The 144,179-nt window shown below is 51.5% G+C and overlaps 2 protein-coding genes across 2 annotated transcripts in view; one reads left to right on the top strand and one right to left on the bottom strand.

Moving 5' to 3' along the window:
- Positions 1-63,306, bottom strand: part of dcst1 (DC-STAMP domain containing 1) — a 92,881-nt gene extending 29,575 nt beyond the window's left edge. The window contains exons 1-10 of the mRNA XM_085978728.1: positions 63,111-63,306; positions 56,813-56,938; positions 49,138-49,212; positions 42,319-42,447; positions 40,506-40,645; positions 32,974-33,148; positions 22,783-22,926; positions 17,993-18,114; positions 13,369-13,526; positions 9,827-9,926 (exon numbers count right to left, since the gene is read on the bottom strand). Coding sequence (XP_085834854.1) covers positions 9,827-9,926; positions 13,369-13,526; positions 17,993-18,114; positions 22,783-22,926; positions 32,974-33,148; positions 40,506-40,645; positions 42,319-42,447; positions 49,138-49,212; positions 56,813-56,938; positions 63,111-63,171 — 1,230 coding nt within the window. The 5' untranslated portion in view covers positions 63,172-63,306. The remainder of the gene's footprint in view (positions 1-9,826; positions 9,927-13,368; positions 13,527-17,992; positions 18,115-22,782; positions 22,927-32,973; positions 33,149-40,505; positions 40,646-42,318; positions 42,448-49,137; positions 49,213-56,812; positions 56,939-63,110) is intronic.
- A 7,852-nt stretch (positions 63,307-71,158) lies between these two features.
- dcst2 (DC-STAMP domain containing 2) lies at positions 71,159-143,731 on the top strand. The gene is given in 15 exon segments (XM_085978727.1): positions 71,159-71,885; positions 77,128-77,298; positions 79,688-79,789; positions 92,171-92,365; positions 96,085-96,150; positions 98,435-98,648; positions 100,685-100,842; positions 108,759-108,923; positions 115,036-115,203; positions 117,212-117,312; positions 118,317-118,447; positions 125,947-126,074; positions 131,033-131,126; positions 134,301-134,600; positions 143,095-143,731. Coding segments are annotated over 15 exon segments (2,997 nt in total). The 5' UTR covers positions 71,159-71,380; the 3' UTR covers positions 143,594-143,731.
- Positions 143,732-144,179: the final 448 nt, after the last annotated feature.

Raw genomic sequence — 144,179 nt, 5'->3', positions numbered from 1 at the left:
CAGGAGGAGGCCACTCAGCCCCTCGAGCCTGTTCCGCCATTCAATGAGATCATGGCTGATCTGTATCTTAAGTCCATCTAAACCTTAATACCCTTACCCAACTGTGGTGTATGTAACCTGTTCCACCTTAAGAGAACTACCTTAAGAGATGTACTACTTTCTCTTGGCTGCTGTATACTGTAATACCGGTGGTGACCACACCGGTATATAAGTGTTGTGTAGGGATTTGCTGGGCAGTTCAGCCCTGACCTCCGAATAGTAAAGTCCTGTTAAAGCTATTCTTGTGGTCTGTGTCCAGTGATTTATAATAAGCATAACTGGGACACACAGACTTAACAGTGGCGACGAGTCCGATCTTACCCTGCGGCAGCTTTACATCCAAGGCAGCTTCGTCCTCAGAACGGGCGTCGAGAAGAGGCATCCGCCCTCATCATCCTGCTGAGCACCATCGCACGGGAGGCATCGAGAACCCGGGTTAAATAGAAAAATTCTGACCACGAAGCCCTCCATCAGCGACAGGCAGTGATCATCCCTTCTACCACGGTGGTGGGTAAGCCGATCAGCAACACGAGCAGAAAGTCGGCCGCGTTGACTGTGGAGTGGGGGAGGGAAAACGGAGGAAAAAGGGCGGAGAACTCTACCACGGCCGGTGAAAAGGGCCGGGCTGCAATCGAGGCCAAGAGGCGCAGCGACTGGGGCAGCTTAAGGCACGAGAGCCGCGGAGAACTCAAACGCAGCCGGTGTAAAGGACCAGGCTGCATGCGGGGCTGAGAGGCGCAACAGCAGGGGAAGCGTGAATGCCCACGGGAACCGCGGGGGAGTAAAAGCAGCGTCGGGGAATTGAGAACCGCTGGGGAGGCGAGAACGGCAGCAGCACAGCAATCGCCATTGCAGCCAGCGGGGGAAGAAGGAAACGCGGGAATCCGCCATTGTAGTCGGCGGGGGAAGAAGACGAGCGCGGGAAAGACCGCCAAGCGCGGGAAGCCGCCATTTTAGTAGGCGGGGGAAGAAGACAAGCGCGGGAAGCCGCCATTTTGAGAAAAAGAAAAATGTAAAAACTTGCAAAGATACCTAAACATGGGAACATTAATACCTTTGATAGCGATATCGAAGATTGGACCACATATGTAGAACGCATGGAAGTTTATTGTAAAGCAAATAAGGTACCAGATGATGAGAAAGCACTAACCTTATTAAGCTCAATGGGTGCGAAGACATACGGGCTATTGAAGCACCTTCTGTCACCAGATAAACCGGCGGATCAGACTTTCGCGAATATTGTTACTGTCCTGAAAAATCATTTAAACCCCACGCCGCTGATGATAGAGGAACGATTTAAATTTTACAGAAGAACGCAGCTGAAAGACGAAAGCAACGCTGAATTTTTAATTGAACTGCGTAAGCTATCAAAGTACTGTCAGTTTGGAACAGGACTAGCAGATGCGCTGAGAGATAAATTTGTGTGTGGATTGTTAAAAGAAGGAACACAAAAGCGACTGCTTGAGGAGAATGATCTTACGCTTGATAAAGCTGTCACTATTGCAGCATCGCACGAAGCCGCAGCGAGAGGCACTGCGGAAATGCAGCTACGGTCACCGGAACTCAGCACCAATCAAATGGTCTTGGGTACAGTAAAATGCTATCGTTGTGGAAAGACAACGCACGATCAGAACCAGTGCTGGTTCAAAAATCAGGAATGCAGAAAATGTGGCAGGCTTGGTCACATAGCTAAAGTATGCCGGTCAGGAAAGAAGACCAGCAACAAAAAGTCACCGCAGGAAAAGTACAGAAAGGTACACAAGGTGACAGAGAACAGTTCGAACGAACAGAAGTCAAATTCAGACTCCAGCAGTAATGAAATGGGTAGTCTAAGAGTACACAATGTTGGTAATGAAGCAGACCTCCAAACAATCTGGGTCACACTTCAGATAGCAGGAGTCCAAGTGAAGATGGAATTGGACACTGGATCGGCATTGACGGTCATGAATAAGCAAGATTACAAAAGGTTATTCCCACATATTCCCCTACGGGATACGGAGATTGTATTGAAAACATACACGGGGCAAAGAGTATACCCCATCGGGAAGATAGAGGTAAAGGTGGTCCACAAGGGCAAAGAAAGCCGAGGAATGGACTTATATGTGCTACCTGAGGGAGGTCCACCACTACTGGGACGGGAGTGGATTAGGAAAATAAATATGGACTGGCATTCCTTAAAAGCACTAACGGTAGATTCCGGTAAAAAAGATGTCAAACCTAAACGATTGTCCAGAATATTGGACAATGCTAAAGAGGTGTTCCAACAGGGACTGGGAACACTGAGAGGAATTACGGCAAACATCAAGGTTGAAGAACATGCAAACCCGAAATTTTTCAAAGCCAGACCGGTACCTTATGCGATACGACCTGCTGTGGAAGCTGAGCTGGAAGGGCTAGAACGTTCAGGAGTACTGTCTAAGGTAGACTGGAGTGAGTGGGCCACGCCCATTGTCCCCGTCATGAAGCGTTCATCGAGCAACAAGCCGGGGGAACCGGGGAAGGTTCGCATCTGTGGAGATTTCAAGATCACTGTTAATCCGGTGCTTCACACGGTGCAGTATCCACTTCCGCGGATTGAGGATATCTTCGCTTCGTTGTCTGGCGGGAAACACTTCACCAAGATAGACCTGGCGCAGGCGTACTTACAGATGGAAGTTGAGGAAGAGTCACGCCAGTATCTCACGATCAACACGCATAGAGGCTTGTACCGGTATAATAGACTGGTTTTTGGAGTGGCATCGGCTCCAGCAATTTGGCAAAGGGCCATGGAGCAGGTATTACAGGGAATTCCAGGCACACAATGTTACCTGGACGATATTCTGATTACAGGAGATGATGACGAGGAACACCTTGCAAATTTGGAACTGGTGCTCACCAGATTGAAAGAATATGGACTTCGAGTTAATCGCCAGAAATGTGAGTTCTTTCAGAAGCGGATCTCGTACTGTGGTCATGTCATTGACCAGGAGGGGCTTCATAAGCCTCCTGACAAGTTCGAAGCTGTTGTGAAGGCTCCCGCTCCGGATAATGTATCCCAGTTGAGGTCGTTCCTAGGGTTGATTAACTATTACCATAAGTTTCTGCCAAATTTATCCACGGTGCTGCACCCGCTGAACGCTCTTTTGCAGAAGGGAGTACCATGGAAGTGGAGCGAGGACTGTAAGAGGGCCTTTCGCAAAAGCAAGGCATTGATCACCTCAGAGGAAGTGTTGGCTCACTTCAACCCAACGCTGCCTATTCGTTTGGCTTGTGATGCTTCTCCATATGGTATTGGGGCAGTACTCTCACACAAGTTGCCAAATGGCCTGGAGAGGCCAGCTGCGTTCGCATCCAGATCATTGACCTCCGCTGAGCGCAACTATGCTCAGATAGATAGGGAGGCTCTCAGCCTTGTGTGGGGAGTAAAGAAGTTTAATCATTACCTGCAGGGCCAAAAGTTTACGCTTCTGACAGACCACCAGCCGTTGGTATCCATTTTTAACCCTAAGAAGGGTGTTTCGGTGATGACAGCACAGAGACTCCAGAGATGGTCCCTTTTCCTAGGGGCACATCAATATCAGATCGAATTCAAAGGTACAAAGCAGCATGGTAATGCTGATGGGCTGTCGCGCCTGCCGCTACCTACAGAGGAGGAGGCACCGACGGTTGACCCTGTTGCGTTATTTCACTCGACCATCATCGAATGTTTACCAGTCACCAATGCAAGTATTGAAAGAGAAAGCAGGAACGACCCGACACTGTCCTGGGTCTACGAAGTGACAGTGAAGGGATGGCCAGCACATGGTGATCCACTGTTACCGGCATTCTCAGCAAGACGAGAACAGCTGTCCGTCTGTCAAGGAGCATTGATGTATGGAACAAGGGTGATTATTCCTCCTAAGTTAAGAGAGAGAGTTCTAAAGGAACTGCATGAAGGTCATCTGGGGGTAGTCAAGATGAAAAGCCTTGCTAGGGCTTATGTGTGGTGGCCGGGTGTCGACCAACAGATAGAGGATCTGACGAAAAGCTGCTCAGGGTGCCAAAAAGTGCAAAATGCACCTCCGATTGCACCGCTGCATCCATGGGAATGGCCTTCAACCCCATGGCAACGTGTACATATTGACTTTGCTGGTCCATTCATGGACTCTATGTTTTTAATTGCGGTGGACGCACATTCTAAATGGCCAGAAGTGATTAAGATGACTACCACTACCTCGGAAAAGACGATCGCGGTGCTAAGAACGACATTTGCAAGAAATGGATTGCCAGAACAAATATGTTCAGACAACGGGCCGCAGTTCGTGTCAGAAGAATTCCAGAAATTCATGAAGAAGAATGGGGTGAAACATTATACCTCTGCCCCATATCATCCGGCTACAAACAGGTTGGCCGAGAGATTTGTACAAACGTTCAAAAAAGCAATAAAGGCCATGAGCGAAGATCAGATTCCACTACAACACAAGGTGGACAAATTCCTACTGGCATATCGAAACGCCACTCATGCAGTGACAAACCAAAGTCCTGCCATGATGTTCTATAACAGGAGGTTGCGGTCCAGGTTGGACTTGTTAAAACCAAATGTGCGGAGGGAAGTTGAAAACAAACAGTTCCAGCATATAAATAACAAGACCACTCGGAGTTTCGAAATAGGACAACCAGTGTTAGCCCGGGACTATAAAAACAAGAAATGGCAATCTGGAACAATTCGGGCCAGACAAGGACCCCTGATGTACACGGTAGATATTGGTGAAAATGTAATACAGCGTCATGCTGACCAACTGGTAGAATCGAGAACAAGGGTTGAACCCATGGTTACGGCAGAGACAACCGTGGAAGAAGTTAGTGAACCTGAAGCATCTACCTCAGAAGTGAATGTACCTGATGATGATGTCCAATCCATAAGAGACCAACTAGATGAGTCACCCCAGCAACGAGAATCAGAGACCCCTGAAAGGCGTTATCCAACTCGAATCAGGAGGCCTCCTCAGAGACTGAATCTTTGAACTGTTTTGCATGAAGTTGTATATATATATGTTATTATGTTATGTTAAATGGGGATATAACTGTTAAGCTAAAAAGGGAGGATTGTGGTGTATGTAACCTGTTCCACCTTAAGAGAACTACCTTAAGAGATGTACTACTTTCTCTTGGCTGCTGTATACTGTAATACCGGTGGTGACCACACCGGTATATAAGTGTTGTGTAGGGATTTGCTGGGCAGTTCAGCCCTGACCTCCGAATAGTAAAGACCTGTTAAAGTTATTCTTGTGGTCTGTGTCCAGTGATTTATAATAAGCATAACTGGGACACACAGACTTAACACCAACAAAAATCTATCAATCCCGATTTTGAAATTTTCAATTGACCCCGCCCCCAGCCTCGACAGTTTTTTAGGGAAGAGAGTTCCAGATTCCACTGTCCTTACAGTGTCACTGATTGGATGAGGGTTGGGTAAGGGTATTATCAGGCAGCTTGAACACCTGTTCTCCAAAGATATGGGGATAGGACCAAACTTTTGTTCTTATTGTCTTGTTACTATAACTAGTTGTCTTTCACCATTAAAATTACTGGTTCCCACTGTATCGTTTTCCAATCCCTCCGTGGCCCATTCTTTGTTTGTGAAGACACAAAATGGCGGAAGTCAGCAAGGGGTCCTTTGCCTGGTGGTCAACATATGGTCCTTTGTTTGAAAGGCCACAGGGACAGGAAGGCGGGACATGACCGACAAGGAAGTCCCGTCCCCCCGCACAGCTCACAGGAACATGAACGTGTCATGCGGAAGGAAGTCCAGCGGGGAAGGTTTGGAGTGAAACTGACCTATCAGAGGGAGGCAGACAGTGGGGCCGGCAGAAAGGCGCGATAAAAAGTGACCCACAGGCAGGAAATTCAGAACACAGAAGGAACACAGAAGACAGAACGGAAGAACAGACGAACAGAGAAAGCTGGCCAGTCTATGTTTCGACTTACGACTCTCCCTGGACCAATCACCCAGAGATAAGGGAGTATGTATCAAAGTCGGACATAGAGCTCGGGTATTGTTAAAAGGGATACTTTTATGTACGGTTGACTCAGAATATAAATCGCTCAGAGGTTGCATGTAAATTGCTGGGAAATACTTTTATGTACGGGTAAACTGGGCACATATTGAATGCGATTGTACACTTGAATTTTGAACTATAGTGTGAATAAAGACCAATTTTATTGATCACATCCTTGTCTGCCATTGTTACGCTTATTCGTAATTCTCGAAGTCAGAACCATAGTAAGAGAAAGGTTTATACCCCCAACATGGAACTGACCCTTTCTCCCGTGGATATCAAAGAGAGACAGAGAGAGAGAGAGAGTCTCTTTTGAAGAGGAAGTAGTAATGGTGGTGAGAATAGGACCTCCATCTCTCAGTGCCTTCAGGGGAGGATGGGAGACTAAACCTGAGAGAGGGGGATGAAATCCATGAGGTGACTAAAGACATAAGAACTTAAGAAATAGGAGCAGGAGTCAGCCATTCGGCCCCTCGAGCCTGCTCCGCCATTCAATGAGATCATGGCTGATCTTCTGCCTCAACCCCATTCACCGGCCCTATCGCCATATCCCTTGATGCCCTTACTGGGCAGAAATCTATCGACTTCTGTTTTGAATATTCCCAATGACTGAGCCTCCACAGCCCTCTGGGGTAGAGAATTCCAAAGATTCACCACCCTCTGTGTGAAGAAACGTCTTCTCATCTCAGTCCTGAATGGCCGACCCTTTATCCTGAGGCTGTGGCCCCTGGTTCTAGACTCCCCAGCCAAGGGAAACATTCTCCCAACATCCACCCTATCAAGCCCTGTAATAATTTTGTACGCTTCAGTGAGATCCCCTCTCATTCTTCTGAATTCAAGAGAATACAGGCCTAGTTTACTCAATCTCTTCTCATACGACAGTCCCGCCATCCCAGGAATCAATCTCGTGAACCTTCGTTGCACTCACTCTATGACAAGTATATCCTTCCTTAGGTAAGGAGACCAAAATTGTACACAGTGCTCCAGGTGTGGTCTCACCAAGGCCCTATATAATTGGAGTAAGACCTTGTTAAGCCCGCCCTGCGGGCATAGCCGGCCAATTAAGGGAAAACCGGTGACAGAGGACGTCAGCGTATGACGTTTCATCTGTTGAAAATTTTTGCCAATGAATTGTCAGCGTTTGACAGCTTTGAGAAGCCGTCAGACACTGACAATCTCTGTTCTAAGGTGAGCCCTTGCACAGAAGGATCACCAAGACCTCTCTCCTCAGCAGAAATCAGATGGCTGCTGCATCTGAGAATGCAGCAGCCATTCTGTCATCTCTGCCGTTGAGATGAGGCACCTCCGGATCCCCAACGGTTGAAGCCTGCAGGAAGAAGCAAAGGTAAGTAAACTTTTTCTAACACTTTACACTCACCTCTCATATTTGCCTGTCCACACTTGCACCCATCACTCACCTCCACAGCTGACATTTCGGCCCCTCTCACCCCCCGCAGACCCACTGCTCGCCTCGCTGACCCTGGCGAGGTTCGCAGCCCTCGGGAAGCCCGCACTTTCAGGGGTAAAATGGGGAAAAGCCTCTTAACTGCCTGTTAACGAGTAGACGGGTCTCTGCGCGAGTCGGGGACCTGCCTCCCGGGAAGGTGGCACGGAGGCGGGTCGGGTACCCGCTCCCAGTTTCTGCCATTTTCCCAGCAGTCCCGCCTCTATACCCGCCTCCCTGGGGCTGGCGAAATTCCCCTGTTAAGATAAAATTTGGTTTAAGGGATATAAAGGGGTCCTCAATATTCGACCGGTATAAAACTGTCTGAAAGGTACCATTTAGTCTTGTTAGCTGGAAAACGAAACGCAAAGCACCATGGGATACTTGGCTATATTAACCCTTTTTAGACTAACATAAATAGAAATTAGCTGACATTCTGAAATGTTGCTTGTAATTACAACTTGGTAACTGTTTAGAAAGAGCCTGTTCTTGGAAGAGATAAGAGTATAAAGGCACGCTTAAGAAGCAGCAGCAAATAAGGCCTTGAAGAAGTAGTCAGCCAGCTGCATAATTCAGTGTGGCTTTGTATCCAGCTAGCCATGTCTCTGCTGGAAAATACTTTCCCATACCGATAACAAGAGTAAGAGATAGCTCATGAATATGAAGCCTCCTACAGTCGACAAGCTTTTTACTGATGTATTCAGGGGGTACTCGAGTTCGAGGGACAGGCTTAGTAGTTGATTGATTAACCATGTAAACCAATGAAGTATCAATATTCTCATGTATACACCCCATTAGTAATAAGTGGGTGTTGTCTAATAAACTCTATAAACTAAGCTGTATTGTCACTTTTCCTCTGAGAACAGAGCCTCCAGCTGGGGTTGGCTGAGGTGGTTCTCCCGTGTGCACTCATAATAAACTATTGATCTGGGTAACACCTGAGTCTGTTAGTTCTGTTTTACCATCCAGATTTTCCTCGCTTACACCCCCCAACGTTTCAGGTCTGTGACCTCTCGTCAGAACTGGAAAACTGGAGAGGTAACAGGTTTTGAGCAGGTGCAGGGGCAGGGAAAGTGGGGAGATGGAGGAAAGAACAAAAGGGAAGGTTTGTGATTGGGTGGAAGGGCAGGAGAGATTAAATGACAAAAGGGGTGATGGTGCGAGGCAAAAGGAGATAGTAACGGGAGAAGTAAAGGAACAAAGGATGGGTCTAGAGGAGGTGTAAATGGGAATGGCAGAATCATCAACAGCTGCCGTCTGAAAAAAATGGGACCAGTGGTTATGATCTGAAATTGTTGAACTCGATGTTGAATCCTGAAGGTGGTAAAGTGCCCAATCGAAAGACGAGCTTCATGAATCCTGAACTACCAAAACCACAGAGTCTGACCCTCCCCGCCCAGTGCCAAACTGATAGGGTCAGACTTGCATCAGCACCGTCGCAGAGTCTTGCGGGTTGATTTGGGAGATGGGAGCCGTGCCTAACTTTGGGAGTGGGGAGCGAGGAGCTGCTGAACTGTGTGTTGCGAGGTGTTCCCTTTGAACGCACCCCGTACGACGACTCCCTGAAGTGGGACATCGGCGTCCTTCAGGAATTAAGGGGTTAACAATGCAGCTTGCACACCAGAAGCGGTTGAGACAGAGACCGGCCGAGATAGCTCAGACATGCTGACCACAAGGTCTCGATGCTTTTCAAGAGTAGATGAGATTAGCTCAGAAGCACCATCTATGATTAACCACAAACTATGGAACCTAGAGATAAGTAAAACCACACGGGGCACAGCAAGACAGATGTGCAGACATGTGGTTTTACTAAAGGTTACAAAAATATAACAACAGGTGAGATCATAAAGATCATGTGACAATAAAATATAGGCGAACGGTTGTGTGTCACCAGATAGGGAATTAGCCAATCAGCAACAGTGCATGCGGGCCTTAGGCCAATTAAAACAGTGTAACGGGATTGTGCATAAATATGTAACGCTTACTGTATCAACTTGGAGAAGTCTCCTGGTGCGCCAGTAGAGATTGTCTCCCCACCAGTGTAATAAAGACCATTTGAATAACAATCTAAAACCTTGTGTCGAGTGTTGGCTTAAAATACTCCACAACAACACTCCAACATACAGAGACCCGAGCAAGCCAGCACGCCTCACCACCGACATTCCCTCTAAGCTGCCCGCACAAGCTCTCCCATTTGTAATACCGCGGGTGTGCAGGGACTTAAAGGGGGGCCGCGCGTTGAAGTAAACGCGGCAAAGGGCAATTTAGAGGGAACGCCGCCCACCGCCGTCCCTCGCCATGGCGACCAACCACCGCCGCCACTCACCGCCTTCCTCCGTCGCGCGTCAAGCTGACGAAAATAAGTGCTGATGTATATGTTGTCGTAGCGAATGTCTTGGTTGAAGCTATACGTGTACAAGAAGGAACTGAAGAGAGAAAGAGAGAGAGAGAGACCGGTTACATGCACTGCTGCCTTAAATAAAATTAATGGAATCGTAGAACATAACTAGAATCGTAGAAAATAACATAAGAACATAAGAACATAAGACGTAGGAGCAGGAGTCGGCCATTCGGCCCCTCGAGCCTGCTCCGCCATTCAATAAGATCATGGCTGATCTGATCTTGGCCTTGACTCCACTTCCCTGCCAGCTCCCCATAACCCTTCACTCCCTTACCGTTGAAAAATCTGTCTATCTTCACCTTCAATGTATTCAATGACCCAGCCCTCCACGGCTCTCTGGGGCAGAGAATTCCACAGATTCACGACCCTCTGAGAGAAGAAATTCCTCCTCATTTCCGTTTTAAATGGGCGCCCCCTTATTCTGAAACTATGAGCCCCCTAGTTCTAGATTCCTCCAAGAGGGGAAACATCCTCTCAGCATCCACCCTGTCAATCCCCCTTCAGAATCTTAGGAGGAGGCCATTCGGCCCATTGAGTCTGCGCTGGCTCTCTCTCAAAGAGCAATCCCGTTAATCCCACTCCACCCACTCTTTCCCAATATCCCTTCAATCTTTTTCTCCTTCAAGTATTTATCCAATTCCCTTTTGAAGGCTACTATTGAATCTCCCTCCTCCACCCTATCAGGCAGCGTATTCCAAATCCTAACCACTCGTTGTGTAAAAAAGTTTTTCTTCATGTCGCCTTTGGTTCTTTTGTTAATCACCTTAAATCTGTGCCCTCTGGTTAGCGACCCTTAGAGTCATAGAGTTATACAGCACAGAAAGAGGCCCTTCAGCCCATCGCGTCCGCGCCGGCCATCAAGCCCTGTCTAATCTAATCCCATTTTCAGCCACTGGGAACAGCTTCTCCTTATTTACTCCTCATGATTTTGAACGCCTCTATCAAATCTCCTCTTAACCTTCTCTGCTCTAAGGAAAACAATCCCAGCTTCTCCAGTCTCTCCACATAACTGTAATCCCTCATTCCCGGGAAGCATTCTCGTAAATCTCCCCTGCACCCTCTCTAAGGCCTTCACATCCTTCCTAAAGTGCGGTGCCCAGAATTGGACACAATACTCCAGTTGAGGTTGGACCAGTGTTTTATAAAGGTTCATCATAACTTCCTTGCCTTTGTACTCTATGGCAGTCTGCAGAAGAAGCAAGGCTTGCTGTGGACCTTAAATGCAGCAGCAATGATGACGTCATCGGAGGGGACTTTCAGTCATGAAAAATCCATTTGCAAAGGCTTCCCACACGTTGGAAATCAATTGGCCAATTAAGTTAAAATTGCATCAATCTCCCACATCCATTTAGATTCGTGTGGGAAACACGAAATTTGGATAAGACGACACCATCCCGCACCCGAGTTAAAATCCCCCCCATGCCTCTATTTAGGGTCATAGGGTCATAGAGTTATACAGCACAGAAAGAGGCCCTTTGGCCCATCGTGTCCGCGCCGGCCATCAAGCCCCGTTTATTCTAATCCCATTTTCCAGCACTTGGTCCCTAGCCTTGTATGCTATGGCGTTTCAAGTGCTCATCTAAATGCTTCTTGAATGTTGTGAGGGTTCCTGCCTCGACCATCCTTTCAGGCAGTGAGTTCCAGATTCCAACCACCCTCTGGGTGAAAAAGTTTTTCCTCAAATCCCCTCTAAACCTCCTGCCCCTTACCTTGAAACTATGCCCCCTGGTTATTGACCCCTCTACTAAGGGGAAAAGTTCCTTTCTATCTACCCTATCTATGCCCCTCATAATTTTGTACACCTCAATCAGGTCCCCCCTCAGCCTTCTCTGCTCTAAGGAAAACAACCCCAGCCTGTCCAGTCTCTCTTCATAGCTGAAGCGCTCCAGCCCAGGTAACATCCTGGTGAAGTTATAAAGCCCAGGACCCCGTATGCTTTATTAACCGCTTTGTTAACCTGTCCTGCCACCTTCAAAGATTTGTGCACAAGCACCCCCCGGGTCTCTCTGTTTGTTAGTTATTATATCATTGGAAATGGGGAAAGAAAGGGTGTTTGAGCAGGTGGGGCGGTTGGAGATGGGAGGTCATGCGGTTTGAAACCTCTGGGAACGCGTCCAACCAAAGCTGGCAACCACCACATCTCCTGGGAGATGCCAATAAGGAAAAAGCTAAATTCTGGAAAAATTGCTCTCCGACCCTCCTCGGGCGATGGAACCCCGCACAGGCAGCTCACGAGGAACGTGTGCAGAGCATGGACGGGGTTGTCTTATACTCAAGTGTATATGGGACAATTAGTCTAGCAACATAGGAACAGGAGGAGGCCATTCAGCCTGTTTTTTTTACTCGTTTATGGGATGTGGGCGTCGCTGGCAAGGCCGGCATTTATTGCCCATCCCTAGTTGCCCTCGAGAAGGTGGTGGTGAGCCGCCTTCTTGAACCGCTGCAGTCCGTGTGGTGAAGGTGCTCCCACAGTGCTGTTAGGGAGGGAGTTCCAGGATTTTGACCCAGCGACGATGAAGGAACGACCGATATATTTCCAACTCAGGATGGGGTGTGTGACTCGGAGGGGAACTTGGAAGTGGTGGTGTTCCCATGCGCCTGCTGCCCTTGTCCTTCTAGGTGGAAGAGGTCGCGGGTTTGGGAGGTGCTGCCGAAGAAGCCTTGGCGAGTTGCTGCAGTGCATCTTGTAGATGGTACACACTGCAGCCACGGTGCGCCGGTGGTGGAGGGAGTGGATGTTTAAGGTGGTGGACGGGGTGCCAATCAAGCGGGCTGCTTTGTCCTGGATGGTGTCGAGCTTCCTGAGTGTTGTTGGAGCTGCACTCATCCAGGCAAGTGGAGAGTATTCCATCACACGCCTGACTTGTGCCTTGTAGATGGTGGAAAGGCTTTGGGGAGTCAAGAGGTGAGACACTCGCCGCAGAATACCCAGCCTCTGACCTGCTCTTGTTGCCACAGTATTTATGTGGCTGGCCCAGTTAAGTTTCTGGCCAATGGTGACCCCCAGGATATTGATAGTGGGGGATTCGGTGATGGTAATGATGTTGAATGTCAAGGGGAGGTGGTTAGACTCTCGCTTGTTGGAGATAGTCATTGCCTGGCACTTCTGTTCTACCATTCAAATGTCTGTTCTGTATCTTAACTCCATCTACACACCTTGGTTCCGTAACCCTTAATCCCCTTACCCAACAAAAACCTATCAATCTCCGTTTTGATATTTCCAATTGACCCCCAGCCTCGACAGCTTTTTGGGGGAGCGAGTTCCAGATTTCCACCAGCCTTTGTGTGAAGAAGTGCTTCCTGACATCACCCCTGAACGGCCTGGCTCTAATTTTAAGGTGACGCCCCCCCCCTTGTTCTGGACTCCCCCCACCAGAGGAAACAGCTTCTCTCTATATCTACCCCGCCGAATCCTCAATTTTGAAGAATCTCGCTGCACGAAGAGGGAGACATGAAATCTTACTCACGAGATGAAGAGGATGAGGAACGTGAGGGAGGCCAACAGCTTAAATATCAACACAATGTTTTCCAGGACGGTCCGCTTCTTCAGTAGCTCCTCCCGCACCGTCCCGGTAATTTCTGCTTTTGAGATGTTGGCGCCTATTATGGATTCTTGCTCTATTTTCTGGGCACGGAAAGGAAGAAGTGAAGTTTGCTAAGTTGACGTTCCTTGTTTCGAGTTTTTTTCCCTCAATTTTTCTGATAACGCGCCTGTGAAGCACCTGAACAACAACAACTTGCATTTATATAGCGCCATTGACGTCGCAAGGCGTTTTACGGTAGCATTACCAAACCAGATTTGATCCCGAGCCACATAAGGAGATATTAGGACAGGTGACCAAAAGCTTGGTCAAAGAGGTCGGTTTTAAGGAGCGTCTTAAAGGAGGAGAGAGAGGCGGAGAGGTTTAGGGAGGGAATTCCAGAGCTCGGGGCCCAGGCGGCTGAAGGCACGGCCGCCAATGGTGGAGCGATGGAAATCGGGGGGATGCGCAAGAGGCCGGAATTGGAGGAGCGCCGAGATCTCGGAGGGTTGTGGGGAGCTGGAGGAGGTTACAGAGATAGGGGAAATTTTTTTTTTTTTAAATCAGTTCTACGGGAAATTTCAAACTGGCTGTGAATGAACTGAAAGAGAAAGCAAGAAGGGCTTTCTATGCCATTAAAAAATCAATCCAAATAGAAATCCCAATTAGCATTTGGCTCAAAATTTTCAAATCAGTAATTGAACCAATTGCACTCTATGGCAGTGAGGTGTGGGGACCGCTAACACAACAAGAATTTGCAAAATGGGACAAACACCCAATTGAGATCCTACATGCAGAATTCTGTAAAAGTATCCTCCGGATTCAAAGGAAAACCGTAAACAATGCATGCAGGGCAGAACTAGGCCAATATCCATTAATAATCACTATCCAAAAAAGAGCCACCAAATTTTGGAAACACCTAGAAATGAGCAACCCCCAATGCTATCATTACGAAGCCCTGAAATGCCAAGAGAGGACCATAAAGAAGAATACCCTCAGTCAACTAGTCCTGGGACTCAGTGAAGTAACTACTAACACTACTAACAATAACCAGCCCCAGGACAGTGACAGCGTAACACAAAGAATTCGACCCAACACAATCGTCGCTAAGCAAAAGGAAAAATATCTGTCATATTGGGCAGAAACAACAAAAACCCAAAGCAAACTCAATTGCTGCTTGGCCCTAAACAGACAATACAACATGGCTGATTACCTGACCATGGTAAAGGATAGCAAACTGAGAAAAACCTTGACAATGTACAGACTTAGTGAACATAGCCTGGCGATCGAAAAAGGTAGACACAGGCAGACCCGGCTACCAAGAGAGGACAGGATATGCTCTCACTGCAGTCAGGGAGTGGTAGAGACAGAGATGCACTTCCTCACAGCTTGTAGAAAATATCAGGGCATAAGGGAGAACTTCTACCCAAAATTCACAAAAATATGCCCGGAATTCAGAAATTTGAATGACGACCAAAAACTCCCATACCTACTAGGGGAAGAGAGAAATTGTGTAACACTAGCGGCACACTATGTTACAGCTTGCCATAAACAGAGGGACAACCACTAAATATAAGAAAAGAGTATATATAAATTATATGAAAGTATATTTATACACTCAGGGATATATCTGTTTATACACTGTATGCATAGATCTGTATTTTTGTGTACAAACATGAATGTTTTTCGATGCTTTGGCAACATAAGATGTAACTTGTCATGCCAATAAAGCGATTTGAATTTAATTGAATTGAATTGATAGGGAGGGGTATGAGGGCCAGGGAGGGGATTTGAACAGGAGGATGAGAATTTTGAAATCGAGACGTTGCTTAACCGGGAGCCAATGTAGGTCAGCGAGCACAGGGAGCGACGGGTGAACGGGACTCGGTGCGAGTTAGGACACAGGCAGCCGAGTTTTGGATGACCTCAAGTTTACGTTGGGTAGAATGTGGGAGGCCAGCCAGGAGTGTGTTGGAATAGTCAAGTCTAGAGGTAACAAAGGCATGAACAAGAGGCCAGAATTGGAGGAGCGCAGAGATCTCGGAGGGTTGTAGGGGCTGGAGGAGGTTACAGAGATAGGGAGGAGGCGAGGAGGCCATGGAGGGATTTGAAAACAAGGATGATAATTTTAAAATCGAGGCGTTTTTCTACGTTGAAGGTGTTCTCTAAATCCAAGTGGCTGTTTGGTGTCGGCTGTGGCTCTCGCCTCTGGGTCAGAAGGTCGTGGGTTCGAGCCCCACTCCAGACGCTCGAGCCCATAATCCAGACCGACACTTCCAGTATGAGTACGAAGGGATTGCAGCACATTCGGAGGTGCCGTCTTTTGGATGAAACATTATTCAGAGGCCCCGGGCCCGCCCTCTCAGGTGGATGTAAAAGATCCAATGGCACCATCATCTCACCAGAGGCCTTTTAAAAAATGTGTTTATGGGATGTGGGCGTCGCTGGCGAGGCCGGCATTTATTGCCCGTCCCCTAATGCCCCTTGAGAAGGTGGTGGTGAGCCGCCTTCTTGAACCGCTGCAGTCCGTGTGGTGAAGGTGCTCCCACAGTGCTGTTAGGGAGGGAGTTCCAGGATTTTGACCCAGCGACGATGAAGGAACGGACGATATATTTCCAAGTCGGGATGGTGTGTGTGACTTGGAGGGGAACTTGGAGGTGGTGGTGTTCCCATGCGCCTGCTGCCCTTGTCCTTCTAGGTGGAAGAGGTGGCGGGTTTGGGAGGTGCTGCCGAAGAAGCCTTGGCGAGTTGCTGCAGTGCATCTTGTAGATGGTACACACTGCAGCCACGGTGCGCCGCTGGTGGATGTGGTGCCAATCAAGTGGGCTGCTTTGTCCTGGGTGGTGTCGAGCTTCTTGAGTGTTGTTGGAGTTGCACTCATCCAGGCAAGTGGAGAGTATTCCATCACACTCCTGACTTGTGCCTTGTGGATGGTGGAAAGGCTTTGGGGAGTCAGGAGGTGAGACACTCGCCGCAGAATTCCCAGCCTGTGACCTGCTCTTGTTGCCGCAGTATTTATGTGGCTGGTCCAGTTAAGTTTCTGGTCAATAATCCAAAGAAGGATTTTTAAAAATTCATTCATAGGATGTGGGCATCACTGGCAAGGCCCTAATTGCCCCTTGAGAAGGTGGTGGTGAGCAGCCTTCTTGAGCCGCTATTCTTTTATACCAGTTTAGTATAACTGAATGGCTCGCTCGGCCATTTCAGAGGGCAGTTAAGAGTCAACCACATTGCTGTGGGTCTGGAGTGCCATATCGGCCAGACCGGGTAAGGACGGTAGATTTCCTTCCCTAAAGGACATTAGTGAACCAGCTGGGTTTTTATTACAATCTTGTAGTTTCATGGTCACCATTATTGATACTAGCTTTTTTATTTCAGCTTTATTTAATTAAGTGAATTTAAATTCCCCAGCTGCCGTGATGGGATCTGAACTCACGTCTCATCGATTATTAGTCCAGGCCCCTGGATTACTAGCCCAGTGACATAACCACTGTGCTACTGCTCCCGGTGAGTTCAAATCCCACCATGGCAGGTTTGAGAGTTTGAATTCAGTTAAAATAATCTGGAAATAAAGTGCTGGGATCAGTAAAGTGACCATGAAGATGTCAGATTGTCATAATAAGAACCAAATGGTTCACTAATGTCCCTTTAGGGGAAGGGAACCTGCCGTCCTTACCCAGTCTGGGCCTATATGTGACTCCCGTCCCACACCAACACGCCCTCAGAATTGGACAATGAAACCACTAGTGGTTCAAGAAGGCCCACAGCCACCACTCTTACCCCCCAGTCACACACCATCCTGACTTGGAAATATATCGGCCGTTCCTTCATCGTCGCTGGGTCAAAATCCTGGAACTCCCTTCCTAACAGCGCTGTGGGAGCACCTTCACCACACGGACTGCAGCGGTTCAAGAAGGCGGCTCACCACCACCTTCTCAAGGGGCGATTAGGGATGGGCAATAAATGCAGGCCTAGCCAGCGACGCCCACATCCCATAAAAACGAATAAAAAAACCAAAACAAAAAACTTGCTCACCTATAACCTGCTCACTGATGCCCAGTTTGGGTTCCGCCAGGACCACTTGGCTCCCGACCTCATTACAGCCTTGGTCCAAACATGGACAAAGGAGCTGAATTCCAGAGGTGAGGTGAGAGTGACTGCCCTTGACATCAAGGCAGCATTTGACCGAGTGTGGCATCAAGGAGCCCCAGTAAATCTGAAGTCAATGGGAATCGGGGGGGAAAACTCTCCACTGGCTGGAGTCATACCGAGCACAAAGGAAGATGGTTGTGGTGGTTGGAGGCCAATCATCTCAGCCCTTCACCTTCACCACACGGGACTGCAGCGGTTCAAGAAGGCGGCTCACCACCACCTTCTCAAGGGGCAATTAGGGATGGGCAATAAATGCCGGCCTTGCCAGTGACACCCACGTCGCGAGAATGAGTAAACACCAAAGGTGAATCAGCACCGCGTGGCAATAGAGGCGGGCACTGTACCGATCGCCGTGGTTGTATGTCAGCTGGCCCACCCGAGAGAACGAACAGCCGCCGTCACGCCACGCGATACCTACGCTGATGGCCATTTCCGTGGTGAAGTCCTGGTTCAGGTTGTCCACCGAGCCGTTGACTTTGTCGTAGAGTTGGCCAAAGTTGGAGTCCACCGGGATCCGGTCCTTGCACCAGGGGGTCATCACTGCAACGGGATAGTCAACAGGACTGAACACCGAGAGATGGCACACACACACACATAAAAACCGTAGATACAGAGTAAAGCTCCCTCTACACTGTCCCATCAAACACTCCCAGGGCAGGTACAGCACGGGTTAGATGCAGAGTAAAGCTCCCTCTACACTTTCCCATCAAACACTCCAGGGCAGGTACAGCACAGGTTAGATACAAAGTAAAGCTCCCTCTACACTGTCCCATCAAACACTCCCAGGGCAGGTACAGCACGGGTTAGATACAGAGTAAAGCTCCCTCGACACTGTCCCCATCAAACACTCCCAGGGCAGGTACAGCACAGGTTAGATACAGAGTAAAGCTCCCACTACACTGTCCGATCAAACACTCCCAGGGCAGGCACAGCACGGGTTAGATACAGAGTAAAGCTCCCTCTACACTGTCTCATCAAACACTCCCAGGGCAGGTACAGCACGGGTTAGATACAGAGTAAAGCTCCCTCTACACTGTCCCATCAAACACTCCCAGGGCAGGTACAGCATGGGTTAGATACAGAGTAAAGCTCCCTCTATACTGTCCCATCAAACACTCCCAGGGCAGGTACAGCACAGGTTAGATACAGAGTGAAGCTCCCTCTACACTGTCCCCATCAAACACACCCAGGGCAGGTACAGCACGGGTTAGATACAGAGTAAAGCTCCCTCTACACTGTCCCATCAAACACTCCCAGGGCCGGTACAGCACGGGTTAGATACAGAGTAAAGCCCCCTCTGCACTGTCCCATCAAACACTCCCAGGGCAGGTACAGCACGGGTTAGATACAGAGTAAAGCTCCCTCTACACTGTCCCGCCAAACACTCCCAGGGCAGGTACAGCACAGGTTAGATACAGAGTAAAGCTCCCTCTACACTGTCCCATCAAACACTCCCAGGGCAGGTACAGCACGGGTTAGATACAGAGTAAAGCTCCCTCTACACTGTCCCATCAAACACTCCCTGGGCAGGTACAGCACGGGTTAGATACAGAGTAAAGCTCCCTCTACACTGTCCCATACCAGATATCTTTTGGCACTATTCAAACCCATTAATGGTTAACCCCATGTTAAATTAGCGTGGAGAGGAGGCTGGTACGAATGCCATCAGCTCATATGAGTATGGCCCGGGTTCTAATCCTTACACTTTCTGAATAATCCTGCCAGATTCGTGTGGACCTGGAGATGGTTATGTGCTGTGGACACATTTCAAAGAGCCGGTGCAGGCACGATGGGCCCCATCAGGCACGATGGGCCGAATGGCGTCCTTCTGTACGGTATGATTCTATGAAAATAAGAAACTGACTGGTGTAGAAGAGCAAAGGTGTCTAGGGATACAGGTGAACAAATTATTCAAAACAGCAGCGCAGGTGAGCAAAGCAATTAAACATGCAAACTAAGCACTGGGATTTATTTCTAGGGGTCTAGAATTCAAAAGTAGTGAAGTTATGCTGAAGTTGTATAGGACCCTGGTCAGGCCGCACCTTGAGAACTGTGCACAGTCCTGGGGGTCGATATTCATTGATCCGCGGAGTCGGGATTGGAGGCATGCGGGGGGTTAAAATCCCGAATTCGGGGGACCCGACACCATCCCACCCCCAACCCACCTCCAGGTAAGTTTCAAAGGAGGCGGGTACCCACCCCACACTGGGATCCGCCTCCCCGAGGTGGGAAGGGATTAGTGCCAATTAACTGCCTGTTATCAGGTAGTTAACGGGCAGTTTTTAGCCTAATCCCTATTTTGAAGGTTGAAGTGTGGGATTCCCGACAGCTCCAAACCACGCCAAGTTAGCGAGGCGGGCCGTCGGGTTGAAGGACTTGGAGGGATCGCGATGTCGGTGTTCAGGTGAGTGATGGGTGCATGAGTGCAAAGGTAAGTGTGTTTGGTGTGTCTAAAGTGTGTAAAGAAGTTTAAATTACCTGTACTTACCTTTACAGCCTTCCTTCCTCTAGGTTTCGGGAGTCCATCATCTCAACGGCACTGAAAGCAGAATGGCCGCGATCTGTCAAAAGCGGCAGCCTTCAGCTTTCTGTGCCGGTGAGATTTCTAACTGAGTCTGTGTAGAAGGACTCAGGTTAGAAGTCAGACTGTCAGTGTTTGACAGCTTCAAACAGCTGTGAAACGCTGATATTTCATCTGTCAAAACCTCTTGACAGACGAAATTTCAGTCTGTGACGTCACCTGTTGTCGGGTGGCCCTTAATTGGCCTGCTGAGTCCGCTGGGCGGGCCCAACAAGGTCAATCAAGTCAAAATCGCGTGGATTGGCCGCATCTCGATGGAGGCGGGACTACAACCCGAAAGTTATAGTCCCGCCTCCTTTCCGACCTCTGAATGAAAATCACCCGCCTGGTCTCAATACTGTAAGAAGGACATAGAAGCACTGGAGAAGGTGCAAAAAAGATTTACAAGGACGGCACCAGAGCTGAGAGGTTATAACTATCGGGAAAGATTGAACAGGCTGGGGCTCTTTCCTCCAGAAAAGAGAAGGCCGAGAGGTGACCTGATAGAGGTCTTTAAAATTATGAATGGGTTGGACAGGGTAGGTGTGGAGAGAATGTTACCACTTGTGGGCGAGTCCACAACTAGGGGCCATAAATACAAGATAGTTAGTAATAAATCCAATCAGGAATTCAGGAGAAACTTCTTTACCCAGAGAGTGGTGAGAATGTGGGACTCATCCGAAAGACAGCACCTCCGACAATGCGGCGCTCCCTCAGTACTGCCCCTCTGACAGTGCGGCGCTCCCTCAGTACTGCCCCTCCGACAGTGCGGCGCTCCCTCAGTACTGCCCCTCCGACAGTGCGGCGCTCCCTCAGTACTGCCCCTCCGACAGTGTGGAGCTCCCTCAGTACCGCCCCTCCGACAGTGCGGCGCACCCTCAGTACTGCCCCTCCGGCAGAGCGGCGCTCCCTCAGTACTGCCCCTCCGACAGTGCGGCGCTCCCTCAGTACTGCCCCTTCAACAGTGCGGCGCTCCCTCAGTACTGCCCCTCCGACAGTGCGGAGCTCCCTCAGTACTGCCCCTCCGACAGTGCGGCGCTCCCTCAATACTGCCCCTCCAACAGTGCGGCGCTCCCTCAGTACTGCCCCTCCGACAGTGCGGCCCTCCCTCAGTACTGCCCCTCCGACAGTGCGGCGCTCCCTCAGTACTGACCCTCCGACAGTGCGGCGCTCCCTCAGTACTGCCCCTCCGACAGTGCGGCGCTCCCTCAGTACTGCCCCTCCGACAGTGCGGCGCTCCCTCAGTACTGCCCCTCCGACAGAGCGGCGCTCCCTCAGTACTGCCCCTCCGACAGTGCGGCGCTCCCTCAGTACTGCCCCTCCGACAGTGCGGCACCCCCTCAGTACTGCCCCTCCGACAGTGAGGCGCTCCCTCAGTACCATCCCTCCGACAGTGCGGCGCTCCCTCAGTACTGCCCCTCCAACAGAGCGGCGCTCCCTCAGTACTGTCCCTCCGACAGTGCGGCGCTCCCTCAGTACTGCCCCTCCAACAGAGCGGCGCTCCCTCAGTCCTGTCCCTCCGACAGTGCGGCACTCCCTCAGTACTGCCCCTCCGACAGTGCGGCGCTCCCTCAGTACTGCCCCTCCAACAGTGCGGCGCTCCCTCAGTACTGCCCCTCCGACAGTGCGGCGCTCCCTCAGTACTGCCCCTCCGACAGTGCGGTGCTCCCTCAGTACTGTCCCTCCGACAGTGCGGCGCTCCCTCAGTACTGTCCCTCCGACAGTGCGGCGCTCCCTCAGTACTGCCCCTCCAACAGAGCGGCGCTCCCTCAGTACCGCCCCTCCGACAGTGCAATGCTCCCTCAGCACTGCCCCTCCGACAGTGCGGCGCTCCCTCAGTACCGCCCCTCCGACAGTGCGGCGCTCCCTCAGTACTGCCCCTCCGACAGTGCAATGCCCCCTCAGTACCGCCCCTCCGACAGTGCGGATCTCCCTCAGTACTGCCCCTCCGACAGTGCGGCGCTCCCTCAGTACTGCCCCTCCGACAGTGCGGCGCTCCCTCAGTACTGCCCCTCCGACAGTGCGGCGCTCCCTCAGTACTGCCCCTCTGACAGTGCGGCGCTCCCTCAGTACTGCCCCTCCGACAGTGCAGCGCTCCCTCAGTACTGCCCCTCCGACAGTGCAGTGCTCCCTCAGTACTGCCCCTCCGACAGTGCGTTGCTCCCTCAGTACTGCCCCTCCGACAAGAAAAGGCAGGAAGCTGCTGCCTTTAAATAGCGCTCCCCCAGCCCCTTCCCGACTTGAAAACGTTCCCCTCTCCCCGTCGTTCCGAGCGGTGGGCACGAAGGCAGGGAGCGCGACACAATATCCGGTCCGGGGCGCTACTGGAGCATTGCACACTCGACTGACGTCACGATCTGCGAGCGCGGAGATCGCGGCGGTGGTGTTTAGCGCCGCCGCAAAGCGACTGGTCAATTTTCACAAGCGGCGCTAAAATGGCCGCGCCTGGGCGCTAAGCTACTGAATTGCTCCTCCCAAGTCTTCCTTTCCATCGAGCCGACCTTTTTCAGCGTAGCGACGGTCGCTGCACTTCAACGCAAGTCGGAGGGGCGCCCGATCATCGTAGCAATGATCAATGATGGGAGCGTGGCTGAGAGAGAGAGAGGGGGCTGGAGGCATCTTCGTGAGAGGGCTGCTGGTAACCTCACCTTTCATGATGTTGCACAGGAACTTGAACTTCATCGGGAGGCAGAAGAGGTGATTGAAGAGCGGGACCACCAGTTTAATCATACAGGCTGTGTGCTTCTGGTCGAACCATTGCTTGCACCTCTGGATCCCAAAATCGACAATATCTGGAAAGAAAAAAACAAAGACTCCCATTTCTCCAGTGCCTTTCACCCCCTCAGGACGTCCCAAAGCGCTTCACAGCCAATGAAGTACTTTTTGAAGTGTGGTCACTGTTGTAATGTGGGAAACGTGGCCAATTTGCGCACAGCAAGCTCCCACAAACAGCAATGTGATAATGACCGGATCATCTGTTTTTAGTGATGTTGGTTGAGGGATAAATATTGGCCCCAGGACACCGGGAAGAACTCCCCCTGCTCTTCTTCCAATAGTGGCCGTGGGATCTTTTACATCCACTTTGGTAGGAAAAATAAAAAGCAAATTATTATTTAAATGGGGAGAGATTACAAAAGGCTGAGGTCCAGAGGGATCTGGGGGGTCCTTGTACATGAATCACAAAAAGTTAGCATGCAGGTACAGCAAGTAATTAGGAAGGCCAATGGAGTGTTGGCCTTTATTGCGAGGGGGTTGGAATATAAAAGTTGGGAAGTCCTGCTACAACTGTACAGGGTGCTGGTGAGACCACACCTGGAGTACTGTGTACAGTTTTGGTCTCCTTATTTAAGGAGGGATATACTTGCATTGGCGGCAGTTCAGAGACGATTCACGAGGTTAATTCCAGAGTTGAAGGGGTTGTCTTATGAGGAAAGGTTGAGCAGGTTGGGCCAATACTCATTGGAGTTTAGAAGAATGAGAGGGGATCTTATTGAAACATATAAGATTCTGAGGGGGATTGACAGGGTAGATGCTGAGAAGATGTTTCCCCTCGTGGGGGAATCTAGAACTAGGGGGGCATAGTTTCAGAATAAGGGGGCACCCTTTTAAGACGGAGATGAGGAGGAATTTCTTCTCTCAGAGGGTCGTGAATCTTTGGAATTCTCTGCCCCAGAGAGCTGTGGAGGCAGAGTCAGTGAATATATTCAAGGTGAAGATAGACAGATTTTTGAATGATAAGGGAGTCAAGGGTGTAATGATCAATAACATGTCATTCTATAGTGGACACTAGGTGGAGCTGTAGAGCTGTGTAGAGCTGTATATAGCTGTATGTATAAGACTACACTACCCAGCTGTATGTATATTAAGACTACATTACCCATGAGGCACTAGGCTACCCAGAAGGCAACAGTCAAGATGGAAGCCTCTACAGATACTGTACCTAGTCCACATGTGCTCAATAAAAGTGTCTAGCAAAAGCTAGCTGTGTTCATAACAAGAATGTCTATTTATTAATGAACATAAGATGGTACCAGGGTACCAAGAGTTGTAAATATCTGCTAAAAAATTGTGAAAAGTGACATGGAGAATTTGAAGCCACCAGAGCGTTTGAATCTCGAGGGAAATGTCGACTACAATTGGCGGATTTTTAAACAACAATTCGAACTCTACATTGCTGCCATCGGATTCGGTACGAAGCCAGACGCAAGAAAAATAGCGTTGCTGCTTACGGTTGCAGGCCCACAGCAATAGAGGTATTTAATACATTTGTATTTAATCCAGAGGAGAACAGAGAAAAATTAGAAGATGTGCTAAAAAAATTTGATGCACATTGCTCTCCCAAAAAGAATGAGACGTATGAAAGATACATCTTCCGTTCTCGGACACAGCAACAAAATGAGACTTTTGATAGCTTTATAACTGATCTGAAACTGAAAGCACAGACATGTAATTTCTCTGAGCTCAAAGCATCCATGATTCGTGACCAGATTGTGTTTGGTATTCATGATAAAAAAGTCAGGGAACGTCTGTTGAGAGAAACTGAACTAAATTTGGAAAATGCGGTGAAAATATGCCAAGCCAGCGAGCTAGCTCAAAAGCACGTGAAGACTTTCAGTGAAATCAATAATGATGCGATTGTAATGAGTGATAATGCTGCTGTCGGTGCTGTGTCCTACAAGGGGAAGAAACGTGGGCAGAACAGAAATGAAAAGCAATCGGAGGATGAAATTTTTAATTGTAAACGCTGTGGTTACAAACATCAGTTAAGACAATGCCCAGCATTTGGAAAAATGTGCACAAAGTGTAATGGAAAGAATCACTTTGCCAAACAATGCTTTTCAAAAGTAAAAACTAAGAAAGGGCAACGAGTTAATGTAATTGAGGACACTGATTTAAGTGAGACATTTTTTGTAAGAATGGTGTCATGTGACAATATCAAAAAGGATACAGAACATGTGCAGCCCTCAGAAATGGACAATGCTGAACATAAAGTTAATGCAGTAAAAGAGGACAAATGGATGATCCCACTGCAGGTAATTGGAGCATTAGTTACATTGAAACTAGACACTGGGGCAAAAGCAAACTTAATCAGTATGAGTGACATTAACAATATGAAAGAAAAGCCCAAAATACAGAAAAAGTCAGTACTACTGAAGAGCTATAATGGACAGAAAATAGATAGCTTAGGTGTATGCAGACTTAAAGTGACAGTCAAAGACAAAGTGCATCATCTCATGTTTTCTGTTGTGGCTGAAAGACTTGATTCAATACTAGGTGACAAAGCTTGTGAAGACTTAGAACTGGTCAAGAGAGTCTACCATATAAACTGTGCCATAAGCAGACCAGATGACTCAGGTGATGAAGCAGAGAGCCCATCAAGGATGAAAAGGCCAAAGGGTATCCATGTCTTCAAAAAGCCTAGTTTCTCCAAGAAGAAAGAAAAAGACTTTAAGGTCAAAGAGAAGCCAAAGGAAGAAAAGCACAAAGAGGAAAAACACAAGGAGAAAAAGTCCAAAGATATAACCGCAGCAGATGTTGTTAAGCAGTGGAAAGAGAAAAAGAAAAGAAAAAGCCTGCACCAGAGCAGGAAGCAGTTCCAGTGGATACTCCTTCTTCCCTCAAGCCAATTTTTGGTGTTCCATTAGCCGAGGCTGCTGAGAGGACTATGCTGTATGATGGGATCCAGCTGCCAGCAGTTTTTCGAGAGTGCATTGACTACATTGAGAATTATGGCATGAAGAGTGAAGGAAACACTGAAACCCTTTCCAAGCAAAGATCGCAAGGAGACCTCGATCTATACAAGAGCAGATTGATGACAATGCCGCAACTGCATCTTGTCATTCACCACCAGAACAATCTCATGAAGACACATCAGACTTACCCGTGTTGAGAAGATCCACGCGTGAAGTAAGAAAGCCTGATAGACTTAATCTTTGAGTACAATGTAAAGCTTTGAAAATGTGTTGACTGTTTTGAAAATGTTTATGTTTATAGAGCACTAACAAAAGTGTTACTGATATTATCTTTATTGTTTTCTTGAAAGTTGATTGATATTGATTTTGTTAAACCTCAAAGAAAGGGGGATGTAATGATCAATAACATGTCATTCTATAGTGGACACTAGGTGGAGCCGTAGAGCTGTGTAGAGCTGTATATAGCTGTATGTATAAGACTACACTACCCAGCTGTATGTATATTAAGACTACATTACCCATGAGGCACTAGGCTACCCAGAAGGCAACAGTCAAGATGGAAGCCTCTACAGATACTGTACCTAGTCCACATGTGCTCAATAAAAGTGTCTAGCAAAAGCTAGCTGTGTTCATAATAAGAATGTCTATTTATTAATGAACATAAGAAAGGGTTATGGGGAGCGGGCAGGGAAGTGGAGTTGAGGCCAAGGTCAGATCAGCCATGATCTTATTGAATGGCGGAGCAGGCTCGAGGGGCCAAATGACCGACTCCTGCTCCTACGTCTTATGTTGTTATGGCTGCAATAGCCTTAATATAAAGTGAGCAGGGACCTGTCATGGCCACTGTCTGTCTGAACCAGTGCAATTTGATTGGTTGCTGCCCAGACCATGACCTGTAATAGCACAGAGGTCGGCATCGTAAGGCCTCGGCAACGATAGTTAGCAAAAACTAAACATTTATTATCAGAGAGAGACTGGCACACTTTTATCCCTGCCTTTGACGGGAAAAGGGGAATCATAAGCTGGAAATCACCCTGTGATTGGACAGTACGGGCCACAGGAAGGCACCCTGTGATTGGACAGTACGGGCGAGAGGAAGGCTCCCTGTGATTGGACAGTACGGGCAAGAGGAAGGCTCCCTGTGATTGGACGGTACGGGCGAGAGGAAGGCTCCCTGTGATTGGACAGTACGGGCAAGAAGAAGGCTCCCTGTGATTGGACAGTACGGGTGAGCGGAAGGCTCCCTGTGATTGGACATCATGGGCTAAACGAAGACACTCTGTGATTGGACAGTATGGGTGAGAGGACGGCTCCCTGTAATTGGATGGTACGGGCGAGAGGAAGGCTCCCTGTGATTGGACGGTACGGGCAAGAGGAAGGCTCCCTGTGATTGGACAGTACGGGCGAGAGGAAGACACTCTCTGATTGGACAGTATGGACTCACTTGAAAAGAAGCGGCAGAGATTGCCTCAGTTGGAACCAATCTGATCCCAAAAACCAGAGCTACAGCTAACGGGCCAATCAGATCTCAGAAAGTAGAGCTTTAGATGTGGTTTCAGGCAGATCAACCAATCAGAACCCAGGAAATAGAGCTTCAACAACAGAAGATTGACTTTTTTTTCTACAACAGATGAGATGTCACAATGGAACGGTTAATCTACTGAATGCTTGAACTTTGAGGGGTGAAAATGCCTTTAACCACCCCTGATTTTCTGATAGAATCAGAGAACTTAACAGACCAGAAGGAGGCCATTTGGCCCATCACCCCCACACCCTCTCTCTGGAAGAGTTCTCCCGTTAATCCCATTCCTCTGTCCTGTTTCCATCCCCTTTTAAATTGTTCCTTGTCAAAATATGTACTTTTAAACCCTATTTTGGAGTCTCCTTCCGTCTGGTCGGACATTCCCTGTCCCAGCAACCTTCTGGATAAAAAGTGTCCATAAGAACATAAGAATTAGGAGCAGGAGTCGGCCACATGGCCCCTCGAGCCTGCTCCGCCATTCAATCAGATCACGACTGATCATCGACCTCAACTCCACTTTCCCGCCCGATCCCCATATCCCTCGATTCCCCTAGAGTCCAAAAATCTATCGATCTCAGCCTTGAATATATTCAACGACTGAGCCTCCACAGCCCTCTGGGGCAGAGAATTCCAAAGATTCACCGCCCTCTGAGTGAAGAAATTCCTCCTCATCTCAGTCCTAAATGGCCGACCCCTTATCCTGAGACTGTGACCCCTGGTTCTAGACTCTCCAGCCAGGGGGAAACAGCCTCTCAGCATCTACCCTGTCAATCCCCCTCAGAATCTTGTATGTTTCAATGAGATCACCTCTCATTCTTCTAAACTCCAGAGAGTATCGGCCCAATCTACACAATCTCTCCTCATGGGACAGCCCTCTCATCCCAGGAATCAATCTAGTGAACATTCGTTGCACCGCCTCCAAGGCAAGTATATCCTTCCTTAGATAAGGAGACCAGAACTGTGCACAGTACTCCAGGTGTGGTCTCACCAAGGCCCTGTACAATTGGAGCAAGACTTCCTCACTCTTATACTCCAACCCCCTTGTAATAAAGGCCAACATGCCATTTGCCTTCCTTATTGCTTGCTGTACCTGCATGCTAGCTTTCTGTGTTTCTTGCACGAGGACACCCAAATCTCTCTGAACATCAACATTTGAAAGTTTCTCACCATTTAAAAAATATTCTGTTTTTCTCTTCTTCCTACCAAAGTGAATAACCTCACATTTCCCTACATTATACTCCATCTGCCACCTTACTGCCCACTCACTCAGTCTATCTATATCCCTTTGCAGACTCCATGGGCTGGATTTTCTGAATGGGAAGCTTTTGGAGGCGGGACTGTTGCGTGCCAGGTTTCAATCCCGCCTCCATCAGCTTCTGGCCAATCAGCGGGATTTTCCCCTGATTGGCCTTGTTAAGCCCGCCCGGCGGGCTCAGCAGGCCAATTAGGGGGAAGTCAGTGACAGAGCACGTCAACGTATGACGTGTCATCTGTCAAGAACTTTTGAAAGAAGAAATGTCAGCGTTTGACAGCTCTGTGAAGCTGTCAAACACTGCCATTCTGTGTAGTTTGATGAGTCTTTGTGTTCAGGACTCATCAAACCTTTCCACTTTGCAGAAATCACCTGGCTATTGGATCGGAGGATGCAACAGCCAGTCTGTGATCTCTACAATGGAGATATCGGGGACTCGGGCTCCACAGCGGCTGAAGGCTGTAGGTAGAAACAAAGGTAAGTGAACATTTTCTAACACTTTACACTCACATACTTACCACTCCACACTTGCACCCATCACTCACCTCTACATCGCACTTCCAGACCCCCCTCCCGGCCCCTGCAGACATCCTACTCAACTCCTCCATCCCGGTGGGGTTCCCCCAGGTTGGGAAGCCCGCACTTCAGCCTGAAAAATGGGGCGAATCCTATTATCTGCCCCCAAATTTTGTAACTTTCCTGGCAGTCCCGCCTCCTCGGGGCTGAGAAAATCCAGCCCTTTTGTGTTCTCCTCGCAGCTTGCTGACCCAGCTAGCTTTAACATAGAAACATAGAAACATAGAAGATAGGAGCAGGAGTAGGCCATTCGGCCCCTCGAGCCTGCTCCGTCATTCAATGAGATCATAGCTGATCATCCAAATTCAGTACCCTGTCCCTGCCTTCTCCCCATATCCCTTGATCCCTTTAGCCTTAAGAAATATATCTAACTCCTTCTTGAATATATTTAATGAATTGGCCTCAACTGCCTTGTGTGGTAGAGAATTCCACAGGTTCACCACTCTCTGGGTGAAGAAATTCCTCCTCATCTCAGTCCTAAATGGCTTACCCCTTATCCTTAGACTGTGGCCCCTGGTTCTGGGCTCCCCCGCCATCGGGAACATCCTTCCTGCATCTAGTCTGTCTAGTCCTGTCAGAATTTTATACGTTTCAATGAGATCCCCTCTCATTCTTCTAAACTCTAGCGAATATAAGCCTAATCAACCCAATCTCTCCTCATACGTCATTCCTGCCATCCCAGGTATCAGCCTGGTGAATCTTCGCTGCACTCCCTCCATGGCAAGAACATCCTTCCTCAGATAAGGCGACCAAAACTGCACACAATACTCAAGGTGTGGTCTCACCAAGGCCCTGTACAACTGCAGCAAGACATCCTTGTTCCTGTACTCGAATCCTCTCACTATGAAGGCTAACATACCATTTGTCTTCTTAACCGCCTGCTGCACCTGCATGCTTACCTTCAGTGACTGGTGCACAAGGACACCCAGATCTCGTTGCACTTCCCCTTCTCCCAATCTATTGCCGTTCAGATAATAATCTGCCCTCCTGTTTTTGCCACCAAAGTGGATAACCTTGCATTTATCCACATTATACTGCATCTGCCATGCTTCTGCCCAATCACCTAACCTGTCCAAATCATACTGGAGTTTCTCGGCACCCTCCTCACAGCACACACGCTCACCCAGCTTTGTGTCGACTGCAAACTTGGAGATACTGGCCTAGGAATTCGGTGGCGCCCCAAGCTCGCCTGGGCGCCGGAATTATCGCTCCGGACGGAGCCGCTTGCGCCAGCCGGAAATTCAGTTTCAGTGCCCCAAATGGAAACGGAGCGCTGCTCGAGGCGCCCCGCATCCCTCTTGGGGCGCTGCAACTGAATATCGCAGTGCAACGTGCCGCAGCGCCACACGCTGCAGCACGGTGCGCTGCGGTACTGCAGGCCTTCCTCCCCTTCTTAAAGGGGAGGGGCTTGCTGCAGCGCGATCGGAGATCGCGAGTGCTGGCAAAAGAGCCCGGCACCGAGGAGAAGTGCCGGGCTCTTGGGACACAGCCAGCACTACCCGGGGGCGGGGGCTCAGGAGGCCGGGAATGGCGGCGCGGAGAGGTGCTGGCAGGCGGCCAGCAAAAAAAATGGCCGCCCCGCACCTCTCCTTTAATTAGCGCCTCTACCGCCGCAGGTAGGCCCCCCTGAACCAGTCGCAAATTGCGACCGGCGTTACAGCGGGGGGCGCGACCAAATATCGCGATCGGGGCGGTAGCGGGGTGCTGCGCACACCGATGACGTCATCGGTGGCGGCGCAGTGCTACAAGCTAACGCCGCCATTAGCGCCCATCTAATTTTCGCGGGAGGCGTGGCCAGTGGCGCTAAAGCCACTAAGTGCCCTCTTTGGGCGCTAACTGGTGGCGCAGCCACCGAATTTACATCTAGTTCCCTCGTCTAGATCATTTATATATATTGTGAATAGCTGGGGTCCAAGGACCGATCCCTGCGGTACCCCACTAGTCACTGCCTGCCACTCGGAAAAAAACTCCAGCGAGTATAAGCCCAATCGACCTAATCTCTCCTCATACGTCATCCCTGTCATGCCAGGTAGAACTGGCTCTGTTGTGGATTGTGGCTGGGGGCGGGTGGCGTGGTGAAGGGGCGGGGGGGGCGGGGTGAAGGGGCGGGAGGGGCAGGGTGAAGGGGCGGGGGGCGGGGTGAAGGGGCGGGGGGGCGCGGTGAAGGGGCAGGGGGGGCGTGGTGAAGGGGCAGGGGGGGCACGGTGAAGGGGCAGGGGGGGCACGGTGAAGGGGCAGGGGGGGCACGGTGAAGGGGCAGGGGGGGCGGGGGGCACGGTGAAGGGGCAGGGGGGCACGGTGAAGGGGCAGGGGGGGCGCGGTGAAGGGGCAGGGGGGGCGGGGTGAAGGGGCGGTGGGCGGGGTGAAGGGGCGGGGGGCGTGGTGAAGGGGCGGGGGGGCACGGTGAAGGGGCAGGGGGGGCGGGGTGAAGGGGCGGTGGGCGGGGTGAAGGGGCGGGGGGGCGTGGTGAAGGGGCGGGGGGGCACGGTGAAGGGGCAGGGGGGGCGGGGTGAAGGGGCGGGGGGGCGGGGTGAAGGGGCAGGGGGGGGCGGGGTGAAGGGGCAGGGGGGCGGGGGTGAAGGGGCAGGGGGGCGGGGTGAAGGGGCAGGGGGGCGGGGTGAAGGGGCGGTAGGCATGGTGAAGGGGCAGGGGGGGCGGGGCGAAGGGGCGGGGTGAAGGGGCGGGGGGCGGGGTGAAGGGGCAGGGGGGCGGGGTGAAGGGGCAGGGGGGCAGGGTGAAGGGGCAGGGGGGCGGGGTGAAGGGGCAGGGGGGCGGGGTGAAGGGGCAGGGCGGCAGGGTGAAGGGGCAGGGGGTGGGGTGAAGGGGCGGGGGGCGGGGTGAAGGGGCAGGGCGGCAGGGTGAAGGGGCAGGGGGCACGGTGAAGGGGCGGGGAAGCGGGGTGAAGGGGCAGGGGGGCGGGGTGAAGGGGCAGGGGGGCGGGGTGAAGGGGCGGGGGGGGGCGGGGTGAAGGGGCGGGGGAAGGGGCGGGGAAGCGGGGTGAAGGGGCGGTGGGCATGGTGAAGTGGCAGGGGGGCGGAGTGAAGGGGCAGGGGGGCGGGGTGAAGGGGCAGGGGGGTGGGGTGAAGGGCAGGGGGGGCGGGGTGAAGGGGCGGGGGGGCGGGGGTGAAGGGGCAGGGGGCGGGGTGAAGGGGCGGGGGGGCGGGGTGAAGGGGCAGGGCGGCAGGGTGAAGGGGCGGGGAAGCGGGGTGAAGGGGCAGGGGGCGGGGTGAAGGGGCAGGGGGGCGGAGTGAAGGGGTAGGGGGGGCGGGGTGAAGGGGCGGGGGGCGGGGTGAAGGGGCAAGGGGGCGGGGTGAAGGGGCAGGGGGGGCGGGGTGAAGGGGCGGGGGGAAGGGGCGGGGGAAGCGGGGTGAAGGGGCGGTGGGCATGGTGAAGTGGCAGGGGGGCGGAGTGAAGGGGCAGGGGGGCGGGGTGAAGGGGCAGGGGGGTGGGGTGAAGGGCAGGGGGGGCGGGGTGAAGGGGCGGGGGGGCGGGGTGAAGGGGCAGGGGGGCGGGGTGAAGGGGCGGGGGGGCGGGGTGAAGGGGCGGGGGGGCGGGGTGAAGGGGCAGGGGGGTGGGGTGAAGGGCAGGGGGGGCGGGGTGAAGGGGCGGGGGGGCGGGGTGAAGGGGCAGGGGGGGCGGGGTGAAGGGGCGGGGGGGGCGGGGTGAAGGGGCAGGGCGGCAGGGTGAAGGGGCAGGGGGCGGGGTGAAGGGGCAGGGGGGGCGGGGTGAAGGGGCGGGGGGCGGGGTGAAGGGGCGGGGGGCGGGGTGAAAGGGCAAGGGGGGGCTGCGCACTCACATTCACAACGCATCTTCGTCCTCATCTCGAACATTTTCTGCGTGGAGAGGCTCCTCTTCCCGTTGCTGGTTCCCTTGGAGGACTCGTAGCCCTGCTCCGACAGAATCTCAGCGTTAACGCTGCGGAAGGATTTCTTAATGGTGCTGGTTCCTTTCCCAAATTCCTTGCTATTATCCTGTAAAGGAGGAAAGAAAGACTCACATTTCTACAGCGCCTCCGGACGTCCCAAGTCACTGTTGTAATGTGGGAAACACAGCAGCCAATTTGCTCGCAGCAAGCTCCCACAAACAGCAATGTGATAATAAGCAGATCATCTGTTGGTTGAGGGATAAATATTGGCCCCAGGACACCGGGGAGAACTCCCCCTGCTCTTCTTCCAATAGTGGCCGTGGGATCTTTTACATCCACCTGAGAGAGCAGACGGGGCCTCGGTTTAACGTCTCACCCGAAAGACGGCACCTCCGATAGTGCGGCGCTCCCTCAGCACTGCCCCTCCGACAGTGCGGTGTTCCCTCAGTACCGCCCCTCCGACAGTGCGGCGCTCCCTCAGTACCGCCCCCCCGACAGTGCGGCGCTCCCTCAGTACCGCCCCTCCGACAGTGCGGCGCTCCCTCAGTACTGCCCCTCCGACAGTGCGGCGCTCCCTCAGTACTGCCCCTCCGACAGTGCGGCTCTCCCTCAGTACAGCCCCTCCGACAGTGCGGCGCTCCCTCAGTACCACCCCTCCGACAGTGCGGCGCTCCCTCAGTACTGCCCCTCCGACAGTGCGGCGCTCCCTCAGTACCGCCCCTCCGACAGTGCGGCGCTCCCTCAGTACCGCCCCTCCGACAGTGCGGCGCTACCTCAGTACCGCCCCTCCGACAGTGCGGCACTCCCTCAGTACCGCCCCTCCGACAGTGCGGCGCTCCCTCAGTACCGCCCCTCCAACAGTGCGGCGCTCCCTCAGTACCGCCCCTCCGACAGTGCGGCGCTCCCTCAGTACTGCCCCTCCGACAGTGCGGCGCTCCCTCAGTACTGCCCCTCCGACAGTGCGGCTCTCCCTCAGTACTGCCCCTCCGACAGTGCGGCGCTCCCTCAGTACTGGCACTGGGAGCCTGGATTTTGTGCTCAAGTCTCTGGAGTGGGGACTCGAACCCATGACCTTCTGACTCGGAGGAAAGAGCGTGCTACGCGGCGAGCCATGGCTGAGCGAGGGGGAGAAGAGGAAACGGGAGAGAACGAGTGGTTAGCGGGAGAGGGTGGGAGCAGAGGGAGAGGATAGGGAGGCGAGGAGAGAGGCGAAGAGGAACATGAAACAAGGGAGTGAAAATCATCGAATCATAGAATGGTTAGAGCACAGATGGAGGCCATTCGGCCCGTCGAGCCCGTGCCGGCTCTCTGCAAGAACACTTCAGCTCGTCCCACTCCCCCACCCTTTCCCCGTAGCCCTGCAAATTGTCTTCCTTCAGGTCCTTATCCAATTCCCTTTTGAAAGCCACGATTGAGTCTGCCTCCAACACCCTTTCAGGCAGCGCATTCCAGATCTTAACCACTCGCTGAGTAAAAAAGTGTTTCCTCACGTCGCCTTTGGTTCTTCCGCCAATCACCTTAAATCTGTGTCCTCTGGTTCTCGACCCTTCCGCCAATGGGAACAGTTTCTCTCTACCTACTCTGTCCAGACCCCTCATGATTTTGAACACCTCGATCAAACCTCCTCTCAACCTTCTCTGCTCCGAGGAGAACAATCCCAGCTTCTCCAGTCTCTCCACGTAACTGAAGTCCCTCATCCCTGGAACCATTCTTGTAAATCTTTTCTGCACCCTCTCTGAGGCCTTCACATCCTTCCTAAAGTGCGGTGCCCAGAATTGGACACAATACTCCAGTTGAGGCCGAACCAGTGTTTTATACAGGTTCATCATAACCTCCTTGCTTTTGTGCTCTATACCTCTCCCCAATCTTTCGACCAAAATGTATCACTTCGCACTTTACGGGGAAGGGAGACAGGGAGAAAAGGCAGAGGGAGGAAAAGAGGAGGTTAAAAGAGCCAGAGAGAGGACGTTGAACAAGGAACGAGAGGGAAGTGTTGTGTATGTAATATGTGTGCTACTTTGAACCTATGGACAGGACTGCACTACTTGTTGGGCGTAGTGATACGCAGTACCACTCCTGGCCATAGGGGTATAAATAGTACTGTGGGTACTGATCTCCCCTCAGTTCCCGCCTGTGGGCATGAAGTAAAGACCTATGTATAGTCCCTACCTCCAACCAGTAAAGACCTGTTTGAGTTATACGTTTAAGTCTTTGTGTTAATTGTTCAATACAATACACATACTTAACACTGGCGACGAGTCAGGTTCTTACCCTGCGGCAGTTGAAGAGAGGTTTCAAACATCACCACCCCACTAGAAGCGACAGGCTTTAGGACTCTGAAGCCTCCATCAGCGACTGAGCACTGGAGTGCAGCAAACATCCTGACAGCTTCCAGCGACTGACAGAAGTCTTTCTGCAGTTTCCTTGTTCAACCTAGGTGGTGGGGTAAGCCGTGCAGTGTTGGCTGCAAAGACAGGGCTGGGGAAGTTGGAGAAGATAAGGGCGATCGCAATCCCTGATAAGAGCCGCGGTGAAACGCGCGAGCGGGTAAGCCAGAGCCCGGGAGCCGCTTCAAGTGCGAGGCGCAGCGCGGGCCAGCGATCGGAACCAAAGATAAGGGCCGCACTCGGGGGCTGAAGGGAGACGGCGTCGGGGGACGGGTGAAGACCGCCAAGCGCGGGAAAACCGCCATTTTGTGGGCGGAGGACGACGGCAAGAGCGGGAAGCCGCCATCTTTGATAACAAGTAAACAAAATAAAATCTGAGAAATTGCAAATCTACAATGCCTAAACACGGGAATATTAGCACCTTTGATCGTGACCTCGAAGATTGGGCCATATATGTTGAAAGAGTAAAAAATTATTGTAAGGCCAATAAAATTCATGACCAAGATAAAGCTCTAACATTATTAAATTTAATGGGTGCGAAGACATCCAGGCAATTGAAACACCTGTTATCACCAGATGAATCGGCGGATAAGACGTTCGATGAGATTGTTACTGTCCTGAAAGATCATCTAAACCCCACGCCGCTGATGCTAGCGGAACAATTTAAATTTTACGACAGAAGGCAGCTACAGCATGAAAGCAATGCTGATTATTTGCTGGAATTGCGTAAATTAGCGAAATATTGCCAGTTTGGAACGGGACTGACAGAGGCACTTCGAGACAAATTTGTGTGTGGTTTATTTAAACAGGATACACAAAAGCGACTGCTCGAGGAGAATGAGCTGACGCTTGAGAAGGCGGTCACTATGGCAGCAGCACATGAAGCCGCAGCGAGAGGCACGGCAGTAATGCAGCTATGGTCACCGGAGCTCAATGCACACAAATTGGGTGTGAGTTCTGGCAAATGTTATCGTTGTGGAAAGACAACGCATGATCAGAACCAGTGTTGGTTTAAAAACCAAGAATGTAGAACATGTGGTAGGCTTGGACATATAGCTAGAGTATGCAGGTCAGGGAAGAAGACCAGCAACAAGAAGTCACCGCAAGGAAAATACGCAAAGGTACACAAGGTGACCGAACAGGAGTCCGATTCAGACGCTAGCAGTAATGAACTGGCTAGCTTAAGCTGTAATGAACTGGCTAGCTTAAGAGTACTCAACGCTGGTAAGGGTGCAGACCTCCAGACAATTTGGGTCACTCTTCAGATAGAAGGAGTCCAAGTAAAACTGGAATTGGACACTGGATCGGCATTGACGGTCATAAATAAGAAAGATTACGGAAAGTTATTCCAACATATTCCCCTACAGGATACGGGGATTATATTGAAAACATACACGGGGCAAAGAGTGTACCCCATCGGGAAAATAGAGGTTGCAGTGGTCCACAAGGGCGAAGACAGTCAAATAATGGACTTATATGTGATATCTGAAGGAGGTTCTCCACTACTAGGACGGGAGTGGATTAGGAAAATGAATATGGACTGGCATTTCCTACAAACAATAACGAGTGAGAACTCGGTGAAGATAGTCGGCCCAGACTCTGGAACGGATGATGGTAAGCCCAACTCAGGTGCAAAAGACAAAGCTTCAGCACAGAATTCCACTGAGCAACAACAACATAGTTTAACTGTGGATTCTGAGTCTGGCAAGTCTACTGATGTGCCCATTTCTGAGGGACACCGGGCTCGAACTCAACTCCATTTCAAACTACAACAGCAATTAGAACAAATGCTTCGCCGTTGTGAGCAAGAGTTGAATGCAACGAAAGAGTTCTTTGATATAGAGTTGGAGAATCTGGAAAGACAACAGAAGCAGCTGATGGAGAAAATGGAGCAGGAGCACACAAAACGTCTGATGTCAGAGGAGTTAACGGTCAGCCAACTCCTGCATATGCTGAAGGACAGGACTCTGAAATGGGAAAAACTTGAACACGAACTTCAATATTCAAACGAAAGGGGTTCGGAGCTCTCAAAGGTTATTGGAAGAGCTGAGGTGGCAACACAGACTGAGATGACTGCAACAGAGCAGCCCTTGGATGCCAAAAGTACGCTGACTCACGTCAACGTAGAACAACAGACCGCTGAAACAGCTGCTCCGGTAGAGGGATTGAATAGTCCGATCAATCAATCTCCAAAAGAAGTTGAAGTAGTAAAATCTCAAATGAGGTCATTAGTAAACGACTTGCTGAAAGCCCAGAAAAAGATGGATGAAGAGGTACGCATGAAGAAGTCTCTTCAGGAAAGATGTCTGGACTTGGAACAAAAGCTGGCTAACGCCCAGCTGGGTATGGAGGAAATAGAAGACCCTCTCGCTGGCCTAGATCAGGACGACACCGAATATTACTGTGTCCTGTCCTGCCCAACTTGTAACTTCGACTCCCACCATACAGAAATCATGGAGGAGCACCGAAAGTCTACGGAACATCGGGAGAAGGTGGCTCTACTACGGAAAAAGGAGGGAGAGAAGGAGGAACTGCGCATGCAGCTGGCAGCTGACAGTGGAGCCCAGAGAGTCTCCAAGAAGCAGAAAAGGAAAAGTCGAAACAGAAGATGACCCATCTGAACCATTATTACCTCTACCAGATCACACACGTGGTCCCTCCGAACGGAGCCAATTCAGTTCGGAAGTTCAAACTGTTAAATCCATGGAAGGACTATTGAATGAGTCACTCCAGCAACGTGAACCGACTCCACCACAGAGATTGAATCTGTGAACTGTTTTCCGCAGAGACTGAATCTGTGATCTGTTTTGACATGAAGTTATCTATGTATCTATGTTATTCTGTTATGTAAACCTGAAGTTATATATGTATATATGTTATTACGTTATGTTAAATGGGGAGATGACTGTAAAGCTAGGAAGGGAGGAATGTTGTGTATGTAATATGTGTGCTACTTTGAACCTATGGACAGGACTGCACTACTTGTTGGGCGTAGTGATACGCAGTACCACTCCTGGCCATAGGGGTATAAATAGTACTGTGGGTACTGATCTCCCCTCAGTTCCCGCCTGTGGGCATGAAGTAAAGACCTATGTATAGTCCCTACCTCCAACCAGTAAAGACCTGTTTGAGTTATACGTTTAAGTCTTTGTGTTAATTGTTCAATACAATACACATACTTAACAGGAAGAGGGGCAAAGGAAGATAAGGAAAGTGAGGATGAGATAAGGGAAAGAGGCTGACCACAGAAGTTAAACAGGGACGTGGGTGCACAGGGCACAATTTCAAAATTTGCAGATGACACAAAGCTTGGAAGTACAGTGAACAGTGAGGAGGAGAGTGATAGACTTCAGGAAGACAGGCAGGCAGGTGAAATGGGCGGACACGTAGCAGATGAAATTTAACGCAGAAAAGTGCAAAGTGATACATTTTGGTAGAAAGAATGAGGAAAGGAAATATAAACTAAAGGACACAATCCTAAAGTGGGTGCATAAACAGAGACCTGGGGGTATGTGTGCACAGATCGTTGAAGGTGGCAGGTTGAGAAAGCGGTTAAAAAAGCTTACGGGATCCTGGGCTTCATCAATAGAGGCAATGGCTCAGAAATTCGGGTCTCCCCGGGTGAGTACGCGCGGGGTACTCACCCGTAGGCCCGATGGAAGTGCCGGTTTCCTGCACGCACTGCGCATGCGCGGGAAACCGGCACTTCTGTTCCCCTGAACGAAGGGGTTCAGAGGTCGAATGCGTGCGCAGGAGAGGCTGCGCGTGCGCTTTGAACTTAGGTTTTTCTTGCAGGTTTTCCCGGGAGGGTAAGTCAACAGGAGTTACACGTTTAAAAAGCAGGCGTAAGGCCTGCTTCTTACAAGGTAAGTGGTGAATTAATTAAAATTAAAACATTTTTTCCACAGCTTTATTATTTTTAAATACTTTAAAGCAAGGTAAGTTTATTTTTAGCCCCGTTAGAAAATAAAATTATTTTTTTCAAAAATTTAAATTATTGTTTAAAATAGTTATTTCATGTAATTTATAATTTTAAAAATGTGATTTAAAAAAAAAATTATTTGAAGATTTAGTGATGTTTTGGGGCCCATAAGGTTTGACAGGTCAAACTTATGAATGAAGCATTGGCTCTCCATGGCCCATGTGATCCCAGGGGACGCATCGAACTAACTGCGCCCCTGGGATACGCAAGCACTGCGCGTCGGCAGCTGGACGAGGCCCAGGATCAGAATCCCACGCGGGCCCACAGCTCAACGGCCGGCGCGCTAGGTAAGTGCAGGTCGGGGGCTTGCACCCGCGGGAAGCCCCCGACCCGAATTTCTGGGCCATTGAGTACAAAAGTGTTGAAGTTATGATGAACCTGTATAAAACACTGGTTCGGCCCCAACTGGAGTACTGTGTCCAATTCTGGGCACCGCACTTTAGGAAGGATGTGAAGGCCTTGGAGAGGGTGCAGGGGAGATTTACAAGAATGGTTCCAGGGATGAGGGACTTCAGTTACGTGGATAGACTGGAGAAGCTGGGGTTGTTCTCCTCGGAGCAGAGAAGGTTGAGAGGAGATTTGATCGAGGTGTTCAAAATCATGAGGGGTCTGGACAGAGTAGAGAGAGAGAAACTGTTCCCATTGGCGGAAGGGTCGTGAACCAGAGGACACAGATTTAAGGTGATTGGCAGAAGAACCAAAGGCGACGTGAGGAAAAACTTGTTTACGCAGCGAGTGGTCAGGATCTGGAATGCGCTGCCTGAAAGGGTGGTGGAGGCAGACTCAATCGTGGCTTTCAAAAGGGAGTTGGATAAGAACCTGAAGGAAGACAATTTGCAGGGCTATGGGGAAAGGGTGGGGGGAGCGGGACGAACTGAAGTGCTCTTGCAGAGAGCCGGCACAGGCTCGACGGGTCGAATGGCCTCCTTTCGTGCGGTAACCATTCTATGATTCTCTGAAGAGAAAGAGAGCGAGACAGAAAACAATGAGAGAGAGAGAGAGAGAGGGAGGGATGAGGGAGCAGAGGGGGAGAGAGAGCGGAGGAGAGAGCAGGAGAGGGACACAGCACTGCCGGTCTAACTCCCAGGTCACACCTTCATGTCCTGAATGATGTTCTTCAAGGGCTCCAGCATCAGTTTCCATAGTTTCTTAGTGTGGTTGATTTGGAGTTCGACAGTGCAGCCCACAGATTCACCGACAACTTCAATGTTGCTCTGAATGTTCCAAATCGGCCCTTTGTGAAACAGTAAACGAGTCACCCGCAGAATAAGAGAATTTAAAATAACATTTTTAAACCTTTTCACAAATAACTGTGAGGGAAAGAAAGCAAAAGAGAAAGAGAAAAAGAAAATAAGAGAGAAACAACAATGACAACTTGCATTTATAGAGCGCCTTTAACGTAGTAAAACGTCCCAGGGCGCTTCACAGGAGCGATTATCAAGAATTTGACATCGAGCCACATCAGGAGATATTAGGACAGGTGACCAAAAGCTGGGTCAAAGAGGTCGGTTTTAAGGAGCGTCTTAAAGGAGGAGAGAGAGGCGGAGAGGTTTAGGGAGGGAATTCCAGAGCTCGGGGCCCAGGCGGCTGAAGGCACGGCCGCCAATGGTGGAGCGATGGAAATCGGGGGATGCTCAAGAGGCCAGAATTGGAGGAGCGCAGAGATCTCGGAGGGTTGTGGGGGCTGGAGGAGGTTACAGGGATAGGGAGGGGGGCGAGGAGGCCACGGAGGGATTTGAAAATGAAGATGAGAATTTTGAAATCGAGGCGTTGTCGGACCGGGAGCCGGTGTAGGTCAGCGAGCACAGGGGAGGGTGATGGGCGAACGGGACTCGGGGCGGGATGAGATAAAGTTTACGGAGGGTGGAATGTGAGAGGCTGGCCAGGAGTGCATTGGAATAGTCAAGTCTAGAAAGAGAACGAGAGAGAAAAAGAGAGAAAGAGAGAAAGAGAGAAAGAAAAGAAAGGAAAGAAAATAAAGAAAGACTCGCATTTCTCCCGCGCCTTTCACCACCTCAGGACGTCCCAAAGCCCTTCACAGCCAATGAAGTACTTTTTTTGAAGTGTGGTCACTGTTGTAATGTAGGAAACGCAGCAGCCAATTTGCGCACAGCAAGCTCCCACAAACAGCAATGTGATAATGACCAGATCATCTGTTTTTAGTGATGTTGATTGAGGGATAAATATTGGCCCCAGGACACCGGGGAGAACTCCCCCTGCACTTCTTCCAATAGTGGCCGTGGGATCTTTTACATCCACCCGAGAGAGCAGATGGGGCCTCGGTTTAACGTCTCATCCGAAAGTCGGCACCTCCGGCAGTGCAGCACTCCCTCAGTACTGCCCCTCCGACAGTGCGGCGCTCCCTCAGTACCGCCCCTCCGACAGTGCGGCGCTCCCTCAGTACTGCCCCTCCGACAGTGCGGCGCTCCCTCAGTGCTGCCCCGCCGACAGTGCGGCGCTCCCTCAGTACTGCCCCTCCGACAGTGCGGCGTTCTCTCAGTACTGCCCCTCCGACAGTGCGGCGCTCCCTCAGTACCGCCCCTCCGACAGTGCGGCGCTCCCTCAGTACCGCCCCTCCGACAGTGCGGCGCTCCCTCAGTACCGCCCCTCTGACAGTGCGGCGCTCCCTCAGTACCGCCCCTCCGACAGTGCGGCGCTCCCTCAGTACCGCCCCTCCGACAGTGCGGCGCTCCCTCAGTACTGCCCCTCCGACAGTGCGGCGCTCCCTCAGTACTGGCACTGGGAGTGTCGGCCTGGATTACGGGCTCAAGTCTCTGAAGTGGGGCTCGAACCCACAACCTTCTGACTCGGAGGAAAGAGAGAGTGCTACCCACTGAGCCACGGCTGACAGAAGGGGAGGGAGCTTGTCGAAAGTATGTTACTTTACCGAATCGTGCCGGCACTTACCCTCCATGACAATCGCCATCAGTAACATCAAGAGGATCCCCCGGCCCTCACCGCCCAACATGTTCGGCACCATGACCATGATCGCACATCGGTAAAAAGACGAAATACTCCAACCTAAGCCAATAACACCTGCAGGGGAAAAAGGATGATTTTGTGTGAGCCACGATCTCCCGTTCCCAACAATATATTTGCCGAGGAAAGGACCAATTCCATTGAAGAGCGTTTGACTGCTTATGGTCGGAATGGCGTACATTGGAATAATTAGCGTCAGCTCGCAGGGCAACCTTTGACCTTGCGCCAAGGGGACTATTGTGCCATCTGGCTGGCAGCTGAAATTTAAGAGGATGCGCCCACCTAAAGGTAAGTACATAGGAAGAGGAGGAGGCCATTCAGCCCCACAGGCCCATTCCTCCATTCAACGAGATCGTGGCTGATCTGTGGCCTAACTCCATCCACCCTGAAGACACTGAGTAGTGTAGAGGAACAAAGGGACCTTGGAGTGCATGTCCACAGATCCCTGAAGGCAGCAGGCCAGGTAGAAAATGTGGTTAAGAAGGCATACGGAATGCTTGCCTTTATTAGCCGTGGCATAGAATACAAGAGCATGGAGGTTATGCTTCAACTGTATAAAACACTAGTTAGGCCTCAGCTAGAATAATACGTGCAGTTCTGGTCACCACATTACAGGAAAGATGTCGTCGTCGTACGTGTCTTCATACTGTCCCGTTTGGGGAACTGTATGAAGTGGTGGAAGGATTTCTGGCCGCGATTAACGCTCCTTCCGTGACCGTAACCATCTTCGTACCAGCCATTAGGGTGGTTAGTTCTATGGCGGGAGGGTTTTACGGGCTCCCACAACCCATACGAGGGCCGGTGGGGGGGGGGGCACCCACACCCACGGACGCAAGTGTCCCGCTGGATGTCAACCCAGAATTTAGAGCCGGAGCTCCGACTCCACTTGTCGGGACTGTCTGGAGCGGGGTTCGAAACCCTACGCCTTCTGGCCCAGCGGCGGGGATGCTACCGCTACGCCAAAGGCCCACTCCCAGGAAGGATGTGATTGAACTAGAGAGGATACAGAGGAGATTTACAAGGATGTTGCCGGGAGTAGAGAATCTTAGCGATGAGGAAAGACTGGACAGGCTGGGTCTGTTTTCCTTGGAACAGAGGAGGCTGAGGGGAGACCTTATTGAGGTGTATAAAATTATGAGGGGCCTAGATAAAGTGGATAGAAAGGACCTATTTCCCTTAGCAGAGGGGTCAAAAACCAGGGGGCACAGATTTAAAGTAATTGGGGGAAGGTTTAGAGGGGATTTGAGGGGAAATGTCTTCACCCAGAGGGTTGTGGGGGTCTGGAACTCACTGCCTGAAAGGATGGTAGAGGCAGGAACCCTAACCACATTTAAAAAGTACTTGGACGTGCCCTTGGGATGCTGTAACCTGCAGGGCCACGGACCAAGAGCTGGGAAGTGGGATTAGGCTGGAGGGCTCGTTGTTGGCTGGCGCGGACACGATGGGCCGAAATGGCCTCCTTCCGTGCTGTAACTTTCTGTGATTCTATGATTCATTCGCCTTGGCTCCATATCCCTTAATACCCTTGTCTAGCAAAAATCGATCGATCTCAGATTTAAAATGCTCAATTGGTCTTGGCATCGACCACTCTATGTGGGAGAGAGTTCCACACTTCTCCCACCCTTTGTGTGATGAAGTGTTTCCTAACTTCTCTCCTGGATGGCCTGGCTCTGACGTTAAGGTCATGTCCCCCTTGTTCTAGACTACACCCCCAACCAGCGCATAAGGTTTCTCTCGATCTACCCCTTCAAAACCCTAAAAACCTCAATCAAATCACCCCTTAAACCTTCTATATTCCAGGGAATACAAGCCTAGTCTATGTAATCTCTCCTCATAATCTCACCCTTGGAGCCCTGGTAATATTCTGGTTACTCTGCGCTGGGCTGCACTCCTTCCAAGGCCAATGTGTCCTTTCTAAGATGTGGTGCCCAGAACTGTACGCAGTAAGTATCTGCATATCAGGGCAATTCGTTGTGTTTCAGCCATTCCAAAAAGTTCAAAAGGGATCTGAAGTATTGTTTGGTCTTTGGTGATGCTGAGGGTCAGGGGGTAAGACACGGCAGGCTTAAGTGAAGTGGAAGGAAAATAGAATAGGAGGTACCTGGTGGGTCAGTGACATAGCAGCACATTCCCAAACCCGGTTACACATGGGAGGCAAAATGGGTGCGCTGCTCCATGAGATGGGGCGAAGGTGAGGCGACATGTTTGGCAGTCCAGAGTGCCCCGCCCACACCCTCCCTCCGCCCCGACCCCACCCTCCCACCGCCCCGCCCTCCACCGCCCCGCCCCCCACCCTCCCACCGCCCCCACCCTCCCTCCGCCCCGACCCCACCCTCCCACCCTCCCACCGCCCCCCACCCACCCTCCCAACGCCCCACACCCACCCTCCCACCGCCCCACACCCAACCTCCCACCGCCCCGCACACCACCCTCCCACCGCCCCGCCCCCACCCTCCCACCGCCCCGCACCCACCCTCCCACCGCCCCCACCCTCCCACCGCCCCCACCCTCCACCGCACCGCCCCGCCCCCACCCTCCCACCGCCCCGCACCCACCCTCCCACCGCCCCGCCCCCACCCTCCCACCGCCCCGCACCACCCACCGCCCCGCCCCCACCCTCCCACCGCCCCCACCCTCCACCGCACCGCCCCGCCCCCACCCTCCACCGCCCCGCACCCACCCTCCCACTGCCCCGCCCCGCCCCCACCATCCACCACCCCGCACCACCCACTGCCCCGCACCCACCCTCCCACCACCCTGCCCCGCACCACCAACCGACCCGCCCCCACCCTCCCACCGCCCCCACCCTCCACCGCACCGCCCCGCCCCCACCCTCCACCGCCCCGCACCCACCCTCCCACTGCCCCGCCCCGCCCCCACCATCCACCACCCCGCACCACCCACTGCCCCGCACCCACCCTCCCACCACCCTGCCCCGCACCACCAACCGACCCGCCCCCACCCTCCCACCGCCCCCACCCTCCACCGCACCGCCCCGCCCCCACCCTCCACCGCCCCGCACCCACCCTCCCACTGCCCCGCCCCGCCCCCACCATCCACCACCCCGCACCACCCACTGCCCCGCACCCACCCTCCCACCACCCTGCCCCGCACCACCAACCGACCCGCCCCCACCCTCCCACCGCCCCCACCCTCCACCGCCCCGCACCCACCCTCCCACTGCCCCGCCCCGCCCCCACCATCCACCACCCCGCACCACCCACCGCCCCACCCCCACCCTCCCACCGCCCCCACCCACCACCGCCCCGCCCCCACCCTCCCACTGCCCCGCCCCGCCCCCACCATCCACCACCCCGCACCACCCACCGCCCCACCCCCACCCTCCCACCGCCCCCACCCACCACCGCCCCGCCCCCACCCTCCCTCCGCCCCGCACCCACCCTCCCACTGCCCCCACCCTCCACCGCCCCGCCGCCACCCTCCCACCGCCCCGCCCCCACCCTCCCACCGCCCGCACCACCCACCGCCCTGCCCCCACCCTCCCACCGCCCCACCCTCCACCGCCCTGCCCCGCCCCCACCCTCCACCGCCCCGCACCCACCCTCCCACCGCCCCGCACCCATCCTCCCACCACCCTGCCCCGCACCACCCACCGCCCCGCCACCACCCTCCCACCGCCCCACCCTCCCCCGCCCCGCCCCACCCTCCACCGCCCGCGCACCCACCCTCCCACCGCCCCGCACCCACCCTCCCACCACCCTGCCCCGCACCACCCACCGCCACGCCCCCACCCTCCCTCCGCCCCGCAACCACCCTCCCACCGCCCCGCACCACCCACCGCCCACACCCTCCACCGCCCCGCCCCTTCCCTCCACCGCTCCGCACTCCACCCTCCCACCGCCCCGAACCCACCCACCCACCACCACAGGGCACGGCAGTGCGCCTTGCCATTCTCGGGATGTGGGCGTCGCTGGCAAGGCCAGCATTTATTGCCCATCCCTAGTTGACCCTTGAGAAGGTGGTGGTGAGCCGCCTTCTTGAACCACTGCAGTCCGTGTGGTGAAGGTGCTCCCCCAGTGCTGTTAGGGAGGGAGTTCCAGGATTTTGACCCAGTGACAATGAAGAAGATCAGCAAGGGGTGTCCACCATGATGTTGCATATTCCGGGGAACACGGTTGCCCGGGAAACGTTCTGCGTCTCGTCAAGCTCACACCTCGTTCCCACAGAGGAAGTGATGAACCCACTGTGCCTTACAAATGGGTATGTTAGATTAGCGGTTCTGTTACTGGGCTGATAATCCAGAGAAAGCACTTGCAAATCCCACCAAGGCAGTTTGAGAACTTCAATTCAGGTATAAACATCAGGAAAACATTTTTTTTTAGAAATAGGAGCAGGAGGAGGCCATTCAGCCCTTCGAGCCTGCTCCGCCATTCAATGAGATCATGGCTGATCTTCTGCCTCGACTGAAAAGCTGTCTCAGTAAAAGTGACCATGAAACTGTCGGGTTGTCGTAAAATCCCAACTGGTTCACTACTGTTCCTCTAGGGAAGGAAATCTGCCGTCTTTACCCGGCCTGACCTATAGGTGAACCTGCCTCTACACTGTCCCATCAAACACTCCCAGGGCAGGTACAGCACGGGTTAGATACAGAGTAAAGCTGCCTCTACACTGTCCCATCAAACACTCCCGGGGCAGGTACAGCACGGGTTAGATACAGAGTAAAGCTCCCTCTACACTGTCCCATCAAACACTCCCAGGGCAGGTACAGCACGGGTTAGATACAGAGTAAAGCTCCCTCTACACTGTCCCATCAAACACTCCCGGGGCAGGTACAGCACGGGTTAGATACAGTGTAAAGCTCCCTCTACACTGTCCCATCAAACACTCCCAGGGCAGGTACAGCACGGGTTAGATACAGAGTAAAGCTGCCTCTACACTGTCCCATCAAACACTCCCAGGGCAGGTACAGCACGGGTTAGATACAGAGTAAAGCTGCCTCTACACTGTCCCATCAAACACTCCCAGGGCAGGTACAGCACGGGTTAGATACAGTGTAAAGCTCCCTCTACACTGTCCCATCAAACACTCCCAGGGCAGGTACAGCACGGGTTAGATACAGAGTAAAGCTGCCTCTACACTGTCCCATCAAACACTCCCAGGGCAGGTACAGCACGGGTTAGATACAGAGTAAAGCTCCCTCTACACTGTCCCATCAAACACTCCCAGGGCAGGTACAGCACGGGTTAGATACAGAGTAAAGCTCCCTCTACACTGTCCCATCAAACATTCCCAGGGCAGGTACAGCACGGGTTAGATACAGAGTAAAGCTCCCTCTACACTGTCCCATCAAACATTCCCAGGGCAGGTACAGCACGGGTTAGATACAGAGTAAAGCTCCCTCTACACTGACCCATCAAACACTCCCAGGGCAGGTACAGCACGGGTTAGATACAGAGTAAAGCTCCCTCTACACTGTCCCATCAAACACTCCCAGGGCAGGTACAGCACGGGTTAGATACAGAGTAAAGCTCCCTCTACACTGTCCCATCAAACACTCCCAGGGCAGGTACAGCACGGGTTAGATACAGAGTAAAGCTCCCTCTGCACTGTCCCGTCAAACACTCCCAGGGCAGGTACAGCACGGGTTAGATACAGAGGAAAGCTCCCTCTACACTGTCCCATCAAACACTCCCAGGGCAGGTACAGCACGGCTTAGATACAGAGTAAAGCTCCCTCTACACTGTCCCGTCAAACACTCCCAGGGCAGGTACAGCACGGGTTAGATACAGAGTAAAGCTCCCCCTACACTGTCCCATCAAACACTCCCAGGGCAGGTACAGCACGGGTTAGATACACAGTAAAGCTCCCTCTACACTGTCCCCATCAAACACTCCCAGGGCACGTACAGCACGGGTTAGATACAGAGTAAAGCTCCCTCTACACTGTCCCCATCAAACACTCCCAGGGCAGGTACAGCACGGGTTAGATACAGAGTAAAGCTCCCTCGACACTGTCCCATCAAACACTCCCAGGGCAGGTACAGCACGGGTTAGATACAGAGTAAAGCTCCCTCTACATTGTCCCATCAAACACTCCCAGGGCAGGTACAGCACAGGTTAGATACAGAGTAAAGCTCCCTCTACACTGTCCCCATCAAACACTCCCAGGGCAGGTACAGCACGGGTTAGATACAGAGTAAAGCTCCCTCTACACTGTCCCCATCAAACACTCCCAGGGCAGGTACAGCACGGGTTAGATACAGAGTAAAGCTCCCTCTACACTGTCCCCATCAAACACTCCCAGGGCAGGTACAGCACGGGTTAGATACAGAGTAAAGCTCCCTATACACTGTCCCATCAAACACTCCTAGGGCAGGTACAGCACGGGTTAGATACAGAGTAAAGCTCCCTCGAAACTGTCCCATCAAACACTCCCAGGGCAGGTACAGCACGGGTGAGATACAGAGTAAAGCTCCCTCTGCACTGTCCCATCAAACACTCCCAGGGCAGGTACAGCACGGGTTAGATACAGAGTAAAGCTCCCTATACACTGTCCCATCAAACACTCCCAGGGCAGGTACAGCACGGGTTAGATACAGAGTAAAGCTCCCTCTACACTGTCCCATCAAACACTCCCAGGGCAGGTACAGCACGGGTTAGATACAGAGTAAAGCTCCCTCTACACTGTCCTATCAAACACTCCCAGGGCAGGTACAGCACGGGTTAGATACTGGGCTACAGTGATTTCCAGGGCAAGTTTGGTGTGGTGTGGGTGTTTGTTACTCACTGGATAATGCATAGAGAATATAGAGCTTCTGGTCCTCATAAAGGTCCAATCGATCCACCATAAGGAAGTAAAATACTGAAAAAGATATTTGAAAGTTGTCTATTAGTCGATGATCCTCAGTGGGTAGCACGCGCGCCTCTGAGTCAGGAGGCCGTGGGTTCCAGTCCCACTCCAGAGACTCGAGCCCATAATCCAGGCCGACACTCCCAGTGCCAGTACTGAGGGAGCGCCGCACTGTCGGAGGGGCGTACTGAGGGAGCGCCGCACTGTCGGAGGGGCAGTACTGAGGGAGCGCCGCACTGTCGGAGGGGCAGTACTGAGGGAGCTCCGCAGTGTCGGAGGGGCAGTACTGAGGGATTGCCACACTGTCGGAGGGGTAGTACTGAGGGAGCGCTGCATTGTCGGAGGTGCCGTCTTTCGGATCAGACACTAAACCGAGGCCCCGTCTGCTCTCTCTAGCGGATGTAAAAGATCCCACGGCCACTATTGGAAGAAGAGCAGGGGGAGTTCTCCCCGGTGTCCTAGGCCCAATATTTATCCCTCAATCAACATCACTAAAAACAGATGATCCGGTCATTTTCACATTGCTGTTTGTGGGAGCTTGCTGTGCGCAAATTGACTGCCGCGTTTCCTGCATTACAACCGTGACTATACTTGAAGAAGTACTTCATTGGCTGTAAAGCGCTTTGGGACGTCCTGAGGTTGTGAAAGGCGCAATATAAATGCAAGTCTTTGATTTTTTCCTGATGTTCATTGCCTGGGTTGAGCGACACGCAGTTTGCCAATTTCCTTCTTGCTAGTCAGTCGATGAATAGACAAGATGCTGACAAATTTGGGGGAGGGTCTTGAGAAGCTCACTCCATAGTGCCGCCTACTGGCCGGAGGCTGCACTTCCATCGTGACAGGGAACTGTTTACATACAAGATTACAAAAGGCTACAGTTCAGAGGGACCTGGGGGTCCTTGTGCATGAAACACAAAAAGTTAGTATGCAGGTACAGCAAGTAATCAAAAAGGCAAATGGAATGTTGGCCTTTATTTCAAAGGGGTTGGAGTATAAAAGTAGGGAAGTCCTGCTACAACTGTACAGGGTATTGGTGAGACCGCACCTGGAGTACTGCGTACAGTTGTGGTCTCCTTATTTAAGGAAGGATATACTTGCATTGGAGGCAGTTCAGAGACGATTCACGAGGTTGATTCCGGAGATGAGGAGATTGACTTATGAAGAAAGGTTGAGCAGGTTGGGCCTATACTCATTGGAGTTTAGAAGAATGAGAGGTGATCGTATTGAAACATATAAGATACTGAGGGGGCTCGACAAGGTACAGGAAACTCTTGATTTACCGGCACCTAACTAACCGGAAACCTCTGTTAACCGGCAAAATTCAGGAGTAGGTTCAGGTAATTTTTACCATATTAGTGGCCGTTCCTGGATCTGTGGCTGTGTAACCGGGGTTCCTGCACCTGTTGCCAAGCAACAGGGACGCCTGGATCTTGTGGTCGGGGTTCCTGCAGCTGTTGCTAAGCAACAGGGACGCCTGGATCTTGTGGCCGGGGTTTCTGCACCTGTTGCTAAGCAACAGGGACGCCTGGATCCTGTGGCCGGGGTTCCTGCACCTGTTGCTAAGCAACAGGGAAGCCTGGATTTGTTGCTGTGTACGGGGCTCTCGTACCTTTTACTATACCTCTCTGTAATCCGGACTTTTTGATAAATTGGCACCACGCCGGTCCCGTCAGTGCCGGATAAAAAAGAGTTTCCTGTAGATGCAGAGGATGTTTCCCCTCGTGGGGAAATCTAGAACTCGGGGGCACAGTCTCAGAATAAAGGGTCGCCCTTTTAGAACTGAAATGAGGAGGAATTCCTTCTCCCAGAGGGTCGTAAATCTGTGGAATTCTCTGCCCCAGAGAGCCGCGGAGGCTGGGTCATTAAATACATTTAAGGTGGAGATAGACAGATTTTTGCAAGATAAGGGAGTGAAGGGTTATGGGGAGCGGGCGGGGAAGTGGCTTTGAGCCCGAGATCAGCCATGATCTTATTGAATGGTGGAGCAGGCGCGAGGGGCCGAGTGGCCTATTCCTGCTCCTATTTCTTATGTTTTTATGTTCTAAGAGTTTGATCAAAAGATTGGTGCAGAAGTGTGACCAAAAATTGTGACCACAGGAAGTGCGTGCATGCTCAAGAATATTATTATTAATATAGTTGATCTCCTGTGGCAGCGCACACGGGAACTAAACAAGAGGTGTAGTAGTCAGGTGAAGCAGTGCTAGAAGAGAGGGTATAATTCAACAAAGAATTGCATGCGTAATTCAATCCCCATTTTGAAGTCTTACATTCTGTGCTGATTTTTAACACAATGCTTTGACTTTTTAATTGTTAAATAGCAAACCTAATGGCAATTTGGGAAGTGGAGTTAGTTGGAGATACGGGAGTTTGTCTGCAATGCCGGGCAGTGGGCACCACAGTGAGATGCTATGGCGCCACCTCTGGTAGGATGGTGTAATAACAGTGTGACATATTTACAGAGGCATTTTCCATTCTAAAATGTTGACATGGTTATTTAGAATGAGAAAGTTGAGAGGAAGTGTGTGCACAGACATAAGGGGGAAAAAATTCAGTTGTTTGCGCCTCCCGTTAGTGCCTTAAGAGGGCACTAATGGGGCGCAAAGCAGCTCGCGCCCGGGCGCGGCGATGTTTGCGCCGCTCGTGAAATTAACTAGACATTTTGCGGTGGCGCTAAACACTACCACCACGATCTCCTGCGCTGGCAGATCGTGATGTCAGTCGAGTGCGCAACGCCCCGGTAGCACCCCGGACCGGATATTGAGTGGCGCCCCCTGCCTTATCGCCTGCCGCTAGCAACGACAGGTTGAGGGGAGCGTTTTGCAGTCGGGAAGGGACTAGGGGAGCGCTATTTAAAGGCGACCGCTTCCTGCCTTTTTTGTCGGTGACATTTTTGCACCACGCATTCTGAGAGAGAGAGAGAGACTTCTGGAGAGATTCAACGCTGTGTGAAGGAGTTTTGGGTACTGAGCAGCACTTTGCAGGTTCATTTTGATTTGCCCTTCCTTGCTTCGCCAGTGCTCTGAGGTAGCGCCTCGCTCCTCGGCCTTTGCGCCTTAAGGCAGGTGTGAAGCGCCTGATTTAGCGCTCCAATCACCTCCAGGGGCGATAGAAGCCAAGTTTGCTGTCGAAGGCGATAATTAGCGCCAGGTGCTAAATTTTGCGCACGGCCAATAATGGCGCCCCAAACAGGGCGATACCGAATTTTTCCCCCAAGGCGTTTAATACAGCGTGGAACAGATGCAAACTTAATTCTGTACTGGTGGATGTCCCATGGCAAGCCACATGGCGAGTCAGAAAGAAAGAAAGACTTACATTTCTATCGCGCATATCACGACCACCAGACGTCCCAAAACGCTTTACAGCCAATGAAGTATTGGTGTTTTTAAGTCTGGTCAATGTTGTAAAGTAGGGAAATGCAGCAGCCAATTTGCACACAGCAAGCTCCCACTAACAGCAATGTGATCAATGACCAGATCATTTGTTTTTAGTGATGTTGGTTGAGGGATAAATATTGGTCCAAGGACACTGCGGAGAACTCCCCCCTGCTCTTCTTCCAATAGTGGCCGTGGGATCTTTTACATCCACCTGAGAGGGCAGACGGGGCCTCGGTTTAACGTCTCATCTGAAAGACGGCCCCTCCAACAGTGCGGCGCTCCCTCAGTACCGCCCCTCCGACAGTGCGGTGCTCCCTCAGTACCGCCCCTCCGACAGTGCGGCGCTCCCTCAGTACTGCCCCTCCGACAGTGCGGCGCTCCCTCAGTACCGCCCCTCCGACAGTGCGGCACTCCCTCAGTACTGCCCCTCCGACAGTGCGACGCTCCCTCAGTACTGCCCCTCCGACAGTGCGGCACTCCCTCAGTACTGCCCCTCCGACAGTGCGGCGCTCCCTCAGTACTGCCCCTCCGACAGTGCGGCGCTCCCTCAGTACTGCCCCTCCGACAGTGCGGCGCTCCCTCAGTACTGCTCCTCCGACAGTGCGGCGCTCCCTCAGTACCGCCCCTCCGACAGTGCGGCGCTCCCTCAGTACTGCCGCTCCGACAGTGCGGCGCTCCCTCAGTACTGCCCCTCCGACAGTGCGGCGCTCCCTCAGTACTGGCACTGGGAGTGTCGGCCTGGATTATGGGCTCGTGTCCCTGATGATGATCTTAAATTTAGTTCCCAACCGGTGGAAATAGTTGTCTCCATTTACCTGATCAAAATTTTGAATTCATAAAAATGTCATTTCATTGCATGATTGAAACTGTCCCAGATATTTGAGCCACTTTTAAAACTGATGTAACATTAAGGTTTCTATCATCGCTAAAAAAAGAAATTGGGCCAGGGATATATTTACATAGAATTACATCGAGTGAACGGCACAGAAACAGGCCATTGGGCCCATCTGCTCCGTGCCGGTGTTCATGCTCCACACCAGCCTCCTCCTGCCCCTCTTCATCTCACCCCATCACCATAACCTTCTATTCCTTTCTCCCTCATGTGTTTATCCAGCTTCCCCTTAAATGTATCTACGCTCTTCACCTCGACCACTCCCTGTGGTAGCGAGTTCCACATTCTCACCACTCTCTGGGTAAAGAAGTTTCTCCTGAATTCCCCATTGGATTTATTAGTGACTCTCTTATATTGACGGCCCCTAGTTCTGGCCTCCCCCACAAGTGGAAACATCTTCTCTACGTCGACCCTATCGAACCCTTTCATAATCTTAAAGACCTCGATCAGGTCACCCCTCAGCCTTCTCTTTTCTAGAGAAAAGAGCCCCAGCCTGTTCAGTCTTTCCCGATCGTTAGAACCTCTCAGTTCGGGTATCCTCCTTGTAAATCTTTTTTGCACCTTCCCCAGTGCCTCTGTACCCCCTTTTGTAATATTGAAACGGGGTCTGTGCACCGTGCTCCAAGTGTGGTCTAACCAAGGTTCGATACAAGTTTAACACAACTTCCCTGCTCTTCAATTCAATCCCTCTAGATATAAGCCCCAGACCTGTCACTTTAATTCTCCGCTGCACCAGCACTCTGACCTCTCCGTCCTCCGCCTCTTACATTGTTCCAACAAAGCTCAACGTAAGCTCGCGGAACAGCACCTCATCTTTCGATTAGGCACTTCTGGACTCAACATCGAGTTCAACAATTTCAGATCATAACCTCGGCCCCTATTTTTTTTCTCCCATTTTTTTTCTCTCTCCCACATGGCAGCTGTCGATCATTCTGCCATCGCCATTTACACCTCATCTAGAGCCAGCTTTTGTTTCTCAACTTGTCCCATTACCATCTCCTTTTGCCTCGCACCATCACCCCTTTTGTCCCTTAATCTCTCCCGCCTTCCGCCTTATCACAGACCTTCCCTTTTGTACTTTCCTCCCCTCCCCCCTTTCCCCGACCCCGCACTTGCTTAAAAACCTGTTCCATCTCCAACTTTTTTCCAGTTCTGACTAAAGGTCGTCGACCTGAAACATTGGCCCAGAAATTCGGGTCGGGGGCTTCCCGCGGGTGCAAGCCCCCGACCTGCACTTACCTAGCGCGCCGGCCGTTGAGCTGTGGGCCCGCGTGGGATTCCGATCCTGGGCCTCCTCCAACTGCCGGCGCGCAGTGCTTGTGTATCCCAGGGGCGCAGTTAGTTCGAAGCGTCCCCTGGGATCACGTGGGCCATGGAAAGCCAATCGGAGCAGGGAATCTCTATTCATAAAATTGACAGGAAGGGCTGTCAAATCTATGAATACAATTCAGCCCCAAAACATAACTAAAACGTCAAATAAATTTTTTAAAAATCACATTTTTAAAATAACTATAAATTACATAAAATAACTATTTTAAACAATAATTTAAATTTTTGAAAAAATTAATTACAGTTTCTAACAGGGCTAAAAATAAACTTACCTTTCTTAAAAGTATTTAAAAATAATAAACCTGTGGAAAAAATGTTTTAATTTAACTTAATTCACCACTTACCTTGTTAAAAGCAGGCCTTGCGACTGCTTTTTACAAGTGTAGCTCTTGGAGACTTACCCTCCCGGAGAAACCTGCAAAAACACCGGAAGTTCCAGGCGTACGCGCTGCCTCCCCGGCGCACGCGTTCGACCTGTGAACCCCTTCCTTTAAGGGAACAGAAGTTCCGGTTTCCCGCGCATGCACGAAACCGGCACTTTCGTTGGGCCTACGCGTGAGTACCCGGCGCGGAGTCACCCGTGGGGACCCGAATTTCTGGCCCATAACGTTGGTTAACTCTGTTTCTCTCTCCACAAATGCTGCCTGGCCTGCTGAGTGTCCCCAGCATCTTCTGTTTTTTATCCCAGCTCATTCGGTTTGTATTACCGACGGCCTTGTTTAACCACTCCTGATCTGGAGCTGGACCGGGAGCAATGAAGTAAACGGCCTCTATCCAGCTGGAAGGTAAAGAGGCTCACCGGTGAAATTGAGGCCCCGGGCGGCCTCACTTACAATCGCCAGGCCAGGCACAGGCCGCCAAACGGGCGTCCCGACACCGCTCGCCGGATTCGGCAGAGTAAGGCTGATCGAAGCTACTGCCAGGAAGGTAAGTCCCGATTCTGGACTCCCCCCACCAGAGGAAATAGTTTCTCTCTCTCGTGACCCGATCAACTCCTTTAATCATCTTCAACACCTCGATTGGATCACCCCTTAATCTTCTAAACTCGAGGGAATACGAGCCCAGTCTGTGCAACCTGTCCTCGGAATTTAACCCTTTCAGCCCCCGGGTATCATTCTGGTGAATCTGCGCCGCTCCCCCTCCGAGGACAAGATCTCCTTCCTGAGGGGCGGGGCCCAGAACTGAACCCAGTTACTCCAGGCGGGGTCTGACCAAGGCTTTATATAACAATGAGCGAGAACACTGCCGTTGGTGCGCCTATCCTGCCAGTGGATTTGCAGGATCCTGCGGTGGCAGCGTTGAAGCTCTGACCACGCTCGATGGACGGGTCACATTGTCCGCATGCCCGATACGAGACTCCCAAAACAAGCGCTCTACTCAGAGCTCCGGCACTGCAAGAGAGCCCCAGGTGGGCAGAGGAAACGCTTCAAGGACACCCTCAAAGCCTCCTTGGAAAAAGTGTAACATCCCCACCGACACCTGGGGAATCCCTGGCCCAAGACCGCCCAAAGTGGAGGAGAAGCATCCCGGAAGGCGCCGAACACCTCGAGTCTCTTCGCCGGGAGCAAGCGGAAGCCAAGCGCAAACAGCGGAAGGAGCGCACGTCAACCCAAGCACCCCACCCACCCGCCCCTTCAACCACCGTCTGCCCCACCTGTGACAGAGACTGTAGGTCCCGCATTGGACTCATCAGTCACCTGAGAACTCATTTTTAATGTGGAAGCAAGTCATCCTCGGTTCCGAGGGACTGCCTAAGAAGGAGGAGATAACAATACATCCAACCCTCTTGAGATAAAGACCGACATTCCATCGTGTCCTGTCAACACCAGGCGAAGGAAGTCAATATCGATCCGATTGCGTTGACGCGGGAACGTTGAGCGCTTCTGTCAAATTACCACCCAGCTTAGATTGGCGCCAGTTCTCAAACATTTAGCCAACAGTTTCAACAGCGGAGACAGAGAGAAAGACAGGAAGAAAAGGCACAGGACTTTTCACCCGTTGCGTCAATGTCACCTACCAAGCCCAACCATCGCGCCAATCCCAAAGCCCAGGAAGAACTTGGAAATCCGGAATTCCGTGGCTTCGCTCCAGAGGAAACGTATAACGATCGCAGGGCAGAAATGGCTAAAGACCATTTTAATAGCTGGAGAGAAAACAAGACGGCATTATTCAAGGGTCAAGTAAAGCTCCCTCTACACTGTCCCATCAAACACTCCCCGGGCAGGTACAGCACGGGTTAGATACAGAGTAAAGCTCCCTCTGCACTGTCCCATCAAACACTCCCAGGGCAGGTACAGCACGGGTTAGATACAGAGTAAAGCTCCCTCTACACTGTCCCATCAAACACTCCCAGGGCAGGTACAGCACGGGTTAGATACAGATTAAAGCTCCCTCTACACTGTCCCATCAAACACTCCCAGGGCAGGTACAGCATGGTTTAGATACAGAGTAAAGCTCCCTCTACACTGTCCCATCAAACACTCCCAGAGCAGGTACAGCACGGGTTAGATACAGATTAAAGCTCCCTCTACATTGTCCCATCAAACACTCCCAGGGCAGGTACAGCATGGTTTAGATACAGAGTAAAGCTCCCTCTACACTGTCCCATCAAACACTCCCAGGGCAGGTACAGCACGGGTTAGATACAGAGTAAAGCTCCCTCTACACTGTCCCATCAAACACTCCCAGGGCAGGTACAGCACGGGTTAGATACACAGTAAAGCTCCCTCTACACTGTCCCCATCAAACACTCCCGGGGCAGGTACAGCACGGGTTAGATACAGAGTAAAGCTCCCTCTACACTGTCCCGTCAAACACTCCCAGGGCAGGTAAAGCACGGGTTAGATACAGAGTAAAGCTCCCTCTACACTGTCCCATCAAACACTCCCAGGGCAGGTACAGCACGGGTTAGATACAGAGTAAAGCTCCCTCTACACTGTCCCATCAAACACTCCCAGGGCAGGTACAGCACGGGTTAGATACAGAGTAAAGCTCCCTCTACACTGTCCCATCAAACACTCCCAGGGCAGGTACAGCACGGGTTAGATACACAGTAAAGCTCCCTCTACACTGTCCCCATCAAACAATCCCAGGGCAGGTACAGCACGGGTTAGATACAGAGTAAAGCTCCCTCTACACTGTCCCATCAAACACTCCCCGGGCAGGTACAGCACGGGTTAGATACAGAGTAAAGCTCCCTCTACACTGTCCCCATCAAACACTCCCAGGGCAGGTACAGCACGGGTTAGATACAGAGTAAAGCTCCCTCTACACTGTCCCATCAAACACTCCCCGGGCAGGTACAGCACGGGTTAGATACAGAGTAAAGCTCCCTCTACACTGTCCCCATCAAACACTCCCAGGGCAGGTACAGCACGGGTTAGATACAGAGTAAAGCTCCCTCTACACTGTCCCATCAAACACTCCCCGGGCAGGTACAGCACGGGTTAGATACAGAGTAAAGCTCCCTCTACACTGTCCCCATCAAACACTCCCAGGTCAGGTACAGCATGGGTTAGATACAGAGTAAAGCTCTCTCTACACTGTCCCATCAAACACTCCCAGATCAACTGAGGAATGTCCAATGAATTCCGGCGTTACCAGCAATCTGAGAATATATTTGTTAAAACGCGAAGCCTGAAAATGCCGCCAGATGCGGGGAGTAATTTTAAGGCTGTATTTCTGTCCCACACACGTTCACGTTCCAGCAGGGTCATTGGACTGGGATGAAGAGAAAGAATTCTGTTACGCTTTGCTGCTTACTGGCACAGGGGACGTTGAAGTGAAGGCTGGAGTCACCATTGCCAACACGTCTGTGCACAGGCCTGGGGTTCAGAGCTAGGACTTTCCCAGGCCTTCCACGGGTTTGGTACCACACCGACAGCACACGGTGTATGGAACATATGAAAATAAGAATCAGGAGCAGGAGTCGGCCACACGGCCCCTCGAGCCTGCTCCTCCATTCAATCAGATCGTGGCTGATCTTCGACCTCATCTCCACTTTCCTGCACTATCTCCATATCCCTTGGAATCCCTTAATATTCAAAAATCTCTCGATCTCCGCCTTGAATATACTGAACGACTGAGCCTCCACAGCCCTCTGGGGCAGAGAATTCCAAAGATTCACCGCCCTCTGAGTGAAGAAATTCCTCCTCATCTCAGCCCTAAATGGCCGACCCCTTATCCTGAGACTGTGACCCCTGGTTCTAGACTCTCCAGCCAGGTGGAAACAACCTCTCAGCATCTACCCGGTCAATCCCCCTCAGAATTTTATACGTTTCAGTGAGATCACCTCTCATTCTTCTAAACTCTGGAGAATACAGGCCTAGTCTACTCAATCTCTCCTCATAGGACAATCCCCCCATCCCAGGAACCAGTCTGGTGAACCTTCGTTGCACTCCCTCTATGGCAAGTATATCCTTCCTTAGGTAAGGAGACCAAAACTGTGCACAATACTCCAGGTGTGGTCTCACCAGGGCCCTATATAATTGCAGTAAGACTTCTTTACTCTTATACTCAAATCCTCTTGTAACAAAGGCCCACATACCATTTGGTTTCCTAATTGCTTGCTGTACCTGCATGTTAACTTTCAGTGATTCGTGTACAAGGACACCCAGGTCCCTCTGAACACCAACATTTCCCAATCTCACACCATTTAAAAAATACTCTGCTTTTCAATATTTCCTGCCAAAGTGGATAACTTCACATTTCTCCACATCACATTCAATTTGCCATGTTCTTACCCACTCACTTAGCCTGTTTATATCCCCTTAAACCTCCTTGCATCCTCCTCACAACTTACTTTCCCACCTAGCTTTATTTTGTCAGCAAACCTGGATACATTGCACTTGGTCCCCTCATCTAAGTCATTAATATAGATTGTAAATAGCCGAGGCCCAAGCACTGATCTTTGCTGTACCCCTCTAGTTACAGCCTGCCAACCCGAAAATGACCTGTTTATTCCTACTCTCTGTTTTCTGTCCGTTAACGAAATCTTCAATCCATGCTAGTATGTTACCCCCAGTCCCATGAGCCCTAATTTTGTAGGGAATTACAGGCCAGTGAGCCTAACATCAGTGGTAGGGAAATTATTGGAAAAAATTCTGAGGGACAGAATTAGTCTCCACTTGGAGAGGCAAGGGTTAATCAGGGATAGTCAGCATGGCTTTGTCAAGGGAAAATCATGTCTGACTAATTTGATTGAATTTTTTGAGGGGGTGACTAGGTGTGTGGATGAGGGTAGTGCAGTGGATGTGGTATACATGGATTTCAGTAAGGCTTTCGATAAAGTCCCGCATAGAAGACTGGTCAAGAAGGTAAGAGCCCATGGGATCCAGGGTGCCTTGGCACATTGGATCCAAAACTGGCTTACTGGCAGAAGGCAGAGGGTGATGGTCGAAGGTTGTTTTTGTGACTGGAAGCCTGTGTCCAGTGGGGTACCGCAGGGATCGGTGCTGGGTCCCTTGCTGTTTGTGGTCCACATTAATGATTTGGATGTGAATGTAAAAGGTATGATCAGTAAGTTCGCAGATGACACGAAAATTGGTGGGGTGGTAAATAGCGAGGAGGGTAGCCTCAGTCTGCAGGACGATATAGATGGGTTGGTCAGATGGGCGGAACAGTGGCAAATGGAATTTAACCCTGAAAAGTGTGAGGTGATGCATTTTGGAGGACTAACAAGGCAAGGGAATACACAATGAATGGTAGGACCCTAGGAAAGACAGAGGATCAGAGGGACCTTGGTGTGCATGTACATAGATCCCTGAAGGCGGCAGAACAGGTGGATAAGGTGGTTAAAAAGGCATATGGGATAATTGCCTTCATTAGCCGAGGCATAGAATATAAGAGCAGGGAGGTTATGATGGAGCTGTACAAAACGCTAGTTAGGCCACAGCTGGAATACTGTGTGCAGTTCTGGTCGCCACACTATAGGAAGGATGTGATTGCTTTGGAGAGGGTGCAGAGGAGATTCACCAGGATGTTACCTGGGCTGGAGCGCTTCAGCTATGAAGAGAGACTGGACAGGCTGGGATTGTTTACCTTGGAGCAGAGAAGGCTGAGGGGGGACCTGATTGAGGTGTACAAAATTATGAGGGGCATAGATAGGGTAGATAGAAAGGAACTTTTTCCCTTAGTAGAGGGGTCAATAACCAGGGGGCATAGTTTCAGGGTAAGGGGCAGGAGGTTTAGAGGGGATTTGAGGAAGAACCTGTTCACCCAGAGGGTGGTTGGAATCTGGAACTCACTGCCTGAAAGGGTGGTAGAGGCAGGAACCCTCACAACATTCAAGAAGCATTTAGATGAGCACTTGAAATGCCATAGCATACAAGGCTACGGACCAAATGCTGGAAAATGGGATTAGATTAGACCGGGCTCGATGGCCGGCGCGGACACGATGGGCCGAAGGGCCTCTTTCCGTGCTGTATAACTCTATGACTCTATGACTCTATGATTACATCCACTGGTTCCCCCTTAGCTACCCTGCTAGTTACAACTTCAAAAAACTCTAAAACTCTAACAGATTTGTCAAACATGATTTCCCTTTCATAACTCCGTGTTGACTCTGCCCAATCCTATTATTATTTTCTAAGTGCCCTGTTACCGCATCCCTAATAATAGATTCTAGCATTTTCCCTACTACTGATGTCAGGCTAACTGGTCTGTAGTTCCCCATTTTCTCTCTCCCTCCTTTCTTGAATAGCGGTGTTGCATTTGCTACCTTCCAATCCACCGGGAGCAATCTAGAATCTAGGGAATTCTGGAAGATCAAAACCAATGCATCCACTATCTCTGCAGCCGCCTCGCTTAGACCCTAGGATGTAGGCCTTCGGGATTTGTTAGCTTTTAGTCCCATTAGTTTCTTCAGTACTATTTCTTTACTAATATGAATTTCTTTAAGTTCCTCATTCTCATTAGACTTCCCCACTATTTCTGGAATATTTTTTTGCATCTTCTACAGTGAAAAAAGATTGAAAATAGTTGTTTGATGTCTCTGCCATTTCCTTATTCCCCATTATAATTTCTCCTGTCTCTGCCTGTAAGGGACCCACATTTACTTTCGCTAATCTTTTCCTTTTTACATACTTATAGAAGCTTTTACAGTCTGTTTTAATGCTCTCGCAAGTTTACTCTCATTCTATTTTCTCTTTCTTTGTCAATTTCTTGGTCCTCCTTTGCTGATTTCTAAAATCCTCCCAATCCTCAGGCTTACTACTCTTTTTGGCAACATTATAAGCCTCTTCCTTTAATCTAATACTATCCTTAACTTCTCTTGTTCGCCACGGTGGGACCATTTTTCCCCGTGGGATTTTTATTCCTTAAGGGAATGTATATTCGTTGTGAATTATGAATTATTTCTTTAAATGTTTGCCATTGCTTATCTACCATCATAGCTTTTAATCTCGTTTCCCAACCTATCTTAGGCAACTCGCCTCTCATACCTACGTCGTGTGCTTTGTTCAGATTTAAGACCCTAGTTTCAGACTTAACGAAATCACTCTCAAACTCAATATAAAATTCTATTATATTATGATCACTGCTCCCCAGAGGCTCCTTTACTACAAAGTCATTAATTAACCCTGTCTCACTGCACAATACTAGATCTAAAATAGCCTGTTCCCTAGTTATTTCCTCGACATACTGATCTAGAAAACTAACTTGAATGCATTCCACAAACCCGTCCTCCGCACTATTACTGCAAATTTGGTTTGCCTAGTCGATATGAAAATTAAAGTCCCCCATGATGATTGGATTACCCTTGTTACATGCACCTCTAATTTCCTGATTTATACTCTGCCCTACATTACAGCTACTGTTTGGGAGCCTATAAACAACTCCCACCAATGTTTTCTGCCCCTTGTTGTTTCTTAGCTCCACCCAAACCGATTCTACTTCTTGATTTTCGGAGCTAAGATCCTTTCTCTCTACTGTCTTTATCCCATCCTTTATTATCGGGGCTACCCCAACCCCGCTCTCCTTTTCCATTCTGCCTATCTCTTCTAAAAATCAAGTAGCCTTGGAATATTTGGTTCCCAACCTTGGTCACTCTGCAACCACGACTCCGTAACGGCTATTAAATCAAACCCATTCATTTCTGTCTGTGCTGTTGATTCATCTGTTACCGCGCATGGTAAACAACACAAGCTGGGCCATAGAATGACCCAACACATCTCCACGTTGGTCCAGGGCAAAACTCAAGCACTTTACTCTCGACATGTCGAAAGGTATGTCGAAAACGCACTGTCGCTTTGAAGGATACAATAGTCCTTTGAAGGACTGTGCATATGGAACCGAAACAATGCTTAATACCAACGTACTTGAATGCGGTAGCTTTCCATATTGCTTTCGATATCCTTTCCCTTCTACACCTGCCGCCATCACTCCATTCTTCTTTTCTTTCTCTCTTCTCTCTCTCCTTCTCTCTCTGCTCCCTCTCCTCTCTCCACTCCCCCTCCTCTCCTCTCTGCTCCCTCTCCTCTCCTCTCTGCTCCCTCTCCTCTCCTCTCTGCTCCCTCGCCTCTCTCCGCTCCCCGTCCTCTCTCTGCTCCCTCTCCTCTCTCCGCTCCCTCTCCTGTCCTCTCTGCTCCCTCTCCTCTCTCTGCTCCCTCTCCTCTCTCTGCTCCCCCTCTTCTCTCTGCTCCCTCTCCTGTCCTCTCTGCTCCCTCTCCTCTCTCCGTTCTCCGTCCTCTCTCCACTCCCTCTCCTCTCTCCGCTCCCCCTCTTCTCTCTGCTCCCTCTCCTCTCCTCTCCGCTCCCTCTCCTCTCCTCTCTGCTCCCTCTCCTCTCCTCTCTGCTCCCTCTCCTCTCTCTGCTCCCCCTCTTCTCTCTGCTCCCTCTCCTCTCCTCTCTGCTCCCTCTCCTCTCCTCTCTGCTCCCTCGCCTCTCTCCGCTCTCCGTCCTCTCTCTGCTCCCTCGCCTCTCTCCGCTCTCCGTCCTCTCTCTGCTCCCTCTCCTCTCCTCTCTGCTCCCTTGCCTCTCTCCGCTCTCCGTCCTCTCTCTGCTCCCTCTCCTCTCCTCTCCGCTCCCTCTCCTCTCCTCTCCACTCCCTCTCCTCTCCTCTCTGCTCCCTCGCCTCTCTCCGCTCTCCGTCCTCTCTCTGCTCCCTCGCCTCTCTCCGCTCTCCGTCCTCTCTCTGCTCCCTCTCCTCTCCTCTCCGCTCCCTCTCCTCTCCTCTCTGCTCCCTCGCCTCTCTCCGCTCTCCGTCCTCTCTCTGCTCCCTCTCCTCTCCTCTCCGCTCCCTCTCCTCTCTCCGCTCTCCGTCCTCTCTCTGCTCCCTCTCCTCTCCTCTCTGCTCCCTCTCCTCTCTCCGCTCTCCGTCCTCTCCCTGCTGTCTCTCCTCTTCCCTCCACCCTTTATGCTGTCTATGTTCTTTCTCTGCTTTGGACGCATCTTCCCTTTACTCTCTCCTCGCCGCTCCCTCTCATCGTCACTGGATTCTAGCTCATTTCACTTTTCAGCTCTCTCTTGCTTCGCTTTCTTCTCTCCCCTCATATTTTGCATCTCTTCACACTCGTAGCATGATCCTTGCCGTCTGTGCTGCTTAATCTTCCTGTGTGCTCTTGAGCAGAAAGCAGCTCAAAACTCCAACACCTCCACTTCGCAGAACCCCACCATTCTGACCTCACAATTCCCTTGTGACACAACAGAATAGAGAACTCCTTCAGAACTGATGGATTGTGACTTCATAGAATCTTACAGCACAGGAGGAGGCCATTCGGCCCATCGTGCCTGTGCCGGCTCTTTGAAAGAGCTCTCCAATTAGTCCCGCTCCCCCCTGCCCTTTCCCCACAGCCCTGTGAATTTTTCCCCTTCAAGTATTTCTCCAATTCCCTTTTGAAAGTTACTATTGAATCTGCTTCCACCGCCCTTTCAGGCAGCGCGTTCCAGATCACAACAACTCGCTGCGTAAAAAACATTCTCCTCCTCTCCCCCCTGGTTCTTTTGCCAATGACCTTAAATCTGTGGAAAGTGGATCTATCCTCCTTCTCCGTTCTGAGGTCCCTCCCTCCTTCTCCATATCTCTGAGATCCCTCCTCCTTCTCTATTCTCTAAGATCCTTCCCTCCTTCTCCATGTCTCCGAGATCTACCCTCCTTCTCCATTCTGAGATCCTTCCCTCCTTCTTCATGTCTCCGCGATCTATCCTCCTTCTCCATTCTGAGATCCCTCCCTCCTTCTCCATGTCTCCTATATTTATCCTCCTTCTCCATTCTGAGATCCTTCCCTCCTTCTCCATGTCTCCGAGATTTATCCTCCTTCTCCATTCTGAGATCCTTCCCTCCTTCTCCATGTCTCCGAGATTTATCCTCCTCCATTCTGAGATCCCTCCCTCCTTCTCCATGTCTCTGAGATCCCTCCTCCTTGATCCCTCTATCAAAACCCCTCATAATTTTGAACACCTCGATTAAATCTCCCCTTAACCTTCTCTGCTTGAAGGAGAACAATCCCAGCTTCTCTCCAGTCTCTCCACATGACTGAAGTCCCTCGTCCCCTGGGACCGTTCTTCTACACCCTCTCCAAGGCCTCGATGGCCAACTAGATTCTGGGACCTCTCTCCACTGGAGCAGGGAAGGCTAAGAGGAGATTCAATAAAGTTACAGGGAGGTTTTGAAAGAGTGAATATTTCCTCTGGTTGGCGAGTCAGGGACGAGGGGTCATCTGTTTAAAACGGTCACTGAGAATGAGGAGAGAGTTGTTGAAGCATGGAATGGTTGTGGCAGGGAGTAGTTGAGACAGAGACCATTGCATCGTTTAAGATCCCTCCTCCTTCTCCAATATCTCTGAGATCTACCCTCCTTTTCCAATGTCTGTGCGATCCCACCTTCTCCATGTCTCTGAGATCCCTCCTCCTTCTCTATTCTCTGAGATCCCACCTCCAATACCTCTGTGATCCCCCCTCCTTCTCCATGGCGCTGAGATCTATCCTCCTTCTCCACTCTGAGATCCCTCCCTCCTTCTCCATGTCTCTGTGATCTATCCTCCTTCTCCACTCTGAGATCCCTCCCTCCTTCTCCATGACTCTGTGATCTATCCTCCTTCTCCACTCTGAGATCCCTCCTCCTTCTCCATGTCTCTGTGATCTATCCTCCTTCTCCACTCTGAGATCCCTCCCTCCTTCTCCATGTCTCTGTGATCTATCCTCCTTCTCCACTCTGAGATCCCTCCCTCCTTCTCCATGTCTCTGTGATCTATCCTCCTTCTCCACTCTGAGATCCCTCCCTCCTTCTCCATGACTCTGTGATCTATCCTCCTTCTCCACTCTGAGATCCCTCCTCCTTCTCCATGTCTCTGAGATCTATCCTCCTTCTCCACTCTGAGATCCCTCCCTCCTTCTCCATGTCTCTGAGATCTATCCTCCTTCTCCACTCTGAGATCCCTCCTCCTTCTCCATTCTGAGATCCCTCCCTCCTTCTCCATGTCTCTGAGATCCCTCCTCCTTCTCCATTCTGAGGTCACTCCCTCCTTCTCCATGTCTCTGTGATCTATCCTCCTTCTCCACTCTGAGATCCCTCCCTCCTTCTCCATGTCTCTGTTATCTATCCTCCTTCTCCACTGTGAGATCCCTCCTCCTTCTCCATGTCTCTGTGATCTATCCTCCTTCTCCACTCTGAGATCCCTCCCTCCTTCTCCATGTCTCTGTGATCTACCCTCCTTCTCCACTCTGAGATCCCTCCTCCTTCTCCATGTCTCTGTGATCTACCCTCCTTCTCCATTCTGAGATCCCTCCCTCCTTCTCCATGTCTCTGAGATCCCTCCTCCTTCTCTATTCTCTGAGATCCCACCTCCACTACCTCTGTGACCCCCCTCCTTCTCCATGGCGCTGAGATCTATCCTCCTTCTCCACTCTGAGATCCCTCCCTCCTTCTCCATATCTCTGGATCTATCCTCCTTCTCTAGTCTCTGAGATCCCTCCTCCTTCTCCAATGTCTCTGAGATCCCTTCTCCTTCTCCATATCTCTGAGATCCCTTTTCCTCCTCCATATCTCTGAGATCCCTCCTCCTTCTCCATATCTCTGAGATCCCTCCTCCAATATCTTGGTGATCCCTCCTCCTTCTCCATATCGCTGAGATCCCTCCTCCTTCTCCATATCTCTGAGATCCCTCCTCCTTCTCCATATCTCTGAGATCCCTCCTCCTTCTCCATATCTCTGAGATCCCTCCTCCTTCCCCATATCTCTGAGATCCCTCCTCCTTCTCCATATCGCTGAGATCCCTCCTCCTTCTCCATATCTCTGAGATCCCTCCTCCAATATCTCGGTGATCCCGCCTCCTTCTCCATATCTCTGAGATCCCTCCTCCTTCTCCATATCTCTGAGGTCCCTCCTCCAATATCTCGGTGATCCCGCCTCCTTCTCCATATCTCTGAGATCCCTCCTCCTTCTCCATATCGCTGAGATCCCTCCTCCTTCTCCATATCTCTGAGATCCTTCCTCCAATATCTTGGTGATCCCTCCTCCTTCTCCATATCTCTGAGATCCTTCCTCCAATATCTCGGTGATCCCTCCTCCTTCTCCATATCTCTGAGATCCCTCCTCCTCCAATATCTCGGTGATCCCTCCTCCTTCTCCATATCTCTGAGATCCCTCCTCCTCCAATATCTCGGTGATCCCGCCCCCTTCTCCATATCTATGTGATAAGATCATAAGAAATAGCGGTAGGTCGTACTTCCCCTCGAGCCTGCTCCGCCATTCAATAAGATCATGGCTGATCTTCAACCTCAACTCCACTTTCCCGCCTGATCCCCATACCCCTTGATTCCCTTAGATCTCAAGTGATCCCACTTCCTTCCTCATTCTCTGAGATCTACCCTCCTTCTCCAATATCTGTGAGATGCCCCACCCACCTCCGTTCCATGTTAGAAACATAGAAAAATAGGAGCAGGAGTCGGCCATTCGGCCCTTCGAGCCTGCTCCGCCATTCAATATGATCATGGCTGATCCTCTATCTCAATACCATTTTCCTGCTCTCTCCCCAGACCCCTTGATGCCTTTTGTGTCTAGAAATCTATCGATCTCCTTCTTAAATATATTCAGTGACTTGGCCTCCACAGCCTTCTGTGGTAGAGATTTCCACAGGTTCACCACCCTCTGAGTGAAGAAATTTCTCCTCATCTCAGTCCTAAATGTCCTACCCCGTATCCTGAGACTTTGACCCCTCGTTCTAGACCCCCCAGCCAAGGGAAACATCCTCCCTGCATCCAGTCTGTCAAGCCCTGTCAGAATTTTATACGTTTCCACGAGATCCCCTCTCATTCTTCTAAACGCTAGTGAATACAGGCCTAGTCGACCCAATCTCTCCTCATACGACAGTCCTGCCATCCCAGGAATCAGTCTGTTCTCCGATTCCCCCCTCCTTCTCTCAGCCCCTTCAGCTTGCTCCACTCGTAGTGAAGCCTCGCCCCGGAAATACCAGAAGCAATCAACACCACACATTCAAACACCATCCTTAATGTTCTCGCTACAAACGGGCGGAATTATTAGCTCCCACATGAAAAAGAAAATAAAAGCCAGGGGGATTGAAATTCTAACTGTTTTAGAATCTCGATGCGATGCCATAGCTTTGAGTAATAATACATTCCACAGCCCCAACCAGCCAATCACAGGGCGCATGGGGCAGGTCCATTTCCCTATCAATCATTGGCTAAGAGGTATTAGCCAATGGCATTGCATGTAGGCATTCTAGAACTCCTATTGGCTACACATGAGAACCTGCATAACCGGTAACTGGTGTGAGATGGAGATACAAACAGGAATCACGATTTAAAAGATAACAAGGTGGCTAATAGAATGTTATCGTTTATTGCGAGGGGAATTGAATACTAAAGTAGGGAGGTTATGCTTCAGTGATACAGGGCATTGGTGAGACCACATCTGGAGGACTGTGTACAGTGTTGGTCTCCTTAGTTAAGGAAGGATGTAAATGCGTTGGAAGCAGTTCAGAGAAGGTTTACTAGACTAATACCTGGAATGGGCGGGTTGTCTTATGCGGAAAGGTTGGACAGGCTAGGCTTGTATCCGCTGGAGTTTAGAAGAGTAAGAGGTGAATTGATTGAAACAGAAGATCCTGAGGGGTCTGGACAGGGTGGATGTGGAGAGGATGTTTCCTCTTGTGGGAGAATCTAGAACTAGGGGGTCACTGTTTCAAAATAAGGGGTCGCCCATTTAAGGCAGAGATGAGGAGAATTTTTTTCTCACAGAGGGTCGTGAGTCTTTGGAACTCTCTTCCTCAGAGGGCGGTGGAAGCAGAGTCTTTGAATATTTTTAAGGCAGAGGAAGATCGATTCTTGGTGAGCACGGGGGTGAAAGGTTATCGGGGGTAGGCGGGAATGTGGAGTCATCGGATCAGCCGCGATCTCACTGAATGGCGGAGCAGGCTCGAGGGGCCGAGTGGCCCATTCCTGCTCCTAATTCGTATGTTCGGGTCAAGGCTACAGCTGCTCAGGAAAGATCGAGATGGAAGGGGTAGGCTTCCCCAACATGGCTTAAGGCTGGGATTTGTAAATCTAGGTGAAGGGCCAAAGCCCACAGTGCAGGACATCACCATGGGTCGAGCAAATCGAGGAATCGTAGAAATCTACGGCACAGAAGGAGGCCATTCGGCCCATCGTGTCCGTGCCGGCCGACAAAGAGCCATCCAGCCTAATCCCACTTTCCAGCTCTTGGTCCGTTGCCCTGGGGGTTACGGCACTTCAAGTGTATATCCAAGTACTTTTTAAATGTGATGAGGGTTTCTGCCTCTCCCACCCTTTCAGGCAGTGAGTTCCAGACCCCCACCACCCTCTGGGTGAAGAAAGTTCTCCTCAACTCCCCTCTAATCCTTCTCCCAATTACTTTCAATCTCTGCCCCCTGGTTATTGACCTCTCTGTTAAGGGAAATCGGTCCTTCCTCTCCACTCTATCCAGGCCCCTAATCATTTTACACACCTCAATTAAATCTCCTCTCAGCCTCCTCTGTTCCCAAGAAAACAACCCCAGCCGATGCAAATGGGAGAGAAGATAAGCTAAAACAGGAAGCAGTGGTTTTCAACAATTAATAATTTCTCTATCTTATCAACAATACTTCAGCAGAAAAGGTTAAGGGGAGATTTAATCGAGGCGTTCAGAATCTTAAGGGGTTTTGATGGAGTAAATAAGGAGGGTCGGTAACCAGAGGACACAGATTTAAATAATTGGCAAAAGAACCAGAGGGGGAGATGAGGAGAATGTTTTTTACGCAGCGAGTTGTTGTGATCTGGAATGCGCTGCCTGAAAGGGCGGTGGAAGCAGATTCAATAGTGACTTTCAAAAGAGAATCGGATAAATACTTGTGGGGGAAAAATTTGCAGGGCTGTGGGGAAAGAGCAGGGGGGAGTGGGACTAATTGGAGAGCTCTTTCAAAGAGCCGGCACAGGCACGATGGGACTGAGGGAGCGCCGCACTGTCGGAGGGGCAGTACTGAGGGAGTGCCACACTGTCGGAGGGGCAGTACTAAGGGAGCGCCGCACTGTCGGAGGGGCGGTGCTGAGGGAGCGCCGCATTGTCGGTGGGGCAGTACTGAGGGAACGCCGCACTGTCGGAGGGACAGTACTGAGGGAGCGCCGCACTGTCGGAGGGGCGGTACTGAGGGAGCGCCGCACTGTCGGAGGGGCAGTACTGAGGGAGCGCCGCATTGTCGGAGAGGCGGTACTGAGGGAGCGCCGCACTGTCGGAGGGGCAGTACTGAGGGAGCGCCGCACTGTCGGAGGGACGGTACTGAGGGAGCGCCGCACTGTCGGAGGGGCAGTACTGAGGGAGCGCCGGACTGTCGGAGGGGCAGTACTGAGGGAGCGCCGCACTGTCGGAGGGGCAGTACTGAGGGAGCGCCGCACTGTCGGAGGGGCAGTACTGAGGGAGCACCGCACTGTCGGAGGGGCAGTACTGAGGGAGCGCCGCACTGTCGGAGGGGCGGTACTGAGGGAGCGCCGCACTGTCGGAGGGGCGGTACTGAGGGAGTGCTGCACTGTCGGAGGTGCTGTCTTTCAGAGGAGACGTTAAACTGAAGATGTATCGGTCCGTTCAGGCAGATGCAAAAGATCCAATGATGCTACTTGCAGGAGAGCAGGGGGAGTTGTGCCAGGTTTTTCTTAATGCCTCTGACGTAATAAAACTCACTACGCACTTGGTTTGAGTATAAAGCAAGGCTTTAATCAACTTGTTTCAGAACATGGAGGTCTAGTTGTACTTCACTAGTTCCTGTCTTACAAAATGTCCCTGGACAAGCTGGGCCCACGCCCGAGTATTTATACTCCTTGGACGGCGCCACCAGCTGGCCGTCCAGTGTTATTTCACGAGTAGTTTCTTGCTGAATGATGAAATTTATAACAACCTGTATGTCTACCTTTACAGTAAGGGAGCTCCAGATAGCCTACCAGTTGTTGGAGGGATTGGATCTGTCGGATTCTGCCTTCTGCTGTCTACGTACGACTGATGTTCACCCACTCCGTCTGGTGATGTATCGAAGCAAAGCTCGTCGACGTGGCCCGCTGTAACGACAGCAGAACACTCCTGAAGCAACCACTGATAACCCCCCGGACATTATCTACTCCGCCTTTGCGACCCTGATGTCCAAACATGCCCGGTCGAAACAAAGTGCGACGGGCGTTGTGGAAGAAACTCAATCGGAAACAAACCGAGCCGTGGAAGGAGTCTCTGAGGACCGCCATCCTCAAGTGGATCTACATCATCACTGGGCGGCCCAGGAAAGCCAAGTTCAGCGTCTACGAGCGCAGGCGTGCCCAGATGTGTTTCGAGGCCTGTTGCCCCTGCTACCCCAACCTGAACTGCTGGAAGCGGGCGGACAAACTCCGGCGGGCTGACCTCGAGGAGAGGAAGGCGACGGAGGCGCGGACCGAGGAGGACAACGTCTTCAAGGAGTGCCTGCGGAGCCTGGGCGGCTTCGTCTTCGGCCTGTTCTTCACCAGCATCTACGGCCTGTTTGTCCTCTTCATCCAAGAGTACAACCTGTGGTACTGCCTGGTGTCCACCATCACCATCGGCGTGTTGCTCGGGCTGGGGATGGGACTGTCGGCACAAATCCGAGTCAACACCTTCCTCATGATCCCCCACATCTTTTCAAGTAAGTGCCCAGGCTGATTGCCCACCCATCCCCCAAAACACACTTTTCACCCTCGCCTCCTGAACCATTGAAACAGAAACATAGAAAAATAGGAGCAGGAGTCGGCCATTCGGCCCTTCGAGCCTGCTCCGCCATTCAATAAGATCATGGCTGATCCGATTACTCCACATTTCCGCCTACCCCCGATAACCTTTCACCCTCTTGCTTATCAAGAATCGATCTATCTCTGCCTTAAAAATATTCAAAGACTCTGCTTCCACCTGAGATCCCTCCCTCCTCCTCCAATATCTCTGTGATCCCTCCTCCTTCTCCATATCTCTGAGATCTATCCTCCTTCTCCATGTCTCTGAGATCCCTTCTCCTCCAATATCTCTGAGATCCCTCCTCCTCCATATCTCTGAGATCCCTCCTCCTTCTCCATATCTCTGAGATCTATCCTCCTTCTCCAATGTCTCTGAGATCCCTCCTCCTTCTCCATATCTCTGAGATCCCTCCTCCTTCTCCATATCTCTGAGATCTATCCTCCTTCTCCATGTCTCTGAGATCCCTTCTCCTCTATTCTCTGAGATCCCTCCTCCAATATCTCTATGATCCCTCCTCCTTCTCCATATCTCTGAGATCTATCCTCCTTCTCCAATATCTCTGAGATCCCTCCTCCTTCTCCATATCTCTGAGATCTATCCTCCTTCTCCATGTCTCCGAGATCCCTCCTCCTTCTCTATTCTCTGAGATCCCTTCTCCTTCTCCATGGCATTGAGATCTATCCTCCTTCTCCATATCTCTGAGATCCCTCCCTCCATCTCCAATGTCTCTGAGATCCCTCCTCCTTCTCTATTCTCTGAGATCCCTCCTCCAATATCTCTGAGATCTATCCTCCTTCTCCAATGTCTCTGAGATCCCTCCTCCTTCTCTATTCTCTGAGATCCCTTCTCCTTCTCCATGGCATTGAGATCTATCCTCCTTCTCCATATCTCTGAGATCCCTCCCTCCATCTCCAATGTCTCTGAGATCCCTCCTCCTTCTCTATTCTCTGAGATCCCTCCTCCAATATCTCTGAGATCCCTCCTCCAATATCTCTGCGATCCCTCCTCCAATAACTCTGAGATCCCTCCTCCAATAACTCTGAGATCCCTCCACCAATAACTCTGAGATCCCTCCTCCAATATCTCTGAGATCCCTCCTCCAATATCTCTGAGATCCCTCCTCCAATATCTCTGAGATCCCTCCTCCAATATCTCTGAGATCCCTCCTCCATATCTCTGAGATCCCTCCTCCAAAATCTCTGAGATCCCTCCTCCAATATCTCTGAGATCCCTCCTCCAATATCTCTGAGATCCCTCCTCCAAAATCTTTGAGATCCCTCCTCCAATAACTCTGAGATCCCTCCTCCAATATCTCTGAGATCCCTCCTCCAATATCTCTGAGATCCCTCCTCCAATAACTCTGAGATCCCTCCTCCAATATCTCTGAGATCCCTCCTCCAATAACTCTGAGATCCCTCCTCCTCCATATCTCTGAGATCCCTCCTCCAATATCTCTGAGATCCCTCCTCCAAAATCTCTGAGATCCCTCCTCCAATATCTCTGAGATCCCTCCTCCAATATCTCTGAGATCCCTCCTCCAATATCTCTGAGATCCCTCCTCCAAAATCTTTGAGATCCCTCCTCCAATATCTCTGAGATCCCTCCTCCAATAACTCTGAGATCCCTCCTCCAATATCTCTTGAGATCCCTCCTCCAATATCTCTGAGATCCCTCCTCCAATAACTCTGAGATCCCTCCTCCAATAACTCTGAGATCCCTCCTCCAATATCTCTGAGATCCCTCCTCCAATATCTCTGAGATCCCTCCTCCAATAACTCTGAGATCCCTCCTCCTCCATATCTCTGAGATCCCTCCTCCAATATCTCTGAGATCCCTCCTCCAAAACCTCTGAGATCCCTCCTCCAATATCTCTGAGATCCCTCCTCCAATATCTCTGAGATCCCTCCTCCAATATCTCTGAGATCCCTCCTCCAATAACTCTGAGATCCCTCTTCCAATAACTCTGAGATCCCTCCTCCAAAACCTCTGAGATCCCTCCTCCAATATCTCTGAGATCCCTCCTCCAAAACCTCTGAGATCCCTCCTCCAATATCTCTGAGATCCCTCCTCCAAAACCTCTGAGATCCCTCCTCCAATAACTCTGAGATCCCTCCTCCAAAACCTCTGAGATCCCTCCTCCAATATCTCTGAGATCCCTCCTCCAATAACTCTGAGATCCCTCCTCCTCCATATCTCTGAGATCCCTCCTCCAATAACTCTGAGATCCCTCCTCCTCCATATCTCTGAGATCCCTCCTCCAATAACTCTGAGATCCCTCCTCCATATCTCTGAGATCCCTCCTCCAATAACTCTGAGATCCCTCCTCCATATCTCTGAGATCCCTCCTCCAATATCTCTGAGATCCCTCCTCCTCCATATCTCTGAGATCCCTCCTCCAATATCTCTGAGATCCCTCCTCCAATATCTCTGAGATCCCTCCTCCATATCTCTGAGATCCCTCCTCCAATATCTCTGAGATCCCTCCTCCAATATCTCTGAGATCCCTCCTCCATATCTCTGAGATCCCTCCTCCAATATCTCTGAGATCCCTCCTCCTCCATATCTCTGAGATCCCTCCTCCAATATCTCTGAGATCCCTCCTCCAATATCTCTGAGATCCCTCCTCCATATCTCTGAGATCCCTCCTCCAATATCTTTGAGATCCCTCCTCCATATCTCTGAGATCCCTCCTCCTCCAATAACTCTGAGATCCCTCCTCCTCCATATCTCGGTGATCCCGCCTCCTTCTCCATGTCTCTGTGATAAGAACATAAGAAATAGCAGTAGGCCATTCAGCCCATCGATCCTGCTCCGCCATTCAATAAGATCATGGCAGATCTTCGACCTCAACCCCACTTTCCCGCCCGATCCCCATACCCCTTGATTCCCTTAGGTCTCAAGTGATCCCACTTCCTTCCTCATTCTCTGAGATCTACCCTCTGTCTCCAACATCTGTGAGATGCCCCACCCCCATCCGTTCCATTTTAGAAACATAGTAAAATAGGAGCAGGAGTCGGCCATTCGGCCCCTCGAGCCTGCTCCGCCATTCAATATGATCATGGCTGATCCTCTATCTCAATACCATATTCCCGCTCTCCCCATACCCCTTGATGCCTTTTGTGTCTAGAAATCTATCTCCTTCTTAAATATATTCAGTGACTTGGCCTCCACAGCCTTCTGTGGTAGAGGATTCCACAGGTTCACCGCCCTCTGAGTGAAGACATTTCTCCTCATCTCAGTCCTAAATGTCCTACCCCGTATCCTGAGACTGTGACCCCTCGTTCTAGATCCCCCCCCCCCCAGCCAGGGGAAACATCCTCCCTGCGTCTAGTCTGTCTAGCCCTGCCATTAGCTTCATATTACATGAAACTACAAAGAATGTACAGCCCAGTAACAGGCCATTCAGCCCAACTGGTTCATGCTCCACACCAGCTTCCTCCCACCCCTCTTCATCTCACCCTATCACCATATCCTTCTATTCCTTTCTCCCTCATGTGTTTATCCAGCTTCCCCTTAAAGGTATCTACGCTCTTCGCCTCGACCACTCCCTGTGGTAGCGAGTTCCACATTCTCATCACTCTCTGGGTAAAGAAGTTTCTCCGGAATCCCCGATTGGATTTATTAGCGACCATTGACGTAAGAGAACTACTAAGCACTTGGTCGGAGTATAGAACAAGGCTTTAATCAACTGTTTCACAACCATGAGCTCTAGTTACATCACTAGTTCCTGGTTATAAAAATGTCCTGAGCAAGCTGGGCCCACGCCCGAGTATTTATACTCCTTGGACGGCGCCACCAGCTGGCCGCCCAGTGTTATCTCATGAGTCATTTCTACATGAATGGGTAAGATTCATGACAACCATCTTATATTGAGGGCCCCTAGTTCTGGTCTCCCCCTCCACAAGTGGAAACGTCTTCCCTATCGAACCCCCCTTTCATAATCTTAAAGACCTCTATCTAGCGAGTTAGAATGGTGGAACTCGCTACCACAGGGAGTGGTTGAGGCGAAGAGCACAGATGCATTTAAGGGGAAGCTGGATAAACACATGAGGGAGAAAGGAATAGAAGGATCTGCTGATGGGGTGAGATGAAGAGGGGCGGGAGGAGGCTGGTGTGGAGCATAAACACCGGCACACACCAGTTGGGCTGAATGTCCTGTTTCTGTGCTGTACATTCTGTGCAAGGCTATGCCAACCAGAGATGGTCGGTAAATGCGGTACAGCCGGCCTTAAACCGCACCTCAGGAACAAATCAGAGAAAAGAAATGTGGCTGATTTTCCACTCCCTGACTCAGCACCTCTACCGCTAAACCACCCCCCCCTCCCCAAGTGGAGGCACGAAGGGTGTCGAAATATTGGATTCCTGGATTAGAATGACCAAACATGGCCGGTGGGGGGGGGGAGTGTAGAAAAACCGTGGGTTAGGGTAGCGCACAACGGGCGATATCGCATTGGCCGCATGTCCTACGCCCCGCCCAATATTCAGACCCATTGACATCGGGCGGGAGGTCGTTGAGATATGTGCGCCGCCGCCGCAGTCGAATATCTACCCCGGGGCGGGGTGGGAGCGGGGTTTTAGAAACGAGCCAATGAGAGAAGCCTCAGTACATAGCAACATAGAAACATAGAAGATAGGAGCAGGAGTAGGCCATTCGGCCCCTCGAGCCTGATCATGGCTGATCATCCAAATTCAGTACCCTGTCCCTGCTTTCTCCCCATATCCCTTGATCCCTTTAGCCTTAAGAAATATATCTAACTCCTTCTTGAATATATTTAATGAATTGGCCTCAACTGCCTTCTGTGGTAGAGAATTCCACAGGTTCACCACTCTCTGGGTGAAGAAATTCCTCCTCATCTCTGTTCTAAATGGCTTACCCCTTATCCTTAGACTGAGACCCCTGGTTCTGGACTCCCCGGCCATCGGGAACATCCTTCCAGCATCTAGTCTGTCTAGTCCTGTTAGAATTTTATAAGTTTCAATGAGATCCTCTCTCATTCTTCTAAACTCTAGTGAATATAAGCCTAATCGACCCAATCTCTCCTCATACGTCATTCCTGCCATCCCAGGTATCAGTTTTTTTTTAATGTTTGTTCTTTTTATTCCTCTCCCCCACCCCCCCGTCCTGCCCCACCCACCCCGCTCCACCCCCTCCTTCCCAGGGCAGGGGAAGACCTTCCTTCTGTTGTTGGCGTTCGGGCTTGTGATCGAAGGCCCGCTTCAGAACATTGTAACTAACTTCACCCGAGGGTCGGAGTCGATCGCCTGCGGGGCCGAGCTGGCCATGAACCAGACCAGGGAGCTCATGCAGAAAGCCAAGGAACCCTTGATTGGTAAGAAGCAACGTCTTTGTCTTGTGACGTAGAAGGTCCATTCGGCCCATCTGGTCCATTCTGAGCCTCCTCCCCTCCCCCTCTTCATCTCACTCTATCAGCGTATCTGCAGCGGGGAAAGAGTTAAAAAGACATCGCTGGCAGTTTCACGGAATGGTGTAAGAAAGACAGGGGCTAACATGAAAGGCCACTTCCACAAAGAGGCGGTCAAGATAGCCGACCTTTGAAGGCTAAAAAAACACAATTAAGTGGAGTGTGGGCTGGATTATCATTGAGGAGGCGGGACTACATCTTTCGGGGTTGTAGTCCCACCTCCATCGAGTTGTGGCCAACCCACGTGATTTTGACTTGATTGACCTTGTTGGGCCCGCCCAGTGGGCTCAGCCGGCCAATTAAGGGCCACCCGGCAACAGGTGACATCACAGATTGAAATTTCATCTGTCAAGACCTTTTGACAGATGAAATATCAGCTCTTTGAAGTTGTCAAACACTGACAGTCTGTACTCCAGGTTAATTCCTTCCTCTCAGGATGATTTAGAGATCTCCCCGGAACAGAAAGCTGAATGCTGCAACTTTTGACAGCTCGCGGCCATTCTGCTTTCTGTGCCGGTGAGATGAGGGACTCCCGAGACCTGAAGGAAGGAAGGCTGTTAGTAAAACTTCTTTAAACACTTTACACACACCAAACACACTTACCTCTGCACTCATGCACCCATCACACACCTGAACACCGGACATCTCGAACCCTCCAAGCCCTTCAGCCCGACGGCCCGCCTCGCTAACTTGGCGTGGTTTGGAGCCGTCAGGAATCCCACACTTCAACAATGAAAATAGGGATTAGGCTAAAAACTGCCTGTTAACTACCTGTTAACAGGCAGTTAATTGGCACTAATCCCCTTCCCGCCTCGGGGAGGCGGGTCCCAGTGTGGGTCGGGTATCCGCCTCCTTTGAAACTGGCATGGAGGCGGGTTGCTGGTGGGATGGGATGGGGTCGGGACCCCCGATTTCAAGATTTTAAACCCTCACACGCCTCCAATCCCGCCTCCACGGCCCAATGAAAATCCTGCCCAGGATGTCCAGCATTTCAACTGCCTTTAACAGCTTTACTACCTAGGTCCCATTCCAAGGTATCTTTTAATTAGCATTCAGCAGTTTGAGTGATTGATTGAGGAGGCAGCTTACACATGTTTATATTAAGATTTGTAACCCAATCCGTGAAGGTGCATGCGGGCCAAGATCCAATCAGGTTGCAGGAATGAATTGTGCACGAGGCTGCCGTGCTTATTGTAATGTATAAAAATGTAGGGCTTGCTGTAACAATTCGGAGAAGTCTGGCTAAAGACCGAGCAGACTGTCTCCCCACCGGTGTAATAAAGACAACTTGACTAATCGATCTGAAAACCTTGTGTCGAGTGTCGGTTTAAAATACTCCACAACAATATCGTTCTATTCCTTTCTCCCTCGTGTTTATCCAGCTTTCCCCTTAAATTCGCCCCAACCACTCCCCGTGGTAGCGAGTTCCACATTCTCACCACTCGCTGGGTAAAGAAGTTTCTCCTGAATTCCCGAGTGGATTTATTAGTGACTCTCTTGTATTGGTGGCCCCCTAGTTCTGGTCTCCTAAAAGGGAGCCATGATGGAGGGTCAAGGTCCATGCTGCAGGACACCACCTACGTGGAAAGGGAGGCAACTTGAAGTGTATCTCAGCCAGAGCGACACCAAGCTCGGCCTCTAAAACCCTTAGATCGTAGGAGCAGAAGGGGACTGAGGGAGGGGAGGAGTTCCGCAGCTTCCAGCTTCTGGGAATGAAGGAGTCAGAGTAGGAAATGGTGGAAGGAAGTTTGATTGTTCAAATCCCCTCCATGGCCTCCTCGCCCCTCTCCCAATCTCTGTAACCTCCTCCAGCCCCTACAACCCTCCGAGATCTCTGCGCTCCTCCAATTCCGGCCTCTTGAGCATCCCCTGATTTCCATCGCTCCACCATTGGCGGCCGTGCCTTCAGCCGCCTGGGCCCTGAGCTCTGGAATTCCCTCCCTAAACCTCTCCGCCTCTCTCTCCTCCTTTAAGACGCTCCTTAAAACCGACCTCTTTGACCAAAGCTTTTGGTCACCTGTCCTAATATCTCCTCATGTGGCTCGGTGTCGAATTTTGTCTGATAATCGCTCCTGTGACGTGCCTTGGGACGTGTTGCCCAGGGTGTTGGCTGAAAGTTCCTGGAGGTCTGGAATTGATGTCCCTGTACTTTGCACATGGACCAGAAAGAGAAGGAAAGGAATCGTTTACATGAATGTTCAGAGTGTCTGCTGTCCAGCTGTTCTGGGGGCCCCTGCGAGTCCAGCTGTATCACCACCTTCAACTAATTAGATTCTTTCTTCATCTTCTTTTCCAGCTGCTCTTGAGAAGATCAAGACCATCGCTCAGTCAGCCAAAGGGGTCGGTGATCGTGTGCGGAAGTTTTTCGTGTCGATGAAGAACTCGATCAAGCATATAGGTACGGCAGGGCCTGAGTCCATCTCCCTTCTCCTCACATACCACGAGACTGCAGCCTCAAACATTCCCAGGGCAGGTACAGCACGGGTTAGATACAGAGTAAAGCTCCCTCTACACTGTCCCGTCAAACATTCCCAGGGCAGGTACAGCACGGGTTAGATACAGAGTAAAGCTCCCTCTACACTGTCCCATCAAACACTCCCAGGGCAGGTACAGCACGGGTTAGATACAGAGTAAAGCTCCCTCTACACTGTCCCATCAAACACTCCCAGGGCAGGTACAGCACGGGTTAGATACAGAGTAAAACTCCCTCTACACTGTCCCATCAAACACTCCCAGGGCAGGTACAGCATGGGTTAGATACAGAGTAAAGCTCCCTCTACACTGTCCCATCAAACATTCCCAGGGCAGGTACAGCACGGGTTAGATACAGAGTAAAGCTCCCTCTACACTGTCCCCATCAAACACTCCCAGGGCAGGTACAGCATGGGTTAGATACAGAGTAAAGCTCCCTCTACACTGACCCCATCAGACACTCCCAGGGCAGGTACCGCATGGATTAGATAGAGTAAAGCTCCATCAACACTGTCCCCATCAGACACTCCCAGAGCAGGTACAGCACGGGTTAGATAGAGAGTAAAGCTCCCTCTACATTCTCCTATCAAACACTCCCAGGGCAGGTACAGCACGGGTTAGATACAGAGTAAAGCTCCCTCTACACTGTCCCATCAAACACCCCCAGGGCAGGTACAGCACGGGTTCTAAAGCTCCCTCTACACTATCCCATCAATCACTCCCAGGGCAGGTACAGCACGGGTTAGATACAGAGTAAAGCTCCCTCTAAACTGTCCCATCAAACACTCCCAGGGCAGGTACAGCACAGGTTAGATACAGAGTACATCTCCCTCTACACTGTCCCAGCAAATACTCCCAGGGCAGGTACAACACGGGTTAGATACAGAGTAAAGCTCCCTCTACACTGTCCCATCAAACACTCCCAGGGCAGGTGCAGCACGGGTTAGATACAGAGTAAAGCTCCCTCTACACTGTCCTATCAAACACTCCCAGGGCAGGTACAGCACGGGTTTGATACAGAGTAAAGCTCCCTCTACACTGTCCCATCAAACACTCCCAGGACAAATACAGCACGGGTTAGATACAGATTAAAGCTCCCTCTACACTGTCCCATCAAACACTGCCAGGGCAGGTACAGCACAGGCTAGATATAGAGTAAAGCTCCCTCTACACTGTCCCATCAAACACTCCCACGGCAGGTACAGCACAGGTTAGATACAGAGTAAAGCTCCTTCTACACTGTCCCATCAAACACTCCCAGGGCAAATACAGCATGGGTTAGATACAGAGTAAAGCTCCCTCTACACTGTCCCATCAAACACTCCCCGGGCAGTTACAGCATGGGTTAGATACAGAGTAAAGCTCCCTCTACACTGTCCCATCAAACACTCCCAGGGCAGGTACAGCACGGGTTAGATACAGAGTAAAGCTCCCTCTACACTGCCCCATCAAACACACCCAGGGCAGGGACAGCACAGGTTAGATACAGAGTAAAGCTCCCTCTACACTGTCCCATCAAACACTCCCAGGGCAGGTACAGCACGGGTTAGATACAGAGTAAAGCTCCCTCTACACTGTCCCCGTCAAACACTCCCAGGGCAGGTACAGCACGGGTTAGATACAGAGTAAAGCTCCCTCTACACTGTCCCATCAAACACTCCCAGGGCAGGTACAGCACGGGTTAGATACAGAGTAAAGCTCCCTCTACACTGTCCCATCAAACACTCCCAGGGCAGGTACAGCACGGGTTAGATACAGAGTAAAGCTCCCTCTACACTGTCCCGTCAAACACTCCCAGGGCAGGTACAGCACGGGTTAGATACAGAGTAAAGCTCCCTCTACACTGTCCAGTCAAACACTCCCAGGGCAGGTACAGCACGGGTTAGATACAGAGTAAAGCTCCCTCTACACTGTCCCGTGAAACACTCCCAGGGCAGGTACAGCACGGGTTAGATACAGAGTAAAGCTCCCTCTACACTGTCCAGTCAAACACTCCCAGGGCAGGTACAGCACGGGTTAGATACAGAGTAAAGCTCCCTCTACACTGTCCCATCAAACACTCCCAGGGCAGATACAGCACAGGTTAGATACAGAGTAAAGCTCCCTCTACACTGTCCCGTGAAACACTCCCAGGGCAGGTACAGCACGGGTTAGATACAGAGTAAAGCTCCCTCTACACTGTCCCGTCAAACACTCCCAGGGCAGGTACAGCACGGGTTAGATACAGAGTAAAGCTCCCTCTACACTGTCCCATCAAACACTCCCAGGGCAGGTACAGCACGGGTTAGATACAGAGTAAAGCTCCCTCTACACTGTCCACATCAAACACTCCCAGGGCAGGTACAGCACGGGTTAGATACAGAGTAAAGCTCCCTCTACACTGTCCCCATCAAACACTCCCAGGGCAGGTACAGCACGGGTTAGATACAAAGTAAAGCTCCCTCTTCACTGTCCCCATCAAACACTCCCAGGGCAGGTACAGCACGGGTTAGATACAGAGTAAAGCTCCCTCTACACTGTCCCCATCAAACACTCCCAGGGCAGGTACAGCACGGGTTAGATACAGAGTAAAGCTCCCTCTACACTGTCCCATCAAACACTCCCAGGGCAGGTACAGCACGGGTTAGATACAGAGTAAAACTCCCTCTACACTGTCCCATCAAACACTCCCAGGGCAGGTACAGCATGGGTTAGATACAGAGTAAAGCTCCCTCTACACTGTCCCATCAAACATTCCCAGGGCAGGTACAGCACGGGTTAGATACAGAGTAAAGCTCCCTCTACACTGTCCCCATCAAACACTCCCAGGGCAGGTACAGCATGGGTTAGATACAGAGTAAAGCTCCCTCTACACTGACCCCATCAGACACTCCCAGGGCAGGTACCGCATGGATTAGATAGAGTAAAGCTCCATCAACACTGTCCCCATCAGACACTCCCAGAGCAGGTACAGCACGGGTTAGATAGAGAGTAAAGCTCCCTCTACATTCTCCTATCAAACACTCCCAGGGCAGGTACAGCACGGGTTAGATACAGAGTAAAGCTCCCTCTACACTGTCCCATCAAACACCCCCAGGGCAGGTACAGCACGGGTTCTAAAGCTCCCTCTACACTATCCCATCAATCACTCCCAGGGCAGGTACAGCACGGGTTAGATACAGAGTAAAGCTCCCTCTAAACTGTCCCATCAAACACTCCCAGGGCAGGTACAGCACAGGTTAGATACAGAGTACATCTCCCTCTACACTGTCCCAGCAAATACTCCCAGGGCAGGTACAACACGGGTTAGATACAGAGTAAAGCTCCCTCTACACTGTCCCATCAAACACTCCCAGGGCAGGTGCAGCACGGGTTAGATACAGAGTAAAGCTCCCTCTACACTGTCCTATCAAACACTCCCAGGGTAGGTACAGCACGGGTTTGATACAGAGTAAAGCTCCCTCTACACTGTCCCATCAAACACTCCCAGGACAAATACAGCACGGGTTAGATACAGATTAAAGCTCCCTCTACACTGTCCCATCAAACACTGCCAGGGCAGGTACAGCACAGGCTAGATACAGAGTAAAGCTCCCTCTACACTGTCCCATCAAACACTCCCACGGCAGGTACAGCACAGGTTAGATACAGAGTAAAGCTCCTTCTACACTGTCCCATCAAACACTCCCAGGGCAAATACAGCATGGGTTAGATACAGAGTAAAGCTCCCTCTACACTGTCCCATCAAACACTCCCCGGGCAGTTACAGCATGGGTTAGATACAGAGTAAAGCTCCCTCTACACTGTCCCATCAAACACTCCCAGGGCAGGTACAGCACGGGTTAGATACAGAGTAAAGCTCCCTCTACACTGCCCCATCAAACACACCCAGGGCAGGGACAGCACAGGTTAGATACAGAGTAAAGCTCCCTCTACACTGTCCCATCAAACACTCCCAGGGCAGGTACAGCACGGGTTAGATACAGAGTAAAGCTCCCTCTACACTGTCCCCGTCAAACACTCCCAGGGCAGGTACAGCACGGGTTAGATACAGAGTAAAGCTCCCTCTACACTGTCCCATCAAACACTCCCAGGGTAGGTACAGCACGGGTTAGATACAGAGTAAAGCTCCCTCTACACTGTCCCATCAAACACTCCCAGGGCAGGTACAGCACGAGTTAGATACAGAGTAAAGCTCCCTCTACACTGTCCCCATCAAACACTCCCAGGGCAGGTACAGCTCAGGTTAGATACAGAGTAAAGCTCCCTCTACACTGCCCCATCAAACACTCCCAGGGCAGGTACAGCACGGGTTAGATACAGAGTAAAGCTCCCTCTACACTGTCCCATCAAACACTCCCAGGGCAGGTACAGCACGGGTTAGATACAGAGTAAAGCTCCCTCTACACTGTCCCGTCAAACACTCCCAGGGCAGGTACAGCACGGGTTAGATACAGAGTAAAGCTCCCTCTACACTGTCCAGTCAAACACTCCCAGGGCAGGTACAGCACGGGTTAGATACAGAGTAAAGCTCCCTCTACACTGTCCCGTGAAACACTCCCAGGGCAGGTACAGCACGGGTTAGATACAGAGTAAAGCTCCCTCTACACTGTCCAGTCAAACACTCCCAGGGCAGGTACAGCACGGGTTAGATACAGAGTAAAGCTCCCTCTACACTGTCCCATCAAACACTCCCAGGGCAGATACAGCACAGGTTAGATACAGAGTAAAGCTCCCTCTACACTGTCCCGTGAAACACTCCCAGGGCAGGTACAGCACGGGTTAGATACAGAGTAAAGCTCCCTCTACACTGTCCCGTCAAACACTCCCAGGGCAGGTACAGCACGGGTTAGATACAGAGTAAAGCTCCCTCTACACTGTCCCATCAAACACTCCCAGGGCAGGTACAGCACAGGCTAGATATAGAGTAAAGCTCCCTCTACACTGTCCCATCAAACACTCCCACGGCAGGTACAGCACAGGTTAGATACAGAGTAAAGCTCCTTCTACACTGTCCCATCAAACACTCCCAGGGCAAATACAGCATGGGTTAGATACAGAGTAAAGCTCCCTCTACACTGTCCCATCAAACACTCCCAGGGCAGGTACAGCACGGGTTAGATACAGAGTAAAGCTCCCTCTACACTGTCCCATCAAACACTCCCAGGGCAGGTACAGCACGGGTTAGATACAGAGTAAAGCTCCCTCTACACTGTCCACATCAAACACTCCCAGGGCAGGTGCAGCACGGGTTAGATACAGAGTAAAGCTCCCTCTACACTGTCCCCATCAAACACTCCCAGGGCAGGTACAGCACGGGTTAGATACAAAGTAAAGCTCCCTCTTCACTGTCCCCATCAAACACTCCCAGGGCAGGTACAGCACGGGTTAGATACAGAGTAAAGCTCCCTCTACACTGTCCCCATCAAACACTCCCAGGGCAGGTACAGCACGGGTTAGATACAGAGTAAAGCTCCCTCTACACTGTCCCCATCAAACACTCCCAGGGCAGGTACAGCACGGGTTAGATACAGAGTAAAGCTCCCTCTTCACTGTCCCCATCAAACACTCCCAGGGCAGGTACAGCACGGGTTAGATACAAAGTAAAGCTCCCTCTACACTGTCCACATCAAACACTCCCAGGGCAGGTACAGCACGGGTTAGATACAAAGTAAAGCTCCCTCTTCACTGTCCCCATCAAACACTCCCAGGGCAGGTACAGCACGGGTTAGATACACAGTAAAGCTCCCTCTACACTGTCCCATCAAACACTCCCAGGGCAGGTACAGCACGGGTTAGATACAGAGTAAAGCTCCCTCTACACTGTCCCATCAAACACTCCCAGGGCAGGTACAGCACGGGTTAGATACAGAGTAAAGCTCCCTCTACACTGTCCCATCAAACACTCCCAGGGCAGGTACAGCACGGGTTAGATACAGAGTAACGCTCCCTCTATGCAGGTGAGATATAGGATATAAATACACGTGCCACAGTCTAACTCACTCCCAGCTGCATCTTACAGTTCCAGAGAGCACCTGCCAGAAAAGAATGTTTCGGTATTTTCTGACGAAAGGTCTTCGACCTGAACCGTTAACTCTGTTTCTTTCTCCACAGATGCTGCCTGACCTGCTGAGTACCTTCAGCATTTTCTGTTTTTATTTCAGATTTCCAGCATCTGCAGTATTTTCTTTCTGTTTCAGTATGTTTTACTGGATGGAGATGAGCACACTGCAGACAGTAAAGGAATTTGGGTGGGTTGTGGGCTGAAGAACATGAGAAATAGGAGCACACTCAGCCCCTCGAGCCTGCTCCGCCATTCAATAAGATCATGGCTGATCATCGACCTCAACTCCACTTTCCCACCTGATGCCCAGATCCCTCGATTCCCCTAGAGTCCAACAATCTCTCGATCTCAGCCTTGAATATACTGAACGACTGAGCCTCCACAGCCCTCTGGGGCAGAGAATTCCAAAGATTCACCGCCCTCTGAGTGAAGAAATTCCTCCTCCTCTCAGTCCAAAATGGCCGACCCCTTATCCTGAGTCTTTTTTTTTATTCGTTCCCGGGATGTGGGCGTCGTTGGCAAGGCCGGCATTTATTGCCCATCCCTAGTTGCCCCTCGAGAAGGTGGTGGTGAGCCGCCTTCTTGAACCGCTGCAGTCCGTGTGGTGAAGGTGCTCCCACAGTGTTGTTGGGGAGGGAGTTCCCGGATTCTGACCCAGCGACGATGAAGGAACGGCCCGATATATTTCCAAGTCGGGATGGTGTGTGTGACTTGGAGGGGAACTTGGAAGTGGTGGTGTTCCCATGCGCCTGCTGCCCTTGTCCTTCTAGGTGGAAGAGGTCGCGGGTTTGGGAGGTGCTGCCGAAGAAGCCTTGGTGAGTTGCTGCAGTGCATCTTGTTCTGTGCTCTCCCGCCAGGGGACACAACCTGATTGAAGAGATAGATTTTACAAAATTTAGCCATGTTGGGGTCAGAGGTAGATTGGGGAACAACGCCCTCTACTGCAGCAGCGTGAGATTGGCAGTCACATATCTTAGAGGTCCCAAACTGCCCTTCGTGATCGCCTGTGGCATCTGCTGACTACCAACACAGCTGTTCATCATCCCACTGTTCCTCCATTGTTCCACCTCTTCTTCTTCTCAGGCAGTCCCTCGGAACCGAGGATCACTTGCTTCCACATTAAAAATGAGTTCTCAGGTGACTGATGAGTCCAATGCGGGACCTACAGTCTCTGACACAGGTGGGGCAGATGGTGGTTGAAGGGGCGGGTGGGTGTGGGGTGCTTGGGTCGACGTGCGCTCCTTGCACTGCCTGCACTTGGCTTCCGCTTACTCCTGGCGGAGAGACTTGAGGTGTTCGGCGCCTTCCCGGATGCTTCTCCTCCACTTTGTGCGGTCTTGGGCCAGGGATTCCCAGGTGTCGGTGGGGATGTTGCACTTTTTCAAGGAGGCTTTGAGGGTGTCCTTGAAGCGTTTCCTCTGCCCACCTGGGGCTTTCTTGCTGTGCCGGAGCTCCGAGTAGAGCGCTTGCTTTGGGAGTCTCGTATTGGGCATGCAGACAATGTGACCCGTCCATCGGCGCTGATCGAGCGCGGTCAGAGCTTCGGTGCTGGGGATGTTGGCCTGAGCGAGAACACTGACGTTGGTGCGCCTATCCTGCCAATGGATTTGCAGGATCTTGCAGAGGCGGCGTTGGTGGTACCTTTCCAGTGCTTTGAGGTGCCTGCTTTACATGGTCCATGTCTCTGAGGCATACAGCAGGGCGGGTATCACTACTGCTCTGTCGAGCATGAGTTCCACCTGGAGTTTGATTGGCACCCCATCCACCACCTTAAACATTCACTCCCTCCACCACCGGCGCACCGTGGCTGCAGTGTGTACCATCTACAAGATGCACTGCAGCAACTCGCCAAGGCTTCTTCGGCAGCACCTCCCAAACCCGCGACCTCTGCCACCTAGAAGGACAAGGGCAGCAGGCACATGGGAACACCACCACCTCCAAGTTCCCCTCCAAGTCACATGCCAGACTGACTTGGAAATAAAAGAAAGCATGAGGTTTGCACACAACACTTGGAACTGAGGTGATGTAGGAGCCACCAGGAGGACATGTCAATTTGATGTTGTTTGCCTTGCCCACTTGATATCGGAAAGTGGAGACTTCCATCTCAGCTGTCTTCTCGATTCAAACCCAGGTTCTAGAGGTAAAGGCATGTAAGCTAACCCACTGTGCCTCTTTTAAATGGCTATTCGATCTCCTGTGCCATCGATCCCAGCCAAGATATTTAATTGAATACATTAAGGTGCCCCTCTTTTGTTTTATTCATTCTCGGAATGTGGGCGTCGCTGGCAAGGCCGGCATTTGTTGCCCATCCCCTAGTCACCCTTGAGAAGGTGGTGGTGAGCCGCCTTCTTGAACCGCTGCAGTCCGTGTGGTGAAGGTGCTCCCACAGTGCTGTTAGGGAGGGAGTTCCAGGATTTTGACCCAGCGATGATGAAGGAACGGCCGATATATTTCCAAGTTAAATATTTCTTGTTAGGTAATTAAATCTGTATATCTGCAACTGGTATACACCTACCTATCAAATATTGAAATCCTTATGTCTGTGCACTACCGGTCAACTTTTCCCATTCAAAGTTCCTCTGTCTGAATCCATCATGGAAAATTATTATGTAAACATGTCACGTTGTAATTACACCTGCTAGCCAGTGGAGGCGCTGCAGCTCCGGCGACAGTGGGAGGATGTAAAGGCGGCACACCATGTTTGCAGGGCCGGTTTTCATTCCAAATGTGGGCATAGGAACTGGTGAATGGGTTGATAGGTGGATAGGATGGTAGGGGGATGGGAGGGCTGGTGGAAGGGTGGGTGCAAGGGCACGTAGGTGGGTGGGTAACTGGGTGATTAGACCAGTAGAAACACCAGAACATATGAATTAGGAGCAGGAGTCGGCCATACGGCCCCTCGAGCCTGCTGCGCCATTCAATAAGATCACGGCTGATCATTGACCTCAACTCCACTTTCCCGCCTGATCTCCATATCCCTCGATTCCCCGAGAGTCCAAAAATCTCTCGATCTCAGCCTTGAATATACTCAACGACTGAACATTCACAGCCCTCTGGGGCAGAGAATTCCAAAGATTCACCGCCCTCTGAGTGAAGAAATTCCTCCTCATCTCAGTCCTGAATGGCCGACCCCTTATCCTGAGACTGTGACCCCTGGTTCTAGACTCTCCAGCCAGGGGGAAACAGCCTCTCAGCATCTACCCTGTCAATCCCCCTCAGAATCTTATACGTTTCAATGAGATCACCTCTCATTACATAGAAATGCACAGGATTACATCGGATATACGGCACAGAAAGAGGCCATTCGGCCCAACCAGTCCGTGCCGGTGTTTATGCTCCACTCGAGCCTCCTCCCGTCTTTCCTCATCTAACTCTATCAGCGTAACCCTCTATTCCCTCCTCCCTCATACGCTTGTCCAGCCTCCCCTTCAATGCATCGATACTATTCGCCTCAACCACTCCCTGTGGGAGCGAGTTCCACATTCTCACCACTCTCTGGGTAAAGAAGTTTCTCCTGAATTCCCGATTGGATTTCTTGGTGACTCTCTTATATTGACGGCCTCTAGTTATGCTCTTCCCCACAAGTGGAAACATTCTCTCTGTATCCACTCTATCAAAACCTTTCATCATTTTAAAGACCTCTATTAGGTCACCCCTCGGCCTTTTTTCAAGAGTAAAGAGCCCCAGCCTGTTCATCCTTTCCTGATATGTATACCCTCGCATTTCTGGTATCATCCTTGTAAATCTGCTCTGCACCCTCTCCAGTGCCTCTATATCCTTTTTATAATGTGGCGACCAGAACTGTGCACAGTGCTCCAAGTGTGGTCTAACCAAGGTTCGATACAGGTTTAGCATAACTTCCCTACTTTTCAATTCTATCCCTCTAGAAATAAACCCTAGTGCTTGGTTTGCTTTTTTTCATGGTCTTGCCAACCTGTGTCGCTGCTTTCAGTGATTTATGTATTTGTACTCCGAGATCACTTTGTTCCTCTACCCCACCTCGACTCGCACCCTCCAAGTGATAAGTAACCTCCCTATTCTTCCGACCAAAATGTAATCCCTCACATTTATCTGTGTTGAAATTCATTTGCCAATTACATGCCCATTCTAGAACCAGGGGTCACAGTCTCAGGATAAGGGGTCGGCCATTGAGGACTGAGATGAGGAGGAATTTCTTCACTCAGAGGGCGGTGAATCTTTGGAATTCTCTGCCCCAGAGGGCTGTGGAGGCTCAGTCGTTGAGTATATTCAAGGCTGAGATCGAGAGATTTTTGGACTCTCGGGGAATCGAGGGATATGGGGATCGGGCGGGAAAGTGGAGTTGAGGTCGAAGATCAGCTACGATCTTATTGAATGGCGGAGCAGGCTCGAGGGGCCGAATGGCCGACTCCTGCTCCTAATACTTATGTTCTTATTCTTCTAAACTCCAGAGAGTATCGGCCCAATCTACTCAATCTCGCCTCACAGGACAACCTTCTCATCCCAGGGTTCAATCTAGTGAACCTTCGTTGCACCTCCTCTAAGGCAGGTGTATCCTTCCTCAGATATAAGGGGCTGGATTTTGCCAATGGGGAGCTTTTGGAGGCGGGACTCCCACTTGTCGGGTTTTAGTCCCGCCTCCATCGACTTCTGGCCAACCCACGCTATTTTCCCTTGATTGACCTTGTTGAGCCCGCCCAGCGGGCCTAGCAGGCCAATTAAGGGGAAGCGGGTTACAGAGAACGTCAGTGTATGACGTTTCATCTGTCAAAAATGTTTGGGTGAGGACCTGATTGGATGAAGACTGATTGGGTGAGGACCAGATTGGGTGAAGACTGATTGGGTGAGGACCTGATTGGATGAAGACCGATTGGGTGAGGAACCAGATTGGGTGAAGACTGATTGGGTGAGGACCTGATTTGATGAAGACTGATTGGGTGAGGACCTGATTGGGTGAAGACTGATTGGGTGAGGACCAGATTGGGTGAAGACTGATTGGGTGAGGACCTGATTTGATGAAGACTGATTGGGTGAGGACCTGATTGGGTGAAGACTGATTGGGTGAGGACCTGATTGGATGAAGACCGATTGGGTGAGGAACCAGATTGGGTGAAGACTGATTGGGTGAGGACCTGATTGGATGAAGACTGATTGGGTGAGGACCTGATTGGATGAAGACTGATTGGGTGAGGAACCAGATTGGGTGAAGACCGGAATGGTTGCAGGGATATGGGAAAAGAGGGAGGGAGAGTGGGACTAACTGGATTGCTCTCCGAAAGAGCCGGCGCAGACTCGAAGGGCCGAACGGCCTCCTTCTGTGCTGTATGATTTGACGACTCTTTGGGGGCTGATTTTGCCAATGGGGAGCTTTTGGAGGCGGGACTCCCACTTGTCGGGTTTCAGTCCCGCCCCCATCGACTTCTGGCCAACCCACGCTATTTTCCCTTGATTGACATTGTTGAGCCCGCCCAGCAGGCATAGCAGGCCAATTAAGGGGAAGCGGGTTGCAGAGAACGTCAACGTATGATGTTTCAAAAATTTTTGACAGATGAATTGTCATCGTTTGACAGCTCAGTGAAGCTGTCAAACACTGACATTCTCTGTAGTTTGATGAGTTCTTGAATTCAAAACCTCATCAAACCTTTTTCTTTTGCAGAAATTAGATGGTTGTTGCATTGGAGAATGCAGCGGCCATCTGTCATCTCTGCCGCGGAGGAGCGAGACTCTCCGCATCCCCAACGATTGAAGCCTGCAGGAAGATACAAAGGTAAGTAAACTTTTACTAACACTTTCCACTTACCTCACATACTCACCTCTCCACACTTGCACCCATCACTCACCTCCACAGCGCGCACTTTTGCACCCCTCCGACCCCCGCAGACCCAGTACTCGCCTCGCTGACCCCGGCGGGGTTCGCAGCCTTCAGGAAGCCCGCACTTGTGTGGGCAAAATGGGGAGAATCCTCTTATCTGCCTGTTAACTAATTGTTAACAGGCAGATAAATGGCTGTAATCCTCTTCCCACCTCCAGGAGACGCGACCTGGCGCGGGTCGGCTACCCGCTCCCGGGAGATGGCACAGAGGCAGGTCAGGGGCGGGATGGGCACCCGCCCCCAGATTCTGCCATTTTCCCGACAGACCCGCCTCCCCAGGGCTGGCAAGATCGCGCCCCATGGAGACCAAAGCTGCGCCCAGCGCTCCAGGTGTGAAAGGCAGCCCGCTACACAGACGGCGGCGACGATATATTATTAACGTTTTTATTTTCTTCTCTTGTTGAATTGCTTAGTGCGTATTCTGCGGAATCTCCTGCGTTGGATCGCCCACATTGGCACGATATGTAACAAGGAGTTGGGCGAGCCCTACGGGAAGTGCATCAAAGTGTTCGACGACGCCATCAACCATTGCCTCTCGCTGCTGAGCATCTTCGGTTTCCTCTGCTACATTGTCAACATCATCAAGCCTCTGTGCGGATTGGTCACAAGTAAGTGCTGCGCCGTGGGACCGAACCGTCAACCAATAGAGAGAGTCATAGGGCAGGATTTTCATTGGGCCGTGGAGGCGGGATTGGAGGCGTGTGTGGGGTGTTAAAATCTAGAAATCGGGGGGCACGAACCCATCCCGCCCCCAGCCCGCCTCCATGCCCGTTTCCCAGGAGGCGGGTACCCGCCCCGCGCTGGGACCCACCTCCCCGAGGCGGGAAGGGGATTAGTGCTAATTAACTGCCTGTTAACAGGCAGTTAACAGGCAGTTTTTAGCCTAATCCCTATTTTTATTCCTGAAGTGTGGGATTCCCGACGGCTCCGAACCACGCCAAGTTAGCGAGGCGGGCCGTCGGGCTGAAGGGCTTGGAGGGTTCGAGATGTCCGGTGTTCAGGTGAGTGATGGGTGCATGAGTGCAGAGGTAAGTGTGTTCGGTCTGTGTAAAGTGTTTAAAGAAGTTTTACTTACCTTTACAGCCTTCCTTCCTTCAGGTCTCGGGAGTCCCTCATCTCACCGGCACAGAAAGCAGAATGGCCGCCAGCTGTCAAAAGTTGCAGCATTCAGCTTTCTGTTCTGGAGAGATCTCTAAATCATCCTGAGAGGAAGGAATTAACCTGGAGTACAGATTGTCAGTGTTTGACAGCTTCAAAGAGCTGTCGAACGCTGATATTTCATCTGTCAAAAGCTCTTGACAGATGAAATGTCAATCTGTGACATCACCTGTTGCCGGGTGGCCCTTAATTGGCCTGCTGAGCCCGTTGGGCGGGCCCAACAAGGTCAATCAAGCGAAAATCGCGTGGGTTGGCCACAACTCGATGGAGGCGGGACTACAACCCAAAAAGTTGTAGTCCCGCCTCCTACACGCCTCCAGAATCAAAATCCAGCCCATAGAGTCATAGAGTTATACAGCACAGAAAGAGGCCCTTCGGCCCATCGTGTCCGCGCCGGCCATCAAGCCCCGTCTATTCTAATCCCATTTTCCAGCACTTGGTCCGTAGCCTTGTATGCTATGGCATTTCAAGTACTCATCTAAATGCTTCTTGAATGTTGTGAGGGCTCCTGCCTCTACCACCCTTTCAGGCAGTGAGTTCCAGATTCCAACCACCCTCTGGGTGAAAAAGTTTTTCCTCAAATCCCCTCTAAACCTCCTGCCCCTTACCCTGAAACTATGCCCCCTGGTTATTGACCCCTCTACTAAGGGGAAAAGTTCCTTTCTATCTACCCTATCTATGCCCCTCATAATTTTGTACACCTCAATCAGGTCCCCCCTCAGCCTTCTCTGCTCTAAGGAAAACAACCCCAGCCTGTCCAGTCTCTCCTCATAGCTGAAGCGCTCCAGCCCAGGTAACATCCTGGTGAATCTCCTCTGCACCCTCTCCAATGCAATCACATCCTTCCTATAGTGTGGCGACCAGAACTGCACACAGTATTCCAGCTGTGGCCTAACTAGCGTTTTGTACAGCTCCATCATAACCTCCCTGCACTTATATTCTATGCCTCGGCTAATGAAGGCAAGTATCCCACATGCCTTTTTAACCACCTTATCTACCTGTCCTGCTGCCTTCAGGGATCTATGTACATGCACACCAAGGTCCCTCTGATCCTCAGCACGCGGCGGGGGTCAGGGGTCATGCCGGCGATTAACTTCGCCTGCCACTGTTGCCCAACACAACAAGCGGACTGAGGAGGCCTTCTTCTTCCTCTTCTTTTTCTTCTTCTTCTTCCGTATGGTGGTAGCCAAGCAAATCAAACGACAATATCCAAGTCAGATATCCAGACCAAAGCTGGATATCTTGTAGGCTGCCTGCGAAGAAAGACTGGACAGGCTGGGGTTGTTTTCCTTAGAGCAGAGAAGGCTGAGGGGGGACCTGATTGAGGTGTACAAAATTATGAGGGGCATAGATAGGGTAGATAGAAAGGAACTTTTCCCCTTAGTAGAGGGGTCAATAACCAGGGGGCATAGTTTCACGGTAAGGGGCAGGAGGTTTAGAGGGGATTTGAGGAAAAACTTTTTCACCCAGCGGGTGGTTGGAATCTGGAACTCACTGCCTGAAAGGGCCTTGGTGAGACCACACCTTGAGTATTGTGTGCAGTTTTGGTCGCCTTATCTGAGGAAGGATGTTCTTGCCATGGAGGGAGTGCAGCGAAGATTCACCAGGCTGACACCTGGGATGGCAGGAATGACGTATGAGGAGAGATTGGGTGGATTGAGCTTATACTCGCTGGAGTTTAGAAGAATGAGAGGGGATCTCATTGAAACTTATAAAATTCTGACAGGACTGGACAGGCTAGATGCAGGAAGGATGTTCCCGATGGTTGGGGAGTCCAGAACCAGGGGTCACAGTCTAAGGATAAGGGATAAGCCATTTAGGACAGAAATTAGGAGGAATTTCTTCACCCAGAGAGTGGTGAACCTGTGGAATTCTCTACCACAGAAGGCAGTAGAGGCCAATTCATTAAATATATTCAAGAAGGAGTTGGATATATTTCTTGAGGCTAAAGGGATCAAGGGATATGGGGAGAAAGCAGGGACAGGGTACTGAATTTGGATGATCAGCCATGATTGCATTGAATGGCGGAGCAGGCTCGAGGGGCCGAATGGCCTACTCCTGTTCCTATCTTCTATGTTTCTATGGTAGAGGCAGGAACCCTCACAACATTCAAGAAGCATTTAGATGAGCACTTGAAACGCCATAGCATACAAGGCTACGGACCAAGTGCTGGAAAATGGGATTAGAATAGACGGGGCTTGATGGCCGGCACGGACACAATGGGCCGAAGGGCCTCTTTCTGTGCTCTATGACTCTATGACTCTATGACTCCTCTGAGGGCAGTGCTCAATGATGTGCTCCAGGGTCTGATCAGGAGCTCCACAGTCACATGATGGGGATGCTTTCACCTCCCATCCATGGAGAAGGTGGCAGCCTCGACCATGACCGGTTCTGAGGCCTTTTAGAACTGAGATGAGGAGGAATTTCTTCTCTCAGAGGGTCGTAAATCTGTGGAATTCTCTGCCCCAGAGAGCCGTGGAGGCTGGGTCATTAAATACATTTAAGGTGGAGAGAGACAGATTTTTGCAAGATAAGGGAGTGAAGGGTTATGGGGAACGGGCGGGGCAGTGGCTTTGAGCCCAAGATCAGCCATGATCTTATTGAATGGCGGAGCAGGCTCGAGGGGCCAAGTGGCCTATTCCTGCTCCTGTTCCTGCTCCTATTCCTGCTCCTATTTCTTATGTTCTTATGAGGCAGTTGATGGTTGTCCACTGTTTGTGAGGAGGCCCTGATCGAGGTCTTTAAAATTATGATGGGGTTTCAATAGGGTCGACGTAGAGAAGATGCTTCCAATTGTGGGCGAGACCAGAACTAGGGGCCATCAATATAAGAGAGTCGCTAATAAATCCAATCGGGAATTCATTAGAAGCTTCTTTACCCAGAGAGTGGTGAGAATGTGGAAGAAAAAGAAAGAATTGCATTTCCATAGCGTCTTTCACAACCTGAGAATGTCCCAAAGCGCTTCACAGCCAATGAAGTACTTTTTGAAGTGTGGTCACTGTTGTAATGTGGGAAACGTGGCAGCCAATTTGCGCACAGCAAGCTCCCACAAACAGCATTGTGATAATGACCAGATTTGCACGCAGGTGAGGGAGTGTGAGGGTGAGTGAGGGTGTGTGGGGTACGGGTGAAGATGTCTCCTTCACCTTACGTGTCCATCTTTCCACAGTTATCCAGCTGTTTTGCCTAATCCCGACGTACATCAAGAACCAGTTGCAGAAGCATTTGGGAGAACGTGAGTCCAGATATATTTTACCCTGGTATTTCCTTCCGAAGGGGCTGTCTCACGCTGAGGAGGGGGATTGCGAGCTGTTGACGGCGTTCCACTCCTTACATTTGTATCTGGCCAAAAATGAAAGACTTGCATTTCTATAGCGCCTTTCACAACCTCAGGACATCCCAAAGGGCTTTACAGCCAATGAAGTACTTTTGAGATCGCTGTTGTGACATAGGAAACACGGCAGCCAATTTGGGCACAGCAAGCTCCCACAAACAGCAATGTGATAATTGGTTGATGTTGGTTGAGGGATAAATATTGGCCCAGGACACCGGGGAGAACTGCCCCCTGCTCATCTTCCAATAGCGGCCGCAGGATCTTTTACGTCCCAGCTGAAAGACGGCACCTCCGGCAGTGCAGCGCTCCCTCAGTACCGCCCCTCCGGCAGTGCGGCACTCCCTCAGTACTGCCCCTCCGACAGTGCGGCGCTCCCTCAGTACCGCCCCTCCGACAATGCAGCGCTCCCTCAGTACCGCCCCTCCGACATTGCGGCGCTCCCTCAGTACTGCCCCTACCCCTATGACAGTGCGGCGCTCCCTCAGTACTGCCCCTCCGACAGTGCGGCGCTCCCTCAGTACCGCCCCTCCGACAGTGCGGCGCTCCCTCAGTACTGCCCCTCCGACAGTGCGGCGCTCCCTCAGTACCACCCCTCTGGCAGTGCGGCGCTCCCTCAGTACTGCCCCTCCGACAGTGCGGCGCTCCCTCAGTACTGCCCCTCCGACAATGCAGCGCTCCCTCAGTACCGCCCCTCCGACAGTGCGGCGCTCCCTCAGTACCGCCCCTCCGACAGTGCGGCGCTCCCTCAGTACTGCCCCTCCGACAGTGCGGCGCTCTCTCAGTACTGCCCCTCCGACAGTGCGGCGCTCCCTCAGTACTGCCCCTCCGACAGTGCGGCGCTCCCTCAGTACTGCCCCTCCGACAGTGCGGCGCTCCCTCAGTACCGCCCCTCCAACAGTGCGGCGCACCCTCAGTACTGCCCCTCTGACAGTGCAGTGCTCCCTTAGTACACGAATCACTGAAAGTTAACACGCAGCTACAGCAAGCAATTAAGAAAGCAAATGATATGATGGCCTTTATTACAAGAGGATTTGAGTATAAGAGTAAGGGCGTCCTACTGCAATTATATAGGGCCCTGGTGAGACCACACCTGGAGTATTGTGTACAGTTTTGGTCTCCTTACCTAAGGAAGGATATACTTGCCATAGAGGGAGTGCAACGAAGGTTCACCAGACTGGTTCCTGGGATGGGGGGATTGTCCTATGAGGAGAGATTGAGTAGACTAGGCCTATATTCTCCAGAGTTTAAAAGAATGAGAGGTGATCACATTGCAACATACAAAATTCTTACAGGGTTTGACAGGATCGATGCAGGGAGGATGTTTCCCCCTGGCTGGGGAGTCTAGAACCAGGGGTCACAGTCTCAGGATAAGGGGTCGGCCATTTAGGACTGAGATGAGGAGGAATTTCTTCACTCAGAGGGCGGTGAATCTTTGGAATTCTCTACCCCAGAGGGCTGTGGAGGCTCAGTCGTTGAGTATATTCAAGGCTGAGATCGATGGATTTTTGAATATTAAGCGAATCAAGGGATATGGGGATAGTGCAAGAAAGTGGAGATGAGGTAGGAGATCAGCCATGATCTTATTGAATGGCGGAGCAGGCTCGAGGGGCCAAATGGCCGACTCCTGCTCCTAATTCTTATGTCCTTCACTGGAAGTGTCAGCCTGGATTATGGGGTTCGAGTCTCTGGAGTGGGGCTCGAACCCACGACCTTCTGACTCAGAGGCGAGAGAGAGCGAGAGAGAGTACTGCCAAGCGAACCACTGGCTGACCAGGCAGATGGTTTCTCTGCCGAGCTGCACTAGCCCTCAAGCAATAACGTGACTGACATGAATCTTGTCAATCATGGGAAATGACTTATGAAATAATACTGGGCGGCCTGCTGGTGGCGCTGTCCAGGGAGAGTATAAATACTCGGGCATGGAGCCAGCTGGCTCAGGACATTCTTTAACAGGAACTAGTGAAGGACACAACGAGACCTCCATGTTGTAAAACAGTTGATTAAAGCTTTGTTTAACGCTTAGACCAAGTGCCTAGTAGTTTTCTTACGTCAGTGACCGTTCCCGATTCCCGGGTAAAGTTCATCTCAAAAAAATAAACCGCTCCGAAAAGATCAGCCCCCAAAGACCTCTTTCACCCTTGTCCCAATTTCTTTGCTTGACCCAATTTCTTTGCTTCTCCCTCAGCCATCTCGGATGCTTTGGAGAAAGTCACCAAGCAGTTTGAGTTCAACATCTCCATGCAGCACCACTTCCATGTCTACGCCAACCAGTCCAAAAGTCTTTCGCACGTGGCCCTCGACATCATGGAGGAGATCAGGGAGCGCATCGGAGGTGTCTACGAGTGTATCGGAATATTTGGCTACAGTTCCACACTAATGATGCTCTACCTGTACATCCAGTGAGTCACACTTGAAGGGTATATTGGCCTTGGAGGGAGGTGCAGCACAGATTCATCAGAATGATTACATACATTGTATTTACAGCACAGAAACAGGCCATTGGGCCCATCCGCCCCGTGCCGGTGTTTCTGCTCCACACCAGCCCCCTCCCACCCCTCTTCATCTCACCCCATCACCCTATCCTCCTATTCCTTTCTCCCTCATGTGTTTATCCAGCTTCCCCTTAAAGGCATCTCTGCTCTTCACCTCAACCACTCCCTGTGGTAGCGAGTTCCACATTCTCACCACACTCTGGGTAAAGAAGTTTCTCCTGAATTCCCGATTGGATTTATTAGTGACTCTCTTACATTGACGGCCCCTAGTTCTGGTCTCGCCCACAAGTGGGAACATCTTCTCTACGTCGACCCTATCGAACCCCTTCATAATCTTAAAGACCTCGATCAGGTCACCCCTCAGCCTTCCCTTTTCTAGAGAAAAGAGCCCCGGCCTGTTCCGCCTTTCCTGATAGTTAGAACCTCTAGTGTGGAGCATAAATGCCGGGATGGGTCAGCTGTAAATTCTTTGTAAGAATGATAAAGGGTTAAATTCCGAGGTCAGGTTGCACAGACTGGGCTTGTATTCCCTCGAGTTTAGAAGATTAAGGGGTGATCTGATCGAGGTGTTGAAGATGATTAAAGGAGTTGATTGGGTAGAGAGAGAGAAACTATTTCCTCTGGTGGGGGGAGTCCAGAACAAGGGGGGGCGTCACCTTAAAATTAGAGCCAGGCCGTTCAGGGGTGATGTCAGGAAGCACTTCTTCACACAAAGGGGTGTGGAAATCTGGAACTCTTGCCCCCAAAAAGCTGTGGAGGCTGGGGGGTCAATTGGGTAAAGACTGAGATTGATTGATTGATAGCGATTCGCTAACAGGAGGCACAAAGCAACCAAATTTTTCCCACCAAGTATTTCCAACAGTTGCAGTGCCAGTTGTGGGAAATGGAAGAACTCACAATTGAGCATCGGGAAGCTGAGAGTTAGGACATGCTGTTCGGACAGTGTAGAGGGAACTTTACTCTGTGTCTAACCCGTGCTGTACCTGCCCTGGGAGTGTTTGATGGGGACAGTGTAGAGGGAGGTTTACTCTGTATCTAACTCATGCTGTACCTGCCCTGGGAGTGTTTGATGGGGACAGTGTAGAGGGAGGTTTACTCTCTATCTAACCCATGCTCTACCTGCCCTGGGAGTGTTTGATGGGACAGTGTAGAGGGAGCTTTACTCTCTATCTAACCAGTGCTGTGCCTGCCCTGGGAGTGTTTGATGGGGACAGTGTAGTGGGAGCTTTACTCTGCATCTAACCCGTGCTGTACCTGCCCTGGGAGTGTTTGATGGGACAGTGTAGAGGGAGCTTTACTCTGTATCTAACCCGTGCTGTACCTGCGCTGGGAGTGTTGGATGGGACAGTGTATAGGGAGATTTACTCTGTATCTAACCCGTGCTGTACCTGCCCTGGGAGTGTTTGATGAGACAGTGTAGAGGGGGCTTTACTCTGTATCTAACCCGTGCTGTACCTGCGCTGGGAGTGTTTGATGGGACAGTGTATAGGGAGATTTACTCTGTATCTAACCCGTGCTGTACCTGCCCTGGGAGTGTTTGATGGGACAGTGTAGAGGGAGCTTTACTCTGTATCTAACCCGTGCTGTACCTGCCCTGTGAGTGTTTGATGGGACAGTGTAGAGGGAGCTTTACTCTGTATCTAACCCGTGCTGTACCTGCCCTGGGAGTGTTTGACGGGACAGTGTAGAGGGAGCTTTACTCTGTATCTAACCCGTGCTGTACCTGTCCTGGGAGTGTTTGATGGGACAGTGTAGAGGGAGCTTTACTCTATCTAACCCGTGCTGTACCTGCCCTGGGAGTGTTTGATGGGACAGTGTAGAGGGAGCTTTACTCTGTATCTAACCCGTGCTGTACCTGCCCTGGGAGTGTTTGATGGGGCAGTGTAGAGGGAGCTTTGCTCTGTCTCTAACCTGTCCTGTACCCACTTTAATCCCATTCTCAGAGCGTTGCTGTATCGGAAAAACTACCTCTTCAGGGACGACTTCGACAACTGTTACATCACCAATCAGTTCCTGGAAATCGACGTGATGCGGGCCAGGACTGGGAAGAGCACCATCCTGCCACTGAGATTCCAAGAGGCCTGCAGATATATACGGCCTGGTGAGTACAGCTCCGCGCCCGCCACGCGGTGGGATATGAGCCAATGGTGCCGCTCCGGGGTACAGTCGTAGCGGGTCACTAGGTAGATTATGTGTAAATTACAACACACAAACAAGCCATTCGGCCCAACCCGTCCCTGTTGGTCCAGATACACCGCATCCGCCACATTTTCCCCCGCCTCCCCCCCCCCCCGATATCAGTCACCTCCTCAAACAACTTGATCAGGTTTATCAAGCACGATCTTCCTTTCTGAAATACGTGTTGGCTGCTTCTAATTTTTTTCTCTTCATTTAGTCACTTAGGGGGAGAAATTCGGTATCGCCCCGTTTGGGGCGCAATTATCGGCCGGGCGCAAAGATTAGCGCCTGGCGCTAATTATCACCTCCGACTGCAAACTTGGCTTCTATCGCCCCTGGAGGTGATTGGAGCGCTAAATCAGGCGCTACCCACCTCTCTTAAGGCGCTAACGCTGAGGAGCGAGACGCTACTTCAGAGCGCTGGCGAAGCTCAGGTGATGTCAGTCAGCAATGGAACACAGACGCACTGGCGCCGGCCAGTTCTTAAAGGGAAGGGTCGATCTTGCTCTCCATCCACACCCTGCTCATTGCAGCCTTGAATCTCGGCCTGGAGAGACCTGTACATCAATTCTGCTGGAAAGAACAATGGAGAGGCCCAGGGAAAGAGCTCAGAGTGCAGCCCCCACAGTCTCTTCCAAATCGATACAAGGAAGGTCAAATCAAAATAAACCTGCAAAGTGCTGCTCAGTACCCAAAACTCCTTCACACAGCGTTGAATCTCTCCAGAAGTCTCTCTCTCTCTCTCAGAATGCGTGGTGCAAAAATGTCACCGACAAAAAAAGGCAGGAAGCGGCCGCCTTTAAATAGCGCTCCCCCAGTCCCTTCCTGACTGCAAAACGCTCCCCTCAACCTGTCGTTGCTAGCGGCAGGCGGTAAGGCAGGAGGCACCACTCAATATCCGGTCCGGGGGCGTTGCACACTCGACTGACGCCATGATCTGCGGGCGCAGGAGATCGTGGCGGTAGTGTTTAGCGCCGCCGCAAAATGTCTGGTCAATTTCGCGAGCGGCGCAAACATCGCCGCGCTCGGGCGCTAGTTGCTTTGCAAAGCAACCGAAATTTTCCCCCTTCATCTTTAATTAAAGATTCCAAAATTTATTCGACCGCTCACGTTAAACCAACTGTCCTGCCATTTCCTGGGTATTTTATAATTGGGTCTTGGATGAAGGAATAGCGAGCCGTGTATCTAAGTTTGCTGACGACACTAAGTTAGGAGGCACAGTCAGTAGTGTAGATGGGAGCGTAATGATATCAGCAAATAGAGATGGTATTTGCCTATCCCACTTCTGACACCATGTATCGATTTCTTTGTGGGTTCAATGACGCGAGGTCTTCACAGACAACGGACCCCAGTTTTACAATGCAAGTTTCCGACACTTTGCCAAAGAGTGGGACTTTGTCCACACAACGTCAAGTCCTCACTTTCCACAGTCCAATGGTCTAGTGGAAAAATTGGTCCAGACAGTGAAAAGACTGATGTACAAGGCAAAAGACAGTGGAACTGACTTCTACCAGAGCATGCTTGTATACCGCACAACGCCGCTCGAGTGTGGTATGTCACCAGCCCAACTCCTGATGGGACGTCGGCTAAGGTCAAACCTACCCATCCCGGAGAACCTCCTGAAACCAAAAGAGGGGGAGAAAGTGAGGAAGTTCAAAGAACAACAGAAAGAAAAGCAAAAGTACTACTATGACAGAGGAACACAAAACCTACCTGAACTCCACACTGGTGACCAAGTAAGGTTCAAAGACAAAACAAACACATGGACTCAGAAGGGAACTGTCCTGAGTGAAGTTCAACCAAGATCATACACCATTCAGACAGATGAGGGTGCTGTTCTGAGAAGAAATCGTCGAGATCTTCTCATGGGACCAGCCACAGCAGGTCAAGAGACTGATACTGTTGAACAACCTGATCACACAGCTGAGAACACATCATCTGAGGCAACAACTCAGACTCAAGGACAATCAATCAGAAAATCCTCAAGACACGTGAAGCCTCCTGAGAGACTCATTGAGCAAATTTAAGGACTATTGTTATAGAAGGAAGTAATGTTATCTTATTCTTTCTTCAAGTTCTAGTGTATTGACATATTTCATGTGAACACACAAAGCAAGGTTAAAAAACCTTGATCATGATAATGATAATGTAAGTTCATTAAGTGTTACAGTTAAAATGCAGATTAATACAAAGAAAACATGTTGTTAGTTAAAAGTAAAATACTTTTGTTTTAAGGAAAGGAGATGTAATGATATCAGCAAATAGAGATGGTATTTGCCTATTCGATTATGATGCCTTAATAGCATGTTTGCAGGTATTGATTGCTTGTGCCTGACCAGCAGAGGTCATGTGACCGAGACAAGCAAGGCAGTGCAGTTTAGTTTCGGTTTCATTCTACATGGATCTGTAAGATGGTGTCTCCTGTGATGCAGTTAATTTACTGAACAAACTTTAGATTAAAAGACATTCTCTTTCATAAATGTCTCGTCATTGAACCCACAAAGAAATCGATACAGGGAGCAGGAAGTTGCAATGGGACATTGATAGATTGAGTGAGTGGGCAAAACTGTGGCAGATGGAGTTCAATGTGGGGAAGGGTGGGGGCCACCCACTTTGGACCCAAGATCGATCGATCAGAGTATCTTCTAAATGGTGAGAAGCTGGGAACCGTGAAGGGACCGAGAGATCTAGGGTTCCAAGTGCAGAAATCACTAAAAGCTGGTGGACAGGGTCAAAAAATAATCAAAAAGGCGAATAAAGTATTAGCTCAAGATGACTGGAATACAAAGGGGAGGCGGCGATGCTTCAGTTGTACGGAGCTCTGCTCAGACCCCGCCTGGAGTAACTGGGTTCAGTTCTGGGCCCCGCCCCTCAGGAAGGAGATCTTGTCCTCGGAGGGGGAGCAGCACAGATTCACCAGAATGATACCCGGGGGGCTAAAAGGGTTAAATTCCGAGGACAGGTCGCACAGACTGGGCTTGTATTCCCTCGAGTTTAGAAGATTCAGGGGTGATCTGATCGAGGTGTTGAAGATGATTAAAGGAGTTGATCGGGTAGAGAGAGAGAGAATCTATTTCCTCTGGTGGGGGGAGTCCAGAACAAGGGGAGCGTCACCTTAAAATTAGAGCCAGGCCGTTCAGGGGTGATGTCAGGAAGCACTTCTTCACACAAAGGGTGGTGGGAATCTGGAACTCTCTCTCCCAAACAGCTGTCGAGGCTGGGGGTCAATTGGAAATTTCAAAACTGAGATTGGTAGATTTTTGTTGGGTAAGGGGATTCAGGGTTACGTATCCAGGGAGGGTAGATGGAGTTAAGATAAAGGCGGGTAGATGGAGTTAAGATGCAAATCAGCCGCGATCTGATTGAATGGCGGAACAGGCTCGAGGGGCTGAATGGCCTCCTCCTGTTCCTACGTTGACCACTTTGAAGACCTCCGGCATACATACATCTCTGAATAGGACCCTGAAATATAATTCCTATTACCTCTGCTATTTCTTTCCCCATTTCCCTCACGATCCTTGGATGTATCCCATCAGGCCCTGGTACTTCATCCACCTTCTACTTAACTAACCTCTCTATTATTTTCAGTTCATGTATTATAATATCTCTCATCTCACTTCTAACAGCGTCAGCCCTGGCTCAGTGGGTAGCACACTCAGCCTCTGAGTCAGATGTTTGTGGGTTCAAGTCCCACTCCAGGGACTTGAGCACATAAATCTAGGCTGACACTCCCAGTGCAGTACTGAGGGAGTGCCGCACTGTCGGAGGGGCGTTACTGAGGGAGTGCCGCACTGTCGGAGGGGCGGTACTGAGGGAGCGCCGCACTGTCGGAGGGGCAGTGCTGAGGGAGCGCCGCACTGTCGGAGGGGCAGTACTGAGGGAGCGCCGCACTGTCGGAGGGGCAGTACTGAGGGAGTGTCGGAGGGACAGTACTGAGGGCACGCCGCACTGTCGGAGGGGCGGTACTGAGGGAGCGCTGCACTGTCGGAGGGGCAGTACTGAGGGAGCGCCGCACTGTCAGAGGGGCAGTACTGAGGGAGTGCCGCACTGTCGGAGGGGCAGTACTGAGGGAGCGCCGCACTGTCGGAGGGGCAGTACTGAGGGAGCGCCGCACTGTCGGAGGGGCAGTACTGAGGGAGTGCCGCACTGTGGGAGGGGCGGTAGTGAGGGAGCACCGCACTGTCAGAGTGGCAGTACTGAGGGAGCGCCGCACTGTCGGAGGTGCTGTCTTTCGGACGTGACGTTAAACCCGAGGCCCCATCTGCCCCACCAGGTGGGCGTAAAAGATCCCATGGCCACTATTGGAAGAAGAGCAGGGGGAGTTCTCCCCGGTGTCCTGGGGCCAATATTTATCCCTCAATCAACATCGCTAAAACAGATGATCTGATCATTTATCACATTGCTGTGTGTGGGAGCTTGCTGTGCGCAAATTGGCTGCCACGTTTCCCACATTACAACAGTGACCACACTTCAAAAGTCATTCATTGGCTGTTAAGCGCTTTGAGACGTCTGGTGGTCGTGAAAAGCGCTGGAGAAATGCAAGACTTTGTTTAACCAATTTGAGATTTACCTCCTCCCAAATAGATCCTCTTAAGAGCATAAGAATTAGGAGTAGGAGTCAGCCATTGGGTCCCTCGAGCCTGCTCCACTGTACGGCCCCTCGAGCCTGCTCCGCCGTATGGCCCCTCGAGCCTGCTCCGCCACACGACCCCTCGAGCCTGCTCCGCTACACGGCCCCTCGAGCCTGCTCCACTGTACGGCCCCTCAAGCCTGCTCCGCCGTACGGCCCCTCGAGCCTGCTCCGCCGTATGGCCCCTCGAGCCTGCTCCGCCACACGGCCCCTCGAGCCTGCTCTGCCGCACGGCCCCTCGAGCCTGCTCCGCCGTACGGCCCCTCGAGCCTGCTCTGCCTCACAGCCTCTCGAGCCTGCTCTGCCGCACGGCCCCTCGAGCCTGCTCCGCCGTACAGCCCCTCGAGCCTGCTCTGCCTCACAGCCTCTCGAGCCTGCTCCACCACACGGCCCCTCGAGCCCGCTCCGCCACACGGCCCCTCGAGCCTGCTCCGCCGTACGGCCCCTCGAGCCTGCTCCGCCACACAGCCCCTCGAGCCCGCTCTGCCGCACGGCCCCTCGAGCCTGCTCTGCCTCACAGCCTCTCGAGCCTGCTCCGCCACACGGCCCCTCGAGCCCACTCCGCCACATGAACCCTTGAGCCTGCTCCGACACACGGCCCCTCGAGCCTGCTCTGCCGTACGGACCCTCGAGCCTGCCCCACCATTCAGTGAGATCATGGCTGATCTTCGACCTCAACTCCACCTTCCCGCACTATCCCCATATCCCTCGATTCCTTAAATATCCAAAAATATTTTGCAAATACTGAGGTTGCTAAATATCCCCACCGATTACCATTTGCCCTGTTCTAACTCACTGTCCTCTCCTCTCAAAGGTCCCACCACAAATTTAACAATTCTCTTTTAAACCATTTGGAGAAGACTTTACTGCTCTTTCTAAAACGTACTTTTTTTTTGGAAAGATTCTCCCCCTCGGACTTGCTGTCTTTATCCATTCCTTGGTGTCTTCCCTTACTTCCGCGTAGTCCCTCCTATTTTTATCACAGGCTCTCTAATTACTTGTCCTCCTCTTCGTTCGGCTGTCCAATCATTTCGGCTTTAATTAGAGGCTCCAAACTTCTCCCTCCCACGGATGTTAAACCAAATTGCCCTGTCATTTCCTGGGTTGGTTCCGTCTCCCTTTCTGAAAATGGTTCTCACTCGGGTCGTTCCCCAATCATCTCTGGCACCCACCATTCTCATTAGCACCCCTGAAATATCATTTCTAAGGCCATTTATTCCGCCATTTCCGTCAGGATCCACCCATAATATGCCCTCTCCTTGAACTTTCCTTTCTTTCTGACCTCTTGATGCTGAAACTTGAAGTTGTTATCCTTTTTCAATGGCATATATATCATGCAACTTTGCAATCAATTTTTTAATAAATCACCTTGCTGTGCCAGCACGCCCTGTGCTCGCTGAACTACACTGACTCCCAATCCGGCAACGCCTCGATTTTAAAATTCTCCATCCTTGTTTTCAAATCCCTCCATGGCAACCCCCTCCCTATCTCTGTAACCTCCTCCAGCCCCGACAACCCCCTCCGAGATCTCGGCGCTCCTCCAATTCCGGCCTCTTGCGCATCCCCCCGATTTCCATCGCTCCACCATTGGCGGCCGTGCCTTCAGCCGCCAGGGCCCCGAGCTCTGGAATTCCCTCCCTAAACCTCTCCGCCTCTCTCTCCTCCTTTAAGACGCTCCTTAAAGCCGACCTCTTTGACCAAGCTTTTGGTCACCTGTCCTAATATCTCCTTATGTGGCTCGGTGTCAAATTTTGTCTGATAATCGCTCCTGGGGAGCGCCCTGGGAGGTTTTACTACGTTAAAGGCGCTCTATAAATGCCAGTTGTTATTGTTGATCTATAGTCCCATGTGCCAATTTCTCTTTCTACCTTACCTCACCTAGCTCATTCCTCATCTTGTTAAACTTTGCTCGATTTGCAATCTGGTGTCCTGGTTTCTGTACTCACTCTTTTCCTTCTATTTGGTCAGCTGTGGCTCGGTGGGTACCTCACTCTCTCACCTCTGAGTCGGAAGGTTGTGAATTTAAGTCCCCCCCGTCCAGAGACCTGAGCCCCATAACCCAGGCCGACACTCCCAGTGCCAGTACTGAGGGAGTGTCGGAGGGGCGGTACTGAGGGAGCGCCGCACTGTCGGAGGGGCAGTACTGAGGGAGCGCCGCACTGTCGGAGGGCCAGTACTGAGGGAGTGCCGCACTGTCGGAGGGGCAGTACTGAGGAAGCGCCACACTGTCGGAGGGGCGGTACTGAGGGAGCGCCGCACTGTCGGAGGGGCAGTACTGAGGGAGCGCCGCACTGTCGGAGGGCCAGTACTGAGGGAGCGCCGCACTGTCGGAGGGGCAGTACTGAGGAAGCGCCACACTGTCGGAGGGGCGGTACTGAGGGAGCGCCGCACTGTCAGAGGGGCAGTACTGAGGGAGCGCCGCACTGTCGGAGGGCCAGTACTGAGGGAGCGCCGCACTGTCGGAGGGGCAGTACTGAGGGAGCGCCGCACTGTCGGAGGGGCGGTACTGAGGGAGCGCCGCACTGTCGGAGGGGCGGTACTGAGGGAGCGCCGCACTTTCAGAGGGGCGGTACTGAGGGAGCGCCACACTGTCGGAGGGGCGGTACTGAGGGAGCGCCGCACTGTCGGAGGGGCGGTACTGAGGGAGCGCCGCACTGTCGGAGGGGCGGTACTGAGGGAGCGCCGCACTGTCGGAGGGGCGGTACTGAGGGAGCGCCGCACTGTCGGAGGGGCGGTACTGAGGGAGCGCCGCACTGTCGGAGGGGCGGTACTGAGGGAGCGCCGCACTGTCGGAGGGGCAGTACTGAGGGAGCGCCGCACTGTCGGAGGTGCCATCTTTCGGATGAGAAGTTAAACCAAGGCCCCATCTGCCCTCTCAGGTGGACGTAAAAGATCCCACGGCCACTATTGGAAGAAGAGCAGGGGGAGTTCTCCCCGGTGTCCTGGGGCCAATATTTATCCCTCAACCAACATCACTAAAAACAGATGTTCTGGTCATTATCACATTGCTGTTTGTGGGAGCTTGCTGTGCGCAAATTGGCTGCCGCGTTTCCGACATTACAACAGTGACCACACTTCAAAAAAAGTACTTCATTGGGTGTAAAGCGCTTTGAGACATCCTGAGGTGGTGAAAGGCGCTGGAGAAATGCAGGTTGTTGTTGTCACTGACGGGATATCATGTGTCTGACTCCACTTCTTCATTTTCAAAGGCTCGCTCTACCTGACCGTCTCGGAGAAGAAAAAATACGTCATCGGATTCTCCAGAATCCTGCGTCAGGCCATAACGGTGCTGGTCATCATCCTCCTGGACTACACCATCTACTGGGTGTTTGATATGGTCAGTTATCACCTGCAGGTAGAGATCATCGCACGATGTGAGTCCATCCACCGGCAGTCTGGGTGGGGGGTTACCCAAGCGAGCCTCGCGACGTGAATTCTTTTTTTGCCGCCAGCACAATTATTGAGGCCGTTCTCGGCTAACGTGTCGAGAAGGCAGGTCGCATGGTGCCTGCAGCCCAGGAAACAGGCCATTGGGGACCATCTGCTCCACACCTGAGACCGCACCTTGAGTATTGTGTGCAGTTTTGGTCGCCTTATCTGAGGAAGGATGTTCTCGCCATGGAGGGAGTGCAGCGAAGATTCACCAGACTGATACCTGGGATGGCAGGAATGATGTATGAGGAGAGATTGGGTCGATTGGGCTTATACTCGCTGGAGTTTAGAAGAATGAGAGGGGATCTCATTGAAACTTATAAAATTCTGACAGGACTAGACAGACTAGATGCAGGAAGGATGTTCCCGATGGCCGGGGAGTCCAGAACCAGGGGTCACAGTCTAAGGATAAGGGGTAAGCCATTTAGGACTGAGAGGAGGAGGAATTTCTTCATCCAGAGAGTGGTGAACCTGTGGAATTCTCTACCACAGAAGGCGGTGGAAGCCAATTCATTAAATATATTCAAGAAGGAGTTAGATATATTTCTTAAGGCTAAAGGGATCAAGGGATATGGGGAGAAAGCAGGGACCGGGTACTGAATTTGGATGATCAGCCATGATCACATTAAATGGCGGAACAGGCTTGAGGGGCCGAATGGCCGACTCCTGCTCCTATCTTCTATGTTTCTATGTGCTCCATGCCGGTGTTTATGCTCCACACCAGCCTCCTCTCTCCCCTCTTCATCTCACCCGTCAACAAATCCTTCTATTCCTCCCTCCCTCATGTGTTTATCCAGCTTCCCCTTGAATGCATCCACACTATTCACCTCAACCACTCCCTGTGGTAGCGAGTTCCACATTCTCACCGCTCATAGTCATAGTCACAGAGTTATACAGCACAGAAAGAGGCCCTTTGGCCCATCGTGTCCGCGCCGGCCATCAAGCCCCGTCTATTCTAATCCCACTTTCCAGCACTTGGTCCGTAGCCTTGTATGCTATGGCGTTTCAAGTGCTCATCAAATGCTTCTTGAATGTTGTGAGGGTTCCTGCCTCTACCACCCTTTCAGGCAGTGAGTTCCAGATTCCAACCACCCTCTGGGTGAAAAAGTTTTTCCTCAAATCCCCTCTGAACCTCCTGCCCCTTACCTTGAAACTATGCCCCCTGGTTATTGACCCCTCTACTAAGGGGAAAAGCTCCTTTCTATCTACCCTAGCTATGCCCCTCATAATTTTGTACAGCTCAATCAGGTCCCCCCTCAGCCTTCTCTGCTCTAAGGAAAACAACCCGAGCTTGTCCAGTCTCTCTTCATAGCTGAAGCGCTCCAGCCCAGGTAACATCCTGGTGAATCTCCTCTGCACCCTCTCCAATGCAATCACATCCTTCCTATAGTGTGGTGACCAGAGCACTCTCTGGGTAAAGAAGTTTCTCCTGAATTCCCGATTAGATTTATTAGTGACTCTCTCATATTGGTGGCCCCCTAGTTCTGGTCTCCTAAAAGGGAGCCATGATGAAGGGTCAAGGTCCATTCTGCAGGACACCACCTGCGTGGAAAGGGAGGCAACTTGAAGTGTATCTCAGCCAGGACGACAGCAAGCTCGGCCTCTAAAACCCTTAGATTTCCAGACACAAAAGGCATCAAGGGGTATGGGGAGAGAGCGGGGATATGGTATTGAGATAGAGGATCAGCCATGATCATATTGAATGGCGGAGCAGGCTCGAAGGGCCGAATGGCCGACTCCTGCTCCTATTTTTCTAGGTTTCTATGTTTCCAGATTGTCGGAGCAAAAGGTGACTGAGGGAGGGGAGGGTTGTGAATCTGTGGAATTCTCTTCCCCAGAGAGCTGTGGAGGCTGGGTCATTGAATATATTTAAGGTGGAGATAGACAGATTTTTGAACGATAAGGGGGTCGAGGGTTATGGGGAGCGGGCAGGAAGAGGCCAAGATCAGATCAGCCATGATCTCATTGAATGGCGGAGCAGGCTCGAGGGGCCGAATGGCCGACTCCTGCTCCTATGTCTTATGTTCTAAAGAAGTTTCTCCTGAATTCCCGATTGGATTTATTAGTGACTCTCTTATATTGACGGCCCCTAGTTCTGGTCTCGCCCCACAAGTGGAAACATCTTCTCCGCATCTACCCTATCGAACCCCTTTCATCATTTTAAAACTATGAGGTCACCCCTCAGCCTTCTCTTTTCTAGAGAAAAGAGCCTTTCAGCTTAAAAAAAGAGGGTCTTGAGGACAATAGAGCTATCAACAGACGCCCCGACAGTGACTCTGAGTAAACCCGAGCAAAGGAAACAGAAATGGCAATTATAAGTGCGGTGGCATAGTGGTTAGCACTGTTGCCTCACAGCGCCAGGGACCCGGGTTCGAATCCGGCCTCGGGTGACTGTGTGGAGTTTGCACATTCTCCCTGTATCTGCGTGGGTTTCCTCCGGGTGCTCCGGTTTCCTCCCACAGTCCAAAGATGTGCGGGTTAGGTTGATTGGCTATGATATAAATTTGACCCTTAGTGTTAGGGGGATTAAATACGTGGGGTTACGAGGATAGGGTGGGATATGTAGAGGTTACGGGGATCGGGTGGGATATGTGTTGGTGTAGAGGTTACGGGGATCGGGTGGGATATGTGTCGGTGCAGGCTCGATGGGCCGAAATGGCCTCTATCTGCACTGTGGGGTTTCTGTGATTTCTGTGAATACGGGGCGTGAATGTGGAACTCGCTACCACAGGGTGCGGTTGAGGTGAAGAGCACAGGTGTGTTTAAGGGGGAAGCTGGATAAACACAGGAGGGAGAAAGGAATAGAAGATAGGAGGAGTAGGCCATTCGGCCCCTCGAGCCTGTGCCGCCATTCAATGAGATCATGGCTGATCATCCAAATTCAGTACCCTGTCCCTGCTTTCTCCCCATACCCCTTGATCCCTTTAGCCTAAAGAAATATATCCAACTCCTTCTTGATATATTTAATGAATTGGCCTCTACTGCCTTCGGTGGTAGAGAATTCCACAGGTTCACCACTCTCTGGGTGAAGAAATTCCTCCTCATCTCTGTCCTAAATGGCTTACCCCTTTATCCTTAGACTGTGACCCCTGGTTCTGGACTCCCCCGCCATCAGGAACATCCTTCCTGCATCTAGTCTGTCCAGTCCTGTTAGAATTTTATAAGTTTCAATGAGATCCCCTCTCATTCTTCTAAACTCCAGCGAGTATAAGCCCAATCGACCCAATCTCTCCTCATACGTCATTCCTGCCATCCCAGGTATCAGTCTGGTGAATCTTCAAATAGAAGAGTAGGGCGATAGGGTGAGATGAAGAGGGGCGGGAGGAGGCTGGTGTGGAGCATAAACACCGGCTCGGAGCAGTTGGACCCAATGGCCTGTTTCTGTGCTGTAAGTTCATGTAACTAAGATTTGGAACAGGGCGCTGCTTGTAGGAGAGTAATTTTAAAGTATGAATGGAGGACTAGTAAATTATTTTAAAAAGTGTTGATCACGTTACAAAATGTTACAAAATCTGAATCCCGCCCCCAGCCTGCCTGTTTCCGGTTTTAACGGGGGCGGGGGACGGGCAACCGACCCGCTCCCAGGAGGCGGGCTGGCGATTTAAACATTATAACGAGGCCGCGTGCCTCGTGTTTAACCACCATTTTGAATTTAACCCTGGCTGACCGGCCGGGTTTTCCGGGCCTCGGGAAACCCGGCGGCTAAAGGGAGGCGAGGACTGCTGGATCCAGGAGGTAAGTGCCTTTCCACTTACCGGCCGGGATCCAGCACTCCCTGCTTTAGTAACCCCCTTCCCTCCCCCAGCTCACTCTTCCGATTAAACCACCCACCCCCCAACCCGACCCTTCCGACCTCCTCGCTGACCCTTCCGACCTTTGCGACCTGGTGCTGAAGGCCCGCCCGGCAGCCTCTCAATCTGGCTGGTTGCGTCCGGGAAGCGGAGGCAAGATAAAAAAAAAAGTGCCAATCGGGCCCGGCCGTTAAATTCGTCTGGATCTGTGGGAAACCCGTCCTTCCTCGTTTTCCCCGGCATCGGAGCAGCCCGCCTCCCCCCTGCCCCTGCCTCCGAGTTAATATCCAGCCCAAAAGGAACAGGAGGAGGCCACTCAGCCCCTCGAGCCTGCTCCGCCATTCAATCAGATCACGGCTGATCCATATCCCAATTCCGCCCACCCGCCTTGGTTCCGTGACCCTCAACACCCTTTGCAAAAAAAATCTATCAGCGTTCTGAAGAAAACAAAAGAATGAGAGAAATGTGTTGCTATGCCAACAGCAGGCACAATAAAGGGGATGCGGTCTCCTCTACATCGGGGAGACCGAACGCAGATTGGGCGACCGCTTTGCGGGACGCCTCCGTTCAGTCCGTAAGGGTGACCCCGAGCTTCCGGTCGCCTGTCACTTTAATTCTCCGCTCCACTCCCACTCAGATCTCTCTGTCCTCGGCCTCTTACACTGTTCCAATTAAGCTAAACGTAAACTCGAGGAACAGCACCTCATCTTTCGATTCGGCACTTTGCAGCCTGCCGGACTCAACATCGAGTTCAACAATTTCAGACCCTGACCTCTGTCCCCATCTTTTTCTTCCATTTTTTCCCCCTCTCTCTCACGTGACACCCAGTCCCGTTCACCCATCACCCCCTGTGCTCACTGCCCCGTGTCCTAACTCACACCCAGTCCCGTTCACCCATCACCCCCTGTGCTCACTGCCCCAGTGTCCTAACTCACACCCAGTCCCGTTCACCCATCACCCCCTGTGCTCACTGCCCCGTGTCCTAACTCACACCCAGTCCCGTTCACCCATCACCCCCTGTGCTCACTGCCCTCGTGTCCTAACTCGCACCGAGTCCCGTTCACCCATCGCCCCCTGTGCTCACTGCCCCGTGTCCTAACTCACACCCAGTCCCGTTCACCCATCGCCCCCTGTGCTCACTGCCCCGTGTCCTAACTCACACCCAGTCCCGTTCACCCATCACCCCCTGTGCTCACTGCCCCGTGTCCTAACTCACACCCAGTCCCGTTCACCCATCGCCCCCTGTGCTCACTGCCCCGTGTCCTAACTCGCACCAAGTCCCGTTCACCCATCGCCCCCTGTGCTCACTGCTCCGTGTCCTAACTCGCACCAAGTCCCGTTCACCCATCGCCCCCTGTGCTCACTGCCCCGTGTCCTAACTCACACCCAGTCCCGTTCACCCATCACCCCCTGTGCTCACTGCCCCGTGTCCTAACTCGCACCAAGTCCCGTTCACCCGTCACCCCCTGGGCTCGTTGACCTACATTGGCTCCCGGTCCAGCAACACCTCGATTTAAAAATTCTCATCCTTGTTTTCAAATCCCTCCGTGGCCTCCTCGCCCACCTCCCTATCTCTGTAATCCCCTCCAGCCCAACAACCCTCCGAGATCTCGGCGCTCGTCCAATTCTGCCCTCTTGAGCATCCCCGATTTCCATCGCTCCACCATTGGCGGCCGTGCCTTCAGCCGCCTGGGCCCCGAGCTCTGGAATTCCCTCCCTAAACCTCTCCGTCTCTCTTTCCTCCTTTAAGACTCTCTCAGGTGGATGTAAAAGACCCCACGGCCACTATTGGAAGAAGAGCAGGGGGGAGTTCTCCCCGGTGTCCTGGGGCCAATATTTATCCCTCAATCAACATCACTAAAAAACAGATGATCCGATCATTGTCACATTGCTGTTTGTGGGAGCTTGCTGTGCGCAATTGGCTGCCGCGTTTCCCACATTACCACAGTGACCACACTTCAATAAAAGTACTTCATTGGCTGTGAAGCGCTTTGAGACATCCGGTGGTCGTGAAAGGCGCTAGAGAAATGCAAGTCTGTCTTTCTCTCCTGAAAAACGACCTCTTTGACCCAAGCTTTTGGTCGCCTGTCCTAAACATCTCCTGATGTGGCTCGGGGTGTCAAATTGTGTCTGATAATCGCTCCTGTGCGGCACCCTGGGACGTTTTACTACGTTAACGGTACTGTGTAAATGAAAGTTGTTGTTGTTGTTGTTGAGCGGGCTGGCAACAGAAATCCCAACGCCTGCCATGCATGTTCCGCAGCCCCCGTGGTGATAGGAATCTCCATCAAGGGAACGGGATACGCCTCGGACATTTACCGGAATGTGGTGGACTCGTTCGACGTCGTGCAAGGCGGGAACATCACCGTGGTGTCCAGGAAATGCACCATCATCCCGTCACCCCCAAACTACAAGATCTACACGCTGATCGGTGAGAAGATGACATCCAGAAACGTCTTCGGAAGATGTAACATGCGCTGACCGCCTCTGTATAATATACGCTTGACAATCTGTATACAATATACAGAGGAACATGGGAGCAGGAGGAGGCCATTCAGCCCCTCCAGCCTGTTCCGCCATTCAATGGGATCATGGCTGGTCTGCGACCTAACTCCATTTACCCGCCTTTGGCCCACATCCCTCAATACCTTTGGTTAACAAAAATCTATCAATCTCAGATTTAAAATTAATTGATCGAGCACCAATTGCCATTTGCGGAAGAGAGTTCCAAACTTCTCCCACCCTTTGTGTGTAGAAGTGTTTCCTAACTTCACTCCTGAAAGGTCTGGCTCTAATTTTTAGACTCTGCCCCCCAGTCCTAGACTCCCCAACCAGCGGGAGTAGTTTCTCTCTCTCTACCCTATCAGTTCCCCTTAATATCCTGAAAGCTTCGATCAGATCACCCCTTAATCTTCTAAATTCCAGGGAATACAACCCTAGTTTGTGTAATCTCTCCTCGTAACTTAACCCTTGGAGTCCGGGTATCATTCTGGTAAACCTACGCTGCCCTCCCTCCAGGGCCAATATATGGAACTCGGGTTGAAATCTGCAGCTCACGCAGGGAGGATGTTTCCCCTCGTGGGGGAATCTAGAACGAGGGGGCATAGTTTCAGAATAAGGGGGCGCCCATTTAAAACAGAAATGAGGAGGAATTTCTTCTCTCAGAGGGCCGTGAATCTTTGGAATTCTTTTCCCCAGAGAGCCGGGGAGGCTGGGTCATTGAATATATTCAAGGTGGAGATTGACAGATTTTTGAACGATAAGGGAGTCGAGGGTTATGGGGAGCCGGCAGGGAAGTGGAGTTGAGGCCAAGATCAGATCAGCCGTGATCTCATTGAATGGCGGAGCAGGCTCGAGGGGCCGAATGGCCGACTCCTGCTCCTACGTCTTATGTTCTTCTATCCTTCCTAAGGTGGGGCCCAGAACTGCTCCCAGTGCTCCAGGTGTGGTCTAACCAGGGCTTTGTACAGCTGCAGCATAACTTCTACCCCCTTGTACTCTAGTCCTCTAGATATTGGCCAGCGTTCAATGAGATCATGGCTGATCTTCTGCCTCAACTCCATTCACCAGCCCTATCGCCACATCCCTTGATGCCCTTACTGGTCAGAAATCTATCGACCCCAATGACTGAGGCTCCACAGCCCTCTGGGGTAGAGAATCCCAAAGATTCACCGCCCTCTGAGTGAAGAAATTTCTTCTCATCTCAGTCCTGAATGGCCGACCCTTTATCCTGAGGCAGTGGCCCCTGGTTCTAGACTCCCCAGCCAAGGGAAACATTCTCCCAGCATCCACCCTATCAAGCCCTGTAATAATGTTGTATGCTTCAATGAGATCTCCTCTCATTCTTCTGAATTCAAGAGACTACAGGCCTAGTTTACTCAATCTCTTCTCATACGACAGTCCCGCCATCCCAGGAATCAATCTCGTGAACCTTCGTTGCACTCCCTCTATGGTGTGGTCTCACCAAGGCCCTATATAATTGGAGTAAGACTTATTGTCTGGACCTGTCCGTGACATTTTAATGATCTATGTACCTGGAGCCCCAGGTCTCTTTGGACCTCCGCTGTTTTAAGCTTTTGATGGGACACTAACTGTTATGATTCTTAGGATCCATGAAGAAAGACTCATGAAATAACACTGGACGGCCAGCTGGTGGCACTGTCCAAGGAGTATAAATACTCAGGCGTGGGCCCAGCTTGCCCGGGATATTTTCTAAACGGGAACTAGTGAAAGATAACTAGACCTCCATGTTTTGAAACAAGCTGATTAAAGCCTTGCTTTATACTAGAACCGAGTGCATAGTGAGTTTTATCACGTCACTAACCATCGGCATAAAATAGGCACAGGCTCCCTGAGAGGCAGAGGGGGGGCAATGCAGAAATCATGCGACTGAAAAGCTTCCAAGCCCGTCACCGCAGTCTGTCTCTGTTTTCTTGCAGGAGTTTTATACGGAGTTGCGTTTTTCATCGTGCTATTCGGCAGTTACATATCGAGAGTCAGGAGATACGTCTGTTCCATTTACTACCCGTCGAGGGAGCGGGTAAGTCAGGTGGAGCAGCTCAAACAACCCGCTCGTGCCTCCCCCCACGCACAGAGCACAGCCGCATGAATGTGAGGGCATGCAGCGGGAAAGTTAGAAAGAAAGAGAGAGAGAGAGAAAGAAAGAAAGAAAGAACAAAGAAAGAGAGAGAGACAGAAAGCAAAAAGAATGAGAGAGAGAAGGAAAGAAAGAAAGAAAGACACCTCCGACAGTGCGGCGCTCCCTCAGTACTGCCCCTCCGACAGTGCGGCGCTCCCTCAGTACTGCCCCTCCGACAGTGCGGTGCTCCCTCAGTACCGCCCCTCCGACAGTGCGGCACTCCCTCAGTACTGCCCCTCCGACAGTGAGGCGCTCCCTCAGTACTGCCCCTCCGACAGTGCGGCGCTCCCTCGGTACTGCCCCTCCGACAGTGCAGCGCATCCTCAGTACTGCCCCGCTGACAGTGCGGTGCTCCATCAGTACTGTCCCGCCGACAGTGCGGCGCTCCCTCAGTATGGCCCCTCCTACAGTGCGGCGCTCCCTCAGTACCGCCCCTCCGACAGTGCGGCGCTCCCTCAGTACTGCCCCTCCGACAGTGCGGCGCTCCCTCAGTACTGCCCCTCCGACAGTGCGGCGCTCCCTCAGTACTGCCCCTCCGACAGTGAGGCGCTCCCTCAGTACTGCCCCTCCGACAGTGCGGCGCTCCCTCAGTACTGCCCCTCCGACAGTGCGACGCTCCCTCAGTACTGCCCCTCCGACAGTGCGGTGCTCCCTCAGTACTGCCCCTCCGACAGTGTGGCGCTCCCTCAGTACTGCACTGGGAGTGTCGGCCTGGATTATGGGCTCGAGTCTCTGGAGTGGGACTCGAACCCACAACCCGCTGACTCAGAGAGGAGAGAGAGAGTGCTGCCCACCGAGCCTCAGCTGGCACCGTGAACATTTCTGCGCAGCAACAGGAGGAGGAGGGCGGGGGATCGAAGGCCACACCGACTGCTCTCCTCAATCTCTTGTTGCGTTACCACCAGGAAAGGATCTGCTACCTGTACAACCAAATCCACTCCAAGCGTACCTCGCTGGTGAACGCCCTCTTCAGGACAGTGCAGATAAACTCCACCGACGCAGGTCACACGAGCATCTTACTCGTCCTGGCAGCAAGGTAAGCGACGTAAGAAAACTACTAGGCACTTGGTCTAAGCGTTAAACAAAGCTTTAATCAACTGTTTTTCAACATGGAGATCTAGTTGTATCCTTCACTAGTTCCTGTTAAAGAATGTCCTGAGCAAGCTGGGCCCGTGCCCGAGTATTTATACTCTCCCTAGACAGCGCCACCCGCAGGCCGCCCAATATTATTACATAAGTCATTTCCACATGAATGGCAGGATTCATGTCAGTAAGGCTCACTGCTCCAGGCTCATACACAGAATTACACATCGAATGCCCAGCTCAGAAACAGGCCACTCGGCGCATCTGCTCCGTGCCGGTGTTTTTGCCCCACACCAGCCTCCTCCCACCCCTCTTCATCTCACCCCATCACCATATCCTTCTATTCCTTTCTCCCTCATGTGTTTATCCAGCTTCCCCTTAAATGCATCTCATAGAGTCATAGCGGCACAGGAGGAGGCCATTCGGCCCATCGAGTCCGTGCCGGCTCTCTGTAGAGCGATCCAGTCAGTCCCATTCCCCCGCTCTCTCCCCGTAGCCCTGCAAGTTTATTCCCCTCAAGCGCCTATCCAGTCTCCCCTTGAAAATATTGAGTGTCTCCGCTTCCACCACTTCCGTTGGCAGCGAGTTCCAGGTCCTCACCACTCGCTGCGTAGAAAAGTTTTTCCTCACATTCCCCCCCCCTGTATCTCTGGCCCAAAACCTTAACTCTGTGCCCCCTAGTCCTTGTACCATCAACTAGTGGGAACAGCCTTTCCCCGTCTAGCCTATCCAAACCCGTCATAATCTTGTACACCTCGATCAAATCACCCCTCAACCTCCTTTGCTCTAATGAAAACAAATCCAGGGCAAGTGCGGTGGCATAGTGGTTAGCACTGTTGCCTCACAGCACCAGGGACCCGGGTTCGAATCCGGCCTCGGGTGACTGTCTGTGTGGAGTTTGCACATTCTCCCCGTGTTTGCGTGGGTTTCCTCCGGGTGCTCCAGTTTCCTCCCACAGTCCAAAGATGTGCGGGTTAGGTTGATTGGCTATGATAAATTGACCCTTAGTATTAGGGGGATTAAATACATGGGGTTACGGGAATAGGGTGGGATATGTGTTGGTGTAGGGATTATGGGGATCGGGTGGGATATGTGTCAGTGCAGGCTCGATGGGCCGAAATGGCCTCTATCTGCACTGTGGGGTTTCTGTGATTCTGTGATTCTGTGATTCTCCAACCTGTCCTTGTAGCTAAGATCCCCCATCCCCGGAACCATTCTGGTAAATCTCCTCTGCACCCTCTCGAGGGCCTTCACATCCTTCCTAAAGTGTGGTGACCAGAACTGGGCGCAATACTCCAGTTGTGGCCTAACCAGCGCTTTATAAAGGTTCAGCATAACTTCTCTGCTTTTGTACTCATCACCTCTATTTATGAAACCCATCTATGCTCATCGCCTCGACCACTTCCTGTGGTAGCGAGTTCCACATTCTCACCACTCTCTGGGTAAAGAAGTTTCTCCTGAATTCCCGGTTAGATTTATTAGTCACTATCTTATATTGACGGCCTCTAGTTCAGGTCTCGCCCCACAAGTGGAAACATCTCTACGTCTACCCTATCGAACCCCCTTCATAATCCTAAAGACCTCGATCAGGTCACCCCTCAGCCTTCTCTTTTCTAGAGAAAAGAGCCCCCGCCTGTTCAATCTTTCCTGATGGGTATAACCTCTCAGTTCTGGCATCATCCTTGTGAATCTTTTTTGCACCCTCTCCGGCGCCTCCATATCCATTTTAAAAAGTGGAGACCAGAACTGTGCACAGCAACTCCAAGTGTGGTCTACCCAAGGTTCGATACAAGGTTAACACAACTTCACTGCCTTTTCAATTCCACCTCCCTCGAAATCGACCCCAGCGCTTGGCTTTTTAGAAGGATAGGCTGATGGGGTGAGATGAAGAGGGGTGGTGGGGGGGGGAGGCTCGTGAGGAGGCTGGCTGGCATGGAGCACTTGGACCGGATGTCCCATTTCTCCGCTGCGCGTTCTACGTAATTACAGGTCATTTTCAGACAGGGTTTAGATTACAGCAGGACCGTAGTGACTGTAGATACTTAACGCTGAAATGTAGCCCCTCAAAACTAACCTGTATAAAATGTAGAGGTGCATTGTTGTACAGCTGCTCACCCCCCTGCAAGGTCCTGAGACGCTCCTGTGGGTAAACAGGCATTTTAAACAACAACAGCCTGCATTTATATAGCGCCTTTAACGTAGTAAAATGTCCCAGGGCGCTTCACAGGAGCGATTATCAGACAAGATTTGACACCGAGCCACATAAGGAGATATTAGGACAGGTGACCAAAAGCTTGGTCAAAGAGGTCGGTTTTAAGGAGCGTCTTAAAGGAGGAGAGAGAGGCGGAGAGGTTTAGAACATAAGAACATAAGAAATAGGAGCAGGAGTAGGCCAATCGGCCCCTCGAGCCTGCTCCACCATTCAATAAGATCATGGCTGATCTGATCCTAACCTCGAATCCACTATCACTCTACATCCCTCCCGAACCCATGTGATCTCCTGGGAGAGGCGAAAAACCAGATAAAAACCCAATGGCCAATTTGGGAGAAAAAAATCTGAGAAATTCCTCTCCAACCCATCTAGGCGATCGAAACTCGTCCAGGAGATCACTCTGTCCCTATATTTTCTACAGTACTTACCTTCTGTAAAGGCGATCTCCACCCCAGCCAGGAACAGGAATAGAACCATCTCCTGAAATCTAACACATAATTAGAACACAAGAAGTAGGAGCAGAACCAGGCTACACGGCCCCTGGGCCTGCTCTGTTACCCACAGGGCCACGATCGTTCCGAACATAGACTCATGTCCAATTTCCTGCCCGCTCCCCGTAACCCCTAGTTCCCTTTACTTCTAAGAAACTGTCTGATGCGCTATCAATTACTGAGAAAGACTGGAAGTTAAGAGAGTAACAAACAGGCTTTTATTAGCTAAAGAACGAAGGCATGCCTCTAGTGGTCGACCGGTCCTGAATGTCTGGGGAACTGCAGAGCAGCCGCCTTTATACCAGGGCATGTGGGTGGAGCCAGGGGCGGAGCCAGCTGAGGCATGCACAGACAGGTACAACAATGGGCAAGAGTGAACAACAGTGAAGTGAACAACAGTGAACAACAGTGAAGTGAACAACAGTGGTTTACCACACTGTCTATTTCTGTTTTAAATTTATTTAATGATGTAGCTTCCACAGCTTTCTGGGGCAGCAAATTCCACAGACCTACTACCCTCTGAGTGAAGAAGTTTCTCCTCATCTCAGTTTTGAAAGAGCAGCCCCTTATTCTAAGATTATGCCCCCTAGTTCTAGTTTCACCCATCATTGGGAACATCCTCACCACATCCACCCGATCAAGCCCCTTCACAATCTTACATGTTTCAATAAGATCGCCTTTCATTCTTATGAACTCCAATGAGTAGAATCCCAATCTACTCAACCTATAACCCCGGGATTAACCGAGTGAACCTTCTTTGTACTGACTCGAGAGCAAGTATGTATTTTCTTAAGTATGGACACCAAAACTGTATGCAGTATTCCAGGTGCGGTCTCACCAATGCCTTGTACAACTGCAGCAATACCTCCCTGTTTTTATATTCCATCCCCCTAGCAATAAAAGCCAACATTCCATTGGCCTTCTTGATCACTTGCTGCACCTGCATACTAACTTTTTGAGTTTCGTGCACCAGGACCCTCAGATCCCTTTGTACTTCAGTACTTTCCAGTTTCTTGCCATTAAGATAATAACTTGCTCTGTGATTTTTCCTGCCAAAGTGCATAACCTCACACTTTTCAGTATTGTATTCCATCTGCCAAATCTCTGCCCACTTACTTAGCCTGTCTATGTCCCTTTACAGGTTTTTTATGTCCTCCTCACTCACTACTTTCCTTCCCATCTTTGTATCATCTGCAACTTTGATATGTTACACTTGGTCCCCTCCTCCAAATCGTTAATATAGATTGTAAAGAGTTGGGGACCCAGCACTGACCCCTGTGGAACACCACTAGTTACTGATTGCCAGTCTGAGAACGAACCATTTATCCCAACTCTCTGCTTTCTGTTAGATAGCCAATCCTCCACCCATGCCAGAATATTACCCCCAATCCCATGATTTTTTATCTTAAGCAATAATCTTTTATGTGGCCCCTTGTCAAATGCCTTTTGGAAGTTTAAATACACTACATCCACTGGTTCCCCTTTATCCACACTGTATGTTACTTCCTCAAAAAACTCAAGCAAATTTGTCAAACATGACTTCCCCTTCATAAAACCATGCTGACTTTGTCCTATTAAATTATGTTTATCCAAATGTCCCATTACTGTCTCCTTAATAATGGACTCTAAAATTTTACCAACCACAGATGTTAGGCTAACAGGTCTATAGTTTCCAGCCTTCTGCCTACTACCCTTTTTAAATAAGGGTGTTACATTAGCAGTTTTCCAATCTGCCGGGACCTTTGCTGAGTCCAAGGAGTTTTGGAAAATTATTACCAATGCATCCACAATCCCTACCGCCACTTCCCTCAAGACCCTAGGATGTAAGCCATCAGGTCCAGGGGATTTATCCGCCTTGAGTCCCATTATTTTACCAAGTACCACTTCCTTAGTGATTTTAATCGTATTTAGCTCCTCCCCCCCTAGAGCCCCCTGTTTGTCCAGTGTTGGGATATTCTTAGTGACCTCTACCGTAAAGACTGATACAAAATAATTGTTTAGCGTTTTTGCCATCTCCATGTTTCCCACCATTAATTTCCCAGTCTCATCCTCTAAGGGACCAACATTTACTTTAGCCACTCTTTTTCTTTTTATATAACTACAGAAACTTTTGCTATCTGTTTTTATATTTTTTGCTAATTTACTTTCATAATCTATCTTCCCTTTCTTAATCAATCTTTTAGTTATTTTTTGCTGTCTTTTAAAGACTTCCCTATCTTCTATCCTCCCACTAGATTTGGCTACCTTATATGCCCTTGTTTTTAGTCGGATACTACCCTTAATTACTTTACTTAGCCACGGATGGCTATCTTTTCTTTTACACCCTTTTTTCCTAAGTGGAATATATATTTTTTGGAAGTTGTAAAATAACTCCTTAAATGTACACCACTGATCATGTACCATCTTACCCTTTAATCTATTTTCCCAGTCCACTCTAATCAATTCCACTCTCATACCTTCACAGTCTCCTTTATTCAAGCTCAGCACGCTTGTTTGAGATCCAACCTTCTCACCCTCTAATTGAATATGGAATTCAACCATGTTATGGTCACTCATTCCAAGGGGATCCTTTACTAGGACATTTTTAATTAATCCTGTCTCATTACACAGAACCAAATCTAAGGTTGCTTGCCCCCTGGTCGGTTCAGTTACATACTGCTCAAGAAACCCATCCCTAATACACTCAATGAACTCATCCTCAAGGCTGCCCTGCCCAATTTGATTTGTCCAGTTAATATGATAGTTAAAATCCCCCATAATTATAGCTGTTCCCTTATTACAAGCCTCAACTATTTCCTGATTAATACTCCATCCAACAGAGTTGCAACTGTTCGGAGGCCTATAGACTACGCCCACTAGTGTTTTTTTCCCCTTATTATTCCGTATCTCCACCCAAACTGTTTCACTATCCTGATCCTTTGACCCAATATCATTTCTCTGTATTACAGTGATTCCTTCCTTTATTAACATAGCCACCCCACCTCCCCTTCCTTCCTGCCTGTCCTTCCTGATTGTTAAATTCCAGAGCTCGGGGGCCCAGGCAGCTGAAGGCACGGCCGCCAATGGTGGAGCGATGGAAATCGGGGGATGCTCCAGAGGCCAGAATTGGAGGAGCACAGATATCTCGGAGGGTTGTGGGGCTGGAGGATGTTACAGAGATAGGGAGGGGGCGCGGAGGCCATGGAGGGGATTTGAAGACCAGGATGAGAATTTTAAAATCATGGCATTTGGTGGAGCAGGAGAAAATGTAAAAAGAAAGACTTTCACCACCTCAGGACGTCCCAAAGCCCTTCACAGCCAATGAAGTACTTTATTTGAAGTGTGGTCACTGTTGTAATGTGGGAAACGCGGCAGCCAATTTGCGCACAGTAAGCGCCCACAAACAGCAATGTGATAATGATCGGATCATCTGTTTTTAGAGATGTTGGTTGAGGGATAAATATTGGCCCCAGGACACCGGGGAGAACTCCCCCTGCTCTTCTTCCAATAGTGGCCGTGGGATCTTTTACGTCCACCCAAGAGGGCAGACAGGGCCTCGGTTTAACGTATCATCCGAATGATGGCACCTCCGACAGTGTAGCGCTCCCTCAGTACTGCCCCTCCGACAATGCAGCGCTCCCTCAGTACTGCCCCTCCGACAGTGCGGCGCTCCCTCAGTACTGCCCCTCCGACAGTGCGGCGCTCCCTCAGTACTGCCCCTCCGGCAGTGCAGCGCTCCCTCAGTATTGCCCCTGCGACAGTGCGGCGCTCCCTCAGTACAGCCCCTCTGACAGTGCAGCACTCCCTCAGTACTGCCCCTCCGACAGTGTAGCGCTCCCTCAGTACTGCCCCTCCGACAATGCAGCGCTCCCTCAGTACTGCCCCTCCGACAGTGCGGCGCTCCCTCAGTACTGCCCCTCCGACAGTGCGGCGCTCCCTCAGTACTGCCCCTCCGACAGTGCAGCGCTCCCTCAGTATTGCCCCTGCGACAGTGCGGCGCTCCCTCAGTACAGCCCCTCTGACAGTGCAGCACTCCCTCAGTACTGCCCCTCCGACAGTGCGGTGCTCCCTCAGTACTGCCCCTCCGACAGTGCGGCGCTCCCTCAGTATTGCCCCTCCGACAGTGCGGCGCTCCCTCAGCACAGCCCCTCCGACAGTGCAGCACTCCCTCAGTACTGCCCCTCCGACAGTGGGGCGCTCCCTCAGTACTGCCCCTCCGACAGTGCGGCGCTTCCTCAGCACTGCCTCTCCGACAGTGCAGCGCTCCCTCAGTACCGCCCCTCCAACAGTGCGGTGCTCCCTCAGTACTGCCCCTCCGACAGTGCGGCGCTCCCTCAGTACTGCCCCTTCGACAGTGCGGCGCTCCCTCAGTACTGCCCCTCCCACAGTGTGGCGCTCCCTCAGTACAGCCCCTCCGACAGTGCAGCACTCCCTCAGTACCACCCCTCTGACAGTGCGGCGCTCCCTCAGTACTGCCCCTCCGACAGTGCGGCGCTCCCTCAGTACTGCCCCTCCGACAGTGCGGCGCTCCCTCAGTACTGCCCCTCCGACAGTGCGGCACTCCCTCAGTACTGCCCCTCCGACAGTGTGGCGCCCGCAGGGACCTGTGGGCCGGCAGGTTGTCTTCAAGCGGAACATGAACAGCACATTGAAACTTTTCTAAGTTACAAGTGTCCTAAACGTTCCCTCTCGGCGCCATCCTCGATTCTGTCTGTTGTCTTAACCCCCCCCCCACAGGCTGATTTGTCACTGGTTTATCTTCATTTCCAGGTACAAGATATTCGCTTGGATAGCTGGGCTAACAGGAATCTACCAAGACTACTGCATGGCTTGCGGTCGGATGGCAGAAGGAGAGGAATACCAGCTCTTTGTCCCCTGCATCACTCCCGGGTGTAAAGGTACCACCTACTGCTGAGAACGACAAGGGCAGCAGGCGCACGGGAACACCACCACCTCCAAGTTCCCCTCCGAGTCACACACCATCCTGACTTGGAAATCTATCGGGCCGTTCCATCATCGTCGCTGGGTCAAAATCCTGGAACTCCCTCTGTAACAGCACTGTGGGAGTGCCTTCACCACACGGGACTGCAGCGGTTCAAGAAGGCGGCTCACCACCACCTTCGAGAACCAGGGGTCACAGTCTCAGGATAAGGGGTCGGCCATTGAGGACTGAGATGAGGAGGAATTTCTTCACTCAGAGGGCGGCGAATCTCTGGAATTCTCTGCCCCAGAGGGCTGTGGAGGCTCAGTCGTTGAGTATATTCAAGGCTGAGATCGAGAGATTTTTGGATATTAAGGGAATCGAGGGATATGGGGATCGGGTGGGAAAGTGGAGATGAGGTAGAAGATCAGCCATGATTTTATTGAATGGCGGAGCAGGCTCGAGGGGCCAAATGGCTCACTCCTGCTCCTAATTCTACGTTAAGTTCTCAAGGGCAACTAGGGATGGGCAATAAATGCTGGCCTTGCCAGTGACGCCTACATCCCAGGATCCCACGATTAAAAAAAAATATCACTGCGGGCTCAAAGGGGCATCATTCAGAAGCTCATTTTTGCTTGAATTTGCATGGAGGATGTTCCAATCGCCCCCCCACCCCACAACTCCGTGGAAAGAGGGCAAAAGGCCATTCACGTTGTTTCTACATAGGAACAGGAGGAGGCCATTCAGCCCCTCGAGCCTGTTCCGCCATTCAATCAGATCGCGGCTGATCTGTATCTTAACTCCATCGACCCGCCTTTGCTCCGTATCCTTTAATCCCCTTACCCAACAAAAATCGATCAATCTCAGTCTTGAAAACTCCAATTGACCCCCGGCATCCACAACCTTTTGGGGAAGAGAGTTCCAGATTTCCACCCTCCTTTGTGTGAAGAAGTGCTTCCTGACATCACCCCTGAACGGCCTGGCTCTAATTTTAAGGTGACGCCCCCCCCTTGTTCTGGACTCCCCCCCACCAGAGGAAATAGTTTCTCTCTCTCTCGACCCGATCAACTCCTTTAATCATCTTCAACACCTCGATTAGATCACCCCTTAATCTTCTAAACTCGAGGGAATACAAGCCCAGTCTGTGCAACCTGTCCTCGGAATTTAACCCTTTTAGCCCCCCGGGTATCATTCTGGTGAATCTGCGCCGCTCCCCCTCCGAGGACAAGATCTCCTTCCTGAGGGGCGGGGCCCAGAACTGAACCCAGTTACTCCAGATGGGGTCTGACCAGAGCTCGGTACAACTGAAGCATCGCTGCCTCCCCTTTGTATTCCAGCCCACCTCGAGATAAAGACCGACATTCCAATTAGTCTTTTTGATTCCTTTCTGTTGCATATCCACTAGTTCTTAGTGATTTATGTACATGGGCACCTAAGTCACTCATTCCCACCATTAAGAAAATACTCCAATTTGTCTCTCTCCGATCCAAAGTGGGTGACCCCCACACTTCCCCACATTGAACGCCATCTGCCACAGCTTTGCCCCCTCACTGAATCTGTCCGCGCCCCTTTGTAGCTGTCTGGTCCCATCTGCTGTGCCTCCTCGCTTAATGTCATCGGCAAACTTGGATATACAGCTCTCTGTATTCCTTCATCCAAGTCATTGAGAAATAGGGTGAAAGGCTGAGGCCCCAGAACAGAACCCTGGGGAACGCCACTTGTCACACCCTGTCAATCTGAGAACGACCCATTATCCCCACTCGCTGTCTCCTACCTCCCCACCAGTTTCCGACCCGTGTCACAAGGTGACCACCAATTCCATGCGCTCACAATCTCTTGTACGTAATCTTTCAAATGCCTTCTGGAAGTCCATATAAGACGAGACCAACCTTATCGACTTCTTTGAAGAAGTAACAGAAAGAGTAGATAAGGGCAATGGAGTAGATGTAACATATTTGGATTTTCAAAAAGCCTTCGATAAGGTACCGCAGAGTAGACTCATGATTAACGTCAGAACATGTGGAGTCCGGGGGATAAGGCGCAGAATGGAGAGCAAGCTGGCTACAGAACAGAAAAAAGAGAGAGTAGGGGTTAAACGTAGTTACTCAGACTGGTGGAAGGTGGGAAGTGGTGTTCCACTGGGATCGGTGCTGGGAAACACTGATGTTCACCATTTACATAAACCATTTGGACTCGGGGAATCAGAAGTACAATTTCAAAGTTTGCGGATGACACCAAATTGGGGGGGTGTAGTTAATACAGAGGAGGACTGCGCCAGAATACAGTAAGACATTAATAAACTTGCAGAATGGGCGTGTAATTGGCAAATGAACTTCAATGTAGACAAGTGTGAGGTAATACATTTTGGTAGGAAGAATAAGGGGGCCACATACCGCTTGGAAAATAAGGGTCTAAATGGAGTAGAGGAACAGAGGGATCTGGGGGTCGAGATTCACAAATCACTCAAAGTAGCGACACCGGTTAATAAGGCCAGGAAACAGCAAACCAAGCACTGGGGTTCATTTCTAGAGGGATAGAATGGAAAAGCAGAGAAGTTGTGTTAAACTTGTATCAAGCCTTGGTTAGACCACACTGGGAGCACTGTGCACAGTTCCCGTTTGGTTAGACCACACTTGGAGCACTGTGCACAGTTCTGGTCTGGTTAGACCACACTTGGAGCACTGTGCACAGTTCCGGTCTGGTTAGACCACGCTCGGAGCACTGTGCACAGTTCTGGCCTGGTTAGACCACACTTGGAGCACTGTGTACAGTTCCGGTCTGGTTAGATCACACTTGGAGCACTGTGCACAGTTCTGGTCTGGTTAGACCACACTTGGAGCACTGTGCACAGTTCTGGTCTGGTTAGACCACACTTGGAGCACTGTGCACAGTTCCGGTCTGGTTAGACCACACTTGGAGCATGGTGCACAGTTCCGGTCTGGTTAGACCACACTTGGAGCATGGTGCACAGTTCTGGTCTGGTTAGATCACATTCGGAGTACTGTGCACAGTTCTGGTCTGGTTAGATCACACTTGGAGCACTGTGCACAGTTCTGGTCTGGTTAGACCACACTTGGAGCACTGTGCACAGTTCCGGTCTGGTTAGACCACACTTGGAGCACTGTGCACAGTTCCGGTCTGGTTAGACCACACTTGGAGCATGGTGCACAGTTCTGGTCTGGTTAGATCACATTCGGAGTACTGTGCACAGTTTTGGTCTGGTTAGACCACACTTGGAGCACTGTGCACAGTTCTGGTCTGGTTAGACCACACTTGGAGCACGGTGCACAGTTCTGGTCTGGTTAGACCACACTTGGAGCACTGTGCACAGTTCTGGTCTGGTTAGACCACACTTGGAGCACGGTGCACAGATCTGGCCTGGTTAGACCACACTTGGAGCACTGTGCACAGTTCTGGTCTGGTTAGACCACACTTGGAGCACGGTGCACAGTTCTGGCCTGGTTAGACCACACTTGGAGCACTGTGCACAGTTCTGGTCTCCATATTATAAAAATGAAATAGAGGAACTGGAGAAGGTGCAAAAAAAGATTCACAAGGATGGTACCAGAACTGAGAGGCTACAAATATCAGGAAAGGTTGAACAGGCTGGGGCTCTTTTCTCTAGAAAAGAGAAGGCTGAGGGGTGACCTGATCGAGGTCTTTAAGATTATGAAAGGGTCTCGATAGGGTAGACATAGAGAAGATGTTTCCACTTGTGCGGGAGACCAGAAATAGGGGCCGTCAATATAAGAGAGTCACTAATAAATCCAATGGGGAATTCAGGAGAAACTTCTTTACCCAGAGTGGTGAGAATGTGGAACTCGCTGCCACAGGGAGTGGTTGAGGCGAATAGTATAGATGCATTTAAGGGGAAGCTGGATAAACACATGAGGGGGAAAGGAATAGAGGGTTATGGGGATGGGGTGAGATGAAGAGGGGTGGGAGGAGGCTGGTGTGGAGCATAAACTCCAGGCACGGACCAGTTGGGCTGAATGTCCTGTTTCTGTGCTGTACATTCTGTGTAACATCCCTGGATGCTCTGCCCTGCCCGCCACGCTCATAGATACATAGATACATAGAAGATAGGAGCAGGAGTAGGCCATTCGGCCCCTCAAGCCTGCTCCGCCATTCAATGCGATCATGGCTGATCATCCAAATTCAGTACCCTGTCCCTGCCTTCTCCCCATATCCCTTGATCCCTTTAGCCTTAAGAAATATATCCAACTCCTTCTTGAATATATTTAATGAATTGGCCTCAACTGCCTTCTGTGGTAGAGAATTCCACAGGTTCACCACTCTCTGGGTGAAGAAATTCCTCCTCATCTCAGTCCTAAATAGCTTACCCCTTATCCTTAGACTGTGACCCCTGGTTCTGGACTCCCCGACCTTCGGGAACATCCTTCCTGCATCGAGTCTGTCCAGTCCTGTCAGAATTTTATAAGTTTCAATGAGATCCCCTCTCATTCTTCTAAACTCCAGCGAGTATAAGCCCAATCGACCCAATCTCTCCTCGTACGTCATTCCTGCCATCCCAGGTATCAGCCTGGTGAATCTTCGCTACACTCCCTCCATGGCAAGAACATCCTTCCTCAGATAAGACGACCAAAACTGCACACAATACTCAAGGTGTGGTCTCACCAAGGCCCTGTACAACTGCAGCAAGACATCCTTGTTCCTGTACTCGAATCCTTTTGCTACGAAGGCCAACCTTCATAACCGCCTGCTGCACCTGCATGCTTACCTTCAGCGACTGGTGCACAAGGACACCCAGGTCTCATTGCACTCAGGAACTCCTCAGTTGGATTCGTCCGACCTGACTGCCCCATCACTAATCCACGCCCGACTCTCGCTCAGGAGCTCCCACCTGCCCTAGCGCTCAGTCACACTGTTCCTGGAGAGGGGCCGCGAGTTTACAACTGTGTTTGTTCCCGGCAGGTTTCTACTGCACCGACTGTTACCAGCACATGAACAACATCTGCTCAATCTGCATGGGTCCACTGGCCTACCAGGGAGATATAGACGAGGAGGTGTAAGTGCACTGCTGTTCTTGATAGTCACCTGTGGATCTCCTGTATCTGGAGCCTCTCTCCTCCTGTAACTGTCACTCTGCTTCTCTCCCACTCTGCGGCCTGGATATTAACAGGGGTGGGTTGCGTAGGTGGGATCAGCAGAGTTTCGATAGGAAAACCCAGAGGTCCCCGCACAGCGAGTGTCTTTTCTCCTTGATAGGTTTCCCCCGCCCGGCGGTCAGCCTGATTGACAGGCTTGGCTTCCAGTCGGGCAGGGAGGACTCCGGAGAAGGTAGGTCCGATTCACGATCTGGGGGTCTTTGTCCGAGTGGGGTGGAGCTTAGGGGGCTGTGGGGGAGGGCAGGGAGTATTCCTGCTCCTCCTGGCCCAACAGGCAGTGCTGTAAAAGGCACTTAGCTTCTCCCTGAAGCTGCCCTCGCCGCCCTTCAGCTGCCGGGTTTCCCGAGGCCTGGGAAACACAGCCGGCCAGGGTTAAAGCTGTACGACAGGTTAAATTGGAGGCTGCCCGCCCCCTGTCCCACCTCCATCAAACCCGGAGATTCCAAACCCAAACACAACCCACCCATTTTGGGGGTTAAAATTAGTACCACGTCTTTCTTTCTGTCTCGTTCTAGGCAGTTTCTGAGGCCCCTCCTCTCTTTTTATTCTTGGGAATTGGCTAATGTTGGTGGCCGACACTCCCAGTGCCAGCACTGAGGGAGCGCCGCACTGTCGGAGGGGCAGTACTGAGGGAGCGCCGCACTGTCGGAGGGGCAGTACTGAGGGAGCGCCGCACTGTCGGAGGGGCAGTACTGAGGGAGCGCCGCACTGTCGGAGGGGCAGTACTGAGGGAGCGCCGCACTGTCGGAGGGGCAGTACTGAGGGAGCGCCGCACTGTCGGAGGGGCAGTACTGAGGGGGCGCCGCACTGTCGGAGGGGCAGTACTGAGGGGGCGCCGCACTGTCAGAGGGGCAGTACTGAGGGAGCGCCGCACTGTCGGAGGGGCAGTACTGAGGGGGCGCTGCACTGTCAGAGGGGCAGTACTGAGGGAGCGCCGCACTGTCGGAGGGGCAGTACTGAGGGAGCGCCGCACTGTCGGAGGGCCAGCACTGAGGGAGCGCCGCACTGTCGGAGGGGCAGTACTGAGGGAGCGCCGCACTGTGGGAGGGGCAGCACTGAGGGAGCGCCGCACTGTCGGAGGGGCAGTACTGAGGGAGCGCCGCACTGTCGGAGGGGCAGTACTGAGGGAGCGCCGCACTGTCGGAGGGGCAGTACTGAGGGAGCGCCGCACTGTCGGAGGGGCAGTACTGAGGGAGCGCCGCACTGTCGGAGGGGCAGTACTGAGGGAGCGCCGCACTGTTGGAGGGGCAGTACTGAGGGAGCGCCGCACTGTCGGAGGGGCAGTACTGAGGGAGCGCCGCACTGTCGGAGGGGCAGTACTGAGGGAGCGCCGCACTGTCGGAGGGGCAGTACTGAGGGAGCGCCGCACTGTCGGAGGGGCAGTACTGAGGGGGCGCCGCACTGTCGGAGGGGCAGTACTGAGGGGGCGCCGCACTGTCAGAGGGGCAGTACTGAGGGAGCGCCGCACTGTCGGAGGGGCAGTACTGAGGGGGCGCCGCACTGTCAGAGGGGCAGTACTGAGGGAGCGCCGCACTGTCGGAGGGGCAGTACTGAGGGGGCGCTGCACTGTCAGAGGGGCAGTACTGAGGGAGCGCCGCACTGTCGGAGGGGCAGTACTGAGGGAGCGCCGCACTGTCGGAGGGCCAGCACTGAGGGAGCGCCGCACTGTCGGAGGGGCAGTACTGAGGGAGCGCCGCACTGTCGGAGGGGCAGCACTGAGGGAGCGCCGCACTGTCGGAGGGGCAGTACTGAGGGAGCGCCGCACTGTCGGAGGGGCAGTACTGAGGGAGCGCCGCACTGTCGGAGGGGCAGTACTGAGGGAGCGCCGCACTGTCGGAGGGGCAGTACTGAGGGAGCGCCGCACTGTCGGAGGGGCAGTACTGAGGGAGCGCCGCACTGTCGGAGGGGCAGTACTGAGGGAGCGCCGCACTGTCGGAGGGGCAGTACTGAGGGAGCGCCGCACTGTCGGAGGGGCAGTACTGAGGGAGCGCCGCACTGTCGGAGGGGCAGTACTGAGGGAGCGCCGCACTGTCGGAGGGGCAGTACTGAGGGAGCGCCGCACTGTCGGAGGGGCAGTACTGAGGGAACGCCGCACTGTCGGAGGGGCAGTACTGAGGGAGCGCCGCACTGTCGGAGGGGCGGTACTGAGGGAACGCCGCACTGTCGGAGGGGCAGTACTGAGGGAGCGCCGCACTGTCGGAGGGGCGGTACTGAGGGAGCGCCGCACTGTCGGAGGGGCAGTACTGAGGGAATGCCGCACTGTCGGAGGGGCAGTACTGAGGGAGCGCCGCACTGTCGGAGGGGCGGTACTGAGGGAGTGCCGCACTGTCGTTGAGGCAGTACTGAGGGTGCACCTCACTGTCGGAGGGGCAGTACTGAGGGAGCACCTCACTGTCGAAGGGGCAGTACTGAGGGAGCGCCGCACTGTCGGCGGGGCCGTACTGAGGGAGTGCCGCACTGTCGGAGGGGCGGTACTGAGGGAGCGTCGCACTGTCGGAGGGGCAGTACTAAGGGAGTGCCGCACTGTCGGAGGGGCAGTACTGAGGGAGCGCCGCACTGTCGGAGGGGCAGTACTGAGGGAGTGCCGCACTGTCGGAGGGGCAGTACTGAGGGAGCGCCGCACTGTCGGAGGGGCAGTACTGAGGGAGCGCCGCACTGTCAGAGGGGCAGTACTGAGGGAGCGCCGCACTGTCGGAGGTGCCGTCTTTCAGATGAGACGTTAAACCGAGGCCCCATCTGCCCTCTCGAGTGGACGTAAAAGATCCCACGGCCGCTATTGGAAGAAGAGCAGGGGGAGTTCTCCCCGGTGTCCTGGGCCCAATAGTTATCCCATCAGCCATCACCACCAAAAAACAGGTCCTTTATCACATTGCTGTTTGTGGGAGCTTGCTGTGCGCAAATTGGCTGCCGCGTTTCCCACATTACAACAGTGACCACACTTCAAAAAGTACTTCATTGGCTGTAAAAGCGCTTTGGGTCGTCCTGAGGTGGTGAAAGGCGCTGGAGAAATGTAAGTTCCTTCTTTCCTCATGTTTGAGCTTGTGATTCCTTTCCTCTCCCCCCCCCACCGACAGGGATTCCAGCGACTCGGGCAAAGTCAAGCTGTGGATCAGCGCCATGGACACCATGAAGACCCGGCAGGACAAGGCGAAGCAGGAACGGAAGGAGCTGCGCGCCCTGCTGAAGAAGAAGATCCAGACGGCGCTCTACAAGGACCTGAGCGTCACGGAGGAGAAGGACAGGGCGCTCAAGGCCCTGTTCAGAGAGATGAAGCTGGGCGAGCAGCCCGAGGAGGGTCGGCCGAGCGAGAGGAAACCCGTGAGCCTGCCGAGCGACCTGGAATCCGGAGACTCCCAGCGTTACGGCGCGAGAAGGTACTGCCGGGATGTCGCGGCCACGGCTAACGGAATGGGTGGAAACAGAGAAAAATTACAGCGCGGAATAAAATAAGGCGATGTTGGCCTTTAATGACTAGAGGGCTAGAGGGGAGGAGGTTCTGCTACGCCTATACGAACATACGAATTAGGAGCAGGAGTCGGCCACTCGGCCCCTCGAGCCTGCTCCGCCACTCAATAAGATCATGGCTGATCCGATTACTCCACATTCCCGCCTACCCCCGATAATCTTTCACCCCCTTGCTTACCAAGAATCGATCTACCTCTGCCTTCAAAATATCCAAAGACTCTGGGGGGAAAATTCAGAATCGCCCTGTTTGGGGCGCCATTATCGGCCGTGCGCAAAGTTTAGCACCCGGCGCTATTTATCGCCTCCGACAGCAAACTTGGCTTTTATCGCCCCTGGAGGTGATTGGAGCGCTAAATCAGGCGCTTCACACCTGTCTTAAGGCCGAGGAGCGAGGCGCTACCTCAGAGCGCTGGCGAAGCAAGGAAGGGCAAATCAAAATGAACCTGCAAAGTGCTGCTCAGTCCCCAAAACTCCTTCACACAGCGTTGAATCTCTCCAGAAGTCTCTCTCTCTCTCTCAGAATGCATGGTGCAAAAATGTCACTGACAAAAAAAGGCAGGAAGCGGCCACCTTTAAATAGCGCTCTCCCAGTCCCTTCCTGACTGCAAAACGCTCCCCTCAACCTGTCGTTGCTAGCGGCAGGCGGTAAGGCAGGGGGCGCCACTCAATATCCGGTCCGGGGCGCTACCGGGGCATTGCGCACTCGACTGACGTCACAATCCGCCGGCGCAGGAGATTGTGGCGGTAGTGTTTAGCGGCGCCGCAAAATGTCTAGTTAATTTCGCGAGCGGCGCAAACATCGCCGCGCCCGGGCGCTAGCTGCTTTGTGCCCCAATTGGCGCCCTCTTAAGGTGCTAATGGGAGGTGCAAACATCTGAATTCTTCCGCCTCTGCTTCCACCGCCCTCTGAGGGAGAGAGTTCCAAAGACTCACGACCCTCTGTGAGAAAAAACTTCTCCTCATCTCTGTCTTAAATGGGCGACCCCTTATTTTTAAACAGCAACCCCCTAGTTCTAGATTCTCCCACAAAGCCCTGGTTAGACCACATCTGGAGATCAGTTCTGGGCACCGCACCGCAGAAAGGATTTATTGGCCTTGGAAGGAGTGCCACGCAAGTTCACCTATGAATGTTACCGGGGCTCCCAGGGCTAGATTCTGAGATTACATAAACCAGGCTTGTATTCACTGGAATATCAAAAGTTTAAGGGGTATGATAGCATAGTGGTTAGGTCACTGGACTAGTAATCTAGCGGCCTGGACTAATAATCTGGAGACATAAATTCAAACATGGCAGCTGGGGAGTTAAAATTCAGTTAATTAATAAATCTGGATTAAAAAGCTAGTATCAGTGACGGTGATCATAAAACTACCAGACCCATCTGGTTTACTAGTGTCCTTTAGTGGAAGGAAATCTGCTGTCCTTATCCGGTCTGGCCGGGTATATGTGACTCCAGACCCACAGCAATGTGGTTGACTCTTAACACAGCTCCTCTGAAATGGCCCAGCGAGCCACTCGGTTGTATAAGGCGGCTCACCACCACCTTCTCGAGGGCAATTAGGGGATGGGCAATAAATGCTGGCCTTGCCAGGGACGCCCACATCCCGTGAACAAATAAATAATAATTTGATTGAGGGGTTTTGACAAGGGTGGGCCATGACGTTAAAATCCGAGCCAGGCCGTTCAGGAGAGGGGTTAGGAAACCCTTCTTCATGCAAAGTGGTGGTAGAAGAGTGGAACTTCCACAAAAAAGCATTTTAAAATCTCAGATCGATAGGTTTTTGCTAGACAAGGGGTATAAAAGGGTATGGAGCCAAAGGCGGGTGGATGGAGTTAAGAGACGGATCAGCCACGATCTCAGAGAATGGCGGAGCAGGCTCGAGGGGCTGAATGACCTACTCACGCTGGGTAATGTCCCCCCAACAGGACTCCTTTTAAAGCTGTGGCCTTTATATAGAGGCGCTGAAGAAGGTGCAAACAAAAAGATTCACAAGGATGGTACCAGATACTGAGAGGTTATAACTATCAGGAAAGATTGAACAGGCTGGGACTCAAGAAGAAGTTGGATATATTTCTTAAGGCTAAAGGGATCAAGGGATATGAGGAGAAGGCAGGGACAGGGTACTGAATTTGGATGATCAGCCATGATCTCATTGAATGGCGGAGCAGGCTCGAGGGGCCGAATGGCCTCCTCCTGCTCCTATCTTCTATGTTTCTATGTTTCTTTTCTCTAGAAACGAGAAGGCTGAGGGGCGACCTGATCGAGGACTTTAAGATTATGAAGGGGGTTCGATAGGGTCGACGTAGAGAAGATGTTTCCACTTGTGGGGGAGACCAGAACTAGGGGCCCTCAATATAAGAGAGTCACTAATAAATCCAATCGTGAATTCAGGAGAAACTTCTTTACCCAGAGAGTGGGGAGAATGTGGAACTCGCTGCCACAGGGAGTGGTTGAGGCGAAGAGCGTCGATGCATTGAAGGGGAAGCTGGGTAAACACATCAGGGAGAAAGGGATAGAGGGATCTGCTGATGGGGTGAGATGAAGAGGGGTGGGAGGAGGCTGGTGTGGGGCATAAACATCGGCACGGAGCGGTTGGGCCGAATGGTCTGTGTCTGTGCTGGAAATACTGTGTAATTACTTAACGGGCAGTTTTACTCGGGTTTCCACCATTGGCGGCCGTGCCTTCAGCCGCCTGGGCCCCGAGCTCTGGAATTCCCTCCCTAAACCTCTCCGCCTCTCTCTCTCTCCTCCTTTAAGACGCTCCTTAAAACTGACCTCATTGGCCAAGCTTTTGGTCACCTGTCCCGATATCTCCTTGTGTGACTCGGTGTCAAATTTGTGTCTGATTTAAGCTCCTGTGAAGAGCCCTGGGATGTTTTTAACGATGCTAAAGGTGCCTTATAAATGCAAGTTGTTGTAGTATATATTTGCCAGACAAAGGAATCTCAGGCAAAATCCCTGCCATTCTGGAGTGTTGCCAACAACTTCTCAACTTTGGCATCAATGCGATGCCGTGTCAACCCTCTGTTCATATGACTTAACATCGCTGGCAGAGAAAGCGACCCTTTCAGTGTGAGCCGTAAGGGAGGAGAGCTCCACGAACTCCAGTTTATTGGTGGTTGTCCAGCCTAACCCCAAGTCGGGTGGGGACGGGGCAGGTCTGCACCACACTCAATCTTGCTTCCCCAAAAAATTGTCTCTGAAACTCATCTCAGCTGAGGAAATAATCCTCCAATCCTGCTCTGAAATGGAAAACAGATTCCATCGCGCGTCTTCCCTCCGTAAACCTCAGCTCATCCACAAACTCTGCTGCCTCTGTGTCCTAACTCGCACCGAGTCCCCGTTCACCCATCACTCGCTGACCTACATTGGTTCCCGGTCCGGCAACGGCTCGATATTAAAATTCTCATCCTTGTTTCCCAATCCCTCCATGGCCTCCTCGCCCCCCCACCCTATCTCTGTAACCTTCTCCAACCCTCCGAGATCTCCGCGCTCCCCCAATTCCGGCCTCTTGCGCATCCCCCGATTTCCATCGCTCCACCATTGGCAGCCGCGCCTTCAGCCGCCTGGGCCCCGAGCTCTGGAATTCCCTCCCTAAACCTCTCCGCCTCTCTCTCCTCCTTTAAGACGCTCCTTAAAACCGACCTCTTTGACCAAGCTTTTGGTCACCTGTCCTAATAGCTCCCTATATGGCTTGGGTTGAATTTTGTCTGATAATCGCTCCTGTGAAGCACCTTGGGACGTTTTACTATGTTAAAGGCGCTAGGTAAATGCAGGTTGCTGTTACTGTTGTTGCCTGATTACACAGGTAAGCCAAAGACGATTCCATAAGATGAGACTGTTACCTGGACCTCGAAGGACATGTGTTCTGCGAGACATTGTTTTCCGAGGAATGCTAAATGGTTACGGGAATTAATTTGGGATTACCAGTATTCTGCAGAAAGAAACCTTTTGAGTTGCGCCAAAGAATACTCACTGATGGGGTGGCTTCTTCGGCAGCACCTCCCAAACTCGCAACCTCCACCACCTACAAGGACGGGAACACCACCACCTCCAAGTTCCCCTCCAAGTCTCACACACCAGCCCGACTTATATGTCAGGCCGTTCCTTCATCGTCGCTGGGTCAAAATCCTGGAACTCCCTCCCTGACAGCACCATGGGAGCACCTTCACCAAGAGCAGGTCAGAGGCTGGGTATTCTGCGGCGAGTGTCTCACCTCCTGACTCCCCAAAGCCTTTCCACCATCTACAAGGCACAAGTCAGGAGTGTGATGGAATACTCTCCACTTGCCTGGATGAGTGCAGCTCCAACAACACTCAAGAAGCTCGACACCATCCAGGACAAAGCAGCCCGCTTGATTGGCACCCCATCCACCACCTTAAACATTTACTCCCTCCACCACCGGCGCACCGTGACTGCAGTGTGGACCATCTACAAGATGCACTGCAGCAACTCGCCAAGGCTCCTTCGGCAGCACCTCCCAAGCCCGCGACCTCTTCCACCTAGAAGGACAAGGGCAGCAGGCGCACGGGAACACCACCACCTCCAAGTTCCCCACCAAGTCACACACCATCCTGACTTGGAAATATATCGGCCGTTCCTTCATCGTCGCTGGGTCAAAATCCTGGAACTCCCTCCCTAACAGCACTGTGGGAGCACCTTCACCACACGGGACTGCAGCGGTTCAAGAAGGCGGCTCACCGCCACCTTCTCAAGGACGATTAGGGATGGGCAATAAATGCCGGCCTTGCCAGCGACGCCCACATCCCCAGAATGATTTTTTTTTTAAATAGATGTGTATTCGCCATCCTGCGTGTGTGCAGATGTTATAACGTGACTGGGTGTTGTGATGTGGTCCCACCAGCAACATCTGGTTTCTCAGTAGTGCTTCATTCTTGGTCCTTGATGGAGAGCGTTGATGAGAGGTTAATGTCAATGTCCAGCCCACTCCCATCTCACCAAGGTCCACACCCATGCCCTTTCCAGCTGCAGTGATGGTGATCAGGAATCATACAGCAGAGGCCATTCAGCCCATCGTGCGTGTGCCGGCTCTTTGAAAGAGCTCTCCAATTAGTCCCACTGCCCCCCTGCACTTTCCCCGTAGCCCTGTGAATTTTTCCCCTTCAAGTATTTATTCAATTCCCTTTTGAAAGTCACTATTGAATCTGCTTCCACCGCCCTTTCAGGCAGCGCATTCCAGATCACAACAACTCGCTGCGTAAAAAACATTCTCCTCATCTCCCCCTCTGGTTCTTTTGCCGATTATCTTCAATCTGTGTCCTCTGGTTACCGACCCTCCTGCCACTGGAAACAGTTTCTCCTTATCTACTTTATCAAAACCCTTCATGATTTTGAACACCTCGATTAAATCCCCATGTTAACCTTCTCTGCTCTAAGGAGAACAATCCCAGCTGCTCTAGTCTCTCCATGTAAGGTGATGTGCCTCAATGAATCCGAGACTCAACGTTAACGGAGCAAAGCAAGGCTTTTATTAACTCAGAAGGTAATACACATTGGAGAAGTGTCTCTCATCCAGAGATCTGCTGTACTGGATGTGAGACACGCTGGGCCTGCTTAAGTAGGGGCCAGGTATGGGCGGAGCCCTGCACACAATACAATACAGGTAAGGAAATGAAACTGAAACTAAACTAAACACAGAGAATACAGTGCCTGATGAATGGCATATTTCATCACATAAGGCTTGTGTTCCCTTGAGTTCAGAAGATTAAGGGGTGGCCTAATTGAGGGGTGTTGAAGATGATTAAAGGAGTTGATGGGGTAGATAGAGAGAAACTATTTCCTCTGGTGGGGGGAGTCCAGAACAAGGGGGGGCGTCACCTTAAAATTAGAGCCAGGCCGTTCAGGGGTGATGCCAGGAAGCACTTCTTCACACAAAGGGGGGTGGGAATCTGGAACTCTCCCCCCGCAAAAAAAGCTGTGGATGCCGGGGCTCAATTGGAGCTTTCAAGACTGAGGTTGATAGATATTTGTTGGGTAAGGGGATTAAGGGTTGCGGAACCAAGGAAGGCAGATGGAGTTGAGGTACAGGTCAGCCGTAATCTGATTGAATGGCAGAAATATAGAAAAATAGGAGCAGGAGTCGGCCATTTGGCCCTTCGAACCTGCTCCGCCATTCAATATGATCATGGCTGATCCTCTATCTCAATACCATATTCCCACTCTCTCCCCAGACCCCTTGATGCCTTTTGTGTCTAGAAATCTATCGATCTCCTTCTGAAATATATTCAGTGACTTGGCCTCCACAGCCTTCTGTGGTAGAGAATTCCACAGGTTCACCACCCTCTTGAGTGAAGAAATTTCTCCTCATCTCAGTCCTAAATGTCCTACCCCGTATCCTGAGACTGTGACCCCTCGTTCTAGACCCCCCCCCCAGCCAGGGGAAACATCCTCCCTGCATCCAGTCTGTCTAGCCCTGTCAGAATTTTATACGTTTCAATGAGATATCCTCTCATTCTTCTAAACTCTGGTGAACACAGGCCAATCTCTCCTCATACGACAGTCCTGCCATCCCAGGAATCAGTCTGGTGAACCTTTGCTGCACTCCCTCTATGGCAAGTATATCCTTTCTTAGGTAAGGAGACCAAAATTGCACACAGTACTCCAGGTGTGGTCTCACCAAGGCCCTGTATAACTGTAGTAAGACATCCTTGCTCCTGTACTCAAATCCACTTGCAATGAAGGCCAGCAAACCATTTGCCTTCCTAACTGCTTGCTGCACCTGCATGTTTGCTTTCAGTGACTGGTGTACAAGGACACCCAGGTCCCTTTGTACATCAACATTTAAGGAAGTGGCCCTAGAAATAGTAGATGCATTGCTGATCATCTTCCAACATTCGATGGAATCTGGAACAGTACCCATGGATTGGAGGGTAGCTAATGTTACCCCACTATTCAAAAAAGGTGGTAGAGAGAAAACGGGGAATTACAGACCGGTAAGCCTGACATCGGTAGTGGGGAAAATGCTAGAGTCCATTATAAAGGATGTAATAGCAGAGCACTTGGAAAACAGTGACAGGATCGGACAAAGTCAATATGGATTTACAAAAGGTAAATCGTGCTTGGCTAATTTACTGGAATTTTTTGAGGATGTAACTGGTAAAATAGATAAGGGAGAACCAGTGGATGTGGTGTATTTGGACTTTCAAAAGGCTTTCGATTAGGTCACGCATAAGAAATTAGCGTGTAAAGTTAAGGCACATGGGATTGGGGGCAAGGTATTGACTTGGATAGAGAACTGGTTGGCAGACAGAAAGCAAAGAGTTGGAATAAACGGGTCTTTTTCTGAGTGGCAGGCAGTGATCGGTCCTTGGACCCCAGCTATTCACAATATATATTAATGATCTAGACAAGGGAACTAGATGTAATATCTCCAAGTTTGCAGATGACACAAAGCTGGGTGGGCGTGTGTGCTGTGAGGAGGATGCCGAGAAACTCCAAGATGATTTGGATAGGTTGGGTGAATGGGCAGAAGCATGGCAGATGCAATATAATGTGGATAAATGCGAGGTTATCCACTTTGGTGTCAAAAACAGGAAGGCAGATTATTATCTGAACGACAATAGATTGGGAGAAGGGGAAGTGCAGCGAGACCTGTGTGTCCTTGTGCACCAGTCGCTGAAGGTAAGCATGCAGGTGCAGCAGGCGGTTAAGAAGGCAAATGGTATGTTGGCCTTTGTAGCGAGAGGGTTCGAGTACAGGAACAAGGATATCTTGCTGCAGTTGTACAGGGCCTTGGTGAGGCCGCACCTTGAGTATTGTGTGCAGTTTTGGTCGCCTTATCTGAGGAAGGATGTTCTTGCCATGGAGGGAGTTCAGCGAAGATTCACCAGGCTGATACCTGGGATGGCAGGAATGACGTATGAGGAGAGATTGGGTCGATTGGGCTTATACTCGCTGGAGTTTAGAAGAATGAAAGGGGATCTCATTGAAACTTATAAAATTCTGACAGGACTGGACAGACTAGATGCAGGATGTTCCCGATGGCGGGGGAGTCCAGAACCAGGGGTCACAGTCTAAGGATAAGGGGTAAGCCATTTACGACTGAGATGAGGAGGAATTTCTTCACCCAGAGAGTGGTGAACCTGTGGAATTCTCTACCACAGAAGGAAGTGGAGGCCAATTCATTAAATATATTCAAGAAGGAGTTAGATATATTTCTTAAGGTTAAAGGGATCAAGGGATGTGGGAAGAAAGCAGGGACAGGGTACTGAGTTTGGATGATCAGCCATGATCGCATTGAATAGCGGAGCAGGCTCGAGGGGCCGAACGGCCTACTCCTGTTCCTAAAACTGAAGCCCCTTCATCCCTGTTAGGCAGGAGTGGGTTTTTCCTTTTGAAGAAAACGATACATTGGCTGGTTTTTTTTGTTTTTGCACCTTGGCAGTGAAAGCGAGCTGGATTTCGAGTACCAGGACAGGTCGGCAACGGACGAGACGACGTCGGAGGAGCCGTACGACCCCAGCGAGTTCGTCGAGAAGAGGAGGAACCGGGACGTGGTCACCGTGGGCGACTTGGGGCAGCGTCCAAGCCGCTCCCGGAGCGGAACGACCAGCGGCGGCAGCAGCGGCAGCGAGGCCGGGCTGCTGCTGGGGGAAAGCCGTGCGGGCACCGTGGGCACCCTCAGCGCCACCACCCTCTCCCCCACCGTGACCACCGTCTCCTCACAGGCACAGACGGACGAGACGTACACCAACAGGGACGACAACTGGGAGCTGGCGGTGTCTGACTTCAGGAGGTTGTCACCCTGAACCCATGGGAAGGACAGGGGAGCAAGAGAGAGAGAGAGCCACATTAATGTAAGGGCCTTTTCGGAGGGGGGAAAGACAGGGGTAAGAAAGAGGGGCAAACGCAGGTATATGAGAATCGTTGTACCCCATTCCTAATTTAAAAAAACCTGGAATCAGATGGGTGAAAGACTGGCTGCAAGATCAAAAAATATCCCATTAGACTGGGGGGCTTTGTCATGACTATATTAGACTGCACCACTGCGAACGGCCAATCTAAATAAATGTTTTTTTTAATTAAAACACGGTGTTTCCATGTCTAATTTCAGATGAAAGGCGAACCTGATTCTTTCCCTCCCTTTTTTTTTTAAACCTTCTCCCCCTCCCTCTTGCCGAGGGTCCCGGTCACCTACATGAAATTCGTCCTGAGCCCAGCTTATGCAAATGATCTTCATGAGCCCAAACCATGGTCGGCAGGCTGTACAACCGTGCGAAGGATTAAGGCATCGCCTCCCGACAGTCACCCCCTTCCCTCCCCCAATCAGCTCACTGGCCTGGAGAGGTAAGCGACTGACAACAGTATTTTGCCTCTCATCGTTTCATTTGCTCTTCATAACCTTCCGTCCTCAACATTGAGCTCACCAACTTCAGAGAACTCCCCCCCCCTGCTCTTCTTCCAATAGTGGCTGTGAGATCCTTTACGTCTACCTGATGGGGCAGACGGGGGCCTGGGTTTAACGTCTCA

This window comes from Somniosus microcephalus, unplaced genomic scaffold, assembly GCF_052327205.1.
Source record: "Somniosus microcephalus isolate GS21.2 unplaced genomic scaffold, FLI_Smic_1.0 unresolved_chr7, whole genome shotgun sequence".
NCBI lineage: Eukaryota > Metazoa > Chordata > Chondrichthyes > Squaliformes > Somniosidae > Somniosus > Somniosus microcephalus.
This window is presented reverse-complemented; position numbering and strand designations above follow the sequence as displayed.